This window comes from Varanus komodoensis, unplaced genomic scaffold, assembly GCF_004798865.1.
Source record: "Varanus komodoensis strain SLA01 unplaced genomic scaffold, ASM479886v1 scaffold37, whole genome shotgun sequence".
Classification (NCBI taxonomy): Eukaryota; Metazoa; Chordata; class Lepidosauria; order Squamata; family Varanidae; genus Varanus; species Varanus komodoensis.
The window spans coordinates 7,439,731-7,583,909 of NW_025335889.1; the positions used below are offsets into that span (position 1 = coordinate 7,439,731).

At 41.2% G+C, this 144,179-nt stretch overlaps 2 protein-coding genes across 4 annotated transcripts; one reads left to right on the forward strand and one right to left on the reverse strand.

The window, feature by feature from the left end:
- Positions 1-3,407: 3,407 nt before the first annotated feature.
- On the reverse strand, positions 3,408-15,799 carry ACTR5 (actin related protein 5). The gene is given in 10 exon segments (XM_044440226.1): positions 3,408-4,073; positions 5,476-5,608; positions 6,554-6,693; positions 8,637-8,759; positions 11,613-11,795; positions 12,105-12,322; positions 12,427-12,596; positions 13,440-13,669; positions 15,301-15,699; positions 15,701-15,799. Coding segments are annotated over 10 exon segments (1,953 nt in total). The 3' UTR covers positions 3,408-3,815.
- Positions 15,800-27,120: 11,321 nt separating this feature from the next.
- ARHGAP40 (Rho GTPase activating protein 40) lies at positions 27,121-92,312 on the forward strand. Of its 3 annotated transcripts, none has more exons than XM_044440332.1 (15): positions 27,121-27,196; positions 70,300-70,502; positions 73,552-73,772; positions 75,739-75,814; positions 76,862-77,022; positions 77,225-77,390; positions 78,841-78,932; positions 79,049-79,126; positions 80,959-81,118; positions 81,713-81,795; positions 82,657-82,863; positions 84,173-84,313; positions 85,693-85,844; positions 87,696-87,751; positions 89,617-92,312. In XM_044440332.1, the coding sequence occupies exons 2-15, from the start codon at positions 70,322-70,324 to the stop codon at positions 89,721-89,723; spliced, it is 1,881 nt and encodes a 626-aa protein (XP_044296267.1). In that variant the 5' UTR covers positions 27,121-27,196; positions 70,300-70,321; the 3' UTR covers positions 89,724-92,312. The 3 variants fall into 3 exon arrangements, with proteins under 3 accessions (XP_044296267.1, XP_044296265.1, XP_044296268.1); XM_044440330.1 differs by lacking the exon at positions 27,121-27,196 and adding an exon at positions 53,152-54,057; XM_044440333.1 differs by lacking the exon at positions 27,121-27,196 and adding an exon at positions 64,324-64,328 and having other exon boundaries at positions 70,389-70,502.
- Positions 92,313-144,179: the final 51,867 nt, after the last annotated feature.

The following is a 144,179-nucleotide window of genomic DNA, read 5'->3' on the forward strand; positions in this document are numbered from 1 at the left end:
GTAAGGCAGAACAGGCCAGGACAACATGGGGCCTCTTTGATGGTTGCAGGCACTTTTTCCCCCCTTATCTGGATCTGGGCCTGAAAGTCCAAGGGAAATTGTGGGTTAGGGTAAATGGTAAGCAAGACCAATGTGTGACATTGTGCAACCTCATCAGTGATCACTGGCATATGTATCAAGGCATCAGCCTAAGCTTCTACTCTCTGGACCTTGAGCCAACTTGAGAGTGCTTTAATTCTGGTCTTAAATTCACAATTTTCTCATTTATATTTTGATTCTGATGATATTTAGTTGATATTTGCTTTAATTGTAAAATGCTTTGTGAGGGCTTCCCTTAAAAGCAGGGCAGAAATGAATTAAATTAGCTCACTGAGACATAACCGAAAAGAAATAGTTTGATTTAGTGACTGGCACAACTCAAGAACTGAGTCCATATTTAGGCATAGAGTAGGTACATTAAATAAATGGGACAAGTTTTTTATGACTAAAATAATCCCCTCTAATTTCAGCCAGTCTAGTTTCATCTCACTGGATTGTATAACTGACACTTAAGAAACATACATGCATTCGGAAGACAAAATAACTGGTAATTCATTTTCCAGTTGCCTAACTATAATTTTAAGTTCTGTGTGTGGTTTTTTCTGACATCAGTTAAATCAATTAAACCATTCACTTCGCCTAACAGTGTTGAAATTTACTTGGCATATCACAAAATTGAAAACAAAAACACCCCAGGATTTATAGATAACAACATTGCAAGAATGTGCTTCATAAGCATGCTTAAGAAATCAAGATCTAGAAAATGTTGTTCAGTTAAACTGAATTATAAGATCACAAGAGCACTAGTGGAGGTATATGGCCTATTCAGTTGAATTGAACTTTTCCCCTTAAAAACTGTACTTATGAACACAGCCCTAGTCTCTAGTGTTTTTATGAACTTTAAAATAGTTATCCTGCTCACCTGTATTGTTTAATTTTTAGCAAACTTTTTCTGTCTGAGGGCAGCTAAGTTAACACTTCTTATTTCCTCATCATTACTTCCTGGTACATGTAATTGACTACTACTCTTGTTAATGGTAGAGTTAACAAGAATAATGTTAGATGGCATAGTACTGTGAGAAATCTTGCCAAGGGATACAATCTTGTTCCTGACTTCCTATAGAAAAGATTAGCAAAGAATCGCATGGTATGCAAAATAGTAGCTGCAGCCACCACTGCCTGCTGGCATAGTTTTTCCGCATTTCTGAGAGAATTATGCAGCACCCTGAGATCCAGCTATTTCCAAGTTCTACCACCAGTAATGCTCCCCCAGTGCTGCTGGCTTTCTGCCCACAGAACAGCCCTTCCAACCTATGGATTAGTTTCAGTTGACAATCTCTTGGGAAATTGCCAGAATGAAGACATGCAAAAACATTCATTTTAAAATAACCAGTAGGGGGCATAAAAAGAAAAGTATGCCATCTGCAGCATCAAGGTGTTACAAGGTCTTTTTTCAGTATGTGTAAGAAAACAGTAAGGGTTTTCAAGGATTTTGTTTAAAAAACAGGTTTTCAGTGTGACAGAATTGAATGCATGGTGACAATTTCAGCATTTAGGAAACTGACTTTTTTCATTCTATATTTTATTTTTATTGATTGGTTTGATTGCATTTGTATGCCTCCACATAGTCTGAGGGATCTTTGGGCAGCTTACATTGTATGTATCCTCCTCAGAACTTTCACAAATTATGCACAGCTTGGTATAGGTGTCAGAGCTTTATAGCTTTACAATAATGATTTTAAAAAATGCCTTTTAGAGGTAGGTGTGGAAGAAAAACATCCACTGCCATAATGTTCTAGGCACCACAAACAAGAAATAGTACCATTCTCTCCTGCACTGGTCAAGATCTTAGCGACAGTATTGTGCTGTGTTTTGGAGATCTTTGTTCTGCAAAAATGCCAGATAGTTCAAACTACTTTCTAAGAATTATATATACAAAACAAACAGATCCCACTTGGAAGCCAAACAGGTGGTTACCCGGTGTTTTGGATAGGGTCCCCCAATTCTTGTCCATAGTGTTGGGGGATTATGAGAGGTATGCCAACACATCTAGAGGGTATGGCATTGCTCATCTCTGTTGTATAGTTTCATGGGCCACTATGGTCCTGGGTTTGGTCTGGAACTAATTGTTCAGGATAAAATGGTTTGCTTCCAGGTGAGACCCTGCAGTAAAGACTTCACATTGTGACATGTACTCTAGCACAGGATAAGATATGCATACTTACATAGGAACTCAAAGGACTGTAAAATCTTTCTAGAAGCTCAAGTTCTCCCCACCCTTATGAATGAAAATAACATAATGTCCTGCCACATTTTAATGAAAGCTTGTAGATTCAACATGGGCCAGTAACTGTAGCTATGATGATCATGATTTATTTCATTTTTCACGTCCAAAGCTCTCTGGGTGGTATACACAGTGCTAAAACAAGCCTCAGGGACTAGGTAAAGCTCAGCAGAGCAAATCTTGAACTAGATCATACACAAGAATGCAGACAGGAATACACTTGAAATATCTCCGGCTTCTGAAGTAAGAGGGATCTTAGAACAGTTCCTAGCGGGCAAATGTTCTGCTTTTGCCTAGATAACACTACAATAAATGAGAGTTAGAAATTAGAACATAATTTGGGCTAATTGCTTTCCCTGCTTTTTTTTTCTTGTGGCCTTTATAGTTACAGTTTTTTTCTTAATATACAACTGTGAGTCTGATTAGCAGGTGAAATTTTCAAGCAGACAGGGACACTTTCACTCAGAGAAAAGCAGCCATGCAAATGCTGCGGTAAACTGTAGTTGCTTAACATAAAGAGCAAATGCACAATGGGTTTCTTGTCATGCTCATGCTTCAGGGGTGGGACAAGGTCACCAAGCCCAAAAACTGAACTTCTTTGTCACCAGCAGCCTCTGCCTCCCTTGTGAAAAAAAGGGAGGTTCATAACACAATTCAAACTCTTTGTTATGACAGTCATCTGCACTGCAATACAATTTTTGTAATTATGGTCTGAGCAGTGATCCTTCGCTATGAAACAGAGATAATGCTCCTGACCAGCTAAAAAATCAATTCAAGAGTTGAGAATTTGGAGTGGAGTGCTGGGAGAGGGGAGCAATTTGAAATTCTAATTGCACTGAAAAACTAGTCTTCTAACATTTTCCATGGGGTAAAGGCTCCCTCTTCTGGACTACTGGTGCATGTGATAAAACAGGATCTTGTCTACAAAAACTTACACTACAATAAACCTGGTTGTCTTAAAGGTGGCAAAAGACTATTATTTCTGCTATAACAACAGGCTCAAATGAAGACCCCACTCCCTGGAAATTGCTGCTCTAGTGCGCTTAGGAACAAACTGCTTAGGAACAAATGAATCACGAAAAAATTATCCAAGATTCTTTATTTACAGTGCTAACAACCTTTACAAAATAATATAAAACGCATGTTAAGCCTCAATGAAGCAAATAAGTATTTTCTCTGAAATATTAGTTTGCTTCTTTTTACACCGAGAATTGATGTAGCATCTATAATCTTTCCATGGTAACCACAGATATACTACACTAGATATAGTACACTCAACATCCATCATTGTAGGAATTAGATAAAAAGTCAGCTGCTTCTTAAAATGTTTTATATACCCTGACTGAGACACCAAATATGCTACCTCCAACAATGCTGGGCTTCAGTTCATACCCAATTCTGCAGAGTGTAGCTGCTTTGCAGCTTCAGAAAGCAGTACCTTTCACACAGATCACATGTATTTTGCAGTTACAAATGCTCACAGATCTGAATATTATGCCTGCTCAGAGATATTGGTTGGGGCATTCCCCACTGCTTTACTGGACGCTGGAGTCTCAGCTGTCCGTGGAGTCTGTTTTGGGAGACGAATGGGTACATACACATTGGAAGTGCAGTGTTCCTTAAGGTATTCACCACCTTTTTCCTCATAATCTTTTCTAGTAATCCAGCCTTCTTCACAGTTCATGTACTCCAAGGCCCACTCCCGAGCTCCATACCAGGCATCTAGAACAGGATTGGAGGCAAGATGCACCTACATGCAGCAAGACAACAGAGGGGGCCACTTAGTGAAAGTGGATGTCACAGAATCAGAATACTGACACATCAACAAAGGCACATGGTGCAGCCATCCAAAGAATGGTCTTTCCATATAGAAAATTGCCTGTGGCTGTGCTCCAGTCTCCTGAATTCAAGTGAGGTGGCAACCAGAGTTAAGGCCTTGTAAACAGCAGGTTACCACCTATGGGGTACCTTTCCAGATTCACTTTGTGCCAACTCTGATATTTTAGATGCTGACTAAAATAGTTTTATTTTCTGAAGCATTTCCTGGCTTGATGATTATTATTGCTGCTTGGCTGTTTAAATGTCCTAAATCATAGCTTTGTATACTTGGAACTTTATAGCTTTTTATTTGTTAACTGCTTTGAGGGGGTGATAAAGGATGGGATATGTTTAAAATGGGATGTGTTTAAAAACAAAAGAACAAGGATCTGTCCTCTATTTGTTGTTCTACTGCCAAGAATAGGAAGGCCTTGCTGCATTAAACACAAGGGTTGTCTAGTCCAGCATCCTGCTACTCACAATGGATCAGCCATATGCTTCCAGGAAACCCACGTGCTCTATTTTTCCTCAGCAAGTTTAAGTAATAGCATATCATTTCTGAACATGACTGTTTCAATACATGGATATCTTTTGGTATCTTCTTTATTTAGCTCTTTATGCTGCCATGGTTCTTACAAACTTTTTTGTAACTCTGTGGCCATTTTGGATCATGATTTAGTGGTACAAGGATCAAGCACAGTGAAGTTTGGGTGCATTGGTCTCTGCCTCCCCTTTGGCTGCAAGATTGGAATACTCTTCTTTTCATACAACCACATTTTACCATTTTGCCTGAACTACAGTTTGCAGAAACAAGCCATAGTTAACACCAATCCTTGTTGGATGGCTTCAAAGTGAACATTTCTGAACCCCACCTCTTAGCCACTTCATGGGAGGAGAGGGTGCAGAAGCTTGTGGAGAGATCAGGTTTATTTTCATAATGCTAAAATCTATTTTACTGTCATATCTGAACCAACCCAATGGGAAGTATCCAAAGTTGCTGTTAAACTTACAACACAACAGATGTAGCACTAATATAAGCTACCTCTAACATAACATCAACAGCAGAAGCTGGTACAATGTATTTTCCAGGAAAAAGCATCATGCCAACTTTCACATTTGGTTTAGTACTAGAAGTCACTTATGTTACTGCTACATCTATTTTGTAAGTGCAGCAGCATTGAATACTGCTTGTTATCTATAAGCATTCAGATGGTATTTAAAATCAAATGCCACTTAGTAGTTTCACACTTGATAACTGAAGTCCTGTTGACACTAACATGCAGAATCTTTAGCTATCATGTGCAGGCATTGTGTTGCTAAAGCTAATACTACACCTGAAATGATGACTGGAATGGCCTCATTTCCAGCAGTTCCTTCTGGATTCTGGATTTCATTCCAAGATACATCATATTTCCACCAGTAAGGAAGACATTCTGGACAAGCTTTTCCTGCTGTTCTTTAGGATACCTAAAGAAAAGAAAAAAATACTACTTTGAGCATCATCTTAAGCCCTTCATCTACTGGCAAACAAATTCTTGAGATTTGCTGTTATATAGCAAAGGTAACATGATAACCTCATACATACAAGTCCAAAGCAGACATGACCCCACCCATTTTCCCTGGTGTCCCCAACTTGTTTATCTACTCCTAGTACTGGGGAAGAGTCAGAAATTTTGGTGGTGAATATTGGAGACTAGAAGCAGCTTTTACCTTCACTCACACACACACACACACACACACACACACACCCAACTATCCCGAAGATCTCAGCAGGAAGGAAGGAAGGGTTTAAAATGCTATATCACTACAAGCTGGGTTTGTATTTGTAACTCTGAGAAGGGAAGGGTATGTCTGTTCAACCCTTAGCACATACCAGATTTGGCTGAGAAACTTGCATAAACTTGTCCTAAAGGGAAAATGCTCTTATTTTACATAATGTACCACCTACATTTGAATGCAATATTAAAAATGCTCAGTGCTATGTCAGGGAAGGAGGAACCCTTAGAGTTCTCATCTGAACCACTAGGCCTACTTAGTTCAAAGCCTGGGCTTGGCTGGAAAAAACTGATGATATCAGGGGGGTAGAGGCCACCCTGTGAGATCATCCAGCCCCTGGGGAGTGTCCTGGGAAGCACTGGGGATTAAACAGTTCCATACTCCTACACTATTTGAACACAGACAAACCTGAGGCTCACTGCAGTCCCTGTATGTAGCACTAAGCCATGGTTTAGCATTTTGCCTGAATGTAGCTACTGTGTGTGCTAAAAAAACCTAATTATTCGGGTTCTATGGAAGAATTTAAAAAATACAAGCAAATATTGTCTGAATACTGACAGTCTGTTGCTAAGTACATTCATTTAATTGCTCAGTACCTTCATTCATTCAATTAGTTCAGCAGTCTTGTAAACTAACCTGTCCAGCACAAATTGCATGGTTTCTGCTAACCCAGCCTGCTCTTCTCCAATCAAGGATGGCTGGAATATAATTTCAGGAACTCGAATTCTCTCTGTGCCAAGGAAGAGCTGGTGATATTCTGCCAGATTAAACACAGGCTGTAAAAACATCAAGAGTCAAAAAGGCTCTGCTTTAAGAGTACTGCTACTCTTTAGAACACTAATTTACACTTGAGATTTTGAAGAGAACATGTAGTGTATATGCATCAAGCTATGCCATCCCCAAAATTTGTATTCTTTGTCTCCATCCAAAGAGAGAGTTCATATTTTCAATACATTCTCTTAGTAGCCGTTACAGCTAGCTGTAGTCAAGAGAGAAGTGAGTTATCATGGTCCATTCTGTTGGCTTGGCTGTGCTTCACTGTCATTTGTCTTCTCTTCTCCTTTTGCCTGGTCATTAAACATTTGTATACCTATGAATTTAGCGCCTGAATTTGCTTCTTGACATCTCTCCTCAGTCCATGTTCCTTTTGTACCATACCTATCAGATTCTAAGCTTGTAAGCAGGGCCAGTGCATAGTATCTGGAAAATACGTGTGCTTAATGATTAGTCTAGATTATATTTGCCATATAATTTGCATCATATGGTCAAGATAACAGCAGATACTTCTGTAATCTCTCTCCCACTCTGCCCTACCCTCAGACCTTCCAAACATTGATGCTTCAGTTGCAATGACTAAACAGAATTTGTATGTATGGAGGAAGAAGCCCACTATATACCTGATATGAGAAGCAAGTATGGCAGAAGTCAATTACCTGCATGCTCTGGTTATCAGCACGTAGAGTGGGAGTGAGGAATATCATTAACGTTCAAAGCCAAATATGTTAAAGCCTTTTTATTTAAACGTCATTTTAATTGTTAATATAATTTACTGATTTTACATCTTCGGCCAGGACATCTCCAATTATATTGTTTTTATATTGTTATTATGTTATTTATTGTTGTGAGCCGCCCCGAGGCTTCGGCGAATGGGGCGGCATAGAAGCTTTCTAAATTAATAAATAAAATAAATATTGACCTGATCTGCATACCATGGGTTGTTCAACCCAAGAAATGCTGGGGATGAACAAAGGGGAAAGCTTGCAGGAGGTAGCTTGCTCCTTGGCAACTGCTGTGTGAGAGGTAAACTGAGCTATTCCTTCCTGGCTAATCTTCAAGGGACTGCATGCCAGCAGCATGCAAAAAGTAGGAAGGCCACCCACACTAATACATACAAAGGTATGAGCAAATACTTTCCATAGATGAGGAAAACTCACTGCAGCCTACACGTCACAATTAGACTTAGAACAGCCTCCTAGTGCTTTCATTGGGTTTTGCTTTTCAAGCCAAATTTTCCATGCAGGTGATTTTTGTTTGTGGAAGACTGCAGCATGGAGGGGAGGGGGAAGGGTTACCCCTTCCCTCCAGCTGAAAACTGTTGTGCAAGCCACTGCAATTATACTTTCAAAAAGTTTCCACTGATAACAATGGAAGCTTTTAAAAAGCTGGACTACTATGTACAGTGATAAAGCTGAGGAGGTGGCCATGGACCACTCAGGGATGCTTGGGGGGCTGCATCCAGGCTGTTCTCCACTGTGGTCTTGAAACATCTGGCAGGCCACTGTCAGGCATACAGTAGGGACAATTATGCTCCAAGGATGTGATTCTTATATTACTGAATGGTCCACACATTACTTTTTGCAGTGTGATCCTAGGCATATTTACTCCGATATAAATGACAGAATTCAACATAATTTGCTCCCAAAGGTGCATAGGATTGTAGTCTTAGGGTGTGATCAAAATTATTTAAGGAGTCCAGCCTAATGTATTGCCTCCATTTTTTCAACCCTGCAATTCAAGGCACTATTATTATTTTAAAGGGAAGGAAATTTCCATCAAGGACTAAACCTAACCACCTTTTGACTACAGCCAGCATGGCCATTGGAAATCTAGAATGGACTCTTCTCAAAAGGTCTCTGAGCAAGTCCATTCTCTGATTTCAGAAGCTAGCCTGTATAGACATATTTGTGGAACTGAGAGCATGTGTTATCTAAAGACAAACCTGCACTGTTGTAACTGGCTTTTCAACTTCAGGTTGCTCTTCAGCAAATAAAGGCTCAAATTCATTCATACTTTCCACATCTTCCATGGATTGTTCACTGCCCAGTGGATCCAAGTCAGGCACCTTGGAAAAGAAAGACCACAGATTAATCCAGTAAACAGGAAAGCCACAGAAGCTATTAGGGAATGTGCCAATGTTTAAAACCTGCTGTGACCAGCATACATGAGCCTTTCCTGTTGGTTGTACTATTTATGCAGTTTTCAGTTTTAAAAAGAGACAAATATTCTTAAAGTCCTGCCAGAATAATTACAGTTCATGCTAGCAGTACAGAACCTCCATCTTAGGATCCCAATCCAGCCAGAATGGGGTCCCCAGATGGCCACCCCCCAGCCCCTTCTCATTTCAGCTGACCACTTATTTTGGTGGTTTTCCTGCTTTCCAGCAGGTTTGATTGAAATGCATTTTTCCAAGGCTTGTTATTTGCAGGAGGATTAAGATAAAATAGGTTGACATTTTTCATGTTATCCCTTTTACTTTTGGCCCACCCACTGCTTTTGTCTTTAATTTCACATAACACTGGAATAAAATGCCCATGGATACTTCCAAAATGGAATCCTCCCCTTGGGCTAACAGAGGTTCTTTTTCCCTGGCTTATGCCCTACTATGAGAACTTCTGAGTGAAACGCTGGCAATTCTGCATTCATACAATTCTAGTTACTTTTTTGTCCTGTCAGGTTTGTCCACTCAAAAATCATTGCTCAAAGTTGTGATCATTCCACACCAGGTTAACCTAGTTCTTGATGACACCTCAAGCTCAGTATATTTTCAGAATGATCAACAGATCAGACATTTCATTCTGTACCCTGTTGATCTGATCCTGAAAAATAAATGTTTGCTGGATAAATAAATGGCATGGGATTTTTGGAAAATTCCTAGGTTCAGGCAGTAATATTTAGTGAAAGTGGCTAGTATGCCTCCAATGGGCCACAAGGACCAGGCTGCTAAATTGAGGAAACAGGCATGACTCTATGGCTTACTCTCTAAGGTATTTACTAAGTGAGGTTTCAAACCTAAGGTAGGCTACTTTACTTAGAGCTCGAGTGCTGGGGAATTGGGTTTGGGAATGTTATGCCAAGAAAGTACTTTGCCAGCGGTAAACCAAATATGCTATTTTTAAAATTAGCAAATATTAAATAAGGTTTACACAACCTTGAAAAAGCTTACATAAGGTTAAAGATTAGAGACTTCTCTGCATGTAAGTAAAAATGCATCCTCAAACAAAACTTTCTTAAAGGATAGAAGCGTATTTCAGTTCATAGTTCTCCTTTCCTAACCGTTCTTCCCCCTATTGCAAAACTCATACAAATTTAAGATAAATCTTATGAAAATAAAGGTAGTCAGTATGAAAAATGCAGTTTTGCTACTATGAAAATCATAGGCTTAGAATGAGGCATGTAATTTCATAGCTACTCCCAAACTGCTACATATGCCTATTTTTATGGACATGTTCCATTCTCTTTTTCTATCATTATCCCCATAATGCTAACATTAATGTTCTATTATACTAGTTACTCTTGATCAGGGTGGGAAACCCTGAGAGGTGGTTTTCGTTTTGAAGAAGCTCTTGGGAGGGAGGCATTTTCCAGTAGTGGATGGAGCCACAAGCGAAACTGAGCTGAAAATATGGCTCGTGTCTATTCACAAGTAAACAGGAGAAAGTTCATATCTCTAATTAGAGGTAAGTGCTTTCCCATGCAAAGCAGTAAGGAAGACTTTCACTGCACTAAGCTCATCATATGCTGAATGGTGAGAATAACTTTTTATTCCTTGAAGATGTAGGGTGACCATATGTCCTCTTTGGTCCCAGGCTGCTTTCTACCTTTACTCCTGTCCATTTAAAATCCAAATTTCAATATGTCTTCAAAAATTCCAGGATTTTAGATCTGAACATTGCACTGATATATAAATCTCAACCTTTTCTAGATTAGATTGGAGAATGCAGCATATTCTGGGAACTGGGAGAAAGGGGTATAGCTGGACAGAGGACATAGAAGGCGATACATGTGATTGCACCAGGAAGGGGGAAGGGAAGATTCAGGACAGATGAAATGAAATGCTTCTCCATACAGCGCAAACTTAAACTATGGAAATCACTTCCACAAGTAGTGATGGTTACTAATTTAGCTGGCTCTAAACAGGGATTGGACAATTCCTGGAGGAGGCTATTGATGGCAACTAGTCCTCGTGGCTGTATACTACCTCCACTATCAGATGCAGTAGGCCTATTGCTGGAGAACCTGGGCAGGAGGGTGTTGTCACACTCATGTCATGTTTATGGGATCCCCATAGGCAGTTGCTTGCCCACTCTGTGAACAGAATGGTGGATGGACTCTTGGTTTGCATGGCTCTTACCTAACATTATCTGTCAGCTGAATCCACTGAATGCAGGGTACTTCCAGGATTATTTGAAAATGATTCTGCAATGTGCTTTCATACACTCAAAAACTTCTGTTCCACTGTTTCTCATATGACACTAGAAATTGCTTGCAGTTCCTCCCTCCTTTTATCTCATCATGAACCTGAAAACAGCTGCTCTTTTATCTTCACCACCTCCTTCCTTACTCATTCTCTTGTACTACAAGATTTCTTTCACTGCTTCTGTAATCAACTTTTCTGATTGGCAAAAATAATATCCAGTGGTTTCTAGATGCTGTAGATTGGGAAGGGTTTTTCCTAAAGTTTTGTTTCACTTCTGCAAATGCTGGGTTTCCCTTCTGTAAAGCTTGGGATTCCCCTAAGTTTCTTGGTAACCCCAGCTTCTTAGTTCACTGTTAGAGAAAGTAATCATGATAAACAGCAAGAAAAACACAAAGTAGGGGCAGCAGCAACTAAGTTTAAGAGTTTAAAACTTAGTTTTAAAACCAGGAATGTTTTTGTGTATACATTAATAGAAGAAGTGTAAGCCCCCTGTGGTACCTCTGGCTTGCTATCCACAACATCCACTTCAACACTAACTTCTGCCTGTAAGATTTTCTGTTTGGTTTGCTCAACGGCCAAACTCAGTTTATGGATGTAGGACTGAAGTTCCTCTGCAGAGTCCATGTTCAGTTCCACCAAAGCTTTGTGAAACTGATCCATCTGGCCATCTTCTAGCAGTTCCTGCACACATAAAAGCAGATTTTTTCCTCATCAGCAGTGAATGCACACAGTTGTTAGCTTTTGCAGCATGCTTCCTATTAGTTCTCAAGGAGAATACTGCAGAAAATTCCATTTGCTGTATAGAATGATTAAGAAATTTGCCATTATTTGATAATGATCACATGATCCGTATAATTATTTCAAAGGATGGACGAGTGATTCTGTGATATTAAAATTTTTCTGAGAACAGGATTTGGCCTTTGCGCAGAATATACACTCCTCTTTTTTTCAGCTTCCCCAAAATCACCTCTCAAACAGTACACAGGTTACCTGAACATAAAGCAGCCTGTCTAATCTCTCCTGGTCAAGCTGAAGCTTTTCTTCTCGCCGGCGAGCATTAAGCTCCTGTAGCCGTCGAAGCTGCTGCTGCCGCCTCTCTTGTTTTTCCTCAGATGTTAGGGTGCTCCCCAGGAGCTTATTTGAAAAAGGCAGTTGCATTTTATGCACATTGTTCTCATAATATTCAGGAGATCTCCATTTGCGCATCTCTGTTCAAAAGTTTTAAAAAGGACAATAATACAATTTTCCAGGTGCAAGCAACACCTGAAACTTGAATTAAAGCTGCAGGACAGCCACTGAAAGCAATGCTTACCTTCTATATAATCTTCTGCAACATAGCTGTGCTCATGAAGTATTTCCTCCACACGGCTGAGAGTGATAGCAGCAAAATGCCCAGGGTATTTTAGCTGCAGAAGACGCTGAAGGTACAGAGCAGCCTGACATCCCCCAAGATTTATACGTTTACAATTTCTAGCATCCAACCTGGCAACCCAGAGGAATAAAGGTGATGTGAGGCAGTACATAACACAGGAAAGAATAATCTATTGGGGTATTTTACTAGACATCTCAACTAGGTTTTTTATTTAGATTCTGATCAGCTTTAAAACAAATGCCCAAACCATCTCCACACAAAAATTTTGAATGTATGGACCTGCATATTTCAGGTATATATTTCTGCTCTCACTAAGAGGTAATACCCAAAGATCTTCATCTTTTCTATATAATAAAAAAAGAAAATACAACAAACATTAAGAAGCTAGACTAATGAAACATGTACATTGAATATTCCACTTCTGTCTTGTCTGGATTATGCTTCAGTTTATTTGCCTTATCTACCAAAAACTGCCTGCAGGGTTTCCATTTACATGGGACTGGGAGGAGGAGAGGAAAGGTAAATAGCATTTGTGTGTTGATAACACATCACCCCAAACCTCTGGATATGCTATATATTCACACTTAAATGTGAGAAGGTATGGGGAGCAATATGGAACTTTAAGGCATCCAAAAAGCCATTAGTTAAGAGGCAGAAGTTCCTGGCACCACCATCTAGACCTCACGTACCAAACAAGACCAAACAGCAACGCTGTGTCCGCAAGCCCCTTCCTAAAGAGATTGTCCATTGTATTAAAAGCCACTAAGAAGTCCAGGAAACAACAGGATTGTACTCTCCTTGTTTATTTCCCACTGTAAGTCATTCTCCAAGGAATTACTCAGCCTAAATCATCAATGAAGGTAGCTTGTTTCAAACCTAGGCCAAAAGCCAAACTGTACATATTTTACATCATTATACTTCATATATACTCTCATAATCAACACACAACTCACCTGCCATCAAGGACTGGCAAAATGTGTGTACATTGATATCCAGAGGATAATATGAGACCACTGCAAGACCAGCTCTGCTTTTTGTTGTGATAGAAGCTGTACAAACTGTCGACACCATAAGAAACCTTTGGTACTTGGTAGCATTCAAATAGGAGCTCTGACATCATTTGTCTTGAATAGAGAGGGTTACAGACAGCTTCTGTTGTCACAATTGGATGGTCAACACAGCCCTATAATAGAGTTCAGGAAGCGCAAACAACCATGGGTTAGAGGAAATCTAGTTTTTGGTCAAACAGGTGTCTAGACTGAAATATTTTGTAGAGCTATACAATGACATAGACACACACAAAAATTAATGTAGCTCTTACAACTCTGTTAGCTCATGAGAATATAAGAACTGTAACATTTGCCATATTCTTGCCTTCAGTAACACTCTGGCTGTGTCAAAGCACTAGCACACCATAATCATGAAGCTATTCTGAAAATGCAATGTCAATTTTAGTGGCTGAGGTGCTGTTTCTGATCAATCTTACATATTTGGGGGTCATGCAGATATAGTAGAACATGCACTGAAATACAACTCATACTCAATCTGTTTACACTTACAATGGATTCTTCATTTCTAAGACTCTGTCCCAACTACTTGCCTGTAACAAATCTGACTGATATCAGAGTTCCATGTCAGAAGTTTCTTTAACAACCCTGCTCATTTGAGAACATTTACTGTGAATCTTCAGTGTAACAGAAAAGAATGAGAACTGAATTTCCTGAATTGATTCCCAAGTTTCTTTTCAGTAAACAAACTGGAAACTGAAGGGAGAAGGCTCCTAAATATGAAGAAAGGTCCTTACACACAATGTGTTTTATGTATGTAGGAAAGTAGGCTCTGTTTGGACCTTGCACATACATAAATGTGCAATTTAGGGGCAAAACTTGCCGCCACAATCTTGCTTTCCCTATCTACTCAAAGTGCAGTTTATCATCTAAAAATGGACTCAGATATTTCTGTCCTTTTGATTATTCTTTGATACATGATTATTCTTGAAGAATAACCATAGTTCTAAACTAACTCTCTGGTTCTATATTCTAACTGTGGATTCTTAACACACTTAATAAAGATCAAGTCTCTTTGAATATTCTAGGGTTTAATTCCCCATAAGCATGAATAAAGGTACCATAATGGGACTGAGCTACTAGTCAGGAAACCTCTGGCTCAAATCTCAACTCTAGTGCTAGGACTTAGGAAAACAACAAATCTCCCAACTTCATCCCTTTAGCAAAATGGACATAGTTATACCAGCCTACCTTCCAGGTTTGTTACCAGATTATTTAGGAAGTGTGTTGAAATGGACTACACCAGAGTTGTCAATCTTTAGCCTCAGAGACCAAATCTGGCTTCCCCAGATTACATCCCTTTCCCTTGTTCCTTTCCCTTTCTTGCAACCACTGATTTCCCAGCTTTTACACAGTTCCCCTTCATTTGCACTGTAAAGTATCGAAATGCCACTCTGAAGGCTTAGTTATGGACAGTAAGTGCAATCCTGGGCATATTTGACCAGGAAAGGCCTCCAACTCCCAGCATGCTTCAGCCAGCACGGGCATGCTGGGAGTTGTAGGCCTTTTTTCTGTTTAGTGATATAATTTATTTCTCCAGCTAAAATATTTTTGTATATTTTAGTTCACCCGTTTTGCCTTTGGCCCCGCACTCCTGGAATGCACTTCCTCTCTCCTACTCCTAGCGTCTCCGAAATTGAATGTGGCCCCGTGGATGATAAAAGTTCGACATCCTCGACTACAGAAGCGCTCATTCATCAACTGGACCTGCATCCCAAGCGTTCCTCGGTGCATTCCGCCGCTTTACCTCCGAGGAGATTCCCAGGCGCTGGAGGCCGTGGTCGAAGAGCAGCTCCTGCAGTTCCATCTGGACAGGCACGTTGCGGTCGAAGGGCGAGCGCAGCAGCCAGCGGAGGGGCTCGGGGCTGCCCAGGTCGTTGCCCACCTGCATCTCGGGCCCAGCCCCGCCGCGGGCTCCTCGGCTCCGCGCCACCAGGGAGCGGAAACGGAGCAGTGGCTCGCCGGGCACCGAGGGGTCGGGGCAGGCCCAGCCCAGCCGCAGCTGAAACGAGCCATTGTCCAGCACCAAGGGAGCGGGAGTCGGCACGCGGACGGCCGGGCTGGCTTCCAGCACGGGATCCGGGTCCCAGCGGACGTCTCGGAACGGGAACACCCCGCCGCTCGCCTCCATCGCCCGGCGAGAAGCACGCCGCTCGCCCTGCGCGTTCTTGTTCCTTTCCGACTGGAAACAAGGCTTGCCGGCCGAACGTTCCGTTCCCCGGACTGACCGCCACAGGGTGATACATATTTTGAGACACACACGACGGCACAGCTACTCGCTTCCTAGGCTGATCCGGAGTTTTTATTCGGCGCTTTTCTTGAGGCAAGAGCACAATGCAGCTATACAGAGTTTGATATCGTTATGTGCAGCCCAGTGAGCTCTGCTGCAGCCCGAAGTATATTTTGTACAGCGAGATTTTGAACTGGAAATTCAAAATCTCCAGGGCGAGTGGGGCAGTAATTAAATTCAACTAGATACACTACTGAACAAATCTACGGCTCAACCTTTACGTAATACACTTTCAATTTAATATCGATGGTTTTAATTTTTTGTTCATAAGGCAAATGAGTAGGAACTTGACTGCAAGGGTGCTGCAGTTATTGCTATATGAAGAAACCCAACCATGGTTTCTTCTTAAGGTTTCTAACATACTATGGCAAAAGACCATGACTAGGTGCAGACAACATGACAGATGAACAATGGTGGAAAACCACCATGGCTTGTCAGGTTGTCTGAACTCAGCCTCTGTCTGGGCTGGGAACAGCAAAGGTGATCCAGGGTCCATAGTCTTTGGTTTCAGGTTGAGCAGAAAGGGCTAGAATCTCACACATACTTTTCAGGGATTAAAGGAAGAACTTTCAGATCAGAGCACATTATTTACAGGCAGATTTGACTGCTAGCTGTTTTCAACAAATTAAGCACTGATTTCAAGTTTAGAGCTGTCCTACTTTATCCCTGCCTGAAAAAGGGAGAAGGGAGACATTCTAATAGCAATCCTGTTCTCTTAATGTGGATCCTTAGCCAGCCTAGTCAGTATGATCCATAAGCAAGAAAGAGGCAATCCTGCTGCAAATCAAACTGTGTTTACTTAGATAGCTATAGAGGTAAGTTTTCAACTTGCTTCATTCAAGTCATTCCATCACATTTACTTAAACTTTAAACCTTTTTATTTATTTGATTGATTGATTTATTATTTAGAAAATTTCTATGCCGCCCCATTCGCTGAAGCCTCGGGGTGGCTCATAACATAACTTCAATTAAAATAATATGAATTAACAGTATAAAATAAAATAATATACAGAAATAATATACAGAGAGCCAGTGTGGTGTAGTGGTTAAAAGCATGGGACTGGGACTCAGACGATCTGGGTTCTAGTCCCGGCTCAGCCATGGAGCCAACTGGGTGACTTTGGGCCAGTCACAGACTCTCAGTCCAACCTACCTCACAGGGTTGTTGTTGTGGGCATAAGATGGAGGAGGAGAATGATGTAAGCTGCCTTGAGCCCTTTGTAGGAAAAAGGCAGGATATAAATCGAAAAATAAATAAAATAAATAAACAAACAAACTCAAAGTGGCTTACATAATTTTCTTCCTGCTGCTCTCAGTCATAACCCTACAACAACCCAGTGAGGCAAATTGGGCTGAGAGTCTGTGACTGGCCCAAAACCATCCAGTTGGCTCCATGGCTGAGTAAGGACTAGAACGCAGATCACCTGAATCTTAGTCCTGCCCACTTAACCACTACACCATAGATTGTTTTACTTATGGGCCTTCAACCAAGTACCTATAATAGCTGCATGGTACTCAGAAATTAAGCTGGTAAAACTTTCATGCTCTCTCTATATCTTTGCAATTTTTAAGACTATGTGGCCGGAATTGGAGCTGACATGATTACTTCAATGCATTAGCCAAACAGAAGCACTTTTCTTCTTTACAGTTAGTCACTCCAGGTGTTCACATTAATTAGCAAGAACTATAATCCAGTATTTAATTCTATGTTTACTTAGAATTAAGTATTACTAACATTACTACTCTCTTGAGGTTAAGATGTTCAGGACTGCAGACTTGCAGCCTAACCCTGTGTATTTTTACTCAGAAGCAGGCATACAGAACTCAAGTTGCTTGTTGCACTTAACTCTGCATAAAATCAGACTGCAATGTTGCAATGATATATAGAGTTATCTGGGCACAAGCTCCACGGAATATAGTGGAAAGCAAGTATAGAGGATTGTGCTATTACACTCATTGCCTTAGTTCTAAGTGGCTTTACTTGGAAATATAATATAGTGGTTTCATCTAGTGGGACTTTTTCCATCTAAAAGCTTTTACTACTACCCTTGTAGGATCTGGCTCTCTATGATCCTTAAAGGAATTTGGGGAACTTTTTGTTATTCTATCCATTAGTTTGTTGTTTTTAATGAAAGTGGAGGAGGGGAAATTACACCAGGTGTATTGCAGTTTCTCTAATTATCCTCCATCTAATCTGTTTTGTTCCTCCCTTAATGGGATTGAACCCTCCTTTTAAAGCAGCTATGCTGGAATACTAGCATAGCTGCTTTGTGACTCATGCTGTGATGTAATAAGAGAGTGTGGTTACTAAAGGTGTTCAGTGGAACAGAGGCATGTTTTTAGTTAAACATGTGTACAGGTAGCTTGGCTGGATTTTAAACCAAAGATGAAGTACCCCCTGGTTCCTTTAATCAATGACTTAACATTTCCTCTTCTTTTCTTTTGGTTTTGTTTGCCCTTTGGAATGCTATTGATTCTATTGCTTTTCTGGTTTCAACATCTACTTAATAAAGGTAAGTCTTCCTATAAGAAAGCTAAGTTGTGCGTATGCATTAAGGCTTTAAGTATTAGCTTTCTTTTTAAAGCATTGGGATAGAAAACTATTTTTAGCTTAGCGCTGATCATCTTGCAGAGAAACAACATACTTTTTATGTACTGTTGGAAATTCAAACAGTGTAAAAATAACTTTAAATATTCTTGATAGCATTATAATTTTTATAACTTACTGATTTTAAGATATGCCTTAATATTCCTTTTTGAATAAGTGCATTAAGATTCATAATAAAATTGGGTGAAAGAGTTAGTGTACAGCAAATAATACTTTGTACATTCACTTGGCCCTAAAAGGTACTGACTGACTATGGAATGTGGACAATACTTGAAAATGCTGTACTTGGGATATAGGCTATACTTGAGTTACTTTATGGAAAAGAAAATTAAATCTAGATTTATACAATTTTAAGTTTCAATATGTGCTGTTCATTGTAAGAAAGTAGGCAGAGGGTTTGGTATAGTTATCTCAATTTTGATTGACTCTGGAGTCATTAAGGTATCTATCCTATGTTACGATAAGGAGTCAATTGGTACAGCTATCCTAATAAAAGTAGAACCTACTTTCTTTAGAAACAGAAGTATTAGAAAAGTTCAAAGTATTTTACATGGTATGACTAATCACTTGAACTGAAATGTCCAGACCTGACTCAACTGTGTACAGAAGTTCTGCTATTTCATTTTTCAGCTTGATTTGCTTTCTATTTTATGTCTTTCTCTCTCTCAAACTTCTTGTAATTTTTGAAAGATATTTGAGACTATAGCATCTATGGTGTAAGTATTTTTCAGTCTGTAAACTTAACCAGGGATGGGGAGTGTTGTGCTTCCACTCTGTATGTCCAAAGACATCCCAGGCTTTTTCCTTGCCTATGAAATTCACCACTTTATTGTCCTGTTGATACAGATTTCCTGAGGCAAAACTCAAAGACTCTTGGGATCCCATGGCTAGATGCTCTGGGACAAAGGCTACTAAAATGGTACTTTTCTAGTCAAATCATCCCAAGACACAACACACTTTGAATGCCTGTTAATTTCTAACTATGTAAGTAAAGTGTCTCCTATGCTTGGTTTGAAATACACTGGTATGTTTGAGGATTAGGAGGAGTCACAGTAGCACAATATCTTTAGAGTGCAGCTGCTGCTACTGGGAAGAGGCTGCATGTGTCAGTATAGGAGGAGTGGAATGATGTTCTGCTAAAGGATGCCCATTGTGTATATGCTGCAACTCCAAAATTATTATCAGTGCATGCTGTCAAATTTACGGAGTCATTTTTCATTATCTGTAACTGAGTCTACAGTTTCAAAATCTACCTACTTGTGAGTAAGACCCATCAAATTAAAATAGACATGCTTCTTATTAAATATATATGATTATGTTGGAAAACCTTTAGTCTTACGCATATCTGTGAAGAAATTCCAGTTAAGGCACTGAGACTTACACCTTATGATTGGCCCGTAAACAATGCTTGTGTGGTTTATCTAATAGTATTTTGAATTACACTGATGAAGCACAGTATGTTAGCAACATTTCCACTTGAATATTGGTGAGCGCTGATTTTATTGTATTTGTAAGTCTAACTCGGAGGGTTCACTGAGAACATGGAGTTTAAACTTGGCTCAGGATCAACATGTCTTAGTTGTGAAAAGTGACTGATAAAATGTTACTTGCTCTCTTCAAAGCATCATATAAATCAGAAATATCTGTTCAATGTTGCATATGCCAGTTTGCTACTTCCTTGAAATGATGTGAATTGCAGAGCTTTGGCTACAGGTGGTATAGAAATGAAATAAAAAATAATAGTAGTAATATGGATTCTGCCCTTGTTACTTTGAGAACTGTTGGCAATTAGCAATGAGAGAGCCTGGCTTCTTGACATTTGAGTGTGGTAGATGCACACACATACCCAGGGCTGAATACTATACCACTACTGCACCTTCACTAGTTCTGTCATGCCTGCAGAATAAACCAGTGCAACAGGAATAAGTCATTCTTGAAATAATCCTGGAAAGCACGCATCTCTAGCACAGGACAGCTCTACTGACCTCACTTTTGCAGGAATTAGCACTTCTACTTGTTTCAGGACAATTGGTTCCTGTTGTGCTAGCAGTCTATTCCAGTAGTGTGGGGTATATATCTGTGCAGAGAATAGGAATCTGATTTAACTTTTGGTTATCTTAAATCCAAAATGGATATCTGAAAGGGGGAACTGTTTTCTTTTACAAAGTTGGTATGTATCTGAACTCATACTAACAGAGCCAAGTTCAATTGATAGGCATTTTTACCTTGAGTGCAAAATCCGTATCTATTTCTACTATGTTGCTTTGCTGAAGAAGGAAATTAACTTATGCATTCTTTTTCAGCCAAAATACCCATCACTAAAGAAATAAAAATCCCACCTTCTGATAATTCTGATGGGGATGCTGACCTCCAGTCTGAAAATGAATCTAAAGACAATGACAACCAAAGTAAAATAACCAGAAGGGCCTCCAAAAGTGATATGAGGATGACTCCACCACTAGTGAAAAAAATGGGACCCAAGCCTGCGTATTTGAGTTCAAAGGAAACAGTCCAGAAAAAAGGTCTCTCTGGTATCATTGCAGACAGAGTGGACTACTGTGTTAAACAGTATTGTTTTGAGAAGAATTCCTTGTATAACACACTGATGGTAAGCAGCATTGCTTAGACAAGAAGCCTCATTCTTTGTAGTAGCCATTACCACCTCTTAAATCAGTACCTGAGTTCTACTTCTACTTCACCTTGCCTGGGGAACTATGCATTTTGCAGTAAGAACCAAGTTTATATCCAGCTAATTTTTCCAGGTCAAGGAATAACACACTTGAGATGAATGTTTTAAGTCCCTTTGAAGTCAGTGCGTTTCCATCCTATAAAACAGAGCTTGTGTCCTATATAATTGAAACCATTAAGAAGCAATAGTAAGACATGCTTATGTTTCCACCACCTTTATTTTTATTGCGAAAATCCACAACTGCTCCCTATATATGGTGGTTTGATCCACTGTGCTTCTCAATCACTTGAAATGCTACATGGGAAGCAGGTAGGTGAGTCTCTCATTGCCACCTGTTGAGGAAAAGGAGAGACCAGGCCTCTAGAAACAAGGGAATTGAAGTGGTGGGAGGCCAAGGATGAAAGGGGTCCCTAGGACTAGAGGGTTTGAACGGGGGATTCAGAAACATAAAAGAGGTAACAAGAAGGCCTGATGGACACAGAAAGGGAAGAATGGGTACATAGCCTAGAAGACAGCTTATGGGATCAGCAGCTGGAACGGTGAGGCACATCACTTTGTGTTTAGCCACACCTTTGACTGAAGACCTGCCTCTAGGAAGGTAAAATGTTGCCTGGCAAGCTACACAGTGAATAGTTTTGGTCTCTAGTAGCAGAGGGAGCTGCAACAATTAGCTTTTTAACTTCCCCATCCCAGCATGTTGCCTATCAAACCTGGACTACCTACTCCAAGGATTTCCAAGTCTAAGAATGGACAACTTGCAGTCCTGCAGGTGCCATTGGCCTGCTATACACATGAACTCTCACTGTTGGCTGTGCTGGCTAGGGCTAATGGGATTGCAGTCCAAGAACATGTGGAGGGCCACAAGTTGTCCACAGTTGTCCTGGTGGTGGTGGAAGGGTGAGGAGAGATACTGGACTGTATTTGAGAGGACTGTGCACAGTTATTTGCTGTGTCTGAAGACAACTGTCTCAAGAGCAATCTCATAAGGAATGGTTCTTAAGTTTTGTTTAACTGTAATTGTTCTGTGCATTATGATCTTGATTTAACTGCTTCCAGTGTCTCATCCTTTTTTCCACTGACAAGCTGATGAATATCATGACTCCAAAGAATGTTCTTTATCAGGATGTTTGTTTGTTCTTAGCTGCTGTGTGCTCTGCTGATCTCTCTCCTCTTCAGCCTTCTATGCCAGTTGCTTGAGATCTCTAATGTTTTGCGAATCCAGCTGCTGCCTCTATCTTTGGTGATCCGTGTATATCGACTCTTTGGCTGCCTGGGTGAAAAGCCTGTGAAAGTCATGAATTCTGTACAACAAGAAATTGGTGCTCTATCATCTTCCATCTTGGGAAAGAAAGACTCCTAGGGAGTGTTCAGGGGAGAATTGAAATACAGTTACTTCACGAAACAAAGGAAGGAGTGGTGCATGCTTGTGATAGTTGTTCATGTGTTTGTTAGAGGAGAACCTGAGAATATTTACTTATCCTGTCTCTTTTTGGGATGGGTAGGGGAACATTGCATGTTTTACATGTCAGATATTCCATACAAAAACTTGACCAAAACTCTAAACTATGAACTAGTTCTTACCTCAGTCCAAGTTCCATACATGGCATTGTTATATTGGAACAAAGATGCTTTTTTTATATATTGGATTAACCATTCTCTTTAATTCTTCAAGTAAAAAGAATCCTCTGCCACCCACTGAACTTCTATAACATTTAAGATATTTCCATCTCAATGTACATATGATTATAATCCCTGCAACTGCCCAGTTTAGCTGGCTGGGGAAGGCTGTGAGTTATGTAACATATTTCTGTCTGAACATGAATAGGATTTTACCTGAAATGTCTGTTATTACTTAAATGCTAATTTTAGAATATCAATGATATGATTGAATATCTTTTCCTGGGGATCAATACCCTTTCATTCCTAACCTTTCCCCAAGTGGTTATCTGCTGCCTCTTCCTCTGCATTTCCTACTGCTTATCATGAATATGCAATTAGTAGGGCATATTAGTCCTGCCCAATGCTCTTTCCCCCCTAGCAGTACTGTAGTAATCTGACACCGTTAAAGACACACTGGAATGTTTAGTCTCAGCAGCTGAGTGCCAGTGAGGGAAGTAACCTGTTGGCCTCCAAAAAAGTGATCTGGGCTACAACTTTCATAATAGCTGACTTTTGGTCATGCTGGCCAGAGCTTATGGGAGTTAGACTGTAACCCATCTGGAGAGTACGGGGTTGCCTACCCTGCCACAAGAACCTTAAAGTAGCTGCATACTGAGAACTGTGGCTACAAAAGCAGGAATGAGTCATGAAACTATCCGCTTGCCTGGATCACTCCCTGTTTTTGGAATTTAAAGTAATTCGTTTGCACAAATGTTAATGTGCTTAGCTTCAAACCAGCAGTTGCAACTCAAGTGTCAAGCAGGTTTTCTAACTCTAGTTAAAGCTAATTATGGTTAATATTAATACTTTGTCATATGTAATGCTGGATTATAATTAGGTCTGAAAAGAAGTGGGAAGAGGGAATCTGTGCACAAGAGGGGAAAAAGAAACTCGTAAACCTAGCATGTATTCCCCCTACAAACACTTAGTATTGACACAACATTCCTGAGCTCCTATGTTTAGATGTTCTCTTGAATGTTTAATTGTCAGCTTCCAGGCTAGCTGGCAAAGATTAAGTAAACATAATATAACCCCCCCCCCCACTTCAGCTATAGATGGCTTAAATCTAGTAGGCTCAGCAAATAGAGATTTGAGTATGCTTATGGAGTAGTCCAATAAATATGATTTAAACACTTTAAACTCTTCTGAACTTTCTATGAACTTCCTGATGTGGGATATAAAATGGGGAAATGGTTTTGGCAATATGTGATAGTTGCTTCTGGAAAGAGATGTGAGCTAAATCTGAAATATGTTTCCATATTTGATATCTGATGTTTCAGTTCAATTGAACTGCTCTCTGTGGTACTTTCCAGAGATGGTTCTGAGCTGTGAGATATACAATGCTAAGCATGTGTATTCCAAGGGAATGGCCCAGTTTATATTCCCCACCAGTATAAATAAGGTGGTGGTTGGTTAGAGCACATGAAAGGAACCATGCTGAGTCAAACCAAAGACTTATTTATCCCAGCATTCTCATAATGGCTAACCAGCTGCCTATGGAAGCCCATAAACAAGATATAAGTGCAGTAGTACCTTATTAAGGCACAGTATGGGAAGGCAAGACTTACTGACAATCCTGCTGGGGAAAGTTGAAGGAAGAAGACTAAGAGAAACCTGAAAGGGATATATTCCTTAAAGGAAGCCACAGCCTTTAGCTCTTGAGTTTACAAGAGCTGAGTTGTCAAGGACAGGATATGTTGGAAGGCATTCCTAAAGTTGTCATAAGTAGGAGACTTGACAATGCATAAACTTTACTGCTCATAACACCAGATGTTCCTAAATCTGGTTCTGAGAGGTATACTGCATTTGATACTGGATATAATACATAACCATAATGAGAAGTACCCTTCGATCTTCCATGAATTTGGCTACTGCCCTTAGGAAATGGCCAGTACATTGTAGGGCAGTGAATCTATAGTTCAGCTATGTGCTGTGTCCTCAGTGAATCTCCCACTCATCCATTTTAATGACTTCAGGCTCTTTTATTATAGGCAGTTTTTATATATCCAGATACATCCCAAAGTTGTTTACAATTACAGTACTTGTGAATACTGGTTCAAAGGTATTATGAACCAGAGAAAAAGTGTATTCATCTTTTCCACAGTATGCATAACCTTCTGCTTCCTCCCATTGCTCCTCTCCTTCCACAGTGCTAAAAAATTTCCCAAATATTGCAACCTTTGCTCAGATGGGAGTTACTCCCGTCCCTTGATCTACAGGGTTGCCTTGTAGATAATCCTGCACTGGGAGCTCTATAATAGGCTGACCCTACCTGAGAAAGAGTGAAGTAACTCCCTCAGGCAGTTGATGGGTGTCATAAAAGACAGCAGATTTTAATTTAAGCTGTTAGAATTTGTAGAATTTTCTTCCTCAAGACAATAATTTGTCTCCCCTTGGGTCCTCTACACCTTGACTTGGTGGGGGGCAGGGCAAGGTGGCAACACTACTCTGCCTCAGGCAGCAAAATGTTTTGGGCTGCCTTGATTCCCTACCAATTAAATCTAGGTTAAAACATGCACTCAGTTGCAAAGCCTACAGGAGTAGCTTTGCACTAGTAATTACTTCTCCAGTCCCCTCCCTCTCCTGCTACTGCTTTTCCTCCTTTAAAGAGAGAAAATGTGCTTGGATCCTGCCTGGATGCAAAGCTGTTTAGATGGGTGAAAGGCAAGGTTTACCACCCAGAAAACTCAATGGGCTCAGTATAAAACACAATAAATATTTGGTTTTTTAAAGCAATAGAGTGCAAAGGTTTACTATCTGTACTTGCATATAACCTTTACTTAGGGTATTTATTTATTTAAAGTTTTTATATGCCATCCCCTTGCTATTTAGCCTCGGGATGGCTTACAGAAATAAATAAATATCATGCAATACAGTTAAAAAACCCGGAAACACCCTGGCTGCACAATAAAAACCCAATAAATATTAAACATTATTAAAATATTGTTTGAATAAAAAGGTCTTACTAAGGGTAATCCTACTAAGTCTTATGAATACTGTGTGTGTGTGTTTCTAGGGCTGGTTCTCACAAAAAGAAGGTAAGAAAACAAACTTGTTTCTACTTCAGGGACATATTGGTTTCCACAATGAAATAGTCCCCTACAAAATATATTTCTATACATAAAAAGCTGGTGCTATGGGAGTTAAGGCTAGCTTTGAGGCCATCCCTTCAGCCTGACATACTAGTTTTCTGTATGCAGGAAACTTTTGCCTGAAGGCACATTTACTCACATGTGCCCATCCATGCAATTTGTAATTATACATCCCAGACAGTTTTATGACTCTTGCTATTTTTCAAGAACTGTTAGACTTGTCAGGCCTATGTCTGAGCGAACAAGCGCAAGATTTATCAGATGTCTACTCATACCTTCACTCCTTTCAGTCACCCAGTCCTGCATTATTAGCCCAGTTTCTATTGCCATCTTTGCCAACCTGTGGCCCTCCAAATCGCTCAGACTGCAAGACCCTAACCATTGGCCACCTGCTTGCGATTGAAGGGACCTGTAGTCCAAAACATCCGGAGAGCATCATTTTGAGGTGGGGTGTATCTATCACAAACTTTGGAGTATGCAGAATTTCTTCCCTAAACATACAGCAGAATTGTGGCGTGCGGTTTAAATACTGCCAGCATTTCCTTTTAGAAACCACATTATTTTGGGCCATTAAGGTGCGATCAAAGCACATTAAAGATAAGTATCCTTGCTTCATCTGAAAGGTCGGAGCACAAGGCCAATCCCAGTTTGGAGGAAGACAAAGCTTTACTTAATTAGTTTCCGACGCTCTGCTTTAAACCTATTCCTATAGCAACCAGGATAGGCTTGTGGGAGGAGCGAGGCTCGGCTCTTTCTCCTGGAACTACAGCGCAGTTCCCTGCTATCTTCCGCCGTCATCTCGGGAGTTCTCACATTCCGGCTTGGGAGGCTGGAGAGAAAAGAGTCGTTTACCCCTTTCCTCTTCAGAACCCCTCCTCTCTTCCCTCCGTTTAAACTCAACCCCAATATTAAAACCTGTCCCTCCTCTTTTATCTTTTTGGGTGGGTGGAAGTCTCGAGTTGGAACAGAAAAGCGGCGGAAGGGGAAATCCCCCTGCGGCTACTGTCGGTTTTAAAACGCGCAGCGGAGAAGTAGCCCGTTGCTTGCAGCGCACACTTCGGAATTTTTGTCTCCTGCGCCTCCTTTTCTCCGCTCGAGGCTCCGCCTTGATCTGCCCGCGGCTTTCTTCCCCGGCTCGCCAGCGCCCCGCCCTCCTGGCCCGCTTCGGCCCCGGTTCCATTCAAACGCACTCGCTCCGCTGCGCACCGACGCGCTTCGAAGAGTCCGTCTCCGGAGGCGCAGCGGCGCTGCTTCGCTCGCCTAGCCCGCTAGCTCGGTTCGCACCCGTAGGAAGAAGCAGAGCAGGTAGGTGGGACGGGGTCCCTTTGTTCTTCCTGCGGAGGAGCTTCCCAAGGCGGCAACGACGGCGGGCATAGAAGGAAGCGGGCGGTGGGGAGGGGTGTGCGTGGAAGGGAATCCGTTTTGCGGCTCCCGTGTGCTTTATCGCAGGGGTTTGGACCAACAGGCGCCCTGCGTTTTGGCGGCGGCTCCTGTTGCTGCTGGAGAAGGTTATTTGGTTTTGTTTTTGAAATAGTCCCCATTGTCAGTAGTGTCTTGCTGCCAAGATCAGCGCGAAACAATGTTCCTTCTAGTGGGAAGGACGTGTGCATCTTTGGTTCTGCAAACCAAGAGGTTGCTTCCTCTTCGTGCAGCTGGGATAGGAGAGGAAACGGGGTTTTAAAACAATGTTTTCGGAGAACTTGATTTAACACGGAGATGGGGTTCAATCTGTGTTATTAATTTTCCCTTAAGAAAAGTAGCATGAGGAGTGTAAGGGGCGCCGATACTAGGGGTGGGCGCGCAGTAAATGGGGTGGATCTGGTCTCCCCTAGTTGAAATTTCCCTTATTTTATTTTATTTTGGTCCCTTTCCCCAAGGGGATCTTTCTCACGCCGGGCGTCACGCTCTGGGTGTCTTGCTGTCCTAACCTGGTCGATTGCGGCGAAATTGAAAACCTGAAATGCGTTGTGTCCAGGGCTAGACCTACCTGGAGTAGCCCCATAGAAATGAACGGGACTGAAGTAGCGTATCACTAACTTCGGTCCAGTTGAATTCAGTTGGTTTACTCTGAGTAGGGCTAATGTTGGAGACAGTCCAGTGCTTGCGATCCGTGCCGTCCCATGCATGTTTATCTAGAACTAAGCACCGCTGTATTCAAGTGGGACTTACTCTTGAGTTAGTATTTTAGCATACGATTTGTACCGTCCTTGAATAAAGTCAATTGAATTTGCAGAGACAGACTTTACGACTAAACGCGCGTTGCATTGGAGGCGCTTCATTTTATAGCTTTTGCCGCTATGTTTCATCTTAGCTTGAATTACCGATATTTTTATGCAATCATGTATAAAAATTTAATGTCGTGAGCATGATTCATGCAAAGGTGGGATATACATTTTAAATGGGGAAATATTCAAGATTAAGATCTTGTGTGCAACACTGCATCCCTTTTTAAAGGCTGAAAGCGGAGAAGCTATAAAACTTTGGAAAGGAATCCGACATAATAGGGGGCGTGCAGGGGTTTCTTCTCCAACTTTTGTCCTCTGTAAACTAATCTGCCAGCAAATGTGGTGTCAGTCAGCTGACAAATGCGTTATAATTGGGTGTTTGCTTGCGAATGAGCGGACCGTTATAGCCTTTTCCCTCCGGCTCCCCCTTCTTATAAGAAACACATGCTGTTCTTGTTTGCATTGAAGCCTTCCTAGTTGTGCACCAAAAGGACAACTACTTCAGGCTAAGAGGCAATGCATTTAAAAGGAATGCTTTGCTGATGAGAAAACGATTACTTTGGTATACAGAAACTCCCTTTGGAACAGGAATCGCTCCCCTCCCCTCCCTTTTGCTTTCTCTCTCTCTCTGCATTCAGGAAGAGGGTTACGATGCAGTCCTTTGAACTTGGCTTAAAGATTGTTTTTATGGTTTTAGTGTTGCTTAATTGTTATGTTTTTAACTGCTTTGTTTTAAAAATTGTACACTGTCGTAATAGATTTTATTATGTGTAATGTATATAAAAATACTATAAACGATGAAGAAGAACAAAGCATGATCCTGCACTGAATTAATTTGGCTAAACATTCTTATCTGCATAGGCTGGGCAACTTCATGATTGCCATCTAGTGATTTTCTTGCTGGAGGATTGAGAAAAATTGACACCAAATTATTATGTTTTTAGAGTATTAAGTACAATTCATTTTAAACGATCACTTGTAAATGCTTAGACTGTTTTACTGTTTGCATGTTTAAGCTTTTTCTGGCCTGGTTTAATCGAAATCGCACATCTGTTCCCTCACCACTCTGTCCCATCAATCAAGCTCAAGTTTTGCCTGTGTCTGTTACCTTTGGCAACAAGCCAAAAGTCCAGGAGGATGTCCTGTCTTAGCTTCATCCTGTGATTCCCAATTTATAGCCCACAAGTTACAGAGAAACACATTTAAAGGGAAAAAGATTATTGCCCTAGCAGGCTTCAGCTACAAACTCTTCCAAAATTGGAAGTGTTCCCCTCTTAATCTGGCTGTTGTGTGTGCACACATGCACACAAATTCTTGACCAAAAATACGTGCACCAGAATATTTGGTAAGTTGAGGAATGGAGCTGTACAGTTAGGTGCCTTGCATTCCTGAGGTTCTTCATGGCTCTGGCTGAGTTCTGCGGAATGGTTGGCTGCGTTTGTGACCCAGGTGACAGATGCTGGGATGCAGCAGCAAGGTGGTGAAGGGGACCGCTGTTTGCCTGGAAGCCTGCTGTGTGCCCCCGAGCTGTCCTACTGTCATGAAGTGCTGTGCAGGATGTTGACACATGGTCAGTTTCAAAAAGAAAAAAATAATCAGCTGCCTGACCAATTAGCTTGGGGTGGGCAATTTTGAGAAGTCTGTAAGCCATTCTCTCTCTGCCCCAACTACATTCTTCCATGGGTGTTGAAAAGTGTGCGTGTGTGTGAGTGTGTTTTAAAGGCATCCATAGTGGCACAAGGATCTTTTGTGTGTGTGCTGAAGCCACAGCAGGTACTATTTCATTTTTTGAATATACATCTTTTGAAAAATGGATTGGATGTATCAGAGACTGTGTTGTCTGCCTCCGAGCTAACACTTGGTCATGGCATGTGAGAAGGCCCCATTGTGTTCTTTTTTTTCTCAGGCCATCCCTGCATGTAGGACTTCAATATCAGTGGGTGAAAGTTGGGAGAGGGGGAAATATTTGAGGGCAGCATTTGCTATTATTATCACCACTGTTATTACATTGCACTTACATGCTGCCTTTTTCCCCCTTGCAAGAAATCACAATGTGGTTCTTCTCTCCATCTTTTTATCCTCATAACAACAGTCCTGTGAGGTAGGTTAGGTTGAGAGTGAATGACTGGCCCAAAGTCATCCAGTGAGGTTCCTGGTCAGATGTGGACTCTGACCCAGATCTCGTGGGTTCTCTGTCATACACTCTAATCACACCATCACACAGGCTCTGTCCTTTGCTGCCTCTGGCTACTACCTGGAGTCTCCGTTTCTTCATATAGATTTCCACCATTTGGGCATTTTGATAGTATTAGCCAAGGTGCACTGTCTACATGATGGTGGCCATCATTCTGTCATAATTACTTGGTATTAAACTATAGATTCAAGACTTAGTTCACACAGAACAGCAACACAAGGGGTTTTTAAATCAGGGGCAGTTGAGACTGTGCAGCATGTAAGCATGTGGCTTCTTGGCCACTTCCTTTTGGTAAAGAGCCCAAGAACACTCCATGAAATTTGAACTCGGCGTTCTGGGGAGAAACAAGCCAAAATATCATCTAAACAGGCCATGGGTACCCATTATGTGAAAACTGGCCCATTTCTTTGAGCCAAGAGGCCATCTAGTTAAAGAACACCTGGTTTGTTTTGATCTAACTTCATAAAAAGTTTCTGAGTTCCTTAAACAAGATGGTGTCTCATTTTCAAGCAGGAGCAACTGCCTTGTGTGAACAGAAACGATGTTATGGTACTTCTCCAGTAGTGTAAAAGCACAGGATGTCCTGTATCCTTCCTCCAGGATGTCTGATTCTGTCATTTTGTAAACAGCACCATGATCTTGTAATGCTTGTTGCACCATCCAGTTGCAGTCATTTGCTGTCTTCTTTTTCAAATAAAAAAAGGGGAGACATACAGGATTTACCAGAAAAGGGCAACCTAAATTGTCAAGTGACTAGACCATCTTTGTGAGCACAGTTTTGAACACAAAGAACCTCTTAGTATAGGGGGAAGAGATGAGTGAGGTCAGAGCCAGCACACACATTAGAGCAACTTTTCCCAAACTGGTGCCGTCTGGAAATGTGGCATGTGAAACATCTGGAAAGCACCAGGTTGGGACTTACTGTATCTGAAGAATTCCCTCTTCTGTTTTCACCCATAGTAGGAGCACTTGAGGGCCTGCTCCCACAGGTTTTGGACATCACAGGAAGGACAGCAAGGTCTTGCTCAGTTCATGTTGCATTTATGCTTTTTGTTAGCATTATGGGCACAACTGTTCTATTTCTACCCTTGGTGGCCATTGCCTGAATTCTGGATCCTCCTGTGGTATTGCTCAGAGGGAATGAAGGGAAGCTGGGACAGTTGCATCAGGGTAATAAAGTGAGGAAGAGAAGGGGAGCAAGACCATAATATCAGCTGTGTTGATAGACAAGCACCTTTTGGCTGCTCTCATTGACCTCCATTCCATCTGGCTTTAACAGGACTTTTAAACTAAGAACCAATGCCTGTGTTTGTATTTTTCCCTCTTTTCTCCTTGATCTTTCTATGTTGCATCTTTTGATTGTAAGTCGGAAGGCAGAGCCTGTCTAATTGCTGATCCAGCTTTTTTTTTTTTTTTTTTTTTTGGCTAAAGAGCAGGGTAAAAATCATTCAGATTAAAAAACAAAACATATAGATGAGTTCCTTCCACACTCCTACTCTATAAACTGCTGTCTGGTTGCCAGTCCATCTGTTTTACTGAGCTGTTATCTCAAGTTATAGAATCATAGAATAGTAGAGTTGGAAGGGGCCAAGAAGGCCATTGGGTCCACCCCCTGCTGCTATAGGACATCAATCCATCACTCAGGTGGCTGTCCAGTTTCCCTTTGAATGTCCCTGGTGTGGGAGAGCCCTTGACCTCTCTAGGCAACTGGTTCCACTGTTGTATTGCTCTGAGTGTGAAGAAACTTCTTGATATCTAGCCTGAAACTGGGTTGTCACAACTTGAGTTGATTATTCCATGACCTACACTCTGGTATCAGTAAGAAGAGAACTTTACCTTCTTCTTTGTGACAGTCTTTGAGGTACTTACAGAGTAATATCATGTCCCTCTTCAGTCTTCTCTTCTCAAGGCTGGACATTCCCAGTTCTCTCAGTCTGTCCTCGCAGGGCAATGTTTCCAAACCCTGGATCATATTTGTTGACCACCTCTGAACCCTTTCTAATTGTTCTGTAACTTTTTAATATCTTGGTGCCCAGAACTGGTCAAAGTATTCCAGGTGAGTCCTGACTAGGGAACAGTATAGGGGAACTATTACTTCCCATGATTTGAAAGCAATACTTCTATTAATGCATCCTAAAATAGCACTTGCCCTTTTTGCGGCTGCATTGCTTTGTTCCCACCATATTTCTTTTGCTACCACACATGCATGGTGTCTGGAAATGAGATTCCAGCTTTTGCTTTGCTGTGAATGGCAAAGGAAGATGCAAAAGCAGTGGCAGCAGTCAGCAGTAGTGAGAGAAGGGGAGCAGAGGTTTGATAGGATTGATGCAGTAAATGTTCCACCTAATGAAGGCTGTGATGTTACTTTGACCACAGGGTGGCCTACTTCTAGGTAGGATGACATATCATCCCACAGAGCGTGGTTAAAGATCAGGAAGGGGGCATTTAATTGCTATTTTTAAATCAGTATAAGGTACTATTTGGATTTTCAGTGGAAGGCACAGAAGGCTACTTTTGTTTGTATTCCACAACTGCCTTTTAATTCTTCCAGCTCCCAGGCCATTTGATTATTCTGACTGACCTTAATTTCCTGCCTCTGTGTGCTTCAGACAGCAACAAAGGAAGGATTCATTTGGGTTGCCTTGCCACTGAATGTTGTCAGATTGTTGGTTGCTGTGCTGTGCGGACCCAGCTGTGCTAAGAAACCATGGTTTGTTAACCATGAACAAACCATGAAGCAAACTCATAGGTTGTTGTCAGTTTATTAACTGTGCATTAAGAGAGCATAGATTGTTAGCTCAGCTGAATTCACATAATGTAGCAACCAATAATTCTACAACAACTGACAGGTCAACAACAACCTATACTCAACTTATGCTGAATCTGTAATCTAACTTGATGAATCAGATGGCACCTCAAAGATTGAGTTGATACAGCTGTTTTTGTTGCAGCAGCCTAACTGATGAAGTTGTGACAACCTCGCCCTCTAGTGGCTGATTTCTGCTATGATTCTTATGTTTTGGTTTGATGAATTTTGTTTGTGAAGGTCAGAGAATGTACAAATATGGATTCTCTGTAACCTTGAAGTGTAAAAACATTCTTAAAGAAAATAGAAGCTTTGGTTCATCGCATCCTAACAGAAATAAAATATTTTGCTATGACACAATTTCCCCCCCTATGGCTTGGAAAGCCAAGTAATACTGTATATACTGGAGGCGTATTGCCTGAACAAGGAACCATAATGCATGGTGGGAGTATAGGGCTGTCTAGTACCCCTCCCCTAATGTCCACATCCCTACCTTGCCCGCACTGAGTAGCAAAAGTCTAGAAAGGGTTTTTACAGGTGTTGGGCTGAAGGTGCATAGAAGCTTCCACACAATCTTACTTAGCAAAGTTCCCAATCTCACAGAGGATTCTATGTGTTTCAGGGAAATTCGCATAGAAGTCTTTCTCAGATCTTTTCTGCTCAACTTGGTGGTGCCAGGGATGTTAGGGGTGGGGCTGGTATGCCTGGTTGGATGCCCCCTACACACATTAAAATGGTTTACTTTCTCATGGTTGGCCCTACCATTAGGCAAAGTAAGAGTGGGGAGTGAGGGCAGCAGGTCTGGGACTCCCAACTTATTGTTTATTTGTTTATTACATTTATTTACCACCCCATAGCCCAGAGAGCTTTCTAGGCAATTTACAATAAAATACAGAAAGATTAACAGGACATTAATAGAACAAACAATAAAAAGTTGTTATAATTGTCCTTGCCCCCACCAAAGGACCTGGTTCCCAAACCTGCACTGAATGGGTGTCATATGGGTGATGTCCTTTGGCACCACTCTTTAGCATCACCCAAGGGTGGTATCCTTCATAATCGTCATTAAGTACTTTCTGAAATCCTAGGATAAATAACAATATTCTCTGATGTTCAAGATAGTCCTTTAATAAGTAATCTTATTTAATGTGGTATAGTTTATAAGGTTTCTAGCATGGATGCCCATTTTACACCTAGTGTATTTTGCTAAGTTACTAGATGGTTTTTAAATATTCCAATAGAACTGACAGCCATGGAAAAGTGCCCACTTGTGGAACTCTGTGTTGTTCTAGCAGGAAGTTCCACAGGCCATGAAATAGAAACTAGAAACATAAATCCACACATCTATTTTTAAGGGAAAGTTGGATCAAGGAACGTGGTTTTCTCACAGGTTTGTGTTTGTGTGCCATTTTGTTCTTCAGCTCGAGAAGCAAAATACCTTGGCCTGGCCTGATAGGTTGTTGATCTGGGATGCAATTCCTTGTCACTCCCACAGAACCTCCTTAATTGAGAGGTATTCTGTTACACTTTGTAAAGCTATTCTATCGAAGACCAGTCATGTTTGTTCAGATATTGTAGATCTACGTATTTGAAAAGAAATATTTTCCTACCCTTGGAGAAAAAAATGCAAACAAGTCTTGTGCCAAATGTTTACATAGCTCTTACAAGATTGCTTGTTGCACATATCCAGAAAGCTGTTGATATGAACAGATGTCAGGTATAAGCTTTGGAGAATGTAACTACAAAGGATGCTTTCCCATAATTTAGAAAGATCTTTCTGTAATTTGGATGCTAACATGTAAATATGGGACTGGCAACTTCACACTCTGCTGGGTGTTGTGCATTTTTTGGGTGGAGGAAAGAAATTGGTTTGTCACCCAATTTTGGTGACAAACAACTCCATAGAGCTAAAAGGGTTAAACTTAGCCTGTTCTTAAGCTGTGTTCTATCCTTCTAGAAGTGGTTTGCAACACATGTGAAAACATGTTGAGGACACCAGGTTAGGGAAGCTGCTGTATTTAATAGTGTATGGAACTTGGAAACCATCAGGTCAGGCACAGGCATTAGCTAACTAATCAGAGGGTCAGCATATGTTCTGGTCTGACCACCTAGGTGGAACTTCACATTGGATGGGAAAGGATGGGTTTTGAGGACTCCAAGTAATTGCAGTGCTGGACTGTATTTGTCTTTGATGGATCACAAGTTGTGTAGGTTTGCATGCATATCAAATGAGAGAAGCTGGTAACTCCCTACTCCCTACCTCTCTACATGTTCATCAAAGATTAATCTTGAATACCCTTCCAAAGCCCTGTAAGATTAATCGGGCAAACTTTCAAAACCTGGGGTCTGATGGGTGTAGGGTAATTTTGGCTCCTATATTTTTCATACAATTTTGATTGCTTATGCTTATAAATTAAATACATAAAAATGCTGTGTTAATTCAGAAACTGTTGTTAAACATCTTAAGTATGGTTCTGAGTTAGGATAAAAATTGGGAGAAACCTCCTCCCACTCCATAAAAGTTGACTGTCATTGTTGTTTCTTAAGTGGTCTCAATTTCAGCACTTGTAAAATGAGCTTTCATATAGAGTGTGATTTAAATATATGAATGAATAATGCAGATTGCAGCATCTGGCCTTCCAAATGTGGCAAAGCTGAAGTGCATTGTTTTATTTCATTTATTTATTTTACCCGAAGCTCTCTGGGTGGTTCACAACAATTCATAACACTACAAACTATAAATATAGATAATGAAATACAACATATAATTTTGGTATGCAGAATCTGAAACAATTTACACAGCTTAAAACAACTGAAATAAAAATACTAAATGTGTTAAAAGGTAGCTGATATAAATCCTTAATCATATTCCACTAAATACTATTTAATGCCTGGGTGTGAGGCGCTCTTAATCTGGCTGCAAAAAGAAGACATTGTCGGTATAAGGCAGACCTCAGTGCAGAGGTCATACCATAACCCAGGGGTCACCACTAGGAAGGTCTTGGGAGCTCGGTTCCCTCCTTCTCTCTCTCAAACAGCAGGCAACTCTTTGACAAAATATCTGGATTTTCATTATAATCTAGAAAGCCAACAAGGGAAGAGTGTCTGAGTACACACAGAGCAGTTTGCTGAACTCATACTATAGTGACTATTTCTGAGAACCCTCCTTTTCAGTAACACTGGGCCTCTCCCCTTTGGATGTACCCCTGTGCAGATGGACAAACCTCCTAGATCTATGTGGGTCATTTGGTTGGCTAGCCCTTCTCTCCTGAGGCTGTGTCATGGGGTCAGGGATCGGCCCAGACTTCTCTTGCTCCCCTCCCAACGCTTCCCAAGGCCTGCCTGAATACATCAAGATGACAGCCTTGAGACAAACTCTTCTTCCTCTGTTATCTCTTTCTCCATACACCACATTTCCCAGGCCTCATCCTCATCCTCAAAGAGTCAGTCCTACCCTGAATCTGGAAACTGTGCCAAGAATAGTTGCTTCTTTCATTCCCAACAGAAGGTCCTCTCCTTTCTTGCTGCCCTGTGAATCTCATTCCATCTGTACTCAAGCCATGCCCTGTTTTCTTTTATCGTGCTCAACTCTGGAATATGCCACAGGAGCATATTATTGTCTCTTTTGTGTGGCTGCCTGAGTCTCTGCTGCTGTTTGTGATTCAGAATGTGTGATGCACCCAGCCAGAGATTTCGGCTAATGGCTAATATGTCCCCATTCTCTCAGTTGGGATTTTCACATGACAATTGTACCTATCTCATGACAGCCATTAAACACAACCACGCTTTGTTGAGTGATGGCTGTCTTGGGAGGTTGGTCACTTCATCTGAATACCATGTTAATTCACTGCTACCTTGACCAGCTCATCATTTGATAGATATCACCTGAGTGTATGGAGTGATCCTGTGTAAGCAGCCAAATGGTGGCTAAAATCTCAACCAGCAGTGCTTCACCACTCCCTCTACTGGGAAATTAAATGAGTGAATAAGAAGGGAAATGTTAAGTGCAGTCTTATGTATGGTTAGACAGACAAATGATCTACAGCTCTCAGCATCCCTTTGCAGCAAAGCTAGCTAGAGAATGCTGGGATTTAAAAGCCTTTTTCTGGCTAAATATATACATGTCCTTAGTAGAACACTGGGACATATTAGAGGGACAGACCTGTGAAGACTGAGACTGGGAAAGCGAGCTGTGATCAGAAGTCATTTCTGATTCACAAGGCATGCTATATTGCTACAGCACATCAGCTATTAAACTAGTTTAAGGTCCCTTACATTTCCCCAGGAAATTAAGAGTTTTACCTTGTCAGGGGCAAGAATCTTGCTAGTGACTGTAAATGTGACTCTTAAGGACCACAACAGACATTACTGTAAAACTGTCTCTAGCAGATATGAGTTTCTTTTCTGTTATGGTCAAGTAGATGCATGGAGCACTCTCCCCCACCTCCCCAGCATGGTCTTAATCCAGATCAGGCCTCCTTCAACTACTCTAGAGTAAAAAGAAACAAAACCACTTGGTACCCACAGGACACCAATGTAAAGTAAACAGATTTAAGTCACCCCCCAGCATCTTTTCCAATAGCTATTTTTAGTAGAAATAAGCACCCAGATTTGGAGACATGAAGAGTTAAAGCTGCATTAAAACCAGTGCCTTGTCTTGAGGCTGTTTGTTATGTGCGTTTCATGATGATGTGTCTCGTTGGGAAATAGGTTTTTCTCTTTCAAGTGTGCAGTTGGCTTCTTCAACCAGAATCACTTTATAACTGAAATACAGCTGAGTGAAAGAAATTAGGAGAGTAAGTACTCGGAGGAGGGCTTTCTCTGCGGTGGCACCCAACCTATGGAATTCACTCCCCAAAGAGGTCCGCCTGGCACCGTCGTTACTGGTTTTTCGGTGCCAGGTAAAGACCTTTTTATTTAAACATCATTTTAATTGTTAAAATATATGATCTGGCCAGGGCAACTTCTTCTTCCTTCTCTTTTCTCCTCCTATATTCTTTATTTACTTATATTATGCTGTTAATTTTAATTTTATATTATTGTATCTCAGTGTATTTTTTGTATTTTTGTATTTAATGGTAATTTATTATGTTCTATTGTATTTCAATGTATCTTATTGTGTTGTAAGCCGCCCCGAGGCTTCGGCAAGGGGCGGCATAGAAATGTTCTAATAATAATAAAAAAATAATAATTATGCAGAACAGGGTCTGTGCACACACCCTCATGCACCAGATTTGGTTGGCCATGAGAAATGGCAGTAAAGAGACACACCAGGCAAACAGAAGGCCTACCAAGGTGGTTAGTCATTTTGGTGCAGGGAGCTATGTGCTTTTGTTCATTCTTGATGTGCTTTAGACTAGTTCGTTTCACATAAAAGTGCATATCACCCAGCGAATGCAGCATTAAATGATAACCTGCATATGTGTGCCACTGCATGGTCTGAATAAATCTTCCATATTGTTTACTGTCAACTTAAAATGCAATAGAGTCTTCACTGCTTTGAGAATCATCAAGTGGTGTATGGTATGATCCAGCTCTTAATTGGGTACATCTCCATCCTCCTTAATCTGTCTTGCTGTTAGCAGTGTATACGGTTAGATTAATATCTGTGAAGAGGCCCTGCAGCACAGCAGTTTTTCATATAGTACCTCTCCTGATAGAGGATTTTTAAAGTGTTGGTTCTTTTTTGTTTAGAAATTGGTTGCATTTGTACCTTTCACTGATTCTATTAGGGCTTATGATTATGGTGTATGCCACCCTGGATACTTTTAGTAGAGTTGTTGTCATTTATAATAACATTAATCTTTGAACTGAGCCTGAGGCAAGAAGTAAGTTGTTTTTACTTGGCTAAAGCGTAGAGTAAGCCCTCTTAAGCAGGTGGTGTCCATATATCATGGAACTGGAAGGATATCCTTTTTGGGGAGGGATGGGTAAAAATAACAAAGAACTAGATTGACTTAAAGATGTATTTTCCCAGCCAACCTGAATTTCTGAGAGTTGGCATTTCAAATAATACCGGTAGCACAGTCAAAGGAAATCCTGTCCTTTTGTGTAGGAATCAGGGAGTGGGGCTGGTGTGTATACATCCTTCACAGCTGATCTAAAAAGCAGCTGCTTGGACTTAGAAAGTGTTTTGTGTGCGCGCGTGCGTGTGTGTGTGCACCTTCAGTTTAAAGTACAACATGACATAATGTCTCTCCAGAAATTCTCCATCTGGCAGAATTGGGTGGGGGCTACATGGAAACAGTCTCTAAGGGCCTGGCCCAGGGTCACTTCTTCTATGAAAGAGCCCAAGCCTTGAACCCATCCTGCTCTTCTTTATCTTGGTTTGAAAGTAATATGCTGTCTGTTGGAATACAGTGTACATCTGGACTCAAGATGTTCTTAAACCTGTTTGTCCACAAGCACTTCTGACCTACCCGATGCACTGACAGAGAATCCATTTGGAAGAGCCTGATTCTGTGCCTATGTCATTTGCGCTTTTGGACCAGATGTGGGACTGGGGCTGCTTGGTTGCTTTACTGGATGACTTGCTCCAGGAACTAATTAGGAGGGCTGTCACTGTATTATTTCTTCTGAACATTTTGGCAGGTTTTGATGCCATCAGCTATGGCATTGTTCTGGCCAGACCTGGCAGGTCTGCGTCTTAGAAGTGCTGTCTTGTAGCCATTCAGTCGTTTCTGTCAAGTCATGCTCAGAAAGTGATGTTGGGAGACTAATTCTCTATTAACCTTCATTGCCTCCTTTTAGCTGAAGCTCTTTGGTAGATCACTCACAAAATATAAAAGCATAAAATACTTAAGAGTAAGAGTAATATGAAAAATGTAAGCGCAACTCTACAAGGGTTGGTCATTGGTGTCTCACTGGATTCTGGCTTTCTTCCCATATTAATACTTACGTGGAACCACTGGGAGAGGTCATTTGGAACCATAAAGTTTGCTAATAACTTTTAGCTCTATTTCTCTGTCACACACTAAAGGAAGCAGTCAGAACCTTTGACTATTTCCTGGGCTGGATGAAGGCGAACTAGAATGAAGTACTAATGAATACTTAATGAAGGTCAGTAGAAAGCCTGATTCTGATTTTAGGAGTTGACCCATTCTAGAGGGGGTTGTCCTTCCCCTGAGAGTGCCCCTTCATCCTACCCTGTTCCTACATTTTCAGGAGGTGGCAGTGACAAGGAATGCATTGGCACTTGGAGCCCGAATCTGTGGCTCTTCCTGAATGTATTTGACTTGGCAACTGTTATTCATGATAAGACTATGGTAATGTTCCTAATATGGGACTACTCCTGTCAGGTGCCTGGAAACTTTAGTTTGTATATATGCGGCAGCTAAGTTGCTAGTTGGCACACCTGTTTTAACAGGTCTAGTTTTTATTGAAACAGTTTCAGTTGTTTAAATTTAGATTTTCTGTATTGAATGTTATGCTGTAATTTATTCTATTTGGATACTCTTAGTGTATTTAATTTATTATTATTGGATTTATGAATTGCTGCCTCCTAGAGTGCTTTGACTACTGGTCAGTTTAGAAATGAAATAAATAATAATCAATGGCACTGTTACCTGTTGATGCCTGTGTTGGACTTTCAGAGATGTTTGACTCCAGCTCTCTTGGCTTTTAAGAATGGTGTGTGGATAAATTTTCTTAATCTAGTCTTTTGCATATTTATATTTTACTGTTTTTTTAAAAATGGTTTTAACTGTTTATTGTTTTGAACTGTTCATTTCCTTGGTTATGCTTGCAAATAAGTTGGTCCATAGATGTTAATAATAAATTAGCTGATTTCTGAATTTTAGAAATTGGGGAGGTATTTGTTTCCAGAATAAATGTGCTTATAGGGAGAGAAACATAGATTGTATTACTATAACACATGACAAAATGTGTACATTATTTTATAAACCAATAGAATATGCTTATATTGGAACAGAAGGTATGAACAGAGGCAATGAATTCTAATGAAGAGCACAGCTGTTGCTCCATGCACAAACATATGTTGGATTTCCTTCTAAGTATGTACAAATGAGGATGATCCTGATTTTCTATTGATGTATAATGAGGCTGTGATAGAGTGGACTGGGGTGTGTGTGAATATCTTCTTCTTTTACCCAGAAGCCTTGTGAAACTATTCCTGATCATATTACTTGTTTTGCTGCACATTTTTTCACATCACTGGAGTGTGTCTGTGGTTTTGAGAATAGGACAGTGGTAACAACAGTAAAACAGATAATGATGCTCATGAATCCTGAGCATCATTAATGGCCAAGTGCTTTATTGCCTGAGCAACCAGATTAAGTAAACAGATTAAGTAAAGTAAATAGAAATATTGGATAAAAGAATGCCTTCTTCCATTATGTTTACTTGGAAAGAAAATCAGTACATAGCAGCAAATGAGGCCAAAGGGGAAAAAAAAATAAAAAGGAGGCATTTAGGAAACCAGGAAACAAAGTTTGGCTTCAGAGCATGACAGCTGTGAACTTAGATAAATATCTTGAAACATTTATTATTAGATTGATTATACATTAACACTCATGCCATCCAGGTGCAGAAAGAATATTGGTTGTATAGGTGGTGGTGATCTGGCTTCTAAAGACATAAGTGAAGACAATGACTGGCCTGGATCCAGTGATTATTATGTTTTATATAAACAAACTAGAATTGCAACACTGACCTTCATATGATAAGAGCATATTTATGCACATGTTTTTCCTGGTATGGTTTGTGCGATTATTGTTGTCACATATGTTCCAGGCATCACCTTCATTGTTCTGAAGGTGTGCTCTTGGGTGGGATGTGTATCTGATCCATTCCTTAAAGGGAGCCTATTGAAGATGTTCTTGCAATGTAGGAATGAACAAATCGAGAATTATTTACCAACTCTTATGAATTGCTTATATTAAAAGGAAATGTCTAACCTGTTTACAAAAAATACAGTATAAAGCATAATAAAATATGCATAAATATTCCATAAAACTTGAAAGAGGCAAAAGCATGATCACCAGGAAGAAAGATTGCTGTTTTGGGGAAGCTTGTTGGAACATGAAAGTTTTCCCTTGGTGCCAAAAACCCAGGAGGGTTGATGCTTGTCTAATTTGTAAAGGTTGGGGAGTTCCAGAGAGCTGGCTTTGTTCTGAGCCATTGTGGGCCAGCTCTCTGATATTTTAGGCCCCATGGGAACCAGAGGGGGCGGGGGGAATCTTGATCAGCACAACAGTCAAGTCATGTGATCTTTTTTACTCTTTTAGGGTGATTTATACCCTGAACTTCAAATTATCTCAGCAGCTTACAATAATACATTACAATATGCAAAATAATTATATCAACTAAAAATAGCAACTAGATATATGAAGGCTGTATTAACTTATGCAAGGCAGAATAAGACAGATAATAAAAAGTTAAGAAGCAGAGGAAAATAAAAAAGGTCTTTGCATGGAGCTGGAAAGACATGTGCTAGTTACATTTATAATTTGCCTTTTCTCTGTGGAGCCCAAGGCAGTCAATATGGTTTTCCTCCTGCCCATTTTATCTTCGCAACAACCATGTGAGGTGGGTTAGCCTGATAATAGTAGTCTGAAGTTACCCAGTGAGCTTCATGTCAGAGTGGGAAGTAGGGTCCAGCCTTTTCAAAGGAGCCTTTCTTGGGGTACCACTAGCAAAAAGCCTGTCTCTGTTAACATCATATGTATGCCTGCTGCCTATAGTTTAGAAGGCAGGATTAGAATACAGGAAGGCACTTGTGAAGATAAGCAACTGTCCAGGTACCCCATCCCCAAGCTGTGAGAAGCCTTAAAGATCAAGACCAGCATTGGGGTGGGGGTGGACCAGGAACCGGTGCAGTTGAATGAAGTCATAATGCAATCACGATGCCCTCTCTCTGTTAGTACTTTGAAGCTGTATCATATATGCAAACAGAAAATATGGTTCTCTGACTAGGAATTTGTAGATAGCCAAAATAGAACTTGGCATGCACATGGGGAAGATATCAATGAGTTTAGGAAACCCAAAGCTTTGTAAAAGTACAAAGAAATCTTTAGAACTGTTTGCAGAAGCAGTCTCATAATTAGGCATCATAGTATTCTGTCATGCTGGTTATTAGGCCAACCAAAATACCACAACAGTGTGCAGGCTTTTGAAATCCTCAGAGCTCTTTAGAAGGCAAGTTTTAAAAATGGATTTGACTTGCTTGTGAAGTGGAGGACCCACCATCTTTTTGTAATATCATAGTATTGCTTGGGCTTTTGGTATGTTTTATTGATTAATTTTAATTATTTTGTGTTTTGGATTGAAATTGCTATTTTAAGTTTATAACTGATGGAAATACCTTTTAAAGGCAGTGTATGTGTCTAAAAAAGAAAGGGGGCCATGTCTATTTCATCTTAACTGTGCCTGCACAGTAGCAAGACATTACACAGCAGGACTTTGACACATCTGAAAGTAAACCAGATGCTCATTTCTGGAATGGGGCATGTTAGTGACACTCACATGAGGCAGCTCTGTTGACCCGCCCTACTCTGGAAGTAGCATCTTTGCTTGTTTCTGGGATTTGTTTGTTTATTTAAGCAGTAACGCTTCTGCTTGTGCAAGCAGTTGATCTTGAGGACCCAGCAGAGGTGGGGCAGCCCTGCATATTAACTTCAACAGAAGCATTTTCGTCACACAGATTTTCTTCAGCAACTTGGATGGTTTGCTTTTTGAAAAAACACACATTGATCTCAGCATAAATAGGTCCAAAGTAAGAAAGGGACCATACGTTTTGTTAAGAGGACGCCCTCAATATTCATCACAGTAGTTCTTGTGAGTGCATTTCAACAAAATTGTCTTTGACTAGGTGAGAAGTTAAGCTTTCAAGAGAGGTAGCTAGTGCTCTCCTCATACCGGTTCATCTGCTTTTGAAGAGACACATTCTTCCCACACCAAAGAAACTGGCTGTCATCCAAAGAACAAACTTGTAGGGTGGCATTTAATTCCCAGAGAAACCAAAACTTGCTCTCTCTTTCAAATCCACAGAGAGCTGGAGGTAAGATTGCTTTTTGATAATATTTATATAAAGTGGTTGTCTTTTGCTGTTGTATAGCAATGACTAAATTACTCTTATTTTACGTATCTCTTTTCTTCTGTGTCTGGGTGGCCACCAAAAAAATAAACAAAGAACACCACAGGGATTTTCTTAGCCTTTGTACTGACCATGCAGTAAGGTTCTGCAGACTCTAGTGGTCTCCTGTTCATGTGGAATAACCACTGAACATTTGTGAGCTAAGCAATCTGCTAAGCTGCCTTCAATTATTGAGTCTTGTAGGATACATACACATAGGGTTGGTGGGAATTGATGACTTCTTCTAGGCACTCAATATGCTGCTGTTTTGCACCGATGTGCTGAACTGGAGTTGAAGGAATCTTTTGTGTATCTGTACCCCAATGAAGGTAGGAACCATAGCTTGATAGTGAGGCACAAACTTTGTGTTGTATTTCTTCTGAAAAAGCAGGCTTACAGGCTGGATCCTAGAACAACTTATCTAGGATCCTAACTGGAGGTCCAAGTGCCCCAGAATATGTTCTGTTCATTTAGTCTGGTATACCTTTTCAATATCTCCTGCATGGAAATAGCCCAATCTCAGTTATCCATGCTTTAAAAACCTCTGATAGACTGCTGTAAACCACTGTGCATGAAGCTATATTAGAAAATGGTTTTGAATGTCTTATGGGCATGCAGATTGGGAAAGGATATGACAAATATGGATCATATTCAGTGTTAATTCTGTTTTAAACCTACAGAATTGAATAACTTAGACTGGTGTTGGATACAGCTTTATACAATGGCAGTTGGACTCAAAGTAGCTTTGTTTTGTTATGTAGAGGGTTTGGTTTTAGGTGATATATAAATGGTTACATATAGTTTAGTACTTGCCCGGGATGTTTAGCTTCTAAATGGGAGGATGCCCCCCCATTGATTGGATTAGTAAAGTTGGGGCAATTGAGTATCTATGTAAGCTGACAAAACAACAAAATAAAGGGAACAAAACAATGCACTGCTTTATGGAAAAAATGATTTCATTAGTGTGTGTTGTTTCCTGATGAGGATTTGTGAATATGTATTTGTTTTAAACGTTTTGAAAATAGGAAAAGAGAAATTGGTTCTGAACATGTCTGCAGTTTGAAATATGGTTGCTAGGCTGGGAACATCTATATATTACCAGAACCTGGGGAACTGCACTTGCTTCCGATTCATTTCTAGTCTCAATTCAAAGTTCTGTTGCTTATGTTTTAGAGCTCTTTGTGCATTGCAACTGGTCTATCTGAAGAACTGTTGGTGCAGTGAGTGGAAGCACACCGGCAGCTGGTACAAAATCACTGTTCCATGCTCCAGTCACCTAACCTTCACAAGCAGTTCAATAACTTCATTCTACACTTGCTGAAACTTCCAAACCATCTTTAAAAGGTAGTCCTACCACCCAGACCTCTCATGTGTGGGCATATTTAATCAGTAGAATAATGACACATCACACTATTAATAATAATAAACCCTAACCCTTTCATCTTCTACCTTTGGCTTTCTCTAACATGATTGTCTTCTGTGGGGAGTCTTGCCTTCTCATGATTTGTCCATGGAATGACAGCCTCGATTCTGTCCTTTTTTGCTTCTGGGAAAAGCTCTGTCTTGATTTGATCTAAAATAGAGATTGTTGGAAATTGAATGAATGTTTGTCTAGCCTAAGGAATAAGTGCAGTTCCCAAAGGATAACCTCAAGAGGTAGTCTGGAAATATCCACCTGCCATTTTAAGACTTCCACATCATATCAGTACACTGCAATGTATATGGTTCTTGTGAGGTCTCCAGATGGCCACACACCCTTTCCTGACCACTCCTTTTCTCTGTGGCTGCCCATCATTTAGTGGCTTTCCAGCTGTTGTGCTCCTTCTCTCCCCCCTCCCCATTTGCAAAGATTGAAATACCTTAATTATGGGAAACGAGCTTTAAGCTACAAGATGCTGGCAGCTTTTGGAATTTTAACCATGCCCCTTTGCCTCTACTAGCCAGTGGAATGCAGTCCCTGAGAGCTTCTTCAAAACTGAATTTAGCCCTCAAGCTGAAAGAAATGACCCTCCCCTCCCCTAAGTGGTTACTGGCAGGGAATCAGAAGCATATACATCCCAACGGGTCTCTACATGAAAGTCTGGAACCTCTTATCTCTCTAACAACTCTCCTTACGAGTGAAACTGTGAGTGTAAAATCTTACCACACCTCAATTAAATTTGATTGAGCCATCTGGGAACTTTATAAGTAAATTTAATCATCTACTATTTGGGAATTGGCTCTTAGTAGTTGTGGCTGCCAGATGGAAGGATGGGCGAGTCCCTCAAGCTCAATTGTTCCTTTTTCCAATACTAAGTTTATTCTGGCTGAATTTGACATTGAATTGCATTGTTTTTGTAGAGGGAGGGAGGGAGGGAGGGCGTGCATGTGTCTAAGGGGCATCTAAGGGGCATCTGCATTTTCATGCATGCTTTTGAAAATCTGCAATTTTTAATGCATTTTCCTCAAAGGTACATATTTTTGTGTCTTACATCTACAAATGTATGCATTCTTCCTTTATTAAAATCAAGCATTTTATGTGCATTTCTGCAGATGTTTTGAAATACAAGTATTTTTGTGTACATTTTTTTGCACAACAGCATCACAAACTTTGGAAATGAACAGATGTCAGCAATAAATTGCTTTCTGTTTAGGTTCTGGAAGTGTGAATTTGGTAAGTTCACATTGAAACATGAATTTCATGTTTCTCACCCAGCCTTATCCAAAGCACAGCAGTGAATATCAGACATATTGATTTTTCTAGCCAGTGGCCTTTCCTGTTTCACACCTTATCTCCATCTGCTGGTAGATTGCTTGGAGTATAAATACAGATAGCCGACTCCTGAAAAGTGGTGTGCTTATTCCCCACCTAAAGGCCTAATCCTCTGTTTGTCACTTAACACTTTGGTGCTTTTAAAGCAGCTTATGAAGGTCTCCATATGGAGGCACATTATGGCCTCTGACATTCTGCCTTGGGCTGTGATCTGGTTAGGTTTCATGCACTCAGGAGAGTCAAATCTCTTTAGTAGTTGGATTGTAGAAACAAAGACCTGCATGACTAGTTGAATATGTGCTTGATGCATGTTCCATTTAAGTCATTTGGAAGGAATTCCACTTCTGAATTTTCTGCAGGGCCACCAATTGGAGGAAAGGTATATTGCTTGCATTTCCAAGGGTCAAGTAGTATTGATTTAAGTTTATGGCATGATGGATCAAGTTTATCCATATTCTGTTTTGTCACTGCTAATTGGGAAGGAGAGATGTTGTATGTTAGTGAAGTTTTTTTTTTTTTATGCATGGCTTCATGGTGTGTCATTCCGTTCCATTGGCTGGTGATGGTGTTTTGTTTTGTTTTTAAGAAAAAAATCTGCAAGACATTTGCTCTCACTTTTCCAAAGATTTCTTGCAAACTTTCCTAAAGGACGCTGATGGTAGACCTTTGGTCCACCACCACCACCACCATTATTATTGCATTACATTTCTGTACTGCCCCATAGTCAAAGCGCTCCGGGTGGTTCACAACATTTCAGTCACCAATCCAGATTTCAGCCCCACCTAGCTTCCAAGATTAGGCAGGATCAGGCACTGAGCATGGCTGCTCTAACATTATTTTGGGATGCTAGCGTATGATTGGGCGTTCATCAGACTATTGCATCATCTGTATAGTGGGAAACAACAGGGGGAGTGAGTATTGGGCAGCTCTGTTACCACAAAATTGCTTGTAGGAAATTGCCCTTTGCCCTTTTGCTTGTGTTCAGATGTAACTTGCTCAGCTTCTTAGTCTGTGTCTTTAAAGGGCCACTTTTGGTGAACCTTAGGCAGGCTTGAGTGGAAGAGAAGAATGAAATAATTTACTAGGAAGTGTCATGTTAAGGGAAAAAAAAGAAAAAAAATGTAATCTGAAGAGAAGTTCCACTTGAATTTTGGGAATTCTGCTTCCATCTCAAAAGTAGTTGTGGGAATTTGCTCAACGGCCATCCAGTGTTTTGTTTCTTTGTAATGTCACCTTGAACGTTCATGTGCATGTGATACCTTGCACGAGGCTCTCCCACATTGAGTATACCTTTTACTGGGCTTGGGGGAAGGAATGGTGGTAGAATGCTTAGGGACAAGGAGGTGGTAGTGGGAGTACAGTGTGTGCAGCTGTTGACCTAGACAGGGGCAAAATGAATTGATGGGGAGGCAGATGATAGAACAAAGCAGAGGAGAGAAATGTTGTATTTAGCTTTCCCCAGCATATTGTGCTGCAGAGGTGCAGATCAGAAATCCCATCACCCTGCCATCTGGAGTTGATGGGGAATTGTAGTGTTGATACATCTGTTGGCTGTCATATTCTACAATCTGACTTCTACTGTAAGGAATGTCAGCAGTAGATACTTCCAGACTGGAAATGGGTTTTGAGGGGACATCTGCTTTTAGAACCAGAAGTTAGGTCAGCTTGCTTTTTTTTTTTTTTTTTTTTAGGAAGTTAGATGGCTTAGGCAAAATACTAATGTTAGCATATTTATTGAAAAAAAATTATCAATCCTCTCACTCTCTGGGGAAAATTTCCAAGTTTTTAATGACCTTTTTAGTAACTGCTCTGCTGAATCTGGAAATGTATAAATGGATATTTGAATGATGTATAAGTAAAGGTGTGGATATGTGCAATTAAAATAAATGTATGCAGGAGAACTGGTGCAGCTGTTCGCCTGCTCTACTTAACTGTTGTGCAAACAAATCCAATCACTTCCATATTTCAAGGTGACAACTATGCGTTCTGAGTTCTTCTCAGTTTCCAAAATTTACCTAATATTAGTCCTTTCTGTGGAAAGGTAGGGTTTTACTTCAGTTTGCAGCATTATTAGGTATACCATGAGTAACTTTAAATATTTGGTAGCTGTTCTGCAAAGATCTGAAATGTTCTCTGTCTTTTTTAGATGACATAGCAGTGAATACCCTGCATTAATGAAAACATACTATTTCAAATTGGAGTTTATCTTGTAAATGAGCTTGGCATGTCAAAGTAAATGATGCCAACTTTTCACAGGCTGTCTGCTGCATATATTTTCCTCACATTTTCTGTAATGACAGTTGTGGTTGGGATAACAGGTTGTTTCAATTCTTGTTCCCACATGAGTAAAGGATGTTAAAAAGTTTCTTGGGGATCTTCTTTGGTTTATCCCTTTTTAAAGTTATCTGTCTACATAACCACCTGAATAAGAGATGAATGGGATTGAATCACTCTTGTCCACTTAAAGAGAAATAGATGGATGTTATTGGGTTCTCTATTCACCCCCAAAGCAATTTATTTTTAAACAGCCTGGACCTGGTTTGACTCAGATTGGAATAGTCTGTAGTTCATTACAGTGAAGTCAGCAAACAAAGTTGTGTAGAGGTCAAAGTTAGAAGCATTGTGCCTGTTATGTTCTAAGTTTTCCGAACTTCACACATTCAAGGCACCATACTGTCTGTTTGTTTGTTTGCAAAAGCTCTTTATTCACAAAAGGATACCCAACAAAAGCAACCCTCACAGACTCTATCTCTGTTCATTTATAGAGTGGTTTGCTGAACCCAGTCTAAACTACTACTTCCACAAACCCTCCTTTTGAGTATGTCTGGGCGCGATCCCTTTGGAAGGGCCCATTTGGAAGAGAGCCTACTTTTTTATACACTTGTCTTCTAGTTGGCACTCCATCCTTTTCTGACACTGCTTCATGAGGTCAAGTGTCATGCCAGATTTGTATGATTCTGAGAACTCCTCTCCTGTGCCTGCACCCAACACACGTGTTTTCTCAGAGCCTGTTCGAGTGCTTGGGGAGAGCTGTGCTTCTCTCATCTCAAAGTCTTGAAGCCCCATGTTCCCAAGCTCCCTCCACCTCCTCCCTTTCATCCCTCTTAGAATCCAGATCAAAGTGACTTATGAATGCATGCCAAGAACAGCTGTCACCCTCATTCACGATGGTGGCCCCATCTTGCATGAAGCAATGCTCAGTGGCACCCATGGATCCACCCAGAGGCACGGCCCTTGCCATGATGCATCCTGTAACCCCCCGAGGAAGCAGTCTGGGTACGCCATTCTCCTAAATGGGGCCTCCTCATGGGAGGCGGGAAAGGGCCAAGCACAAAACTGACTGGTTTTACATTGCATTCCTTTCAAAGTGATGTGGTGGTTAAGGAGGTTTGCCACTTAGTGACTGGAGATGGTACTGCTGGCTTCAAACACATGGATACATTTAAGTTGATCAAAGTGATTTTTTTTTTAAACCAGAGATCTCTGAGGTGCACCTGCCTGGGGTATATGTGTGCATGCTTAGTATTCATGCCAAGTTTCACGTCTTCAGGTTTCATAGAGATGGCAGACAGACAGGCACTTCATTTTATTATTATAGAAGATATCTCTATCACTCAATATAGATCACTTTCTCCCCTGATGCAAGAATATTGAATAAATGAGCACTGAGTTATGAAAATAGGTAAGCCAAACCTTTCAAAGTCTTGGCAAGTTTCCACATAGTTTCAGGATTTGGATTGTTTTGTGCCCTTCCACCCACCCAAACAACAATTTATAATTTCAATGTTCAAGCTTTCCAAATACCAAAATGTTATGAATTGCTTTGGAAGTTCATGTCCTTTACTTGCATCACCCATGACTTGCATGTGTTAGTGGATGGTGCCAGGCGAAACTTTCCTGCTCATCTGCCAGTCAGCATGCAGAGGAGTTAGGTGATGCAGCATGCTTATGAGAACTGAACCTATGGCTAAAGAATTTCGGCTCAGTGAATAGAAAAGTTAGTGCAACAGGTCTGAATGTGTTTCAGTGCATCACCAAGCTACAGCAGAATATGTAGTTCATATGCAGGAGGTCCCAGATTCTATCCCCAGCCTCTTGAGGTAGGGCTGGGAGAGTCTTACTCTTGAAATTCGGAGGTCACCTGAAAGCTAGTGTAGCCAGTACTGAGCTTGGAGGACTGTTGGCCTCAATTTAGCATTATGCAAATTCCTACATTGCTAATATTCCATTCTTATTTTGCAAGTTATTACTTCGGCAATGGAATTAGCAGTGAGATGCAAGCAGGAGCCAATGTCATACAGCAGTTAGTGCACAAACAGCTTATGGAGTAGTCCTATGCATATTCAGGTAGGAAAGGGGCCTGTAACTCTCAGCATTCCCCAGCGTAATGTCTGAGGCATGTTGAGATTTGGACTCTTTCCTATCATCTTTTCTGTGGCTGCAGTTTAGAGTAGCCCCATGGAACTTAATGAATGTCTATGCATGTGAACAATGTGCACTTGTGTGCTGTATCTCAGAATCTGTTTGAAACCATCTTAACATTCAGCAAGTGGGATCTGCAATAAAATGTTGCTGTGTGGGGTGCTCTTGTTCAGCATATTCCATTCCATTCTCCCCTCCCTGCACCATTGCCATAGAACATGTTTAATCCTTATTGGGCTGTTATAGGTTCCCTCCACCTTAAGGGTTGTGTGTGGGGTTTTTTTTGGGGGGGGGTGGTCTCTAAATATTTTTTCTATCTCTTGGTTTTCTAGCAAGTCTGCTAATTCGTCCCTCTTGTGTGTGGGTATTCTGGCTGCACATAAGCAATGACATTTGTTTTTCTTGAGGACTGGAAATAATGTAGATGATGACATAAAACTGAATAATAAATTTGGAATTATGGTGGGCTACATGGAACTGTATTCATTTGAAGTATTTTTATGCTAATCCTCAGCCCAAAAGGCTGCCAGAGTAGTTTGCATATAATAGGTTAAACAAGGATATCCTTGTCTTCAGGTTTACAAGATACATGAAAAAAAAGTAAGGCAGCACGGTGGTGGATACATTTCATACTCTTCCTGTCACGCCTTTGCCTTTGTGGCAGGAGAGAATTTCTTGATGCTTCAGAAGGAGCAGCTTTATATAAAGACATGTATTTCAGTTGGCCATGCAACTCTTGATCAACGCCAGAACTTGCAGATTTGTTACACTGACAATAGGATGTTTGAGCTGATTTAGAGATTGTGAAAGTTTTGTGTGCATATGTACAAATCTCAAGCTGTCACAAATCCAATTATGAATTGCATGTATGAACTGGTTATTAATAATTTGACATTAACTGGGGAAAGTTCTCTTTAAGAGGTCGTGTTTCTGGCCAAACCTGCAACTTACCATAGGTCATCCTTGGACCTTAGCTAGCTTTCTGCCAGTTAGTGCATTTTTCAGACCCCCCCCCCCCCAAGTTTGCAGCACACTCCAATGCACATTTTCTCAAAAATGTCCCACAGATTCCTTTGGGAACTTACTCCACAGGTGAGTGAGTGGAGGATCACAGTATTGATTTCTGCACATGTGGTGGAATGAAGCAGTGAACATGCAGAGAAGGTAATCTGAATTGGTGCAGTCCATTCTTCACTGAAGAATTGAAAATGCTTCCATAACTGCAAAGGCTTGGCTAGAACATTTCTTCTTGAATTTTCTCTTCACAACAAGGTCTACGTAGCATGAGGAAATATTCAAAAGTTCTTTCTCTCATTTGCAGATAGCGGGAAGTGTTAAGAGTCCATTGTGATCAAATTATGGTACCATGAAATTCCTTTTCTTCTAGTATCTCTTTTTGCTAGATGTGTGAATTCAACCTAAGCCTCTTTACCTGAGTAATTAATATTAATTAAGAAACTTAATGCATAGTGTGTGTGAGTATATATAGAGTATATATAGAGACACTGAAGGCTTTGGACAAAAATAGGGCTAACTCCTTTTTTTCTTAAGTACCCAGGGATCTTTTGGTGGAAACAATAGGAAATCAATTTTTGCCAGTTTCTTTCATGTCTTCACATTTCTAAGCAGTGCTTTCACATGTGTGAAATAGACTACTTTATGTTGCATGAGGGAAATAGTAAATTTAATATTTTTATAGTTTAAGTTCCTCTTGTGAAAGCCATTGGCTTATACATTATGTGTGTGTATGTGTAGCTGTGCTCTTGTCTCCCTATAAATGAAAACAGAAGTGGGTTCTGTAGTACTGCATGTATCACAGGGAGAAGATACAACTGGAGGAACAAACTCCAGAAGTGCCTTCAGAAATACTGTGTTGTCATTTTTGATTGAATTATGTGTGTCTTCAGACTTGTCATTCTGGATCTTCTGTCTTGAGCATGATCTCTGGAAGCATACTTGAGCCAATCATTAGTTAGATATTATATGGCCCTCCCTATGCTTTGAGTACCAAAACCGTCTACACTCTGGTGATGTTTGTCTGGGCAAAAATTTGGATATAGATTTGACCTGCTTTGAGCTGGTATTTCCTGTTCTGTGTCTCAACTGCCAATAAGAGATAAGCACTCAGAAATAGGCAGAGACTCTGGCTCCAAACTGCTTGGCTTCACACCAGTATGAGCTTGTCCTACCACTTTGAGGCTCCCATGCAGGCCAAGTATTTTTGCGTTCCAGGCACAAGATCTCTGATGGCAATTCTTGGAATGAGTGTCTGGCTGCGTATTTGAAGTCATGGGTATGTTGAGTAGATGTTATCTCTCCGTTCTCACCGGGTGTATGTGTGTGAGGGAGAGAAAAGGAGGAGGATTTGCTGTCCAATTAGCAGCATTCCTGAAGCGTGAGCAGGTGTCATCGCTGCAACGTTGTGTTCAGTGTAGTCAGCTGCCGAACAATCCAGAGGTGTCCCAGGGTGTTCTCCTGTTCTAGGACTCTTTGAAAAAGGACACCGATGAATCAGTTGGTGCTTCTCTTGGCAGACAGAAACCATCTGTGAGCTTTATAAAGAAAATGGATACATTTGGAAAGCATGGCAGAACTGGATTTGTTAGGACCCGGATTCCTAGACCCCAGATTGTACTGCAGCCAGTCCAGTCATCTGGCCACTCAGGTGTTTGCAGGTACTGTTTTGTTCTTTGGGAAACCTTTTTTTGGGGGGGATCATGGTAATGTACAGGACAGTATGGGGTGGGAAGAAGGTAATGTAATTGGTCAAAATTCAGCTAATGCAATCTAAGGAAAATTCCTAAAGTAAATATCTACTGGAAAGTGCTAGGCAAAAAAGTAGAATGAACAACGTGTACTGCCTGTAGTTTCAGTGTAAATCAGGCACACATGAATATTTTGAAAAGATCTTTCTAATAGGCTGTTAAAGGAAGTGTTTTGTTACTAAAAGTTGCACTACTAATTAAATAAATCACTTGTCAAATTAACTGTTTCGTGGGCTTAGGGAAATAAAAACAGGGAAGTTACTTTTAATGTATAGAAAAAGTTCTCATTAAGAATTTGTTGCTATGTCCTATTAAGTCATCTGCTTTATTTCTAGGCAGCCTTAGAAATGCATAGTTGTAAACACAACTTTTATTTACCAAAGTTTAAATGCAGGAGTTAGGTGTGACTAGTGCTTTTGTATACATTACACATGATCTGTAGTTCTGAGTGTGCTTATCTGCACATTGGTTTGTATGAAATCTGGGATATGGTTTTCAAGTGCTTGTATTAAAAGTACAGTGTTGTATTTGTGTATTTTCATCAATATTTAGCAATTAGTATACATGCAGTGTAAAACATCTCTTTCAGTTACTAGATTACTATTTTTAAGTACAACTACAATAAGTTTCAATAGTTAGCACTTTATTTTGAGTTGCACTTAGTGCCTGTATGTTACTTTTCTAGGTTTTGCTTTGAGTTTTTGCTTAAAATGGCTTATTCTGAAAGGCTAGTGCAGATTATGAGGAACTGCAATTTCTCTTAGGCTTACTGCCTCATGTAGCTATAGCAGATTTCTGTTTTGAAAGTCCTTGTTAAGGAGGATCTAGTAGTCTTGAGTTTTAAAAAATACTTATGGTTACGCATGCATCTAAGTCATTTAGTGCTTGCATAATGAAACTTCTATTACATCTTTGCAGGCATGCTTAGTTGAGCCTGTGACTACATGATGCTTGTAGAATGATATGCAATAATTCCCAATAGTTTAATTACTTTTGTAAATGATCACTTGATCAGTTAGTGTCATAGTAACCGCAACATACATATTGGATTGCTATTAAGATGCCTAATCTTAATGAGCCCAGTAATCTTGCTTCCATCTTCATCAAGACTGTTAACAGGGGCATAGTTATTGATCCAGATTCTCTTGCACCATCTCCCTCTCCTTACCTTAGCAAATTCTGGTTTCACAGTTCCAGTTCTCTGGGCTGGATGCCAATTGCTCTATATTTCCTCTAAGCTCAGAAACTGACTTAGTGACATTCCACAAGATGATCAAGCTCTGTGTAGAAACTGTTCATACATTTTGACAATTGTTTGACAAATGTTGTGAAACTAACTTGTGCTTAGCAGTTTAAAGATAAACCCGCTGGCACCTATTCCTTCAGTCTGTCTGTGACCAAGAATTAAATCTTATTTGCACCTCTGACTTGAAAGAAGGCTCTTAATGATACATGTAATGTGGGCTGCTTTTGAGTACAAGACTGACCCTTCTCTAATCTGGTGACTACAGAGGTTGGGAAAGGGAGAGACTGCAAAGAGCTTATGTGTTTGTGCTTTTAATTTTCATCTCCCCTAAATCTCTTAAGCATTGTGCTTAAGTTGATCTTTGAGTAGATCCTTCTTGGGTTCCATTCCGGTGGGGTTGGCAAATAATTTATTCCTGTACTGTTTACATCACTCCTTGCTCATCACTGAGCTTGGAAGGCTTTTCAGTATCTTTGAGGGCTATTCATTCTTCCTTTTTCTTTTAAAGAGACATGAATCTTCATTGCTGCATGCATGGATATTTGGCCACCTCTTAAGGGTGAGCTTACAACAGAAGCAACTTCAAATACATTGTATGTATACGGTAGCCTGTATATTGACAGAGTATAGGCAAAAGAAGTTTCACCACCAGTGGTCTAACATAGAATGGACAAAGAAAATAGACTTTGTATAGCAAATGCACAATACCATCTACTTAAAGTAGCATGTTGCATATTACTATGAAAACTAGGATCACAATATATATGCTGTGTAAATCCTCATTGGAAAAATGGTGTAGTCTTCTGAATGTAGGAAGTGTTGTGGAGAGAAGCAGACCTCACCTGGAAAGACAATCCAGAAGCATTTTTTTAGGGTGGGCATTGGGTGAATGAATCATGACAATTCCTCTTCTAAAACTTGCCATACTTTGATTCTCTGTGCTCATCCTTGGTTTGTCTTGATGGTGCTTTGTCATGAACTTAGCAGACCTCTCGGTGGGGGGGGGGAATGTTTCCCCTTCCTTAACACTGGCTCACTCCCACACTCACCACAGCCAGCCAGCTGCAAACTGTGTTGTGTGTGTTGGCTGAACAGCATGAGTTAGTGTAATCTTCCCATCTTGGGGAATTCTGGAAGTTGTAGTCTAACTCCTTTGAAGGTTTCAGGTTGTGAAAAGCTGAGCTAGAGCACCATTTGTATCTGCACTATGTGGATATTAGAAGCACAGAAACAGGATGTCAGTTGGTCTTTTCTTTATGAGGAATGAGGCAAATGGGGAACTTAGTGGTAGACGCAGTGGCTCACCAACATTTGCATGCGACATCCTACTTGAACTGGACTTTGGATCCATCTGTTTCATGTACCAAGTCCAGTGCAGCTTGGGACAGCAGAGTTAGAAATACACATAGTCCTGTTTTGGTACCTTTTTCATTTTTGATTCAGTTCATAAACTTGTTAAGTGTGTGCTCTGCCTTTGGTTGGTCTGTGCCAATTAGTTGTTGAGAAACCAAATGCCTTATGTGCTTGTAGAGGCAAGAGCTACCCTGGTGCATATAGGGAAACGGAGTTGGGAGTGGTGAGAACTACCCTGTGGCATTATTACTCAGTCTTCCCATTTGTTGCTTAATTGTTCTGTATCTTTACATCAAGAATTTCCACTCATGTTAACAGTGAATTGGCATTAATGGCACGTTGCTGACCCCTGCTTTGGGTATGCCTTTTCTAGGAGTGTGAGCCTAGGAAATATCCAAGCTTGGCTGAAAGAGGAATAGAACATAACAGGGCCACTGCAATGTGGTGGACAGAAAGTCCAGAGTAGCAAAATTAATTGGGTGGTCAATTGGCATCCCTCAGATTTGCCTACTCCTTAGGATTGCTATGAGGATAAAATTATGGGTGAGCAAGGAGCATCATGCTGTCCTGATGTCTCTGGTGGAGGAGTAAGAGAACATGTCATTAAAGAGGAGGTGCTGGCCTTTTAGAATTTACACCACATAAAACCATCTTGCATATTAAAACAATTTGTCTGCAAAAAAAAATCAATTAAGAAGAAACCTAGTAGGACATCTTAGCCAGCCACTGATTTTGACAGCCAGAAATACCAAACTGATGCAACAAAACTTGTGTGGGTCCAAGTGACAGAACATGGTCGCTTGCAGAATGTTTGAATGCTGTACTATCCTTTCCCTTCTGTAGAAGGATGCCATTCTAGGGCCCCTGGGAGCTACGGGAATATTATTATATTTTCTAGTTATATATGTATTTTTTACATTCACATTATTGGGAATTATATATGTATTTTTTACATTCACATTATTGTAGCTAAAAAATAGCCCTGGTTACAGATCAGGGCATGGATTGTTGATCCTCACAGACTGATGCACTACACCTCCCCTATAATGTAGGTGGGACCTTAGTGATTGCAGAATCCTATTTCTCTTGAGTGTACTTGCTTATTTTAATTCTTCCTTATAATGGCATGGAATGTAAACTCCATTTACAGGAGTTTACAGAGGCCAAAGCAAATGGTAGTTTCTTTCCTGGTGTCAAACTGGTAATTGATACCTTTGACTTCAGAAAAGTACTGCACCAAATTTGCTCACTTGCTGGCTAAAAGCAGCTTGTCCTCGAAAACACAAATTCTGTTATTGTGACATTTATTCTGTATAGCACCATTCTCCAACTTGGCACCCTTTAGATATGCTTGGCTACAATTTTCCTAATCCCCGACATTGCCATTTTCCAAGGGTTAATCATATGTAGTCAAAATGTCACAAGCCATGTACAAGAGGAAGGAATTGCAGGTTGCTGAGAAAACAAGGGAATGCAGAAACTTGTAAGGAGAAAAAACAAGTAAGCGCAGGATACTGGCTGCCAACCCAAAAGACTACATGGAGTTACTGATCCCTCTTGCCAGATGTTTGAACAGCTTGCTTTCAGAAGACTTTTGAAATTAGATCATGTGGCTTCCCAAGGTCACATGTTGACCAAGCCTGGATAAACAGAAGCATTTTTCATTTCAAGAGAGAAATATGCCACAGCAATCTAGTGAGAACCCGGAGTGAAAGACCATGGGCTCTAGAGACTATGGTCTGCTAAGGTACTCCAGAGTAGGAGCGACATGCCTGCTAGCCAAGGAAGCAGCAGCTTGGGAATCATGCATTTCTTATGAATTTGCCCTTCCAGAACAGCTTTTATCCCCAAACAGGCCAAGACAATGGCATTCATTTATCATTCTATATGTGAAGCACAAAAACCATTGTAGGTTACACATTTTGAACATAGTCAGAAAGTATTTCTATAATTTGTTCTCCTTTCTTCTATGACTGTAATTTAGGATGTCTCTGGAAGACTGATGAGCTATTCCTTTCCAAAACAGTATTTATTAAAAGATTTTAATTTCTCAGTCTAAGAAGCAAGGTAAAACATGTGCATGTACCTTGGCTAAGGTGACTTCTTAGGTCTGTATTCAAGTGACCTGAATATATACTGCAGCCAAAATCAGTCTGTTTGAGAGTAAATGGAAAGCAAGGCTTCTGTCTGTGAGGGCAGCCTGCAACTGCTACAACTGCTTCTATATGTTCACTGCTTGTAAAACATTCCAGCTGTTTTCTGTAAAGACAACTTAACAATGGCTGGATTTCTGTGGTGCCTGAAGGTGCTCACTCAGTATTTGAGTATCACTGTTTAAAGTGAGATATTTTTGGGACTAGGGTGTATCACTTATTTGAAAAATATTTGAAACATTTAGGGCGAGGAAATGCAAAACATGCCCATAAATGAGAAGGTTTTAAAAGCTCTTGGCATTTGTTTGAATTATGTTTCTCTGAGTTGGTTCTGTGCAGGCAGCTCCAGCTGGAGGTTTGCAAAGAGTGCTGAAAGACTTTGTTAAATGCACTGCAATCTGCATGGCACAGAAAGTATCAGAATGTGAGCCTTGGAACAAGTGATCTGAAAGATGTCCAGTAGAGATTCAGCATGTTTCAGTCACTGCCCAGCTCTGGTTAAAGCAGGAATTACAAGACCATCAGCTAGTTCATCAAAGAAAGACTTCTTGTGCCAATAGATCAGCATGTTTGGATAATTACTCCCTTCTGCTGCTCTAATAGTATCTCATTCAAGCTTGCTCACTTGTCAAAGCAGATAGACTTGCCAGCTGCAGACCAGCTTGCCTTTCCCTGCATTGTTTCATCTTCACAGTAGGACTGACAAGAGCAGGTGAATCATCTGCAGACTCCTGGCTCAGGTTTAGAGGAAGATTCTGCTTCTATTCCATTTTTGTCCTCTCCTGTCACATCCCATCAGTTCTTGGATTATATAAAAATCCATTTAGATCAGGTTTTGGCAACTTGTACCCAGCCAAAAGTTTTGGCTTATTACTTCCATAACCTCTCATCATTGGCTGTATTGACAAGGCTCATGGGAGTGGTGGCCATAAGCTCTTTTGACCTTCAAATTGTGCATCCCTGAGCTACCTACATATTTGGGAAGGGAAGGTAGAAAGACCATTGGTAGCCATGACATCAGTGATGTAACATGGGGCTGAATGGAACATGGAAGCAAATGTGGGTCACCATACATGCGTGAGCCACCATATGTGTGTGAAAAGACTTTAGACTCAGAGTTTTTTTTTCTATCCCTCAAAAATCAAATCAAAACAAAAACATCCAAGTGCATAAGTATATAAAAAGAGGTTCCTTTCAATGCCAGCGGGGCCCCTCTCTGTGTAAAGATGTTTGAAGGTTTTGATCCAGTAAATGGTTCACACTTCAGTAGGCTGCCAAGCTTTATGGGAACTGTTGGATAGGAATTCACTGGAAGGAGTTGTTCTTAGGCAAAATTACAATAAATTCTGTGTGTGTGTGTGTGTGTATTCGTATGATTGCTGTGTGGCCAAGCTCCTCATGCTGAACTTCCGCTTCAGTAATGGCAGCGTGTGTTTAGAGATGGTGATTGTGCTTCAGGAGCAGCTAGTTCACCCCACATTGGAACAGTTTGCTGCTAGTATGATCTGGCTACTTTCCCACCTCTTCTGTTTACTCAGACCACTTGAAGTACCTGAACTGCAGGGGAGACCTCCTATCAGTTGATCTGATCCACAGAGGTTTAAGTGATTGCCTAGTAGAATTCATTATGGGAATGAAAATGCTTGGGGCAAATTAAAGAGGGACTTAATTTCCCATTGCCTTAACCCCCTCTTGCTTTTTTTATCCCTTTCATCCATCATCTTTCTGTTAACTGACTATTTGACCTTGAGAGACTACTTGGAGGTTAGCGGAAGAGCCATATTCCTTGCAGCTGTCTGTAGTTTTCTCTGGCTTTCTACAGTTCAGTACTCTCCTATCCAGCAAATTCTTTATAGCATGCCTTGCAGAAGTATTCACACACACACACACACTTTCAGCTGTCTACATTTTGTTGTATTACAACCTGGAATTGAAAACACATTTAACAGGCATTGTTACCATTTGATGCACACAAGAGACTGAGCATTGTGAAAGTGCAGGATATTTTTATTGTGGCAGAAAAGTTAAGTAAACAGAAAGAAGGTGGCACTTGTAGGTTGCAGAAGTATTCACCCCCTTAGCACTGATACACCTAAATAAGCATTGGTGCAACCTACTGCCCTCAAAAACCATTGAACAGAGTTCACCTGTACGCAATTACAGTACCAAATGATCTTAGATTAAACATTTTTGTTCTAGAAGGCTTCAGAGTTTGTTGATGTTTGGCATATCTAAACAAACAGCATGATGAAGACCAAGGAGCTTTCAAAATAACTTCAGGATAAAGTTGTACAGAAGCACCAATCAAAGTGGGGTTATTAAAAGAAAACAACAAATCTTGAATGTCTCCTGCAGCTGCATTAAATCCATGAACACACAATGGAAGGAAATGGCTCAGCTGTGATTCTGCCTAGAGTCCACGAAAACTCAGGGACTGAGTAAGGAGCGTGTTTGTCAGGGAAGCAACCAAGAGGCCAGTGGTAACTCTAAAGGAGCTGGAGAGACCTGCAGTTGGGATGGGAGAAACTGTGCATGGGATAGGGTCACCAGAATTCTCCACAATACTAGGCTTTAAGGAAGAGTGGCAAGAGGAAAGCTGTTGCTGAAATAAATCCATATGGATGCCCATTTGCAGTTTACCGAAAGATGTGTGGGAGACACAGCAAGCATGAGGAAAAGGCTCTATGGTCTGATGAAAGAAACATGGAATTTTGGGGCTGTTGTGCCTTTGTGTGGCGCAACGCTCAGCTATGCCCCTTGTCCTAAGAACATAATCCACATGGTGAAGCATAGTGGTGGCAGCGTCATGTTGTGGGGATGCTGGGATGTTTTTAGTTTTAGCAGGGACTAAGAAACCAGCCAAGGTTGAGGGCAAGATGGACAGGGCCAAATACATTGCAATTCTAGAGGAAAGCCTGTGTCAGATATTGTAGGATCCAGATCTATGAAGCTGATAAAGATTTATGCAAGAAGACTCACAGCTGTATTTGCTGCCAGAAGTGCTTCTACCAAGTATTAGGGGGGTGGGAGCTTATGCTAGTTTCTTTTTATATACTTTTGTGCCACAAGAAAGAAGTTTTACACTTTCACAACATTGAGCATCATGTGTACATCAAGTACTAACAATGCCAATTAAATCTGTTTCAATTTCAATTGGTAGAACAACAAAATAGAGAAAACTAAAAGGGATACTGTATCTGTGATGTACACTCCCCAAATCTGAATCTTTGGCCTGAATCACATGACTGAAAAGGCACTACTTGGCATGCTGAGACCCAGTCTGGCTGTGCATTAGACTTGTGAGCACAGTCCTTCATTGGGCTCCTCAGCTATTTCCCTGAAGCAGCCCTTCTGTTTACCCTAGAAATAACTCTGATACTTGCTGCTTCCAATGTTTTTGGCCACATTTTTAAAACACTACCATTCGCCTTTTATAATGAGCCACTGTAAAGCAGATCATATTTTTGTTGCCTTTATACTTATGGCAAGCAACTCGACCTTTTAAAGCAGCGAGGAACAATGGGAGGAAATACTCTTTTATTTACACAGATGCTGCATTGGAAAGCTGTCTGGGTTTCTGCCCTGCATTTTCCAATGCTCCTTCTACAAGGAGGATGAAACCAATCGCTTGGGATCTTTGTAGTCCCTTGAGTGGAATGGAACAACCTTGGAACATGATGACCCTAGTATATATTTATGTATCAGGTGTGCAAAGAACGTGCAAGAATAGTTTTGATCTTTTTCTTTTTTTGTCTTTGTTCTGTGGCAGCAAAGACTGAAAGTCACATACTGTGTACGGATTCTAATACTGGATTCATGCTGTGCAGAACACATTAGACTGCAAACTTGTGCCTGTTTTTGAGTAAGCATGTTCAGGATTTCTTTGTTTAAAGTAGCTTGCCACAAGCATGTCCCACAAACTGGACTGAAAAAAAAAAGAAGCAGTTTGAATAGAAAAATTAGTAGCAAGCTATATATGCTTTGTATTGTTAACCATATATAATGGATGTCACTTGTACTAAAATTATGAGGTTGCAGGCAGCTCTAGGTGCTATAATTACTGTGGGAAGCAGTTTGACCCAGGTTTCCAAAGTGCATATGTTACTACTTCATGCATTTCCTGCAGTGTAGTAGTTGTGTTCTCAGAGCATTAGTGCATAGACATGAGTACAATGTTAAATGTTACTGTGTTTAAGGGTTGGGTGTAATGCAGAAAAGGAATTGCTCAACTCCCTGGAGAACATTTCCCTTTGATCACAAAAACCTGACTGTGGCCCTTGTTAGGTAGGTGGTTGCCAAAGGGAAGGCTTCCCATGCCCAGACAGAATTTGAAGAATTCAAACAGGGAAGCTACAAAAGAGGATCCTGTCTATACTGTGATACTTAGTACCAGCACAGGGGATTTGATTGGTTTAAAATCTGTTTGGTAGGCAGGTTGCGATTGTCAGGTGGAAATTTTGGTCACCCTTTACATTCTGCACCATCTCTGCCAGTCTCAGTGAGAATGCACTTGAAATGGTGGGGCTTGATCTTGTCAGTAGCATAGGCCATTTTTATTCTGCATTTTAAGTTTTACCAGTTACAGATTGTTAAGTGATGCCACAATGAATGTCTGTGTATCTCATGAAAGATTTTCTTTTTAAGGATTGGGGATTACACAGCATAGTCACTGAAGGTTTTTTTAAATGATTATGATGTGTTTGAATGAACTTGATGTTACGCCATCTCTTGATCCTTTTCTCCATTGTGCTGCTTCAGTTGCCCCAGCAAATACCTGTAGCCCATAATCAGTACTTATATCTAAATTGCTGTTACCCACAGAGGTCACTCAGCATTCCTTCCTTCTTTTCTGCCTTCAAAGGGAAATTGTTTTCTGTGCATGCCTTGACTCCAGCATCACCAGATGTTGTCTGCTTCCAAGTATTTCTTGGGTTCCAAGACATCTTGCCTCCGGAAAATGCAATGGACTGAAATTTACATCAAAAACTGCATCCTTTTAGACTTTTAGATGTGTGTGGGGGTATTCAATTTTCTTTTGTCATAATGCATCATTTCTTTAAAACATTATTTCTGAGATACTCTTCAGCGCAAAAAAGGCAATTTGTGATTTAAAATTTTAAAACGTCACACCTCAGCAAAATTAAGGACAGGAAAAACAATGTAGGGCAAATAAGTTTAGAATCATTGAAAAGCCATTCAGAACAACAGCATCAAAGGGGCCAATATAACTGCCTTCTCTAATTGGTGTTGGGGCTCAGGATTACATGGGTTCTGTATATGTGCAGCTGTATGTGCATAGCCCTATCTAGACGTTCATGTTGTACATATAGATGCTGTGGCAATAGGGTAACATGCCATCATGGGCACAATGCTGGGGTGGGGACACACATTCAACTAAACTGGTTTTTTTTTTTAAACATCCATAGAAAGTATAGGAAATTGCCATTTAATATTGGATAGTACTGAATGTAGCATCTCACAATGCAAAGAAAAGGTAAAAGAGTCTTGTGGCACTTGAAGACTAAAAAAGATTTTATGGGAGGGGTGCCCAACACAATGCCTGCAGAGATTTTCCAATGTAGTGCCTACAGACAAACATTTTTTTAAAAATTTGCCTGTTTGCAATATATTTACCTGCATTTGTATGAAGTGCATATGACTTTGTAGCAAGTATGCAAAGACAAACGGAAATGTGAAGACATAAGGATGTCTTTGAAACATAGAAACAGCGCGAGTCAGAAGGGGTCTCCTGGGCCATCTAGTCTGACCCCTGGCTCCACTCACGACATGCTCACCATGTGCATGTCTAGCCTATCCTTGAACACCCGCACCGATGGGGCCTCAACCACCTCCCAGAGAAGCCCATTCCATACCCTCAGTGTTCTGACTGTCAGGAAGTGCTTCTGGCATCTAAATGGAACCTTGGTTCCCTGAGCTTTGCTTCGTTGGAGCTCCATTGAAGTTGGCATCTACATGCCAATTTCATGCATTTATAAGTTATTGTAAGGTCCTCCTTGCATTATAGGAGGTGAGTGTTTGTTTTTCAAATGTTGTAGTACTGATCTTTTAGATATCAAAAGGATACAAAGAATCCATTTCTATGAAGCAGGTAAATGATTTAAAAATGTGTGTACATCAGCAAATATTAAAGACTGTTCTAATACAAAAATTTATCTGTGTGATAACTTTCCTTCTGAAAGATGCAGCTCTGGACATTTCAAAAACATGTTTAAAAGAAGTGTTAGTTAACACTTAAATGAATTAGACGATCTTTTATATACACATGGCTGGGAGTGGGGGATTATAAATAGTGATCTCATTGCTAACAATTTCTTACCTTCCAAAACCCACTCCCATCTGTATATAATATCTAACTTTGTTGTTGTTGTTAGTCACGCAGTCATGTCCGACCCATTGCGACCCCATGGACAACATTCCTCCAGGCCTTCCTGTCCTCCACCATCCCCCGGGGTCCACTTAAGCTCACACTCACTGCCCCAGTGACTCCAACCAGCCACCTCATTTTCTGCCGTCCCCCTCTTCTTTCGCCATCAATTGTTCCCAGCATTAGGCTCTTCTCCAGGGAGTCCTTCCTTCTCATTAGGTGGCCAAAGTATTTGAGTTTCATCTTCAGTATCTGGCCTTCTAAAGAGCAGTCAGGGTTGATCTCCTCTAGGACTCACCGGTTTGATCGCCTTGCAGTCCAAGGGACCCGCAGCAGTCTCCTCTAGCACCACAATTCAAAGGCCTCAATTCTTCGGCACTCAGCCTTCCTTATGGTCCAACTTTCACAGCCATAAATTGCAACTGGGAAAACCATAGCCTTGACTATACGAACTTTTGTCAGCAGGGTGATGTCTCTGCTTTTTAGTATGCTGTCTAGATTTGTCATAGCTTTCCTCCCCAGGAGCAAGTCTTTTAATTTCTTGTCAGCAGTCCCCATCTGCAGTGATCTTGGAGCCCAGGAAAATAAAACCTGTCACTACGTCCATGTCTTCCTCATCTATTTGGCAAGGAAGTAAGAGGACCGGATGCCATGATCTTAGTTTTCTTAATGTTGAGTTTCAAGCCAACTTTTGCACTCTCCTCCTTCACCTGCATCTAGAATCTCTTTAGTTCCTCTTCACTTTCTGCCATCAGAGTGGTATCATCTGCATATCTGAGGTTGTTGCCTGTCGCCTCCATTAGCTTTGTTGTTGCTCAGACTTCCTAAGGCCCATTTGACTTAACTTTCTAGGATGTCTGGCTCAAGGTCAGTGCCCACCCCATCGTGATTAAAAGGGGTGTTAAGCTCTTTCTTGCATAGTTCTGTGTAATCTTGCCACCTCTTCTTAATCTCTTATGCCTCTGTTAGGTCCCTGCCATTTTGATCCTTTATCATACCCATCTTTGCATGAAACATTCCCTTCATATTTCCAATTTTCTTGAAGAGATCTCTGGTCCTCCCTATTCTATTGTTTTCTGCTATTTCTTTGCACTGTTCATATATGAAGGCATTCTTATCTCTTCTAGCCATTCTCTGGAATTCTGCATTCAGTTGGGTGTATTTTTCTCTTTCTCCCTTGTCTTTTTCTTCCCTTCTTTCCTCAGCTATTTGTAAAGCTTCCTCAGACAGCCATTTTGCTTCCTTGCATTTCTTTTTCTTTGGGATCGTATTAGTTGTTATCTCTTGTACAATGTTGCAAACCTCCATCCATAGTTCTTCAGGCACTCTGTCTGTCAGATCTAATTCCTTAAATCTGTTTGTCACCTCTACTATATATTCATCAGGGATATGATTTAGGTCATACCTGAGTACCCTAGTGCTTTTCCCTACTTTCTTCAATTTAAGCGTAAATTTTGCAAATAGAAGCTCATGATCTGAGCTACAGTCAGCTCCTGGTCTAGTTTTTACTGACTGTATAGAGCTTCTCCATCTTTGGCTGCAGAGCACATAGTCGGTCTGATTTCTGTGTTGACCGTCTGGTGATGTCCATGTGTAGAGTCGTCTCTTGGGTTGTTCGAAAAGAGTGTTTGCTATGACCATTGTATTCTCTTGACAAAATTCGACCAGCCTGTGCCCTACTTCATTTTGTACTCCAAGGCCCAACTTGCCTGTTATTCCGATTATCTTTTGGCTTCCTACTTTAGCATTCCAATCCCCCATGATGATAAGGACATCATTTTTTGGTGTTAATTCTAGAAGATGTTGTAGGCCTTCATAGAACTGGTCAACTTCAGCCTCTTCAGCACCAGTGGTTGGGACGTAGACTTGGACTACTGTGATGTTGAATGTTTTGCCTTGGATTCGAACTGAGATCATTCTGTCATTTTGGAGATTGTACCCCAGTACTGCTTTTCCTACTCTTTTATTGACTATGAAGGCTACTCCATTTCTTCTGAGGGATTCTTGCCCGCAGTAGTCTACCTGATGGTCATCTGAATTAAATTCACCCATTCCTGTCCATTTTAGTTCACTGATTCCTAAGATGTCGATGTTCAGTCTTGTCATCTCTTGTTTGACCACATCCAGCTTGCCTTGATTCATGGATCTTACATTCCAGGTTCCTATGGAGTATAGATCTTTACAGCATCAGACTCTCCTTTCACCACCAGATACATCTGCAACTGAGTGTCCTTTTGGCTTTGACCCAGTCACTTCATTCTTTCTGGCGCTACTAGTACTAGCCCTCTGCTCTTCCCCAGTAGCATATTGGACACCTTTCGACCTAAGGGGCTCATCTTCCGACATCGTATCTTTTTGCCTTTTGGTACTGTCCATGGGGTTTTCATGGCAAAGATACTGAAGTGGGTTGCCATTTCCTTCTCCAGTGGATCACGTTTTGTCAGAGCTCTCTGGTATGACCTGTCTGTCTTGGGTGGGCCTGCACGGCATAGCTCATAGCTTCATTGAACTACACAAGCCCCTTCGCCACGACAAGGCAGTGATCCATGAAGGGGAATATCTAACTTGCAATTTAGAATAATGCTTCCTGTTCTGATGAAGTGAACCATGGGTCACAAGAGTTTGTAACATAATAAATTGGTTAGCTTTTAAAGTCCCAAAAGACTTTACTTCTTCTTCGTGTTCTGCATAACTTACATTCAGGCTTCCTTCTTTTTTAGTAAAGAGGCTTTTCAACTTCTTTAAGCTGTGTTTTCTCAAAGATGAGTTCAAACCTAACTTATATATGTATTCTTTTTATTTTTATACTTGTATACTGCTAACTATTAAAATAGGAATCTTTTTGGATGTCAAGAATTTGTAAGATGATTTAAACATTCAAAAAATACTTAATATGATATATACCTATGATTTGTGGAATTTTCATTTGCTGCATCTTCAACTTAATTTCCTGCTATAAGCATTGATTCATGCAGAAGAATATGCTTAATCTTCATAGACCCCCATGATGTTATTCTCAATTCGTCTTTTTGTACGAGCTACTAAGCATGATTATCCCTGTGTAGTTTGGATTTCTCAAAATGCTTGGGAAAATGCCATTCTTTTTTAAGGAGAATATGATGTGTAAAATCCTGGAAGCAATGCAGTTGTACAGTTCTACAAAGTGAAGTTGATGTTGGTGCCAAAGGACATCAAGGTGATTTCTTGTGATGAATAATCTTGCAAAATCATTTAACAGAAGACATATTAAAGCCTTGGATAGTTTTGTTAGCTAAAAACAGTTTATGGGGACTTAAGAAGTGCCAGCCTTATCTGTGGGAAAAAGTGACATTAATCTCAGAAGAGATTAGTTCCCTTTCTCTCTAGTTTTGCAACAAGGCTTGCTGTACCCATAATGGGTCTGCATCCTCACTTTCCTTGGCCCCAGGAACTGATTGCATGTAAGAACAGCCCATATGTTGAAACTATAAGTGGGTGTTGCCTCCACTTTCAATTATTGTGACCTCTGGACCTGGACCTTCAAACTCAGGGTTGTTTAGAGGTTAAATAATTCAGTATTCCGCTACCTATAGTATGATGTTGGGCTTATTCTGGATTGTTTGACCCCCCAAACAACCAGGCTTTCTGGGCTTGGACATGGCAGCAACCCTTCCTGAAAGCAGAAGCAATGCACCTCTGGGAGGCAGCATGTTCACTCCTGCTTGGCCAGAGCAATTCCTGAGTTAGACCCATTTCCAAAGATATTTATGTACCGGGGAACCGTATTTTCTATCTGTTCAGTTTCTTGCTAGCAGAGAGCTTTACTTTTAACACAGCTTAACATCGTTGCAGAACTCTCTGCAGAACCCCACAGCATGAGAATGAGACTCAGTAGAGATAGATTTGGCCCATGGGTAAGAGGTTTAAGACCACTGACCTGAAGCATTCTTCTGCTTAGAGGGCTGAGTTCTCCCTGGCCAGTGTTCATGGAGACCGGCTTAATTGACCTTGAGGCTGGGATGAAGAGTCTTCAGGAAATATGACCAGGCAGATCATGGACCATCAAACCATCCCTGCTTTAAGTTATTCTCATTTAAGAATCTGTAGAAATATTTTAACATACATTTAAATACTGGACAGATCTGGGCAGGTCACATGGTACAGTATAGGAGCCCTCCGGCTGCCACTAATTTTTTCTATCCTTCCGATTTTTCCAGTTCCATTTCCCCTTCATTAAAGATGACTGAAAAGCCGGGGTGGGGGGGGTGGTTAGGATTGTGGTGGTGGGGAAACTTGAGCTAGAATGCATTGTTGTACACAGTGTTTCCACCCTAGGTAAAAGATCGAGTTGTGGTCTAGCTCAAGGACACTGTAAGTCAGCTCTGCTTGACCTTGGTGGCATCCAGATGTTTTGTCTAACTGCCTAACCCCTGCCCATTGGTCATACTGGCTGGAGTGGGCCTTGTGGTCCAAAACATCTGGAGGGCACTAGGGTTAGATGAGGCTGCTGTAAGCTTTTTTCAGAGCCCCAGCTGTTGTCAAAATCCTCTTAGATGAAAGACAAACACTTTGTTTGGTAGCCTACAATGATACATATGGAGGCATAGATTTTGGTTACATTCTTTCTCCCTCCCCCCCCCTTTTAATTTTAGGGGATGAAAATAAGGATCAATCCAAATTAGATTGCTTTAATTTTCTTAAGATTGCAAATGTTTTCCTTTTGGTCACAGACCTGATCTGGGTCTTGGATGTTTCTTTTGCATGCTCCGAAGGGCATTTCCTTCTAGGTCACAGAAATGACAGTATGAGGAAATGTGAGTTGTTATAAGTTCCACTTGCTTCAAACATTGGATTCATTGTTAGCCTTCAGTTCCTGCTATTACCAAACAAAAAAGAACATTTTACAATCTTGACTCTCTTCTGGAAGTTGTCCTTGTTGATTAGGTTTGGTGAAAGTTGATACATTTGCACACTAAGTATGGATGATGAGCAAATATCCTTGTGTGTAAGGTTCTTTTTCTCTCCCTCCCTTCCAGCATCAGAAATTGCACTTGCAAAATGAGCCGCTTTCCTCGGAAGAGCTCCATGGAGCTCCTGCAGCCAGAACGCAGACACTCAAGAGCAGATTCCTCAAGCAATTTATCTATGGATACATTTTGGTTAGAGGTGGAGAGCATCAAAGAAAGTACCGAATCTGAGCCAGAAGAGTGCAACCTTACGGATGCCAAACCCCCAGAAGGTAACAATATCTTAAAGGCGTGGTGAGAACTGCGAATTGTTTCTATAACTGCTGGATTACTATGATAATCTGTTAAGTAAGAGGGCATTCTCTGGGCTCATCCCAATTTCCTACTTAAAGTACACTTGACATGGCCTACCTCAGTACTGATTATGTCATCAGCCCTTATATAATTGTATTTAAAAATACATTGCAGCTGCAAGAGGAAGAGCCCCAGTCAGATTGAAGGTCTGTGGTAGTAGCAGATGTCCCTTTTTTTATTTACCATATGTCAGGTCTGGGATGTAGGGAGTAGATGTCTGTAGTTGGAGCCCCTGGGCCAGTGGTCATGGAGGTGGATAGAGATCTTACCTGATGGGGTAGGGCCAGAGGCAAAGGTGGGAGCAAGCAAACATTGGACATCATGAAGCCATAACAGGACCAGAAGTAAAAGCAGGTTCAGGAACAGGCAAGGATCAGGTACTGACAAGGCATGGCAGTCCAAAGGTAAAGACAAGGCCAGGAGCCAGCAAGGATCAGATATTTTATTTTATTTTATTTTATTTATTTATTAAAACATTTTTATGCCGCCCAATTCGCCAAAGCCTCGGGGCGGCTTACAACAATAAGTTAAAAAATAATTACAACATTAAATTAAGTTAAAAATACAAAATACCAATATAAAATATAAAATAAGCCACCCTGGCCAGATAAAATCCAATAATATTAACAATTAAAATGCCGCTTAAATAAAAAGGTCTTCGCCTGGTGCCGAGAAACAAATAATGACGGTGCCAGGTGGACCTCTCTGGGGAGCGCATTCCATAACTTAGGTGCCACCGCAGAGAAAGCCCTCCTCCGAGTACCTACCCTCCTAATTTCTTTCATGGGGGGTTCCTGGAGAAGGGCCTCTCCCGCAGATCTCAAGGGGTGGCCGGGCATATATGGATGTAAGCGCTCCTTCAGGTAACCAGGACCCAAGCCCAAGATATAGACAAGGCACAGCAAAAATGGAGGCAGAACCAAGGTCAGTAGCAGGCGAGGATTGGATACTGACAAGGCAAGGCAGGGTCAACCAGAGGTGCAAAGGCAGAGACAGGAACAGGCAGGGATCATGGCAGAACTGAAGACAAAACAAGACTGGAGGCAGGACTGGGGCTGCAAAGCCACCAGCACAAAAGCCCACGCTACTACAGCAAAACTGAACAGCACGGCTCTTCTAGCACCTCCCAGGGCTCCCAGATGCTTGTTCATTTTCCAATCCTTGCAACTATCTATAGGTGTGCTCCTTGTCCTGCATTCACTTGCACCTCATGAGGTGAACTGAGTCGAAGTTTCAGACCTTGACACCCAAGGTCTGAAAGCTTTTACTGGAATCAGTGTTAGCTTCCCCTCGGGCAACTATTGAGCGACTATTGTCTTTGGGTTGTGGTGGAAGCATAGGGTTTAAGGCACCAAATCTAGTTTAAATCTGGCTTTGAAAGAGTCATGGTCAAACACCATGATAAGTAATTAATATGTAGTGTATACTTTGATCCGTGCCTGAGAAGAGATAGATTTTTGTTTTGTAACACCACTTCCTTGGTTTTCCTGCGTATCCAGCTAGACATAAGGGAGAAGAAATAGAAATTTTGCCAGGGACTGCTGTCCCTACCTGTTCCCTGAGGAACTCAGAAGAATCATTGCCAGCTTAGAATTGGTCATCACTTGTGGCAAATGCATATCAAAAGAAAACCAAAGCAACAACATAGGAGACTTGGATACTCCTCTTTTGGTTGAAAGTGTGTTTTGGAGAGTCTGTCCCAATAAATTCCCGTATCATAAAAAGATTTTTACTCGACTTGTTTGGAGCCACTAGATGGTGCTGCAAATAGATTTTGGTAATTCATCCTGCTAAGTGTTTTAGAAATCACCAAGTGTACAAAAAACCAAATGAAGTATTTACAAGAGCAGTAATAAAGAAGTGACATGCAAAGTGTTTGAAGGAGAATTAATTTGTAGAAAAGAAAGAGTGGACAGCCTTCTGAGAGAACTGGAATTTTATTGGCAAAGGAAATGGCAGCAGAGCCCCTGTATTTTATATGTAGATGGGATATGACAATCCCAGCATTCTGATAGCCCTCCAAAAGAAATGGAACTACAGAAATACTGAGAAAAAATATATGAGGAACATAATTTATGAAAGACCATCTGCATCTTTGTCAGGGCAGCTCCATTTTATTAGTAGTAGTAACAACAACTTAAGCATTCCGCTATTTTTGGAGTATTCCAAGTAATTACTAATAATTACTTGATAATACTCCCCACAGACCTGTGAGGTGGGTCAGTAATAACCCCAGAGTGCAAATAGGAGTTTGAGGGGCGTAGCAGAGGTGAAATTTGAATTGTGTTTTGTATTTAAACTTTGACTTGTTTGTGATAGATACCCAGAGAGCTGCCTTTGAGGTCGTTTGCATCTAGGGACCTTGTTTCATTTAGTGATGGGATATCTGTGGCTGAAGAACTTGGGTAGCTGGGATGGCAAAAACTCCTGCCTGATGCCTTGGAAAACTGCTGCCAGTTGGACTGGACATACTGCACTAAATGAACCAATATTTTGACTCAATAAGCAAAGGGGTTATATGGCTTTAATAAGGAGATCTCTGACTTTAGCAGCAGAATTAGAGGGTAAAATACAGCGTATTTCCATCCCTCCTACTCTGTGCTTTGGAAAACACGTGTTGACATTGTGTCTGTCATGCAGTAGTTAATAGCACAAACTCCCGTTCTAGTGTGGAGGTGAGGGTGGAAGTGACCACTAAAGCTCAGGATTGGACAAGTCCTACTCTGTTTCTTATATAGTAAGAGGAGAGCCTTAAAACAGGGCTGGGGAATCTGTGGCCCTCCAGATGTTGATGAGTCACTACTCTTTATCATCCCTCACTATTGCTGTGCTGTTTGAGCATCAGGTGAATGGTCATTCAGCATCTAAAGGTTCCCCAGCCCTACCTTAAACCATGTTTGGCTAAAATGATAGGCTTTTAGTCCTCCGTTTCTCTGAGGAATCATCTCCATATTTCTTGATATTTAGAAGGGGAAGCTGAAGCAGAATGGCTGCAAGATGCAGGGCTCTCTGACTTGATTGGGGACCATGCTGTGGAGAATGGCAACATTGTCCTGCTTTCCACGCTGACCAAGACGCAGGCAGCAGCTGTGCAGCGACGGCTGGATAATTACACCCGCTCCCGAAGGAAGAAGAACAAGCAGCCTGTCCGTGATGTCAGAGACATTTTTGGAGTGGTTGGCTCTGGGGTATGTTTAGGCCATGCATTGTTGTCTGCGGCTGGTTCTTTCATCCCCCCACCCATTTCCTGTACACCTCCTGGCTCTTCCTCCTTAACCGATTGGAGTGAAAGTTATTTCGTAAAGCGTCTTGACTGATAAGGTTGAATCCTGCTGTCGAATCCAGTGTGGTGTAGTGGTCAAAAATTGTCCCTTCTTGCAACTGCTATTTGCATGGGGAAGGATGTTTGTTACTCCTTTTCAGTTTCATTTCCTATTATATTGCCAAAAACAATAGTTTTTTAAAATAAAAATAAGTGTATCCTTAACTTGCAGTTGTATCAATTTCAATTCTCTCCACTGAATTATTCAACAATTTATTAAAAAGTTCAATTTTAAACAGATTAAAATTGAATCTAATTTTAATCAAACTTAAAAATGACTTAAAACCAAGGGTTGATGAGTTCCTTTCACAAAAACATCTGGACTTTTAACTGTGATTGGCAGCTTAACGACCATCAATTGAGTCACTTTTTCTGACTTGTTTAAACACAGAGCATAGTTTCCTTGTTTGTGGCTTTGAGTTACTTTTAGAACCTTTGCACCTTACCTGCCATATCCCAATCATACGTTTTTAGCCAACAAAACAATCTTCCTGCCCTTGAACAACCCAGCTTGTTAAATACTCTGTAAGGTTCGTTGGGAGACCTGCTATGTCTCAGTAATGTATGGCATGCCTGTTATGCACTGACTTGTAGCTGCTACATTCTGGAGATATCTGCAGATCTTCTTAAAGGAAAAAGAGGAGTAAGATATGTCTCTGACTCAGATGGTTCCATTGACCTTGCATATGTACCAATTTGCTTCTTGCCCTTTGATCTACATTAACTTGATGTCTAAGTTCACATCTGAAAGAGAATTTAGCCAAATGCTTTGCATTCATAAGCACTGAAACAAATGCAGAAATCATGAGTACACCCAAGCATGTGCAGAGTACCTTTTTCATAGCATGTAAATTAAGACATGTGATTTCAAGATGAGGAGAAACAAGGCAGGCTTTATTCCAAATCCCTTTCTTTGAAGTCATAGCTTGATACTCTGTGCCACAACATTTATTAAACTGCCTAAGAAATTACTAACCACTGGTTGGCAATAATTTGAATTGACAAACTATCTTCCATATGGGGAAGAGGACTCATCCACCATGTTTGCTGTTGTCCCTCAATTCTGAGTTCTGCTCTTCACTGGAGTAGCATAAAAATGAAATATCAATCTTTCCCTCTTTCTCTGTCTCCCTGCAGCCGCCATGTGTAACGTGTGTATGTGGTGATCACACTCAGTTCAGAGTAGGAAAACTGAATCTTAAAGGAAAATGTTTCAACTTCTGCCTTTTCCAGATGTTCTCACATGAATCAAAGTATCCTGTAGTTGATATGGCAGGCATAGCACAAAGAAGTATGGAATGGGTTAAAGCTATGTGGCATTAAGGTCTTAAGGCTATATATACATAAGTTTTTTCTCTTGCTTCCAATGTTACTGGATCAGGTGGCATCTCTGCAGCACTGGTAAATGAGAAAGGCTGGGATCTTCCTAAATAAAGTGCTTTGCCACTGGTTGTTCCAGTTCTTATTTAAGATTGCAGATTTGTATATGCACACACATGTATATTATACACACACACACATATGTGTATATATATATATACACACACACATATATATTATATATTACATATATTTATGTGTGTGTGAGAGAGAGAATCAGAGTACTCTTTAGTTCAGTTGTACCATTGACAAACAATGAGAGCTTCGAACACAAGCATTTTATCTCTTACCTTGGAGGATAGGAATATTTTTAGATTCCTACCTTTTTCTTCTGCAAGAATGGGGATACCTACTTTTTGTTGCATATTCTCCTATTTCTAGGATTTAGTTGCCATCCTATCTACGTAGATTTCTTTGCATGTGACTTTACTTGTTCTGTGTTCTCTCTCTAGGAGACCAAACCAGGAACAGACTCAGAAATAGATCGATTGCACCGCAGGTCTGCATCATCAAACGCCATTCAGAAATGTAAGAAGGAAAGTGTATTATGGAGAGAACGTAGGAGGCTGTTTGAATAACATGTCAACCCACCATGGGTCTTTTAATTCATAGAGGGGCTGATGTTCAGGTGGCCCTCATGTTGAATAGACATGTGAATATGTCATGCAAAGCTGGCAAGCATGGGTTCTGTGATAAATACCCATGGTCTGTTTAGGGCTGTGTGGGGGTTGGATAACTCATGTTGTCTGGGTTTATTCTCCCTGAGCGAGAGTTGCTTATGCAAGCTGAAGTTTGTGGGTGTGGTGGCTAGTCATGGGTTAAATAACCTTAGTGAAATGTGGTGAGTTATCCGAACCCTATCAGAGTATTGCTTAGAAGCGGAAGATCTATAATTCCTACCTGAGAGTGTACAAGCTAAGTAGTCCTTAAATGCTGAAGTAGGTATGAAGGATCCTGCAATGGAATTTTCTTTAGACTGCAGTCCTGTATACATTAGGAGTAAGTTCCATTGAACTGAATGGGGCTTACCTGTATGTAGATGTGTGTAGCATTACATTATAAGTGTCTCACTAAGAGTAGTTTTATGCAAATATTTTCCATGGTATTTGCTTCCTTTAATGTCTTTCCATATATATTGCAAATTGAAATATAAGACCACTGATACAGTGATTTTCAGGAGCTGAGTTATTTTAAGTATTAAAAATAGTAGGAGTAAAACTGTTGCTCTTAACTGATACTGATTGCAACTTGTTAAATATCCAAATTCTCTTGCGTGTTCACATGAGCAAGAAAATACAGAATAAAAATTTACACTCAGACCAGGTTGCTGCAATTTTTTTTATACCAAGACTTTGCCAGTAATTTTAAAGTTTAAGAACAGGCAAGTTCAGTCCCATCATAGACTGTAATATATTGTCAGAGGATATTCCATTAAAATGGTTGTTTAAAATGGAACTTCAGTCCATAGGCTGTGAGGCCATCCATCTATTTCTGCTGTTCTTATTAGCTTTACAGATCTCTTATATAAAGATTTTTTATTTCTGTTTTTCCCCCCCAAATCCCCCCCCCCCTTAGCTGATACAGTGGAAAACCAAGACTTCCCATCGCCATTGAGGGGTTCTGCAAGAGAAGAGTTCTTCAGCACAGAAATTGCTTATTCAGAGCAAGCAGCCATCCTTCTCAAAGGATCATTCCCAAGGGAATCTAGGAGGATCAAGGATGAGAGTTTTTTACCTGTAAGACTTTGTTTCATTTACTTGGGTGCATGTGTGCATTTGATAATGAAAAGGGGAAAAAAGAATGAAAGGAGAACATTGGCAGAATTTATTTATTTATTTATTTAATTTAATTTCTATACCACCCAACAGCCAAAGCTCTCTGTTAGTATTGGCCCTGAAGGGTCACACTGATCCTTCCTTTTTGTCCTTCTTGGTTTAGAAATTTAGTATCTCCAAAGGCAGGCTGGGAGTAACCAGGATAGGTGATCTGTCGCTGCAAGATATGAAGAAAATCCCCACGTTGGCACTCATTGAGCTAACTGCTCTCTGTGACGTCGTTGGCTTAGAGCTGAAGAGAAACAAGGCAGTAAAACGGAAAGTGGCAGGTAGCTTTTCCTCATTCCTCTTTTAATTATGAATTTAACTTCATGTAATTCTTGTCAGTGATTGCAATTAGGGAAAGCCGCAGTTGGTAGTGTGCCAGATTTGAAAGAGAGAGGAGTGCCGGCAAGAGTTTTCTCCCTCCCTGATTGCTAATGTGATCATTCAGCAAATTTGATGCAGGTGAAGTGGGTGTGGGGAGCCTCGGAGCCATTGGTCTGGGATGCTTCTTGGTCCAGCCCACAGCATTACTTCCACCTTGTGTACCTGTGTACACAAGTAGTTTGAGGAGGGGACCTGTACATCTAATTACTAAGTGTGTGAGCATGTATATGCGCATGCACACATATCTGGGGGTAGAAGGGCTAATGCTTCCCTCCCTCCCTGTGTCCTCCTAAAATAATTCCTCAACTTAGAAAAATAGGATCAAGTCATGCAAATGAAACCTGTTTTGCTAAGCCTAATGGCCATAGGACAAGCTGGGATAGATGAGGGGATGTCAGATGGGGCAGGGAGAAAGAGGAGGAGATACAGAGGACATTAGAAGGCTTGTGAGGATGGAGGGGAGTGTGAGCGAGTGAGGGGTGGGATGCGATGCGATGCAGGGGCTCTGGTCCAGCTCACTACTGCCATATGGTCCACTTGAAGGAATTGCGCACTAGAAGAGAGGTTCTCTATCCCAGCTTCCACAGGTTGAACTGATCTCCACCAGTGTGGGCAGTTCTAAAAGAAAGTTGCGCAGATTCATCAGGCTCTCCAGGACGACTAGTCCTGGTGGCTCTATGGTTACTGCAGTATCGGAGGCAGTGTGCCGTATGTATGCCAATTGCTTGGAACGTGTGTGGGAAGGTGCAGCTGCACTCATGCCCTGCTGGTCGGTTTCCCATGGACAGCTGGGCAGCCACTGGGTGAATAGAGTGCTGGACTGCTCTGGGCTCCATCAGCACTGGGCCATTTGTTCCTATCCACACACCAAATAGGGAAGGAGCTAGTGTGGACTGGCATTACTTACACAGTCTCATGCAAGACGTGCACAGGGCTCTGTTGTACCTACTTTTTTGTGAGATACTCCTAGGACAAATACTTGCACATCTGGGACAAATTAACCTATAAGCACGCCCTCTAGCATGGAACTGGGTGCATCACACCTGAACAATTGGTGCTGTGACATGTCAAGCTGACCACAGTGCAGAGTGAGTCCATTCTGTGGTGACATCCCACTGTAAAATTACAGTCATGCCAAATTGCCTTTTTGGTATTCCATTGCTTCTGGGGGAAAAAACCATTTTGCTTCTGTTGACTGTTGTTAAGTATAGCTGTTTCCTGCTATATCTTGCTAGTTTGCCCTGCTAATGATTTCCACGCCATCACTTTCTGTTTTTCTGCTGATTGCTGTCATACTTTTTATGAAATATTTATAAATAGTGACGTATAACACTGTATCCCCCATTGCAGAGCATAAGCTTTTTGGAGTTCCCCTTGGCACTTTGTTAGAAAATGATCAGAAGCTCCTCCCAAATACCAGAGTTCCATTAATCCTGCAAGCAGTAAGTCTTTGTGGTTAAGTTTGCGTGTGGGGGGTGGGTGTTTATCCTTTGCTTGCAATTTTGCCGTAACCTCTTGATGTCTTTTTATGCTGAAATCCTTCCATTTTGCTTCCTAGTTGCTGTCCTGTTTGGAAAAAAGGGGGCTAGACACTGAAGGAATCTTGAGAGTTTCAGGATCACAGAGCCGCATTAAGGTATAGTGCAGGGGGAGATATATCAGAAGTCATTCATGAGCTACTCAAGAATTTTCTAATAGGTGGGCAGCTGTCACTTTCGTTCTTCAGATGTAGGAGAGTGCCCTAAACAAAAGTGGTCAGAAGGAGGCCCATGGCTCACCTGTGGTCTGCTGGCCCATTTCTGATGGACCTTCTAGCATGGTCTTTCTCAGCTTGGTGCTCTCCAGATGTCTTGGATGGTAGCTCAGAGGATTCCTGAGCACTGGCCATGCTGGCTGGGGCAGATGGGATATTAAGTCTAAATCATCTGAAGTGCACGAGTTCGGGAAAGCCAGACCTAGCATCTTTTGGTGCCTGGATATTATAAAGGAGAATACTACACTAGCAAGTTACCTTGTTCCTGCCGGGAGGTGGGTAGGTGTGTGGGGAGAGAGAGAAAAAAGGAATACAGAGCTGGGTGAATAAAACCTGCATCATTAGCTATATAACCCCACTGGTTTTGCCATACAATGAGGAGGATGTGAGTCTTGATCTGCCCAACTTGAACAGCATGTCTCTGAGTAGACCTGCAGGAAGTAATGGTGATGGGTAGATGCCTAATGCAGCAAATCCTTATACCTTTCGCTCTTTCCCTAGTAGTATTGCTGAACCCCAGTCACAGCCCCTGGGCCTTTTTCAGGACTCCACCCCCTAGGAGTTATTGTGTGTTGTCCAGATACATTCACCTCATATTCAGGGTTACTTAGCTCACATTGTTTATAGTTGCGTCATTAAGAGATCCTGGGGATGTGCTCTTAGTTTATCAGTTTAAAAGGCTGACAGGCTACAGGGATTCTCGATGCAGATCACAAACACACTCTGTGTGTGTAAGGTGAGGTGACAGTGAGGCCCCAGCCACCTTGAGGGTTTTGGAGCATGCTCTGGATCTTCTGTAGCAAGTTAAGAGGATACTGAGCAGGTCTGTTTTTGTGAAAAGGGTTTCTTGAGAAGAGATATTTTGAAAGCCACTGGTATAATGCAGGGTAGTAGTGTGTGTTAGTGAATGTAAAATGTTTGGTATATTTTTCTTTGCCTCCTATTGCTTGCAGAAGTGTCAGTATAAGTTGCTATTCTTGGCTAAACCAGAAGGGGGCAGCTGGAAGCAGAAATGATCTCTTCTGTAGACTCTTCTGAAGACATAATAATCCTTCCAAACGGTTGTTGTGCTCACCTCCTTTTTGCACGCGTGTGTCTGAGTGCGTGCGCGCACACACACACACACACACAGTGTTCTGTAAATTGTCATGTGTTACAGGATAATTATAGTTGGCTTTCCTCCAACTAGTTCTTCTCTTACTGTTCTTGGGGGACATCTCAATTTTCCCAATTTTTATAGTGCAGTGTATTTTGTCACTTGCAAAATGCAAGCCTTGCACCCCGCAGACCCTAGTCTATTAATAATATTTGTAGTTCTTTTTTCAGAGTTGAGATGTGGGATGAAAAGGACGTTCTGTAGAAACACTGCTTTGCTTTCCCCTTATACTCCAACCTTTAATTTTTATTGGGTCTTTGACACTTTTCCACTATCAGGTTATGGCTCTACCTGTAGCTTCAGTTGTGGCACTCTACCTGTGAAATAGTCTCCCCAAAGAGGTTTACCTCTATTGTGGTCTTTTTGATACTAAGTGAATTTATCCTAGGCATTTGTAGCACTGTGTTTATTTTGCTGAATTATTTTTACCCTGTTGGTTTTACTGTGTGTAGCTCTTACCATGGTTTTGCTTTTTGTATTTTGTTTCCTCAATTTACCAGTTTGCTGCCTAGAGAATTGTGGTTATTGGGGATAATAAATCACTATTTTCCTCCTTCAGAGTCTGGAACAAAAACTGGAAAGTGAATTCTATACTGGCGTCTTCCAGTGGGACGAGGTGCACCAAAATGATGTGTCTGGCTTGTTAAAGAGGTTCATTCGGGAACTTCCCACTCCTCTCCTGACAGCGGAATACTTGCCTGCTTTCGCAGCTGTGCAGAGTGAGTCCTTGGCCAAAGAGGCCAGCTTCTTGCAGTCCTTTACAGCTTTAAGAACTACTTCCTCATTCACTTCCTTGTCCAGTACATTAGAGAGCTAGTATGATGTAGGGGTCTTTCAATTGGACATGGACTTAAGGGATCTTGACCCTTTGTGTATGTGGAGGGTGGAATTTCTTGTTCATTCATGGGCAATTCTGAACCTAAATTGTCCAGACTTACTTGGAAGGATGGTGTGGTACAGATGTGATTGATGATTAGCTGTATTCTGTTAATGCACAAGCTTTTTCAGGTTGTTGCATAGGAACAAAAACAGTGACAGTCAGAGATTTGGACATGGCAGTGTCTGTGTACTGAAGTAGTCTGAATAATGGCAGCCATGGAAGTTTGATTCTTCCTGGTGCTGGCAGCATGTACTCCTCTGTGCTTAAGGTTTCCTGTGTAAGTGCATGTTGAATGCACTGTGGCTGAGCTGAGGGCAAGTGTGAACTCTGCAACTTGGGCACTCTGACAGGTGATACAATGTCTTAGAGAGGCTCCAGGGCTAAAGGTTTCTTCTTCACAGATTTCAAATGTAGATTGTTCTCTCCACTACAGATATCCCAGACCTGAAACAGAGGCTGCAGGCTCTCAATCTCCTTATACTGATTTTGCCAGAACCCAACCGGAACACCCTGAAGGTAATGTGACCGTCACTTGTGGTATCAGTTGTTGTGGAACTGTTGCCATGCACCTGGGTCATGAGTGTCATGAGCTGTGCACTTCCTGTGGCCATGAGTCAGCAGGGAGAAGACAAGCTTGGTAACAGAGCCAGTGATTCCTCTGTTTGTGCTCCTCTATTGCCTTCTCCTGTTACTGGGTCCTTGTCTGGCGAGGCTGATAAGGCATTCTGTTCTTGTCCGCCTTATACCTTGAAAGCTCCTCGTAAACTGGGATAGATGGACCATGGTATAAATGATTAGCAGTCTCATCCATATTATACTATCCTGTGCTTAAAAACTCTTTATCTTTGTATATGGATACATTACCTTCATGAACAAATGAATATTGACAAATGTAGCCTACATGCCACCCTGAATTCCATTTCAAGGTGCAATTTATACATCATCTTTAGTTCATTTATTCATCTGTTTAGTGCATGTCTATGTTACCCAATAAATTCGCCCTTGTACTCTAGTTTTTAATGGTATTGTTTCTCAGGAGTGAATCACTGTAAAGCTATGTAAGACCCATATTTTGAAATAGTAGATTTCTTGGCAATATTGGGAACTTGTTTTCACCCTGCAGATTACAATTAAGAACTCATCTAGTCTGCTGCCCTGACATGAAAGCATTTTAATGTGCACAGTAGTACAGCATTATGTTTTTAGGATAGTAAGGAGAGTAAGACAACACAGTAATCTCCTGATACTGCAGTTCTTTCAAGGAAAGAGCTCTTATCTGTAAGCAGTCTTTGCCATTCCTTTTCTTGCCATGCTATGATTTCTTGTTTGCTAGCAGCTGGTTTTTGACAATAAGCACAGTTTTCTGCTCTCTTGCAGGCTCTGCTGGAATTTCTAAGACTGGTGGTTACCAGGGAGAGAAAAAACAAAATGACTCTTTGGAACGTTTCTACAGTTATTGCCCCAAATCTCTTCATGCACAAAGGATTACCAAACAAGATCCCAGAAGGGAAGGAGAAACACCTAGCAGAAGGAGCAGCAGACATAGTACGGATGATGATTCATTACCAGGATTTGCTGTGGACAGTAAGTTGGGTCATGTTTCCTAAGCCATTCTTAAACTGCTAGTAATAACACTCAAGTATGTGTTGCATTTGAATTGATTGATTCTTATTTAAAGGTATGTCAGCATGATATCTCACTAGACCAACCAAAAGATTGCATGCAAAAAAGCAGACTTTCAAGATCTCTGGATACGTTCTTCCAGCAAGATGTTACAAAAACAGGTTTGTTGGGAAAGGCAGGGAATGGGGAGGAGAAGAAAAAATACAAATGACTTGATGGTGAATTCATTCTGCAAGTTGAGAATTCCAAATGAAGTGGGGAGGAGAATGTGCTGACATTCAGTTCAGGATCTGCAGGTCAGCTGATGGTTGATCATATTCACAAGTTTAATAGTTAATCAAGGTTATTAGAATTCACAAGTTTAAAAAATCCAGTCTAAAAAACGTTCTTGTCATGTGAAGAACCACAATGCCAGGGATGGTTTAGAAACAACCAGTGGGTTCCAGGGGTCTAGTGGGTGAAGTTACCAGAGATCCAGGTGCCAAGTAACAGAGTTTAAATAGCTTTGGTTCCTTGTCAGTACTCAGAGCCAGGAGCAATAGTCCCAAATAAAACAGGGATAGGAGAATAAACTGGAAGAGGAAGCATGAGAAAGGAGTTAGCTTTGAGAACAAGAAGGTTTTCCTGAAAAAAAATATGTAGGATGCCAATTTTAACATGACATGTTAGGAGGAGGGAAGTGTTCACATGAAGGTAGAACATGTGGTAGAAGACAGAAATGAGGAAAGGGAACCAAGGGGAACCAGTGTGTAGTAACATGTTCCAAGTATCAGAAGTAGGAGAGTAAAAGATGCTGTAAAAAGCCCATAAGCAGCACAGAGAGACCTAAAACTAAGGTGCAGGAAGGAGAACATAATGGAAGCAGAAGTTCTGCAGGAGACAGAAGAAGTCAATGTGACAAAGTGGTGGTTGTGTCAAATTGGGTCTCAGGAGATCCAGAGAGATTTCATTCCAGAGCAAGGCCACCCATGAGGATTGCAGTGGTCCAATGGTCTATATCGGGGGAGATTATCTTTCAGGTAACCTGGACCCAAGTTGTTTCAGACTTTATATGACAGTAATAAAACATTGATCTTGGCTCAGTAGCAGACTGGTGTGAAGGAAGATCAAACTGCTTGATCTTCTGGTGTTCTTACTCCTAGGTCTTCTGTTTCCCCTGTCTTCAGGAGATATTGTCAGCATTTTTGGGTCATGAGTAAATTGTATGACAAAATAGTCACCTCTGTCTTTCTCTCCCTCTCCCCTCCCTTCACTTTTCCATTTCTTTCAGGTTGCGTCTTTCTTGGTAACTCAAGTAAGAAAAATGAACGAGAGCAACAGCAGGAAGTACCAGTTTTGTGACAGGAAGTTCAAAAATCTGTTAAGGAAGATTCACACAGACAAGGAAAAGACAGAGAAGAACCATAGTGAAGTGAGTGACATTCTTCCTGCCCACTTACCATATTGCTGACCATCAAAGGGTGAGACTAGGGAAGCCCAGATCCATGCACGATCACTTTTTGGCACGTGGAAATGACAGGAAAAGCCGTTCTATGCTGACTAGAATGTGCATAATGCGCACAATAAGACTGGTCTGGATACAGGCAAAGGCTGCTAAAGGTATATGCCAAGGATTGTGTCTGTGCATGCATGTATACATGAACAAATGAAAAGTGTGAGAACACAGTGACTCACCAGCATTACAGCTACATGACACACATGTTCCAGGGATGGGTACCGGTGCTGCTGTCTGAGGTGCCCTTTACAATATTTTCAGCTGGATATTCTCACTTCAAAGCTTAGCTGTTATTCAACCAAGGGACAGGATGGGACGGACAAAGTGATACAGGCCTTCCTAAAAAGAAATGTAACAGTTGCAAGAGCAGTTGAGTGGCAGACAAGGCCAGCCGTACTATTAGGCTGAGGTGGCTGAAACCTCAGAAGGGTGTTGGAGAGGAATGCTGAGTGCAGTGCAGCCTACCCTGTGCCCATAAGCTTGTTTGCTGCTGCAAGCATAGCCGAGGATGCTTTCTCATCACTAGTGCTCAAAAAGATGTTTCGGCTGGTTGAACTGCCAGCTTTTGTACGTGGACTGAGGCAGGGTCATCATCTTGTTCTTGTCTCATGCAGCCAAGTTTTGGGCTGACGCTGGAGCAAAACCTGAGATCCAGTCCAATCTAGGAATGATCTGCTGTTCCCTAGTTTTGCATTTTAAAGAAAGTATTTTCTTCTATTTTCTTTGTCTGTCTGCTTTTAAGTTGGTACTGAGTTCAGTGGTAGAGAAGCAGCCCTTTTTTTTCTTTTTCTGGAGTCAGTTCCACATGGAACTTTGCAGGGCTCAGGGGAGCCCTTCATGATGAGAGTGAACTTGAGCAGCCAGGCTTTGAGGATCCTGACAAACTGCTTTAATGAAATACGAATGCTTTAATGCTTTCTCTGATGACTGAGTGAGAATTCATGCTGGAAATGTAAGGATGTTCACTGTGCATACACCAGGGGGCGCTCATGCTTATCCTATTTATCTTATGCTTGCTTTATTCTAGTCCAGTGGTACCACTTTGGTAGCTATATGACGAAAGTAATTTTAGTCTTCATCTTTGCTTCAGTCCTGTCCTTTGCCATCACTGCCTAATCTGATGAAGGCAGGCATACATAACAGATATTCAGAGGCAGAGAACATTTCTGAGATAGCATGCCTGTTCATTCCTTACAGCTTCATACTTACTTGTGCATGTATTTGGATGATTTTTTTTTTTACTTCTGTATTCTTGCTCCCTCTCCTTTCCCCATGCTACCTCCTCCATGTTTCAGCCCTCCAAAATAGTCAAGGTCCAGGCTTCTCTGTTCCTAAAGGACTCCTTAGAAGTTCACTTAACCAATGGAACCAAAGCTGCTGATGTCCTGAGACAGTTCCAGAAGAATCGCTCTCAGAATATTGTCAACACAGTCAACCTGTTAAAATGGTAACAGCTTTCCCCTACTTTGCCAAGTAATAATCCATTGGAAATTGTAGTCAGACCAGCAGAATTTAATAGAGATCTTTTCCATTTGCATCTTCTGTGGCTGGAAAATGAGTGCCCTGGTGATCTCCAGATATTTTGGACTTCAACTCCTGTGTACCCCAGTATTTACGGACAATGGGTAGGAATGCTGGAAGTTGTAGTCCAAAACTGTGCAGGGCATCAGGTAGGAGAATGCTGAAATAGACATTCCCTTTGCTTCTTACTTTCTTGAAGGCAGTTCTAATCTCCTTTCCTAAATGAGCAGTATAAAAGAGTCTTGGGCTAGCTTAAGTTTTTCAACCTATGGGGCAAATGCACTTTTTTTGGTTGGCATCTTTTTCTGTGTCCTTTTTGAATGACTGAAGTATTCTATAATATGTGAAACATTAAAAGACGTTAGCATGAGACTACATCAGCAAGTGACATAGAAAAGGCCATTTCACTGCATTCTGCTGCTGAATCCATGGGTTGGATTCATAGACCTCTAAACTCAATTGTATCCATTGCAGATTCATCCAATATTGCTAATTGTAACCTTGTAGGTTAGGTACTGATATTCCTAGGAACCCTGTGGGCCAATACCCAGAAGAGGGCCTGATGTCATATTAAGCAGAAATGTCTCTATTAGCTGCTTAAACTGGAGGGCATTTTCAAGCAGTCTTGAGTGCTTTTGAAAGATAAGTGTAATAAACAAGAGACCAGTTACATCACGGTCACTCTTTAGGAGTAACTCTGACTTATAAAATCTTTTGCAATTTGTATGGCTACTTGCACCTGTAAATACGGTCTCTCTGCTCCTTTCGGTAAGTGACATAGCTCTGAAGCACACAAGGTGAAATATGGAGGCAACTCCGGTGCATGTCACAGTGGATTTGAGGCATTAGCCCTTAATACTCTATTACAGCAGCCTTCTCCACTTGGGATGCTGCAGTTTTTCCTTAATACATTCAGGCATCTCCTGAATTGGCTGCTGTTGCCGATAGACATTGATTTTTTTTCTTAGCCTTTTTATTCTTGAGAAACTTGAGAGAATGCTCTTTGAAAGACTGCCTGGCTACCTCTCACAATGCTGTGATTGCCAGATGTTCCAGGGTGAGGGAATGGCAGTCGAAATTTAGGGCTATGGTGTAGCTATGCTGGCTGGGAAATGCTGGGTGATCTAGAATTAACACGTGCCTTTAAATGGGTATAAAATTGAATTAAGTTGGTAATTGCTTTTAGGCTGAGTAGGCAGCAGTATTAGAATTATTATTCTGATCACTGCCGCCTTCCTTGCCAGGGTGACCTGGTATATGCACGACAGAAACATATCAGTAATAATTTATATTTAATGAAATATGTCCATCATAACATAGAATAGCATCGCGCAGCACACACAGTGCACAGGACCATTCTTCAGGCTCTAAGCAGGAAGGGCCGTTAGCCTCCTTGCCATAGTTGTCCAGAGCGGATATTGTCCAGTTGCTGTTACGTATGTTTCAATAGCATGAATGACTGCTAATGCAAGGCAAGAAGCTAGCTGAAACACCCCCTTCTGGAGTAGGATAGGCCAGCAGAAAAACTTTCCTGACTTGTCCTGTTCTGGAATGGTTAGTTTCCTGGACTAGAGCTAGTTTTCTGTTGACCTAACCGTTCTTCTAGTGCAGGGGCAGCATTTGATACTGCCCAGTGATTTCACAAAGCCTGGGCAGTATCCAATACTGTCGTTGCTCACCAGAGTTTTACTGAACTGCATCTTAGGCAATATTCAGTTGTCTTGGTTTTGGAGTTGGTTGTCACAGAGTTAATTCTTTTGTTAATTTTACTTTGCAGTAATGGCTCGGTGGATTCAGTGAACCTGCTCCTTTATGAAGTTGGTGGAAACATAAGTATGTGAATGTGAAATATCGACATTTTGTGGGGGACATGGGCTAGTGAGTTAAGAGATGAGATTAGGCAGCAGAAGGCAGGAGCTGCTGTAGAAATGGATGGTCATCAACTAGAAATGAGCATTTCTAGGCCAGAGGCAGCAAGGAACCTACCCATGGGCATTTCCATACATTCAAGCACTGTTTGCCTCAGTCACATTCTTAGCTTTGGGGATTTGTAGCTCTCCCCTTTTCACTGATACAATAGCACAGTACCCCAGCTGTATCTGATAGGAGGGCAGAAAGCCTTGCCTTGGGAAAATAGTAGTGCTGCACTTTTTCCTTCCCTCTCTCCATAATTTTTGTAAACTGTTAAATCATTTGAGGTGAAGAAGTGTAGAAATGTTTAAAACTTGCCAGCTGGGGCAAGCTAGAATTTGTAGGACATTTTTCTATCTAAACTTGCATAGTTCTGTACCGTAAACGACAGTTGGGGATGTGGAGGAAAGGGTGTGGATGGGTGCTTCTAAAAATGGATTCTTCACCCCTTCCCCAAAGCATGTTTTTAATGATATGAGCAAACCTGCAGAATATTGGCATGTCTGGTAAGAGGTATGATTCATATTAGTGTTCTTATTTTTCAGTAAGATGTAGCTAATGGGTTTTTTGTGGGGGAGGATAGGATTTAAAAAAAAAACATTTCTATACTGCTGATTAACCTATGACTCCTACACAAACCTCTGAGTAAGTGCCAGGTGTGAACAGCTTCTTCTGGGGGTGGGTTCACCATCGTGCTGTGTGTGCATCTGTGCAGAGGATCAGATCCTCTGAACGACAGGCAGCCACTGCTGCACGTTGAAAACTGGAGGTCAAGATTCCTTGCCACAGGCAGCACCCCTCCATCTCCCATGTAGCAGAACTGTATGAGTTTATCTTGGATCAGACTTTGGCCAGTTTGTACCTCCCAGAAGGAAAGACTGGCACAAACAGACTTCTGACATGATTCATAAAATAAAAAGATGTATCCAAAAATGTGCATGAAAAATGCACATCTTTGAAAAACATATGCAAGCATATTTTAATCTGCATGAGAAAAATATGAACCTTTCAAAAATCTGCATAACAGAGGCATATACTGGGGGGCGGGGAGGACACAGACTTTGTTGCTGATTCAGACGTCTCTGCTCCTCACCATTTCATACCCTATCCAGTCTTTGATGTTGTTCCTGCCTGTTAATCGGTGGAACATGTGAGTTCCTAGTTTCAGTCCCTGTCATCTCCAGTTAAAAGTCTCAGTTTTGGGCATGAGGAGGCCCTCTGCCTAAGAGATGGAGAGCCATTGTAAGTCAAAGTGGGCAGTAGTGGATTTGATGGACAAATAATCTCACTTGTATTGGACAGCTTTCTATGGTCCCATCTGAATTTGAGGGATAACTGTAAGAATAGGAGGACAGCTAAGCTGAGGATATGGCTTCTCTTCCCAAGGGACTTCCATTGAATGCCAGTTTCCAGCTCCTCACATGTCCATCAACAGTATAATGTTGAGCACTTAATAGTGGACCTGTTATTATCCTGTTTGTATCTCTGTACTTTCTCTGTATCTCTGTACTATCTCTGTACGCAGTTGTACTGGTGCTTCCAGTCAGGGCAGGTGTATGAGGAATTCAGTGGGGGAGGTTCAGTTGAAACTTTTTGGTTACTGGGTCATCCCCCTCCCCCCAGTATCTTCACTTGTAGTCCAGACAAGATAGGAGAGTTGCTTTGCAAAGTCTGGCTGCATTTATTAAACCATTTGAAATGAATGCATACATGATGAGGCACAGGCTAGATGAACAGGTGTATAAGTTGGACTAACACTTTGAAAAATGCTTTTCTCCTCTCAACAGATGAGCATTGCCTGGACCCAGACACATACCTTTTAGACCTTTATCATGTGAACCCCCATGCAGAATGGATTATACGGCAAAAACCATATTTGTCAAGAATGTTCTAAGAAGATTGCCAGGAGAAAAAAAGCATCCAACCACAGATTCTCTTCAAACAAATTTTAAAAGGGGAGGGGAGGGGAGAATCTCAAGCAATAACTATGCCTGATTTTTTTAATGCACCAACGGACTGTGCTTTTTCAAAGTCCATTTGAACTTGTAGCCAATGGAAGAAGAGAAGCTGCTTTGTGCTTGTATTAATGCCTGTAGTAAAAGAATTCCAGCAAGAGCTGCCAGGAAAGGAAGGATTAAAAATCAAAGAGCCACATCCTTGAAGAACCTGATGGGAATCATCTGGCTTTGAGGCTTGAATCATTAATTGGAGAGACTTAAAACATCTCCACATTGGAGGAAGGCGATACCACAGTCTCAGAACATTGTAGTCAGTTAAGAACTAGTAATATTCATAATGTGAAATTGCATATCTGGATTAAAGCTGCTTGGAGATAAATGTTTTAAAATTGGTTTGGCCCTGGAAGGGCTTACTTGGTAACCAAATTGCCCAGAGTGCAAGATCAGAGTCCTCACACACATCTGAAGTTCCTCCTCCAGAATTCTGCTTTTCAAGCACAGCAGTGGTGAAATATTAACTATGCACAACTTTTAATGTAGAATGTCTCCTGTGATAGATTCTGTCATTATAATTCCATACGCAAATGTATGTTCATGCATGTGTACAGTTTTGTTGTGACTTTTTAAAAAGGTAGCCTGCTCAGTGACCCACTGATCCTACATGGCTATGCCAGACCACCTCAGTATTACTCTGTCAATGACAATTCTGATTTTCAAATTGAATTTGTACCCCCGTCTCATTGTAATACTACTTCTCCTGCTAAAGAAATGCCAGGTAGAGACTTTTTTCCATCTGCATACCCTTGCCATTTGTTATATACAGGACAATCCATGAATACCTGAGCCATATGATAACTTTAGTCTTGTTTCTTTGATATGCATTAAAAATTGAATGTTTGTAAATGAATTTACCAAAAGCCTGTTGGATTTGCCTAGAAGAATATTACGATCCATTGGAGGATACTGTCCTTTCAGCTTTTTGAAAGCCAAAATAACAGCCCAAACATGCAAATAATTTTTCAAACATGGTAGTCTGAGCAGCCTTTGTTTGAGATTCCATCTTAAGAGGACCTATACTTTTTTGAGAAGTAATACAGCCATTTTAAACAGGGTATTATATTGTCCGCTTTACTACACTGTTGAAAATATCTCAGCCAAAGATCATAGTTAGTATTGTCAGAAGAATAAACATGAACAAATTGAATATGCTTTGCAGGAGGTTTTCCCTCCTTTGGACATAAAAAGATTTAGAGTAAAGGATATTTGATAGCATACTAAAGGATTTCAGACTCAAGGAATCTGACTGCTCATTAAATCCAAACTCATGTATTAATATCTCAACACTTCTTGTTGGAATTACCTTTGAAATACCTCTCAGCCTTTCTTTCTCAACTTAATAACTGGTTGGGAGGTGATGGAAAGGTACCTCTTCGCATCTTCTTTTATATCACAGGATAGAATGAAATACTGTTCAACCATGTAGCTGCTGCTAAAAGAAAAAAAGAAAAAGGAAGCAATTGCTTCCCCTTTTTAATATCTAGTAAAACTTGTCACCAGCTCCTGGCAATATTAGTGTTTCTCGCTCCTTATGGTTGATGGTGAGTATGTGGAGTGGAATTGAAGAGTGGTAAGACTGGGCCTGACAAATGGAGTTAAGGGGAGCATTTTACATTGATGTTTTCAGAGCCGCTGCTACTGGTTTTAACTTGGTTCTGCCAGCAGTAAAGGAAGAATCCCTCTCTCCTGGTCACACCCAACAGCATTTCATTTCCATCTTTGTAATTTCTGTCCATTCACTTCTACTGGGAAAAGTGTAGATACAGGAATGCTCTAGACCATTGAAATATCCTGGGAACCAGTTATGAACAATGCAAGAAGGATGCGAATGAGATGGTAATGCAGAGGGGAATATCTGTGTGCCAATGCCTAGCTGGGAAACAGAATCAGCATAGATGCCTGCAAGACCACTGAAAGAGCTTGCTCTAGATACACTGTACAATATTCACCTTGAGGCATCTTGATCAAGTAGTATATATAGAAGTTGTAGCTTTTGATGCAGGGCTGCCAAGAAGAGAAAGGTCCTTGATCCAGTGTAAGAGACAGGTAAGGTCCTCGGAGCAAGTAGTGTTAGTAAAAGGTGTTAAACAGCCACACAATGGGGCCTAGTTCCTGCATTTAGGGTTAATTTGAGTGAAAGCATGGGAATGAAACAAAATTAGACTCCTCAGATGCTAACAGTATGATGTGAAATGAGCATTGTGGAAAACTGTATGTGGGAAATGCATCTTGAAACGAATGGTCAGTAGCTGTAACATTTGAGGGAAAACATTCTGCAGCCCCAACTCTTTCCATAATGTTGATGTTTGAATGATTTCAGTGTCTTTTGTATTGTTGACAGCCGTTAAAGCAGAATGATACACAGTTTTAAGCTCATTTGTTTCTCGGTTTTTAATGATGTTTATATTAATATTTTAATGCTATATTTAAAACAGTTAATAAAGGACTAGACTCATTTCCAGACATCTTTCCTCCTATCTCACACTGCACTTTTTTCAATCGTTGAATTTCTTTTTGTCTATAAAAATAGTTTGACTGAAACCATAGTGGGACCAATAATGATTTTGGCTAAGCTCATTAATAACCAAATAGCTAAGGCTGTTAGTAGAAAAAGTCTTTAAAAGGTACAGCAAGGAACTGAAAAATGAAAGTTTTGGAATTATTTTTACGTTTCAACCTATAGACATAGGAAACAGTCAGGAAATTCTATATGAATAAACTTCCAATATCTATTTTTAATCTGAAAACCCAATGTGACACTCTTCAATTACATAAATCCCTGGGCCAGTAACATGCATCCATTAGAAAAAGCAGAATCAACAGTAGAATCCCTAATTTTTTATTTTTGGTTGTCTTTTAGGTCATAACTCCCCACAAGGCAGCAAATACCATGAATATAAAATACATTTAAAATAACCAAGTTTAAAACAATTAGAAAAAGCATTTCAGCAAAAAAATAAAAAAATAACCCTCTAATTCAAACAATAAAATGGTAGTTGCAATAATATGTGGTGAAAACCAGCTCAAATAAGATGCTGGGATGCATAAGCATTTTCCTTTTCACTGAAAAGACATCAAATGTCGTGCTGGGTAACCCTCTCTGGATAATGCAGTGTGTCCCACAGATGATTTGGCATCAAATGGTGTCTGAAGATGGTGGACTTGATCTATCAAGAATAGGTTGAATACTATTTCTCTGATGGTAGTCATCAATACCTCCCAGTCTGTGTATCTTTTACTTGCAATACTACTTTGAAAACAAGCAAAGAAGGATCATATAAATCATATCAACAGTAACATTAACATTCTTTATATAAGAAATTAAATGAGAAAGAGAAAGAAGGATTAAACACTTTGATTTCAGATTCATAAGTTAATAGGCATTCCATATAGCTAAGCACCTATATGATTTGAGTAGTATGTTATAGATGTGTGTCAAATGTAACCAGCAGCAAGATCTTTAGTCCTATGACCAACAGGTGGTGGTGGGTATTTCTCCGAAGCTTCATTGCAATTAAAAGAGCCCTCTGCGTCCACTTTTGCTTTCTGTCTGTTAATCCTGACATCGTAGGTTTGTAATTTGAAAATGAATGTACCTCCGCTATTTTCACAGATTTTTCAAGAATGTTTATACAATCAACTTCCAACTAAAAGGAAGCTGCTAGAAGACATGCCCGCATTGTATGCCTGAACTGAGGCATTATCCTCAATTCGTTGCCAGCCTCAAGAAAAGGTAGTCAATTTCTTCTTAAGATGAATAAAAAGAGTGTTTTGGCCTTGCTGCAAAACCCTACATGTGCCTCAAAGGCAATGGTGCTCCTGGCACTGAGAAGACCATCACTACTCCGACCGTAAAGCATAAAGATGCAAGTGACTGGGAAACTGCATAGAACTGTGGGCAAGATGGAGAGAACCAAATAGAGTTTCTAGAGGAAAACCTGTTTTAATTCACAAGGGACCTAGGGCTGTATTGTAGGTTCAACTTTCAGTAAGACCATGACCCTGGACACCTATCCAAAGTAACAGTGGTGTCTCAGCAATGCAGGCGTTTCTGTGGTTCAGTTCTTGCATCTTCCTTGACCAATGCTGCTTTGCCTCAGCAACACAGGTCTTCCTGTTTGCTATAGTGCATTTCTGCTGCTGCATCTTTCCAGACCTGGTTGCTGTCCTGCCTTGTTGTCTAACCTCAGCAATGCAGGACTCCCAGCCCTTACGTCTTGTCCAATCTGTTTCCTGTCCTGCTGTCTTGCATTGCCTTGTTTCATCTTGCTAGTTCACCTTGTTTGCCACACCTTTGGTGCTTCTGAATTCTGTCTAGTTATTCTGCCTCAGGAACCTGCTCCCTGCTCTTGCCTCTTCCATTCACGATCCTTGGCTTGTTTATGACCTTGTATTTCTCTTGTCCTGAGTACATACTCCTTGGTTCCTGACATCAACCTGTTGCTTGGCTATGACCTTGTCTCTGACTACTGGACTCCAAGTTGCACTTGGACTCTGTCCTGTTCTGGTTCTGGTGTCTTGGTCTTGACTTCGGCCACCCATGCCTTTGACCATGATATGGGCAAATATTTCAGGATCTCAATGCACAAAGCTGATAAAGACATACCCAAGAAGACATGCAGTTGTAATTACAGCCAAAGGTACTACCAGGTATCGACTCAGGAGGGTGCAATCATCCGGGTGCCAGTTTGCTTTTGTTAGCCTTTTTGTGGCACCATAAAATACTCTGCACCTTCACATTATTGAGTGTCTTGTGCACAGCAAGTGGTAACAAGGCTAATCAAATCCATTTCAGGTCCAGGTTGTAACAACAAAATGTGGGAAAGTGAAAGGGGGCTGAATACTTCTGCAAGTTTCTAGGGAAGCAAAGTAGGGGCCATAGCTCAGGGGCAGAGGGTGTGCTTTGCATAAACTAGGTCCCAGGTTTGATTCTTGGTATCTCCTGCATGTCAGAAAAAACCCTCCCTGAAATCCTGGAATTCCTCTGCAAGTTTGCACTGACAGTACTGGGCTAGAGGGACTAATGATTTGCTTCAGTATAAGGCAGTGCCCTCTGTTCCTGTGATGTCAATCATTTTAGCCAATAGGAAGTATTTTTAGTCTCAGGATGGCAGCTGATTTTAAAGTCTTTTTAATGCTTAAAAATAACCCCTAAGGCAATTGTTCTTCCCTGTGAGTGTCCAGTATTTGAGCCACTTTTTAAAAATTTGCCTGAATGTTCATATTTAAATATGGATTATTGAATAAAGTCTATTACTGAATGCGCATTAGTAAATATACTGCATCTTAAAATGCACTTTTTATGTTTTCATTATTGTTTTTGAAGCAAGAACTCCATCATAAAATTTGAAGAACTATGAAATTGGAATGACTGCATTGCAAGCCTTATGTTAGTGTGGTAGGTGTGTATCCAATCAACCTGCTTCAAAATGCACCAGAAAAAAATTCTTAAGTATCCCTTTCCCTGTGAGAGTAGAATTTATTTATTGTGAATGCTGAACATTCTGGCTTTCCAGTATGTGGCATATTTGTTGCAACTGTATAGTAGTAAATAGGAATAACTGGATACTAGTTTTCAAAAGTTATCCTGGCCTGAAATTTTTATATTTATATTTTTATTGAGTTTGTTTGTAAAGATCAATTTGAGCCTGCTTTCAATTGCAATTTTATTTCTAGGGATTCCATTGGCAATTTGCCTGATAAAAAGGGTTTCTGTCTGTCACCCTCATTTTCAGTTTTTTCACTTTGCCCATCTAAACTGTGCAATTTCCTCCAGTTAAGCTGAAAAACAAGTAAAAATGAAAAAGGGAGCTGGTCAAAAGAAGCTTGGAAGTGATTTTAGGTAATCTTGGTGACCTCAAAAACTGCTGGTTCTTCCAGAAATGTTCTCTGTACTCCATCACCCCAACAGTTCTGCTTCACCTCTAAGCCTGTTGCTACATGGCAGTGTTGGCGCAAAGGAGGGTTCTCCTGGAGTAGACCAGAAAATAGAAGTTCTCCCACCGTTGAACCTGTACAGAAAAATCTAGGGTCTTAAGTGGCTATGTAGCTTACTTTACTGAGGATGAGTCTCACTTTGAAAGTTTGTGATTAGGAAAGTTCGTGATTAGGAAAGTTCTCTGCTTGAAGGTATCTTCTATTCAAAGATCTAGTAGTACATTCCATTTATATCCTGCCCTTTTTTCCTCTTACAAGGAACCCAAGGCAGCTTGCATAGTCTTTCTCCTCCTCCCCATTTCATCCTTACAGCAACCCTGTAAAGTAGTGGGAGATAGTAACTAGCCCAAAGTCACCTAGTGAGCTTCATGGTGTGCGTGAGGACTTGAACCTGGTCCTCCTAAGTCCAGGAAATTTAAAGATTAATTGTGTGTGTGTGTAATTATATGGTATGATATATGATAATATATCAATATCATATATATAATATGAAGGAAGAACATGTTATTCATTAACCATTATTGCCTGGGCAGCAGACTGAGCAACCTGGTACACAGCTCACCTATCACACTTTTCCCTGTTACGGTGAATTTTACTGTACACGTCCCTGGAGGAGTTTTTACTAAGAAAGGGCTTAGGAATCTTTTAACTAAAATTCCCAGAAGCCTTGCTTCCAAGTTCAGGTTACATAGAGCTGCAATCGTTACAACGTAGTTGTAATTTAAAAGCATCCCTCAGTCAGCTTTATTTCTACAGATATTTAATTATCCATAATACAGTCCTGTGCTGAATACAGCCCTTTTTTTCCTACATGTTTTCCCACCAGTTTAGGTAAGTAGTAATAAATACTGCTCACTGCATTTAGATGGCAATCACTGCCACAGAGTTTGTTTCAGCATGACAATAACGGATTGCGGCCATTCTCTTCCCACTTTTTTTACAGAGTAAGCAGTTGATGCTGTGGCGGAAAACCATTTTTGGCCCAGGGATTAAATTCAACTTGGGAAGGGTCTTGGGGGCAACCTTTGAACTGGGGGCACAGCCAAGGACAGTCTATGTAAGACAGCAGGGTGGGCTTTGGACATTTGCTCACCAGGTATAGCTCCGTGAAGTATCTACTTGGAAGCAGGCCCTGGTGCTACAGCAGCTAGGCATGCTTAGATCAGTTCATGGGTAAGCCCTACTGCAACACCTTTTAGGCACACAAATCTCAAATAATTCTTGCTGGATGCATTCAAATACGTCTGTTTTCATGTTGGAAAAGGTACAGCACATTTGCAAATTATATGCAGATCAATTACACGGCTTGGATTTAGACTATCTGCTGATACTGCCCATGGCAGCAGCTTATGGAGTGTTCTTTCAGAGAGAGTAATCCAACAGCATTGGGTTAGATGCATTTCTTTATCTTCAGCTTTGAAACCCCAGCATGTAATCTCTGCCTGCCTCTTTCCAAAGCCCATTTAGCCAGCTCTGTCTACCCCTGGACAGCTGCACAGAGGGCTGTTTTTGGAACAAGTCCCTGCAGTTTTGAAATGGTTACATAATTAAGTATAGCAGAAAAGTTAAAAGGGAGAATCCACGTTGTGCTTTGTGTGTTGACTGGGAGATGGTGATGAAGAATAGGAAAGTAAGGCTAAAATAACTGTGCAAGTTGTGGCAAATTAGTTTCTGTCAGGTGCAGGTCTGTGAGAATACTATAATTAACCTAAGTGTATCTCTCCTACTGCCTTCCATTACAGCCTTTTATGCATCAATGTAAATTGAGGTGGCAGTTCTTGTTCGTGCTGATGACATTGGTAAGCTGTTCTCTGGACACAAGAGGCTGCCAAAAGGGAAATAATTGGGTATTATTTATAACAAACCAACAGAGCTGGTTGATGAGCTGGATTCCAGTTTACAAGAGACAATTAGGGATGCTGCCTTGTTGTTCTTCTTTTTCCCCCAAAAGAGGGAAAAGTCGCAGGGGTTCCCTAATAGCCCTTCTAGCTCTGCTTCGTGTCCTTACAGCACATTTGTTGTGTGTTGCATTTATTATGATCCACTTGTTATTATCTGTAATTATTTTGCTTGGGGGAGGTCTCTTATTCAACAGCGAAATTTGTGACTTGATGATGAACACTCAGCTGCCTGTATTTAAGGTAAAATTACTGCAATTAAGAAACTGATCAATCTCAGTAGCTGTTCGACTGGCTTGGAACAGAACAAAGGGACAAAAATGAGAGTGGTTTTTGTGTTATCAAGGCAGGAAAGGAGAACTGCACATTTTAGAAGCAACAAAGGTGGCCTGCATGTAAAGCTTCCCTGTGACCATTAGAATGGCTAAGCTGTGTGCAGCCAGAATGCATACAGAGTAAGAATGGAGTCTGGAAAAGTGCAACTGTGCAAGAAATGTTTGGAAACCTGTTTGTAATGGGTTTGTGGGATATTTTGCAGGAATGCATAAGAAAGGCCTGACTATATCTAACCATGGCTTCAACTAATACATTCTGTTGTCAAAGCACTACACAGAAACAGCATTTCGGGGGGGGGGGTTTGGGGGGTTGGGGAGGGGAAAGATCTTGGCAGTGTTCAAGATGATGTAGCAAAGTGTACTTTAAGAGCATTTTTACAGTTCATAATCATTATGGAATGGACAGTAACTTTGAATTGCAAATGCATGTGGTTTGAAACACTGTGTCCTCTATAGATAACATCATATACATCTCTTCAGAGCATAAAGGTAATGATGACACCTCCTGTTATTGGCCCCTATTATCTTATACAGGTATAAAACAACCTCTCTGCATATGACTGTTCAATTTATCTGTCATAGGTAACAATTGGTGATACAGCTGCTCTACTTCATATGGCAATAATATGAAATAAGGTTCAAAGCAATTAGGTATATCTGTGAAGATAATGGTTAAAGGACTGACTTCTATGTTCTTCATAATGTTTTGTTTTCAGAAGCATATTCCAAATTCATTCTTTCCAAGGCAGACCATGGGAGGAAACTACAATGCTGCCTAAACAGGAAGTAGCAATTTGATTCTCTTTTTGAAATTTACTTTTAATTTGCAGTGTAAGAAAGCTAAACCAGAAGCAAAGAAAATCCTGGAAGAAAAAAATGTCAATTTATTAAAATATTAAAAATATTCAACTCTTATATGCTAAACATATTAGTAAAAGCATCCCCCAAGTCTATATAAGTATCCAAATAAGATGATAAATGTAGGAAGAGCAGTAAGATTCCCAGGCCTCTGAATGTGGGTGTTCCCAGGTGTTCTAGTTCTTTCTATATCCTCCTTACTGTGCAAAGTTCTTCGAAATAACCCATCCTCACAACAGTCCCATGAAGTTGCACGAAGGGGGAATAGCTCAGGGGTGGGACATATAATTAGAAGTTCCCTGGTTTGTTTGTTTATTTATTTAAAGCATTTTAAAATAATGCTGGTTCATTCCTCAGTATTTCTACATGGAACTGGGAATGTTTCTCGTCTTAAACTCTGGGGAGCTGCTGCCAGTCAACAGGACACAGCAGAGTTAAAGGAAGCAACATCTGCCAATATAAGGCATGTTCAGATGTTCTTATATATGGTTTTTGAACTTGTATCTTTGTCATGAACAGGCCAGGAACAGAGGGTGTGCTCATATTCCTCTTCATAGACACTCCTCTGTTATTGAAAGTAGATTAGAAAACAAGTCATTACCACAACATACCACAAACAAAAGAACCAAACTGGCGCTGTATTTGACTGGTAGGAATTGTCCCATGAGCTTCCAATTGTTCTGTCTGGTGTTTCTCACAAAAAAAGAAAAAAATGCCACAACTCTGTCTTTTCTGTGCTCTTTTTTAAAAAAGAAGGCATCACAGAATGTGGTGAACACAGGATCCTGGGTTATATTAGCAGATTAGGGCACAGTCCAGTGGAAATATCCCTAGCCCTCAGAATTTAGAGGATTGTGGGCATCTTATTGAGAGGGGAACAAATGAGGCAGGGAACACAGCTCCCCTGCTTTGCCTGTCCTGTCAAAGAATCAGCATGCTATCTGTGCCTGTTCATGAGGAGGACTAGCTGAAGTAGCATAGGGAGACATAATATCCCAGCTGAGCCTCACTCTTCCCCTTCCTGCCTCCTGAAATGCCCTGTCTACCAGAATGGCTCTCAGGTCATTCTCGTAATCTTGGAGTACGGAAAGAACCATGCTATCAGTGAGGACAATGAAAGGACACTTTGAATTGGGGTCGTGCCTCCATCCTTGTTTGTGGTGTTGAAGCTGAGACTCCAGATGTTCTTATGGCCAGCCATAGGACGTTGGCCTTAGTATCTGTTTTGGAAAAAGGAAGTTCATGAGAAAACGTGTTGTAGGTAAGCGACTGTCTTCTCAGCCCCCTATAGTTTTGAAACTACAGGGTGGAGGCCAATGCAGGGAATGGCATGTAGTGACTGGACTCATCAGGAGCATCTTTGGAGATGTGCCTGTGTGAGTGGGATTAGGAATCTGGCCTTGGTTCATCACCCTGACTTCAGGCAAAACCCCTTTTCCTCGAGCCGTAACAGATCCTTGCCATAAACAGCATCTGTTGGCAGTGAGAAAGATGGCGGTGTTGGGTGCTCATTTTCAAGGACTGTTTGGTGGGCTGCAGAGGAAATGGAATTGAAATGTGAAGCACAATGGGGTGGGGGAGGAGAGCCCAGGAATGTGGGCCAAGCCAGGTCAATGAGATGAGAGAAGCTAGACACTTACCTCAAGGCCAGACTCCCAAGTCAGGCACATTCTCTGGGAATAACCAAAATTTATAGCTGCTGGGAAAGAAGTTGCAACAGGAGAGCTTCTCCAATGAGTTGCCAGCAGTGGAGAAGCCCATTGTTTTGTAAGCCTTCCTTGAGGCTTCACAAAGGATTGGGTAGAAATGTTTAAATTTAAATTTAAATTAAATTACAGGATTGGCATGCAGAGAGAAGGCATGTTGCTTTCTGAATGCCCCACCCAAAGGGATGGGCCCAGGCATGCTCACAAGGAGAGTTCCTGGAGGTGATTACTAGATTGGGTTCAACAAACGGCTCTGTGTGTGCTCAGACATTCATTCTCTGTGTTTATGCTTTTTGGTGAATAAAGGATGTTTAGCAAGGAAAAAGGTCTGTGGCTTTTGAATGCACAAAGGAGGAACCCCAGCTCACAGCAGTCCCAGTGATTCATGAGAAGGCTTCTGTTCCTACCTAGGTTTTTGATCGAATTTCAGTTCAGGTCTCCTGTAAGTTACAAAAACTACATAGCAGATGGAGATGCAACTGCTGCAGCCACAGACAGTATTGGGATAAAACTGTGGATATTGCATAGGTACCCACACTTACAGTGGTACCTCGGCTCACGAATGCCTCTGTTCATGACCAAAACGGGTCGCAAACAGAAATTTTATAAAAATTTTGCCCAGGTCGCGAACTCTGCATCGGGTGACGATTGCAAGTGCGCCCGCCTTCCCTGCACGGGCACGATCGCATTCATGCTGAGGCAGGGAAGATGGCTGCGATTGCACCCTGCCTCTCCCCCCACCCCCAGCGTGCCCACACCCACCTCCCCCCCTCGCACCTGCGCCTGTGCCTGCCTCCAACCCCACACACCCGCGCCTGCATTCGCCTCCCCCCCACATGCCCGCACTACCTCCCCCCGGTGTGCCTGTGTCCACCTGCAACCCCGCACAATTGCTGTGGGGGGGCGGGGGAAGATGACCACGATCTTTGTTGTTCTTTGTCACTTTGCTTCACATTTTTCTGATTTAAAAAATGGTTACAGAATGAATTAACCTTATTTACATTGACTCTTATGGGGAAATTTGACTTGGCTCACGACCAATTTGGGTCACAACCAGAGTCCTGGAACAGATTAAGTTTGTGAGCCAAGGTACCACTGTCTGTTGTTAATGCAGCTTTCAAAAGCTCAGGGCCTGCTACCCCATTCCTCTATGCTGGTGTCAGAACTTCCCGATAATTCTATGAATTAAAGATAACTGGTACACTGCTTCCTGTTTCTGGTTTTCATGATAATACGCTAGCATGAGACCACCACCTTTGCCACTTGCCCTCATGATAAACAATTGGATAAGGGAATTTGGTTCACCATCTCTCTCTACATCTTCCACGAAGCCCTGTCACTATTGTATGAGCAAGGATGAAAGGCTGTTGCAATTACAACCTTTTCCCCTTAATGTTGACTGTCCCACTTGATCCTGGTATGGAAGACGACCTGTTCCTAGCAGCATGCTTGAGTATTGTATGTGGAAGGGAAATGCTGAAATAATGCTGGAGATGTTATTTTGGGATTGCTTTGCTACATTTTGATTGGTGTTTTCTGTCTGTGCCCACATAGGGGTGTAATCATGATTAGTGGATTGTGACAGCAGTGTCCAGAAGCATATTATGGGAATGGCTGTCAAGCTGGCTCTTGTTTGTATTACTATTTGTGCATTACAGACTTTGCTGCTAGGAAATCATAGGATTCCAACTATGTTGCATTTATGCAACCCCCCTATTGTCTGTTATTTTTTCTTGAACATGGGAATGGGCTTTCTTAGATGCCATTCACAGTGATCTTATTATAAGGTTTTCCAAAATAAGCTGGCTTTTAATGTCCAACCTAAATGCAGTCTTTGGTAGGAGAAATTAATCTGAATATTTTAAAACTTTTTCTCATTATCTTTGTTAACCTCTTTAATATATTTTGATGTATTTGTATTTTTGAGATTTAGACTGGATAAAATCCAGATAAAGGATCTTTGCTGTTTGTTCAAGGCTTCTGCAGATAGAATATAGCACTAATATCTTTCTCTGTCTCTATTTGCATTGGAAGGATGCTTTCTTTATTCTCATCATTAATAGTATTAATAATTTATTTTATGAAGTTGCATAAGTGGCACTTTACAAATGCAAAGGAGTAAATATCAAAACCAGGATTAGGGAAATGTGATCTTTCATATCTTGTTAGACTGCATCTAATTCCTGACTGTTAGCCACAATGAATGGGACTGGTGGTTCCCATCCCTGTTCTACGCCAAGATTTATGATCTAAAGCTAAAGAGCAGGCTAACCCATAAGGAAAGGCATACTTTTTGTTGTTAACAATGTCCTCAATTGTTAGAGGACATTTCAGTTGTGTTCTTCTGTGCTCTGATATCCATGGATTGACTTACTTCAGTCTTTGGGAAAACACAATTTCACAGTATGGTAAAAATTAAATATGGTTACTTTGGATTCAAATCATCCATGAAATCTGCTATTGTGTGCGCAGGTGTGAGAGAGAGTGTGCTTACCAATTTCTATTTGTGTCCAACCTTTGTGTGTCCTCCCAGCTGTCCTCCATTTTGGAAATCAGCAGCTGAGAATCTGTCAGACATTTTGCTGTTCGTATACTATCTTGTTTGTCTGTCACTTTCCATTGGGCTCTTCCTGTTCAAGCTCGGGAGGCATTTGTGTTTTGCAGGGGGATGCCGCATGGCTGCTGTAACTGTCGCATCCATGCAGGAAGAACCTGTGTTGAAGGCAAGAGCCAACAGCATTTGAAAGCTTCATTAGCTGGCCTTTGTTCTGACTCAGTGCAGTCAGGCGGGCAAATAATGCCTTGAGTGTTATCAGCCATGTGCAGGCCTCAGTTGCCTAGCAACCCAGATTGGTCTACATCTCCAGATTTCTGGGAGGAATGGGTGGAAAAATACTCATAATTTTCTCCAATTTAGCTGCAATGCAAATACGAATGCATTCCTAGCTACATGTTGATAGGCTTTGCATTTTAAACAGATTATACCAAGAAGTCTCATCTTGTTACAACAATCAAAGTCTTTAATGCATATCAATATATTTTGAAACCCAATAAGGACCCCCCTGCACCCGGGGCCTATTTTGGATGATTTGGAACTGCTTTTAAACATGACTTGCATGCATGCTGTCTGGTTCTGTTTCTGATGCCAGCTAGAAACTGTGTCGTTTCCATCAGACAATGCTAGAAAGGTAGAACTGGGCAATTTGGTTGCATTTCTATATCTAAATCACAAAACTCTGGCAAATGAGCTGTTTGTTCCTAAATATTATTGTGTTTTCCCTGTTGATGTGACACTTAAGCTGCTTCCAGAAGTCTTGTTGAGCCCTTCATCATTATTCCAAACAGGGCGAGTCCTACCTTTAGGCAAGTGGGCTGTTGCCTCAGGGGGCAGATGCTGAGGGGCAGAAAGCAGCACCAGCGGTTAGAGAATGGAGCTGTGTGCTGCAGAACTGTGCCACTTAAACTAAAAACTAGCCTGCTGCCCTCCATTATGGTGGAGGAGACTTCCCTCCACCAATGCTGAAGACTGAGTCAAGTGCCAGTCCAGTCAACTTCTTTCTGTACATGGAATGGGGGTATGTGCCATCTTATTGTGTGCCTCAGAGAGCAAAATGTCTTGGGTCTGTCATGCTTCTGAGGCTACCATCCATTGCCTTTAGTCACACCAAAACTAAACCAGGCCATTGCTTGCTTCACTCCTAACTTAGACCCAGTTTCTCACATAAGAGAAATATGGAACTCAGACTTCTGGATTCTGTAAGAATCTAAACATAGCTTTGTTGGTGTTAGACACCAGCAGGTTCAAACTAGCAAATTTGGTAGTAGGACCAAGATGAATCACTGGCTGGCCTGAACCTTGCTGTTACATGGTACTCCATCTTGATGCTTACAAGAGAGGATGCAGCAAAGAAACTAAATAGAAAGAGATGACTTGGGGAAATCATATAGACCCTGCTCATCTTACGTATCAGTTCTTCTATGCTTGTGCCCATGTGCCCAGACTTTTCTTGGCTTGCTCTTTTATGCCATGCCTCTCTCCATCCCCTTGTCTGTTCATTCCAGAAGCTACTCATAAGTCCATCTTTGACTGTATCATCCATCTTTAGCCCCTTGGATCCTTGTCTTCCTCTCTTGAAATCTAGCCAGCAGCCTGTTTGGACCATGATATTTGCCGTTCTTTGATCATACTGCACCCTGCTAGTTTGGTCAAGCAAAAAAATGTCTTATTTCATTACAGGGCAGGCCTGGAATAAATAGCTGGAAATGACAAAGAAGAATATTTTGCCTAAATATTAAGTATGAACTAATAGTGATTGCTATGGGAAGGTCTACCTTAGAGGATGCTGGGCTCACCTTTTCCAGAGGATTTATTTAAGTAGAAGTTGGATGGCCATCTGTTAAAGATGTAGCTGCAAGTTCATGTATTCACTAGTGGGTTATACTAGAAAACTTCCAAGATCCCTTCAGACTATAAAATTCTGTGATTTATTTCAGTTGAAGCTAGTCAGATATATCTGGGAACTTCACAGTAGAGCATGAAGCTACAATCCTGATGATAGGGATATCATCTGTTTCTATTCACTACTCAGTGTATATTGTCTTTGAAAATGGTAGTGTCCGTGTTCTATAGAGACTATTGTCATGGCTAGTTGAATTACCAGAAGCCAATGGACCTAATCAAGTTTTCTTCATTAGTGGTCTCAGTACTACTTCCTGGGTTTGAACTATGGTTTAGTGTTATATCTGCATTGACCCATTTTTGTAGTTTATGAAAGTGGGTTTATGAAAACAAAAAAAAAAAAAAACCCTTTTATTTGGGAATTGGGATATGGTTAAGCTTGTAAGGAAGAGTAATTATGAATTCCTCTTTTTAAAACAATATGCTATTTGTCTTGAGCTGTTAGCATAAGACAGGTGCTATGATCAAATAAATAGCTGCAATCAGAATTTGTGCCACATTTAAACAGCATTCAGCAGAATGGGGGCATATTCTCATTCTTTACTATTTCAATATCCAGAAATGATAGATTTTCCTGTCTCATTAGTGATGCAGTTTGTGGATTCATCCAGATTAATGATGATTCTCTGTGTAGCAGACTTTGAAGAAAAAAACTATAAGAACCTAGGATGCCCAGGATGTTTATGAAAAGCAATTTCCTCAATGCCAAACACTTTAATAATAACTCCGGAATCAATGGCATTCAGACTCATTTATTTTGAGCTACATTTCCAAACTCTGACGGGTCAATAATATATATATTTATTGGATAAATGAACAGAAAAATTATGACAGATTGTAGATTCGAAATTTTCTTTTTTTAAACTGAGATGCTTGCCAGAGTACTGGAGAGAAGTTTCGACTACAGAAAGCTAAACAAAGATTAAAAACAAATGCTCATGAAATTGTAGGGCAGTGTTGGCAGATTACAGAGGAGCCTTGAGTGGTATAGGGGATGGGGAAGAACATTAAAATGCTAAATATATCTTTAATTTAAAAAAACCTGTTTAAGTCTGCAAACTGACCCATGCAAAAGAAGAGAAAAGCTGGTCATCAGCTATTAAAAATTATTTTATTGTGCTATGATTTTTATCAGTGCTTGTGCTTTGCATGCTGCATGCCAACTTGAAAGCTTCAACTATAACGCAACTTCTAGGTTGAGTACATGTATACAAGCAAATACAATAATATTATGATTATGTCAAAAGTACTATCCAATAGGTGCTTATGATAACTCATTTAGCTGCCTTCCACTCAATGCACTCAATAGCAAGGGCTTGGCTGGAGAGATGAATTGCATGTCTCCAGCACTGAAATACTTGGAGAGCAGAGAAAATGAAATATTCTTACAACAGAAGCAGAATCTGGAGGAAGCACATCTAGATTCTTGTAAAGGAGCAAGTAACAACTTTGTGGTTATCTGGGAAGGTTCCTAAAACCAGGGATCCTGGACTTCTTTCAAATTCAATTTTGGAGAAGCTCTTGTGGGGAACCCATTCAGGGTGGAGATGGGTTGAATTCCAGGCATCGGTGAAGCCCAAAGGCAAATGAGGGTTTGACCACTGGCAAATGGGATGGAGCTGAAATACCCGCATATTTTAGTTTAAAGATCATATTGCCAGCAACTAACCCTTAGGAGAGATACTTCAACTATTCAGAATTGGGAAAAGCTTACACAGAAGTCAGGAAACCACCAAATAACCAGAAATCAAGGGAAAGGTGCTACAGTTTTCTGGGGAATGATGGGCCTGATGTTCTAAAACATCTGGAGATCTTATCCTCACTTCAGGTGTCTTCACTTGTCTCTCCCATATATCTCCCTGCCTTCTCCAAGATGCTTGTGGAGGTCTGGCTGCCTATTTCCTCATTTACCAAGAGGTAAATGGTAAGTACCAAATACCAAAAGGTAAATGTGACCAGGGTAACAGGGCATGATTTAAAAAAGGGGAAAGGGGGTGTAGCAGCCTCCCATCTACCTCCCTGTAGCCTCTTCTCCTGTGTGTGTTTTTCCAGAATTCCTGCCTTAGAGAAGTGTAGGTGGGTAAGCCACAAAGAAGTGCCTCCCCATGCTCTGAAAGTTAAACCTCTTCCACTTTATGTATGATTTGGGCAGACCTGGGCTTTTAAAGATATACGTGCTAGCCTATTTTTTAGTCTGTCTTTGAGCCCAATAACCTTGGATTTTGCAGTTGGAATGGATAGCACAGAGTTTGATGGACCAGTCACCAGATTGTGAACAGAGATTTATTTATTTATTTAAAACATTTCTATGCCGCCCCCATCGCAACAAAGCCTCAGGGCGGCTCACAACACTAGGGGCAGCTCACAAGATTCCTCATCTATACTGGATTGAAGTAATCCCTTGATGGTGTAGCAAATGGCAACTAACGAGGATTTCCAAGCATCCAGATTTGGACAAGGAATTTATGCCTAAAATGTGAGCAGGAGGTTCTTTTAGGGTTAAGAGTGTCTTTAAAATGCCTTAGGTTTCAAACCATATGGCTTTACAGAAGTGCAGTATTATCATCTGAAGCCTTCAGGCCGATAGAGGGTTAAACATCATAGGTAAATAAAACAGGATTTTGGCTGATTTTTCCTAAAGTCAGTCATCCCTCCCCAAAGACGAATCTTTGTTTCATTCTTTCTGCTCCTTCCTTCATTAGTGGCTATGATCTCCGTGACTAAATACGTCAGAACTTTTTGGCATCCATGTGCATTTCTACAAAAGGGCTACAGCTGGCAAGCTAATGAGATGGAAAAAATAGTTCACCTTGGATTTAGCCATTCTTGCTGCCTTCCATTACTCCAGGCATGGTTTTTCAATATTTATTTATTTATGCACACAGAGGGGCTTCTTCACACAACATGCATATGGCATGATTCACAGGGAAGTTCTCTTGCAAAGCACCAGGGCAGTGACAATTCATTTCGAGAGGGCTTTGTGCAGAGAACATCCACGTGTCCGTTGTCCAAATATAGCTGAGCCTATTATTTTAAGCTGTTTGTGATGGATTAAATTGGAACACAGATTACCCATTCATCCATCATCCCTCCCTCCTGCCTGGGCTCAGTCAAGCAAGGATGTCTCTGCATTCAAAGGCATTTCTGAGTCATCACTGGATGAGCTGAACTGCAGGGGCAATGACTATATTTAAAAATGCTGGGACATGGAGGGATGCCCTGCAACTGCTACATCAGAGAGAACAGCAGAGATCACTGTCCACTTTTTTAAAAATCATGTAAGATTTAAAGGGCCAGTATCAGAGTCAAAATATGCTTGGCTTATATGTAATAGCTCTGTTTTCTGGTGGCACATCACTTAGCCTTTAGATTGCCTATGTCAGGTTTTCCTAGGTCACACAGCATACAGTTGAACTATAGAATTCACTTCTGCAATATTTAGCGATGGCCACCAGTTTGGGTGGCTTTAAAACATGCCCCCTCTATTGTTAGAGGAAGCATGCCTATGTATCCCAGTTATTGGGGGACACAAACAGGAGGGTGCTATTACACTCATGTCCTGCTTGTGAGTTTCCTTTGGGTATCTGGCTAGCCAACCGTGGGAACAGCAAGCTGGACTAGATGGACCTCATCCAGCATGGCTCTTTCTGTGTTCTTATGCTCAAAGCATTGCATTTTATGATCATATTAGTCTCTTCAACAGCCCTGAAAAACAGAGGCACATTATTGTCTCCTAGAAAATGGCACATATCTTGATCAATGCCCATAAACTTGTATGCATCTAACCTCAGTGCAAAAGTGCTTTTGTTCCTGCTGTTGTTTGTAATACCATTTTTTCCCTATGACTTAATAAACAACACCTACAAGGATGCTGTACAAAATAGAGAATTGACACAATCTCTGTTCAGGCAATTTAAATCTATGTTAATTAGATGAGTCAAGGAAGATAGGCGGGAAGGAGGTATGGGAAAACAGGCTATCCAGCCTATCCATTATACCTTCCAGGAGGTATAATGGATAGGTTTAATCCAGAAACCCATTCTGGAAGTGTCTAGAAGTGACCCTAAGTAAAGACATGAGTTTCCTCCAATAACTTATCAGGAGAGAGCTTTTTCAGTGGTGGCCTTCCATCAGCTTCCATCAAGGGTTTGTTAGGCCCTTCTTTGCAGATGTTAAGGTCTTCAGGAAGACACTGAAGACCCATGAATTTTCTTAGGCTTTTCCCTAATCCATGGAATGCAAATTTTATTGATGCAATATAGTTTTACAGTATCTTATATATTCATACATATCTTATATATACCTATATGTATACTTTGTGTTCTTTTTCCTAATCTTGTATGCTGCCTTGAAAATGCTGTATTCCTAAAATGATTTGGAAAAAAATATCACACCCAGAGACTACTACTAGGATGGCCAGTTGTGTGTAACCAGATGAGGACAAATGAAGACATCCATGTGCATTAAGGTAATTTATATGTATAGATGCAAATTTAGTGATAATTACTATAATTTAAACAGAAATACAATACATTGCACCGTAATGTGGACAATTGGCCACATTGATCCATATACCTGCTGACTTTGCTGTCCAGTCACTAACTACTTAATGGCATTTTCAAGTCCTCTACTCTCCCTTCTATTGCTCTTTGACTTTAAATCAGACTGATAAGACAGCCAATTAAATATAGGACCATCCTTTGCAAAGAAGAACACCTGGCCAGAAAGCACCCATTCCACTACCCAGGAACAAATTTGCTTTTTCCTTGTGGTACCATTTTGTGGAAATAACCAACAGCCAAAAAGCCAGTGTGCTGTAGCAGTTAGTGTTGGCCTGGGACTGGGGAGTTCTAGTCTCCACTTGTCCATGAAGCTCACCAGGTGACTTTGGGCCAGTCACTGATTTTCAGCCAAACCTACCTTACAAAGTTGCTGTGACGCTAACATGGGGTGGAGGAAAAGCTTTATGGAAGCTGCCTTGGGTTCCTTTCAGGCAAAAAGGATAAATATAAGTGGACCTTGCTGTGAATAACTTGAGAGCAGGCTTTCTAGTTTTGTTAGTACTATATTCCATGGTAAACTGGTATTAAAGAAACTCCCCCGCGGCCCTTCATAAGCATCTAGCTAGCTAAGCTATGGAAATCTGTGTGGCAGTGGAACTTGGACTTCCAGGGATGAAGTACCAGGCTTTATTAATTAACAGGGTTGATGATATCAACACTGCTTGGGAGTGCTCCTCGACCCAGAGCTGACATTAGAAGCTCAGGTAACAGCAGTGGCGAGGAGCGCCTTCCTTCAGTTTCGACTGATCCGTCAGCTGCGTCCCTGCCTTGAGAATGACTGCCTGGTGACTGTAACTCATGCATTGGTAACGCACTCTACGTGGGGCTACCCTTGAAGATAGTCTGGATACTTCAATTGGTGCAAAATAGAGCTTCCAGGTTGCTGACGGGGACTGGGCGTTGTTCTCATATAACTCCAATTCTCCGTCAGCTTCACTGGCTCCCCATTGAAGTCCGGGCCCAATTCAAGGTGTTGGTCATGACCTTATAAAGCCCTCAACGGCTTGGGACCTGGTTACCTGAAGCTTACGTCCATATATGCCCTCCCGCCCCTTGAGATCGGTGGGGGAGGCCCTTCTCTGGGAGCCCTCCGTGAGGGATATTAGGAGGGTTAGTACTCGGAGGAGGGCCTTCTCTGCGGTGGTGCCCCATCTGTGGAATGCGCTCCCCAGAGAGGTCCGCCTGGCGCCTTCCTTATTTGGTTTTCAGAGCTAGGCCAAGACCTTTTTATTTAAACAATATTTTAATTGTTAACTGGTTTTTATTTAATGGTTTTATATTTGCCGAAAAACTCCGAATTTTTAATATCATCCTATGCCTGATTCTTCTGTTCTTTGTGAGCCACCCTGAGCCTTCGGTGATGGGCACAGCATAGAAATGTTATAAATAAATAAATATTATTCACCTCCCCCACCCAGCCTTCTGTGTTCCCTTTAAAGTTAGCTGCAATATATAATTGCCAGCTATCCCAGTTGTAATGTAAAGTGTTTTGGGGTAGCCTGGATTTGAATGGATGCATTCACTTTAACCATTCACTTCAGATATGCAAAAGCCTGCTCCTGGTGGAGGACAACAGAACTAGTTTGCTGTTATTAGAGGTCTGAACTGACTCCTTTATTGCAGCTCAGAATCTGATCTGGCACTTTATAGAATGGTCTGCTTTCGCTCCTGACTAATTTGGAGGTGGTACTGCATTTCACTGAGGTTCAGAAAAGAATGGCTTTATTCCTTCCTATTGGCTATACATTAATATTGAATTAAATTGAAATAAATTTAAAAAGCAGTAACCTTTTTGGCTTGTTGGGAATTGCATTACTGTTGCAAGCACAGCAGGACCTTTGGAGGAGATTGCATCTCTACAATTTTGGGACAGTTTATGTGAAAATTGCGCTCATTATATAGGCATTTTAAGGAAAGAAACCTGCAAAGTTTGAGTGGATTAAGTGCACAAGTGATTTACAGGTTTAATGCTTTTTATAGTGAGGTATTATAACAATGTAAGAATGGCCATTTCATGGTTCCATTCTTCCTCTCACCAAAGCGCAGTAGTTGGTGAAACATGCCCTAGGACAGTGAGGGCGAACCGAGTGGCCAAACTGCAACCCAAAACCCACTTATTGATCGCAAAGTGCCAACACTGCAATAAAACCTGAAAACTGAGGTTTTAGTTTATAAAAAACAACTCACAGCCAGTCCAAGCAAATACATACATACATACATACATACATACATACATACATACATACATACATATATATATCTCCTTGGCAACACACTGACTGGCCATGCAAAAGCTCAGAAGATTTGTGGCTAATGAGTTGCAGCTCGTGATGTCATTGCCCGGTGCCACTACTACTTTCCAAGAATGCACATGGTCTCCATGTGCGCTATTACCTGATGCTTGGCTGCTGCGGCGATGCTGGCATGGCCTGGCTCGCATGCCGACAGAGAGGGCTCTGCATGCCCACTGTGGCACGCATGCCATGGGTTCATCACCACTGCCCTAACCCTACCCTGGTGCACTCCTGTAACCTAATATAGGGGTAAAATATCATTGAAAAGAGGGCGATTTTGAAAAAGCCTTCCTTGAGTACCTTTTTCTGCACAGCTCATCATTTCTGCCCATTCTAAACACATTCCTATCATCAAAATCGTACCAGGGCACCTCGTTTTTGTAACTCTAACCCAGTGATGGTGAACCTTTTAGAGACCGAGTGCCCAAACTGCAACCCAAAACCCACACTGCAATAAAACCTGAAAACTGAGGTTTTTGTTTGGAAAAATCAACTCACAGCCAGTCCAAGCATCCATCCATCCATCCTTGGCAGCACACTGAGTGGCCATGGGAAAGCTCAGGTGAGTTGTGGCTCGTGACATCATTGCCTGGCACCACTACTCCTTCCTGAGCATGCCCATGGCCCCTATGTGTGCTGTTATCCAATGCTCGGCTGCTGGGGCGATGCTGGAGTGACTTGGCTCAGTGCCAACACAGGGGGCTCTGCATGCCAGCTGTGGCACAACTGCCATAGGTTCACCACCACTGCCCTAGGATTTGAACTTGACAGCTATGCAGCCAGAACCGCTTGCTCTCCCCTCCCTCTGCAATATTTAGTAATCTAACATGAAACAACACTCTCCGAAGACCAAAACATGAGTTGGTAATGGAGCCTTGCAGGCTTCAATTCTGTTGGCTTTGCAGGGGAATTTGCATTACCTTGGAACCCAGAACCAGACTGAAGTGACTAGACTCTTCTTGGGTCTTGAATTTCATCCAGGCCTGAAGTGTGTCTTTAATCCAAATAAATCACCAATGCTGCTTGCATTTTTGGATCCTCCTTTGGGATGTGTTATTGTGGGTACTTTCAAATGTATTAATGTATCAAACATAACATGAGATGTTACTTAAAATACTGCAGTGATGTTTCCATGGAGCTACTGTCCTCCAGCCAAGGAAGGGTAAAGTCATTTTAGTGGAACAGGATTGGCAGCATTGCATTGCTGTAAGCAAAATTCAGGAAAGTAAAAATATCTAGGCAGACTCTTTGAAGGGGAACTTATGACTGCAAAACCATCAGCTGGAGACAGGGAAAGGGCAGAAGGAGGAGCTACAAGTGAGACTATCACTGACTTGGGAGACAGTCGGAGGGTGCAGCTGCACGAGCCATGCAGGTTGGGCCAGAGAGTGTGTTGGAGTTGCTAATCACCTGGCTATCGAGTGTTCAGAAACACCCAAAGACCATGCTTCATTCATTCATTCATTCATTCATTCATTCATTCATTCATTCATTCATTGAGCTAGGGTATGTATGTATGTATGCATGCATTGATTGATAGATTGATAGATTGATTGCATTTATATACCATCCCAGTAGCCCAGAGGGCTCTCTGGGTGGTTTACAAACATTAAAATCCCAAATACAGTGTCCAATCCTAAACAAGTAAAATTGGCTACACCACGACTGAGTATAAAATAACATGATTAAAATAAATTAAATGAATGAATATACAATTAAAATTAACTTTAAAATATTGGTTAAATAAAAAGGTCTTGACCTGGGTTGCTAGACTGTACCTTGGATAACCACCTTACCTGTAAAGTTTGAAGCCAATGTAATAATATACAATCTGTATGCTTTACACCCTGTTGTTCCACCAGTCCACATCCCTGCTGTGTGGTTCATATGGAGTCCAATGGTGGAGAGAAGAGGAATGCAAATTGAGGGTCTAGTGGGAAATCAAGAGAACAAGGCAGTGATCTGTATCTTATTCCCCTGCCATAGTGGTTTAAAAGTGCTTAGTAGGTCTTCCTGGGGTGTGTGAATTTTCCTGGTTGTAGAAAGGAAATTTATCACTTAGGAGTTGATCCTTGTCTGGTCAAGCACACTTTATGTCAGAGGACATCATACCTTGATCACAGGCCATGTTTATTAAGGCATGAAAGTGGCACTGCCCACCAATTTGGGTTGCTTTAAAAAGGGATGTGACAGATTAATGGAGGAGGAGGCTATCAGTGGTTTCTAGCCTTGCTACCTCCTTCACCAGAGGTGGCATGATTGTGTCTTCAAGTTGCTGAGGAGCTTGGGCAGGTGGAAGTCTTGTATTCATCCTGCTGGAGGGTTCCTTTGGGCAGCTGCTCTGCCATCATGTGTATGGAGAGCTGGGCTAGATGGACCATTGATCTGATCCAGCGTGCTTATGTTTCTTATGTTCCTGGCTGTATGCAGCATGAACCACCATGAAAAAACCTTAATTACACTCTTAAACTATCAAATTTTATCACTGAATTTCAATAAAGAGCTGATCGAACAACAGCAACAAAAAAGAAACAAAGCTTGCTTGGCAGCAATCAAGGAATCCTTTAAATCCTTTCAAAGGGAATTCCACAAATGTGGGGCCATCAATGAAAAGGCCATGACTCTTGTGCCTACGAATCTATCTGTTCTTGAAATGTGGCCTGCACACAGGGTCCCCGTGACTAGCCTTAAGAACCAGGATATGGTGAAAGTAGTTCTGTGTGACCTGGATATCCCGAGAAGGCAATGCTGGAGGCCAAAAAGCTGGGACTGGGATGAATGGAAGCATGGAGTCAATGCTTGCCTACGAAGTAGAACGAAGTAGCCATTCCATTGGCTACTATTCTATTCTATTTATAATCTAACCAACAGCAACTTAGCAAAAGAATGTTCAACATTTCATCTGCCATCCTAATATCTCATTTCTGAGCCCTTCTTTAATGAAAGAAATGAAAAGGTCAGTTTCACAGCTTCTTAAGGTATCAATATGCCATGAAGTTTGCATGAAAATCATGTTGGCAGTTTAAGAAAAAGAAGGATTCTTCCACTGTTTTAATAAACAATCCTCTAGGTACAGCATGCTAGATATGAACTGAGTCCAGGCTTAAATCTCATAATCTGTGTGCCTTCAGGATTGATGCACATGGTTAATTCAGACTAAATAGCTAGTGCTACTTCCCCAAGGCTAATAGTAATAATGATAATATTAGAGGAAAATATTGAAATGATTGAATGCAGGATATATGAATGATAATGTTTCACAGATACATATCATGCTAGCTGAGATTGGCTCACAAAGACCAATCCATCATCAGACCAAAGAACATAAGGCAGTTCAAAATAAAACAGACCCTGTGTGTTATGAGCAACATGTTTATAACCCAAAGATGCAAATCAATCAAAGGCATTGAGCAAGTGGAAATGCAATGGATCTTCTACAAACTGTAATTCAGATCCATGCTCATGAACTGCTGTCTTAACTTGCCCATAAAATATTAAAGCTTATTCTTCCATGGAAGGAGTACGACAAAGAATTTATGACAAACTGCATCTTGCAAATCTTGGACTCTTTATATTTCATATTCCCATGAAAACAAATGGATTCATCAGTCTTTCACGTACCATATGAATCTTGTTTAACAGATCCCTGAACTTGATTCTCTGTCATTCTCACTGCAGAATATCCCAACAAGTGGTACATAGATGTCCATATATGTATCCATTCAAAAATGTCATGAAGTTACATTCTCATTCTCTCTCTCCCTCTCCCTCTCTCTGTGTGTGCGTGTGTTTTATTTTTGTTTTGCTTCTTACCCAAATAGTTATATTCTAAAATGTGTATGGAATGAAATTGAAAGATTCCACCTTGCCAAAATTTGGAAATCAAAAGTAGAAAGTATTCCTAAAATGTACAAAGCTGTCCAGTGCATTCTTAGGACTGAGGATGAATATGTGCTGTCCTTTGGCTGCAAATCTGTGAATGCTTACCTGGATGTAAACCACAGTGGAATTTACTTCAGAGGTAACACACATAAGACTCCACTGTTGATGAAAGAGCAGGCTAAGAGTGGGAAGGAGAGTGCTGAAGGTTTCCAAACCTTGCCCTGCCTGCAGAGGGAATAAAATGTGTCAACAAATAGCTGTAATTGATTATAATCATCTTCTACAGATTACATCTGAAAGAGAACAAAGAAAGCTGGCAGTCCCCGATCAGTCTCTTGCCTAGTTTAATGCTCTGGTTAAGAGCCCCAGGTTTTTATCTTCATTACCAGCCAGGAGCTTCCATGTAATAATGTGCAAAAATTATTTTCAGAAAGAGCTTCTCTTTGAATGTCCAGAAAAGATCAATGCTGAAAAGAGCAGGGAAAATTGTTTATTACTAGGGAAATTACAGCATTGTGAATAAATGGGGAAGGAAATGCTGCAGAGGGCTCAAATGGAACCTCCATTATTCTTATGATTAAAGATAATGTACAAGTGAAAGAGATTTGCAGAGGGGTGAGCAGGCAGAATGGTGGTGAACTAAAAAATCCCCTGACTCTAGAGGTTATTTTGCTTGTTATCTCCAGCCTAGCAATCTGGATTCAGGAAAGTTGCTAAGATAGAAACAGGTTGCATCTTGCAATAGTGCACAAAAGCCCAGCCAGGAACTGATAATGGATTCAGAATGCAATATGAGTTTGTTTAACCCCTTCCTCCTCCCCCAAGGTTGTAGCAGTTAAAAAAATATATGGGGAATGCCCAGTGATTCTGAAAAGCCAAAGAAATGGTCGACAATGATTTCTGTGGGCCCAAAGGTGGGATCTTGGAGCCCTGTATTTCTCCTTCCCTCTTCCTCACAACTATGTGTGATTCTCTTACAGTGCAAACCTACACAAGTCTACTCAGATGTTATTCCCACTGAGCAAGGTGTGAAAAAATGGATTGGGAGACATGTTTTCTTCTTTTTATATGATACTAAACCCAACTGATTGCTAGGAGATTCAGGACAGATAGGAAGAAAAGCTTTTCACATAATACATAGCTGAACTATGAAATTCACTGACATAAGTTGTAGCTACACCCTCCAATTTGGATGGCTATCTGCTGCCTCTGGTAGCAAAAACACTACTTGTTTGAACACATGTGGGAGGGCTGTTGCGCTCATGTCCTGCTTGTGGGTTTCCTGCTGGCAGCTGGTTGGTATCTGCATGAACAAAAAAATAGCCTAGGTAGACCCAAGGCTCACCAAGGTTCTCCTTATGGTGACTTACAAGCATTGCCGATAGCTAATGCCATAAACAGGTATTATCTCTTCTCCTCTTGCCAGATGGAATGCCTCTGGAAAAATGATACCTGCTGTAATAAGCACACCTCATTTTAAAAGGAGTTTCCTGTAGAATTATTGGCTTAAATGAAACTCAAGCTAATGGGAATCCAGTAGCACAATGGAACTTTCTCCCTCTTTCCTCTCCATTTCACAGACTTCTGTGTTTCCTGAAAATCTGCCCTGGAGTGGAATCTGAGGGTTGTAGGGACTATGGGGCAGGGGAAGAGGGGTATAACTCTCCCTTCATTTCTGTTGACAGAAGTGCTTCCAGCCAAGGGAAGCTACCACTGAATGTAACTCATTGCATTTATCTATATGCAAATCTATGTGGAATTAACCAATCATGATACATCAATTAGTATATGTGTGTGTGTGTAGTTAATTGACTGAATAATTTTTTAATTGGGTTAAGAGCCCTGAAAAGGGGGAAATATGCACATCTGATGATTGTGAATTGTTTATGCAGGGTGCACAGTTCCGCACTTTTAATGCAGATTCTGAACATTTGGCATAGACTTTGAATTTTTTCTAACCCACAATGTACACTGCCTTGTGCATGAATGATACTGACAGTGCATTTGTATACAAGTCTACTCAGAAATGAATCCCATTAATAGGATTTACTCCTGGATAAATGTGTTTAGGACTGTAATAAAAAGAAATAACTTCTAGAAGCTGTCATTATTTCACCTGAAAAAGAGATCCCCTCATCTTGCATTCATTACTCAACAGAAACTCAAACAAAGTGCTAAAACTAATCTTAATTGTATAACCATAGGTTGGAAATGGGTGTGGCTTGCAGGTGTGTGGCTTTTGATGGAGGCGTGGCTTGGGGGTGTGGTATCAGGAAGGGATTCCCCCCTTCTAAATTTGCCACTACATCACTGCACACAGAGGCAGGATGGTAATCTAATTGAGAGGTTACCAGAGCATGAACAATAGTGTCCCTGTCCCTGTTCCAGTCCTGGAAAAGGTCACACTTGGTGAACCAGATGAAGCTGATAACAACAACACACTCAAGGGACAAGACTGACAGAAAGAATATGTAGCCTTGTTTTCAGAATATTCAGTGTACTAAGGCCATGTACCCGGAACCCTGTTGAGAACAGGCTGAACACCCAATTTCTGGAAACAGGAACCAGTTACCTGCTCTGCCTCTGTCTGTCAAAATTCAGCCTCAGTGTATTGGCTCTCATCTAGCACATTAATGAATTCAGAGACAGGTTCAACGCCTGCAGTCAAAGGACATGGAGAAACAAAGTGGAATATCATCAGCATACTGCATGTTTGCATATTAAAAATGCTTTAGAGTTGTGCCCAAAGTAAAACAGAATATTTATTTATTTATTTATTTATTCGGGTATTTTTACCCTGTCCAATACCCATTGGGTCCCTGGATGGCTTACAATTCAAAATCAATAAATACATATATACCCAAATAATACAAATGATCCACAAACTGAGCATAAAACCATCGTTAAAATTAAACATTAAAAGTATGGAAGAATAAAATATTGATTTACCAGGGATAGCTATCACAAAATAGACATGGTAATACATGGGTAAAGGAGTGCTGGGATAGAGTTCAAGGGCAAATTTATGGAATTTACATACTGCACTTCCTGGTCTTTTTCCCCTCCCTGCCATTTTTGTAAAATCTCTGTAACCTGAGAGGGTTGCCACACAAGGGAAGATATCATGGCCCCCAATCATTTCACTTATAATTCAGACACGAGAACACTGTTTAAAGCTGGAACATATGGTTAATGCAACTTCAGAAAGAAATCTGACAAATATGATGCAACTGTAGATGTAGTGCCATCTTTTTTTTTACAAAAGGAGCTGGGGAAGCTTGGTTGTTCCTCCTTCTCATCTGCCCAGTGACCCATTCTGGGAATTGCTGCTATCAGCTGCCAGCAGAAACACTGATTCCAGCTTATCTTCAAGAGGCACAGAAATGTCAATGTCAATTGTTAATCAGCTCAGTATCTCCAGGCTCTTTGAGACACCTTAACAATGACTGTGTTCATGTTACAGGGTTATTTTTATTGCTCCATTGTGAAAATCTTAGTTATAATTCTAGACAAACATGCAACTACAATGATTTCTCCAAGTGCTTAAACATATAGGCGAAGAAGTATTGTGGTCCTTAAATCTACAATGTTTACCCTTGAATCCGGAATGCCCCAATTTTTGTTAAATCTACCCCTTGGGGTCTTCTAAAAATAGTAGCCAGTGTTGTCCTGGGGCTAAATCCTAACTGACAACTTCAAGTTAGCTCCTTTCCTTTCCTGTGATTCTTTTCTTTTAGCCAGACTTAGATCACACAGCTCTTGGAATAGGACAGCCCTTGAAATGGGGAACTGCCCTCTAAGTAGGACACCTGGTCACCCTAAAGACTCCTCATAGTGCACACACAATTTCATGAAGTCCTGATCCCAAGTTTTAAAGGGTCACAAGCTGTGATGGGCATTGTAGGCTTGTTGGGTGTTGGATTTTGCATCATCACACTTTTACTCAATTCTTTGCACCTATGAAATAGACAAACAAGACCAAAGGAACAATACGCTTGTTTTTCCTCCTCCGAATGCTCTTTCTGTTACTAGCCAATCCGGGATGAAATCAGTCAGGCAGTTCACACAGTGAACTTTCTTAAAATAGTGACGCAGGAAAAATCTGACTATCAGACTCAGGGTGGGACTTCTGACATTACACTGTTAGACAGCATGTTAGGTCTCCTTGGGCTTTTTATTTGTATAAGGACTTGTTTCAATCAAGAGTGGAAAGGCTTGCATGGATCTGTGTGGATGTAAGATTACACTAGGCCTGTTATATGCTAGAGTGCAGATGTAGAACATAAGAAGAATCTACATAGTTCAGCATCAGCCTTCTAGATGGTTAGTTGATGCCTCCATGAAGGTCATAGCTAACATATAAAGTCTATAGTACACTTCCAGTTCCTAGTCTTCCAAGATAAACTTTCTTGGAACATGGAGGCTCCTTTTTGCTATCCTACTTAATACTTGTTGATAGACCTCTCCAAATGATTTTTTTTTCTGATTTTTAAAAAGCCTTCTATGATTATGCCCATTAATCTTGTGGAAGTTGGGATATGCAAGGGGAAAATAGTTGTACTACTTCACTTTTAATGAAGCGAAGTAGTACAACTTTTAATGACTGTATTCACTTCAGTTATTAAAAGTTTCATTTGCATTGTTACCCATTTGTTTCAATTACATTTATTTCATTATTGATTTGGAACTAGTTCATTTGTTTCTGTAACTTTTTATAAGCATTCATTTTTGCTTGCCACTGAGTTCAGTCAGAAAACCAGCCAGTCTTCTGTCGCTTATAACTTAGCTGGCATGATTCCACCCCCAGCATATTCCTCCAAGGCATCAAATTTGCTAAATTTCAGACAGAATGGAAAACGTGTCCTCCTTTTACAGGATATACCCCCACCCTTATATCCTGTAAGCATGTAATTGCTTCAGTGGGAAACTTTCTTGTTCTCCATCTCTTGTGTTCTTCATTCTATTGATATAAAACTTTCAGACATAGGCATTCTGCTGCTTTGCAAGTGACTGTATCTGATGATCAAATCTGCTGACAAAAGGTTCCCAATTTACAGACAACTAAAATGTGTGCATAGACACAGCCAGAGAGAACTATACAGTTACATCACTGAGGAATAACCAGGCAGGAGGAGGACTGCAAATCTTAAACCACAGCAGAGCATGGCAGGGTGAAGGAACTGAGCAGTGGATCAGAGAGCTGCAACCAGACAGCAAGAGCAAAGTGAATGATCTTGGAGAGGGAATGTCCCACAATAACCATTAACTGTTTGTGTTTAAGTTGATAATTATTTTATAATCTTTTAATATTGTATTACATATTTTAGCTGTGGTTTTCTGTATAAACCACTTCAAGTTTATATAAGGTAGTAGAGAAGCATGAGAAACAAATGGCATGCAAAAAAACAGCAAAGGGAGCTTGCTGAAAAACAAAGATCTAGCACAGCCAAGTTCAGCACAAGTCAGCTAGTTTTAGTTAACTTCTTCTCATAGCTTGCTGATTATTTATTTCATTTATTGCATTTCTGCACTGCCTCTAGCTGAAGCTCTCTGTCACTTTGGCTGGAGGGTCCTGGGTGGGATGATGTGGAAAGAAGAATCACTGACAAATTGCCCCGATATGCATCCCCTGGTTCTTTCACTGACTCTCAATTGGCACTATGCTGCTCATTCACTGAATATGGAGAGATCCTTTTAGAGCCCTTCACAGTCAATTTAGAGTTCTCCTTCAGTGGGGGCTCTGCAGCAGTAACACTCAGGCCAGCCAGTCTACTTTTAAAGATGTCTTAGCAGCAAGAAAGAATGAGGCACTAGGGCCATTGTGCAGGATTTCCTGTTTTGAGCCTGCTGCTGACTAGGCATCAGGTGCAACCAAATGATTTTAGCATTCTGAGAGCTCTTCTAGATGAACTCATGGGGATTTATGGGGATTTTAGATAACCTTGGCAGAGTTCTGATTTTTGATTTTAAAAAGCAATTTTACTTTTGACTTTAAAAAAGCAATTTCATTGAGCTTCTTGTAGTGCGAAAAAACTGGAATATTTTGGCATTGCAAAACAAAGTGCAAGTCACCACCAGTGTTGCCGTGTTGTTCCACTATGTCACAGCATTATCTAGAAGGGTATGTACTGGACATACCAAACAGATGCTCAAATGATAGAAGTATCTTTCTAGGGAACCACAGGACTGCGCTTTCTCTCTCTCATGCCTTGAGTCTCTTGGCTGTCTCCTTTGTAAATGGTTACTTGTTTAATTAATGTATTACTTGCTGAACACAGTTTGACAGTGGTGCAGCTAAGCCTTGATCACAGGTCTAAAATTCAGGACCTCACAGCCCAAGGACCCCCAACATGAATGGGGGCAAACAGGTGATGGAATACCTTGTGGTCAGCAGGGCTGACACTGTGCATCTTTTCTTCTTATTTTGAAGACATTGTAGAGTCAGGGGGCAGCTGACTGGACATGTACAAATATGTATTTTATTATCCCTTTCTATGCCAAAATAATGCTTTTTCCCAAATAGGTTTGTCAGGGTAGCAGAAGTAAATTTCACTTTATTTCTGTAGTCCCAATAGTGCTATGATTTAAGTGAGTTTGAAATGCAGAAGTCTCCCTGCCTCCCTCTTTTATTTACATTGGAAAATAGGATTTTGTTTTGTTTCAGGATTTTGCTCTAAAACGCAGGAATGTAAAACTAGTTGTGATGTATGGAATGGTGGGGTAGGAAGTCATGTTAGTTATAAGCTTCACAACTGAAGTAATACACATGGCTGTCTAAAGACCCATCCATAAAGGAATTAACTCCAGGGTCTAAAATTACTGCTGCAGTCTGGGGATTTCTGGTCTACACTCCATGCTTTATTGAGCAACAGAAGGAAGAAACTTGACGTGTGTGTGTCTGTAGTGTAAGAAATCACTACTGTATGGCCAATGGGTATCACTTGCATTTTCGCTGCATGCCACATCATTGCTGAAACACTGGAGACACCAACCTCTCATATATAGTAACATATACTATAGGTTATCAGCCTATCAACACTCACCCTTTGACTCCACTCTTCCTGGACCCAATTCAATCAGCTTCTGCTTCTTCAGTGCAGTGACTCCACTAATAGCCTGGGTGCATTTGTTTAATATTTCTCACCCCTTATGATCTCTAAGATATCAGTGACATATAACCCACATCCTGGATAAACCAGTAATTTAATTAGGGAGGGGAATCAGGGACAATAAACAAATAGCAGGCTGTTAAATGAACTCAGTGTTTCAGAGTAAGTATTTGCACAGTGAATCCCCCCCAGTATTCCCATCAGGCCTAACCTTTTGCTGGTGTGGAATTAGCAGCCAGTTGCTGGAGAAAAAGCTGCAACCACAGTGCAGGGTTGCTCTTTTCTGACTCAGCAATGTGCCAGTGGAAGCTGCGAAACACAATGGCAAGGGGAGACTCCTTATTCTCATCCATGTATCTAAACTCCATCTGCTCTCCTTTCCCTATGCTGTCCCTTACATATACACTCTTGACATATCACTCCTGTTGGCTAGTGGCCAAATTGGTCATGTTTTGTAAGCTGGGAACCAGAATGCCCATCATCTCCATATTCAACTCATGCCCATCTAGGGAATGGCTGCCAACTTCATAACTCTTCATGTTAGGCATTTGGGCAATGCCTGCAGCAGAAGGATATACAGCTTGTAAGACTAAGAGTTGGACAAACTTAAAGTGTCTCTGGTTTCATGACCGGGTCCCCTTTGCTGGAGAGGTAGGATCTGCAAAACATCAGAACAGAGCATTCTTGGTCCTGGTACGAGGATCTCCTGATCTACACCTGATTTCACTGTTGTTTTCTGCAAAAGCAATAGAGCAATCTACCAATCAATCCATCTAACCCAAAGGTGCATAAATTTGCTTTGAGGTAAAAGCTATGGTTCACAAGAAGAAACATGCTTCCTTTGTTTTTCAGTCATGGATAGGGAATATTTCTTGACTGGAGGATCAGATTACTACTTGTGAAAGGGAAGGCAACTGATGGGTGCAGCCAGAGTTTAAGCTCGTGATGCATCCATATATTCCATTCACATCCATACCCAGTTCACCCATACCAAACCCTCATTTGCATACATGCACAGAGCCAGAATGGCTCCTTCTGTGGTTCTGGTACTGCCCAAGGGAAGAGGGAGCTGCTTCTTCAGGCATTACTCCTTCAAGGCAGCTTCCAGGATGAGGGCTGTGACCCTCAAAGCAGTAGCTATAGCTCAGAAGAGCTCTTAGTTTTTTTAACAGTTGAGAGGTGCACTGATCTTCCAAGAGGAACCATTTCTGGTCTCCTTTCCCTTTGGGAAAGAAAAATGGCACACAGAACCTCTTTGAGATGTTAGCACCACCCCTCACCTTTCCTGACAAGTGTGGAGTCTTTATGGGCTCTGGATTCAGGGCTGCCCACCTTGCTTTAGATCAGGGGTCTCAAACTCGCGGCCCGCGGGCCAATTGCCAGGACGGGCGGGGCACGGGGGAGGGGCCCTGCGGCCTTCAAAGCGCCGGCGGCGCCCAGGCCGGCCACGGGATGAGCAGCCCACCACCGCCGCAGTGGTGGAATACTTGATGCGGCCCAGCCTCACCCAGACCCTACTTCCAGCAGCCCCCAGGTAAGTTGAGTTTGAGACCCCTGCTTTAGATCATGTATTCAATATTCCATAGCATCTTAGAAGAGGCATTTCCTCCTATGTAGGAGAAAAGCAGCCATGCTTGATTAATTGCTAAATGGACAATTAAACACATCAAAGTTTCCTCCTAATTATGGAGGTCCAAGTTATTTGAGAACAGTTCTCTGCTGCAAGCCTAGTCATGTGAGAAATGCCTTACCTGTGGGCAAACAGGAACATTTTGGTGCTTGTAGACAGCCATTAAGACTGCTCCAATGCAAAGTATTTTGGGGAAGAAAAACCTCCTCTTTGTTCTGGTGGATGGATGATATTTCTCTGAACTGCAGCCTGGTCTGTTGACTTTGCTGCTGTCTCTGCAACATATGCCAATGAAATATAAAAACGGTCTTGGCCTCTGCATTTGGAAAGCCAAGGAAACAGACGTGTCAAGAACTATCTTGGGAGGAGACAGGCTGTAATTGAGGTTATTAGCTGTGCCGCCCCCCTCCTCCCCAGCTTTCAATAAGCCACCCCGCTTCCACTGAGCACTCTAAAATCATTGTGTATAATTGCTGTCCATCTCAAATCCAGTCTTTCTCTCCCACTCTCTCTTCCCCCGACCTGCCACATCTTCTTTTTCTTTTTTCTGCAGGGCTACCAATTGCTTGCCTCACCAGGGAACATTTCAAACAGCGGCATGTCTGTTTAAAAATAAAATGAAATTTTAATGACTACAAAATACCTCTCTATTCATCAAACCAAGTGTGCCGTGAGGCAGGGGAGGGCAAGAGGGCCTGGGGGAATATCAGAAACCCTGGGAACTGAGTGACTGCCTGTCTGTATTTTAATTTAGGGGAACGTGTTCCAAGTATTTGACTTTCCTGCACTAAGCTTGTGCTTCACATATAAGCTCACAGACTTCTGTATTAATGATTGCAAAAGGAGAACAACTTCCTGGTTCTGTGCTTGTACTCATTAATGCAGATTAACAATCCACACTTTGGGCTAGTCTGTACTAGTACTTTATTTGTAATGTTTGGCTCACACATCAGGCCCATGCAATGCTCTCCAACCTGCTGTGCTCCCAATGATCTCTCCCGCAACAACGACTTAGTCTCCCGCAACAACAATTTCTTAGTCTACTTTTGTGACTGCTTTCTCAGTGCTTGCACTGTGTGCTCCAGGTATATGAGTGCTCCAAGGCAATGTATTATAATTCTTATTGGCAGGAGTGGCTTTAAACAGAAGTAGCAACATTTCCCCTCAAGTTTTTCCAGCTTTTTCTCATCCTTATGTCTTCTCTGCATTTTCCTCATACAGATTGTCATGGGACTTGTGGGCAGGAAATAAATACATTTAATTTTGGTAGGTATTTTTCACTATGCATGCACATTTCTGTGACACTGTGTCTGCAGAGCAGCAAATGCATTGAAAAAAAATCAGCAAAGCCATGTCTTGCAGGCAAGGCAAGGTCTCTGGTTCATTCTTCACATAAAGTTTAATTGCTTCTGTGCTTATTTGTAGAGCCCCCATGTAGTAATAGTGAGGCCACATCAGGTGTCCTACAGTCAATGTGCTACTTTTGACAAGATAAAGACCCATATTTCAAAGATATTATTTTTTTAGGACATATCAATGCATTGACTTTGATGGGTGCTTTGTTACTGGATCTCCCATGATTTGTTTAAAGAGTCAAGGGCAGCAGAACCAGGAGAGGTTAATTCTTTTTTAAACCCTTCCCTGCTACTCTCCCTAAGCCAAACTGCCTCTAGTGGTACTAGAAATTATGAGCTCTGTGCCATATCTGTACTTCTTAGATATCTGGTATGGAAGGTTATACTGTCCCTTAACACTGATGTTCTGTTTATCTCCAATGGGTAATAACCTCTGATGGACCTTCTCAAGTCTTCTGCTAGTAGGCCTGGACTTCTGGGACAGCTGCCTGTGGAAAGCCAAGTGTGAGTGTGGGTTGTTGTTAAAATATGGGTTACCATGGTGTCTGACCCTAGCTGAGATAACAAGCCATGATGAACCCATAGTTCATAACCCAACACACCACAGGTTCTTATCAAGGGTTGTTCATGGCTAGCAATAGCTTTGGCTATTGGGTGGTACAGAAATTAAATAAATTAAAAGCACATTGAATGCAACACAAGCAGAGTTCTGTTGCCTCTCCCACAAGTATCAGTTCTTCATTTAGCACATTTTGATTACATATACATTATTATTTGACTCATATCTCCTATCTTACCTGTCAGTCCAGCAAGATACAATGCATGGATTTATGCAGGAGCCTTGCTCCAGATGTGCACAGCTGGTGGGGGGATTCTACAAGGCAAATTATTAGAGACTTCTTGGGCACAGTGAGGAAAGTAATCACATCTGAGCAACCTGCTGTGGAGTGGTGGCATGGAAACCAGCCTGAGCCCTAGAAGCTTTCTAGAGATTACGTGGAATAAACTGGTGGACTATGGCAATTAAAGTCCAATTTGTACCAGTATAAGCTTCATACATACTTTTTTCAGCTTATGCTTAAAAAATAAAAACCTTCTAGCATGGAGTAAGCTGATACAATTAAGTGAAGGCTGTGCTGAACCTTTCTCTCTGAAGTTCTACTTTATTGCATGCAGAGAGCTTTGTGGAGCAATAGCATTCAGAAAATGCAGCCCCCTTCAGGAGACTGAAATTGTCCAGTCCCAGATTCAGTCACCTCCGCCTGCATAATGAGCAGAAGAGCTCTGTGTTGTGTGTGAGTGAGAGTTCTGTTGACTGCACTGTGGTCAAATATGAGAAACAAAATGAGCAACTAGAGTGTTCCCAGAAATGTAATATGGAAGTGTGGATAGCAGCTGCAGTTACATTTATTTTGATAAATGAGATTTTCTTTGTGGATTAATCTTCTCTTTACAAGGTTGAAGTGAATTGTGCCTCAGTGCCATCATGATTTTAGATGAACAAATTAAAATTCTTTATTGAATCATTTATATTGGTCATTTTGTTTGAATTTGCAATCAAACTCTGTTTATGCATAATGTCAATGAATTGTTTTATTTTAGATGTGTGCCCTACACTATTGCCTGAGGTACAAGGGCAGCAAAAACACATCCATTTTTCATGGTTGTGGCTACTGTTTTTGTAACACCTCTGAAAGACAGAACACTGTTATTTTCCTTTTACACATCAAGAACTGAGGTTGCCACTTATAGTTATTTGCAAAGTCCACCTGCCCAGGCGATTGAACTCAGTCAAAAGATGACGTTAGGGCAATCAAGGCCTAATACATGCAGTGGACCAGGTTCATGTATTCATCCCCAGTATTCATCTTCACAAATTGTCTAGGTGTTACCATACTGTTCGAGTTGAATATTATTGTTTGATTAAAATAAATTGTGTGCATTATTGTAGGGCTAATTTTGCTGAGAATTTGCATTTTTAATTTTATGCTATGCCTAAGGAATTCAGGGTTACAAAGAAATATAGTTCAGTGGTTATAATGTTGACTTAGGAATGGACCAGGCTGGATGCAAATTTCTGTTCTGCCACAAAGCATTCACTGGTTGAGCTTTAGCCAGTCAATGTCTGTGAAGACAAAACTAGTGGAAAGGGAAAGAACTTTGTATACTGCCCTCAGCATCTTGGAGAATGGACACCAATTACATACAAAACCAATGTAAGAAATAACCAAACCATTCCAATTAAACACACACACACACACTCACCATCTCACATCACTTTGGACCCTTTGCAGAAAAAAGACACAACTGAGAAATAAGGTTCCCACCCTCAAATATCCATCTGGTTTAGAACAGGACAATTATGAAAAGACGATTTGTGAGTATCATCTATCTACAAATAAGTGTGAGAGATTCCATTATTGTGGCAAGTTCTGTGTTCTGCAGATGGTTATTTATTAGTATAGTTCAGTGGCTGGCTATAAAAAGAGATGGACATACAGTCTGAAGATGGCAGCCTGGGATTTTTCTGCAGCTTTCTTGCCTGTAGTCTTCCCCCACCCCCCACATTGATAAATAGTTAAAAGGCAATTAGAATGTTAATTTGTTGTGTTAATGTGCTACAGTGTGATGCAAAGGGAAGCCACATGGCCAAATGCAGTGAGCCAGTCAGTTTGAATTAACAGTTCAAGCTACCTGGGGAGTTCTCTGGGCCACTGGAGAAGAAAAAATAGAAAGAAACACAATCAGTGTGCTACAGAGGTTGACACTGAGAATGATGCAATCAGGCTTAAGTGTCCCTGAAGGACCAAAGCACTGAATAAAGATAAAACCCACACTCAACTCTTTCCCTTATCACTTGGATCACTGAGAAGGGAGGTATATTAATAGCTAAAGTGTCAATTTCACTCTGGGGCCTTCTATTTTTGGTTTCTGGATGCTGTTTGCTGTGCGATTTCCTCTGAGTTATGTAAGGAAGTTGGGTAAACACAGCAGAATATGATGTGCCTTCGGGACACAAATGGGTATTTTCTATTGCTGCCAGTGCAAAGAAATCCACTTAAGGAAGATGTCTCCAGCCTGGTACCCTCTAGATATTTTGGGCTTCAAAGTTCATCCACTGCAACTAGCATGGGCAATCATCAGGAAGACTGAGAGTTGGAGTCCGAGATATCTTGTTATCAGGTTGGGGGAAAATCAGACTTGAAAGAACAAGTGGCACCTGCAACGAAACATTGCAGTGTCAGATAATCCATTTCAAATATTCCACTCAGCCCACCATGTCCCCTTCCATAATGCACAATTTCTCTTTCCAGCTAGTTTTGATTTCTTCCAATCAGTCTGCATTCCATGGTTGTTGAGCATGCTCAGTTCTCTCTGAGCTGTTTCAGGGATGTCCCCACCTTCCATTTCAGTATATATGTGTGTATATATTTGTATATGTACTTCTGCAAAACAAGGGCTTATCCCAATCCTACTGCTACCTCCTCCTTGGCTTGAGCCATTTGGATATACTCTCACCTCAGTGTGTAAGCTGGTGTGGTATGGTAATTAGAGTGATGTAGTGGGGAGCTGGGAGATCCAGGTTCTAGGTCCCCCCTTGGCCATGAAGCTGATTGGGTAATGTTGGATCAATTATTCACTCTCAGCCCAGCCTACTTCACAGGGTTATTGTATGGATGAAATGAAGAGGAGGAAATTCGTATAAGCCACCTTGGACTCCTTGCAAGAGGAAAAAAGATGGAACATAAATACAACAACAATTTCTGAAAATGTATGAGTACTATTTACTAAAACGTCCACCATTCCAGAGCAAGATTTTTGTGTGATTGCATCTTCCCCCTCTTTCTCATCTATGTTTTGTTTTGTTTATTTATTTTGAAAGTTTTTATCTCTACTTCCTGTAAAAAAATGGCATTTTTGTCTGTCTACTTTAAACTTCAGCAATATTCATTCCTGGAATGTGGTCCTTGGGCAGTTATTCAAAATGGAATCCAGCCTTTAGCATGAAAGAGATTCAGTACTCCTGGTTTAGAATTATGCCACTTGCTCACACCATTTTCCAAAGTTCCTGTGATGGTTAATTTTTATCCATTATGCCTTCAGTGAGAATGTAGATCCTTCATTTAACAACCCTATACATATCCATGTAACAATAATCTTCCAACATGTAGTGATACATTTTAGTAGCAATTCTGAATCAGATATATCTGATACATGTCATGAAAGTACACATAAAAAGTCTGCATTATGTCAACTCCCTTCATATAAAGACCAATTTAAACACTAAGTTTACCCCAAAGGAATCTTGGTGAAAGCTCTCCATTAAGCCAGGCTATTTTTTAAAGTGAAGTGGGACAGCTTTAAAGCTTCAATTTACAAGAGTACAAGGTCTCTTGTGGCTATTTATCATCACTTAGGTGGGAACACACAGTGGAGAATGTGGCTATTAAGTACAGTGCTGTTCCAAAAGCCCACCTGCCCTTTCATTTCTTCCTCATTCCCCTGCAAAAAGAGCAGCTATATTTCTGTCTCATTCACAAGGATGTTGAGAATTTCGCCAAAGTTTCTCAGGATGCGGGTGATCAACACTTACTGTAAAAGGCAGCTGAAGGGTTTGTGTGCATGCTTTTTATCCCATTCTTTCCTTGCAGTCTCTTTGGCTGCTTGAGCTTTCTGAAAAACCTGCTATCAAAGCCTCTACTGGAGCTTTCTAGTGCTGCTTTTTATTGAGCACCTGAAAATTGAGTGAGGACATGGGCTTCTGCTTTAACTCTAGCAGACCTAAGCCTGAACTGCCTCACTTAGCTTTTAGGCACTCAGTAGGTGGCAAAACTGGAAAACCCCAAGGGAGGTCATCTGGGTTAAGTCTTCTGGGAGTCTTTTCAGAAAGTTCAAGCAGCAGGAGATGCTGCAAAGACAGAATCTGATAAAAACCATAAAACAAAGAGTACACATGAACCCTACAGCTGCTTCCTTATAGTAAGGAAATTCTGCATATTGGGCAGTTTTTCCACAATTCTTGTCTCTGTCACAATTTCTTGTCACTCTTCCCTCCATTGAATGACTGAAAAGAAATAAAAAATAGCACAGTAATAGTTCTGTATTATTAAGTTTCAAAACATTTGAAACTGTATGTTGTGAGAATGGATCTTTAAGGAACTTCTAATCTTTTACAAGTTATGAGATCCTCATGGGTTTTGGCAACTGCTTTTTAAAAAGTCATCTGGTCTCATTTTGGTGTTGTAAGCTGTCCATGGTGCTGAATATCAGCAAGCTGCTTAATAATATGAAATTTGACAGAGAGAATGAAATTTGGTTAAGCATTTTACTTAGATATCTTTCATTAATTTAATAAAAAGAAAATCACATCAAAGGAATATTTAGTTGATGGCTTTTGAGAGTGGTTTTTTTAAAGGTCTGGATGGGAAATCTATGTCAGAAAGTATGGAAAACCAACCAAATCTTTTAGTTCAAAACACAAAAGAATATTTTCTTGTGAAAGTATCTAAAGATAAAATTTATCCAGAAATGGCTCTGTTCTTAGACACACCTGCATGTTTTAAAAGCATTACTTTATTTTAGTTTAATTTCCCTTTACCATAGTGTAATTTATTCTGGTCTTATTTCATTTAACTACAATACCATGGTGTCTAAACGAATGAATTGTGAGACAGGAAGCTCTTGTTTCAAATCTCACCTCAGCCATGAACTGACAAGGTGGCAAATAGTTGATGGAGTCCATTTTGCAGTGAACGATTTCATATAATCTACTGGCTAACTCTTGAAGACAGCAGAACAAATTCAATATATTTCTGTGAAAGTCTGTAAATGTCATTTTGCTGTACCTTTTTTAGGCAATAGGCTGAGAAAGTGTTTACTGATTCACCCTTTTGCTGTTATTGCTTTCATTTCTCATTAGACAATGAAAACAGAGGTGAAGACAATATTAAACACACTTTCTAGAAAGGAAGCACCAAAGGCTGTGCTCTATCAGTAGGGCTCCTTATCCATTGCAGCTTTTATTCTGAGCCCATATAGGAGCTATTCATGGTGCTGTAGTGCATTCCCAAAACATGTCATGAAGCATTAGGGATGGCTCCTATAAAGCCCAGGCTAAATGCTATAATGGATAAGAAATTCTACTGACACAGGGGTCACCAACCTTCCTTGAAGGGAAGCTCCATTACACATAGGATTGCTGTGCAAGGAGAGTTGTAATTCTCAGCTTATAATGGCTTTGAGATACATCAGATCTCATCCTGGACAAAGAAGCACAGGCAATACTGTTCCAGCCCCTTCCTACCCACTGCACAGAACATGATGGTAGATTGAAATGGTAGCATATGGCATGGACTGCGTTAGTTGGCAGAATGTGTGTGTTTCGTGGTGGTGGTAGTGGACTACAGCAGGTCTTCTTAAAAGATTCCCGCATGTAGTAAATTTTCATATCGTGGTGGTGGTGGTGGTGGTGCTGGGGAGCATGCAAATAAAGATCCATACCTGCAACCCAAGGTAGAACAGTCTAGAATTCTGTCACTTCAGCATCTCATTACATTTGTGTAAGGTGCATACATCTTTAAGAGTTGATCTGTGGAATTTCTGATATTTAAGAGTGATTTCTCAGAGTTTACAGGAGGCATGTGTACATTGTACTTAGTATATACACCCCCAGGTACAAAACATAGAAGGATAATTCAGTGCCAAGGCTGCAAAGAATGTCAGATGAGAGTTCTGCCATTTGATTTAAATTCCATCAGTGCTATGTGTGCCAGAAATAACTATTTTGCTTACATTTTAGGTATTCCTTTATGCCAGGGGTCTCAAACTCGTGGCCCGCTGGCCAATTGCCAGGACGGGCAGGGCACGGGCGAGGGGCCCTGTGGCCTTCAAAGCGCCGGCAGCGCCCGGGCCGGCCTCCGGGAGCGACACAGGATGAGCGGACCACCACCGCTTGATGTGGCCAGCCTCACCCAGACTCTACTTCCAGCGGCCCCCAGGTAAGCTGAGTTTGAGACCCCTGCTTTATGCTGTTGCTGCTTCAAAATTCAGATTTTGTGTCAAGTTTTAGGTTCTTCTCAGCAGATTGTCTAGAATTACATTTTTAAATGTGAATATAACAAAATACTAAGATGTGCTTACTTGAACTGTATTTCTGGGTGCATTCTGTAATTTTCAAACCAATATAAATATAAAAATCCCATAGTCAGATCCAAACCGGGTCACACAAGGGTAATTTTTCTGCTGGGACCTGGTGTGTTTTTCAAACCCTGTCCTTAATTCTTCTGTATTGTGTGCATTTTCTGCTTCACCAGTTAGTCAGATGGTGTTGGCTCTAGGTCAAAGGATATGAAAAGATACCTCCTGCTGCCTTCTAGTAAGGTACAATTATTGCACTGATCTTTATGTAACTGAAGAAATTAAGGTAGAAAACAATTCAGATTCAAGGCCTTTTTAGAAGTTTTCTCAGGAACACTATGAAACACATGCATATATATTCAGTCAAATCATGTCAAGAATAAACCTTTAAAATTATGTTGGACTTGAAACAGGTTTTAAAGGAAGCTATTTATTATGAATTACTAACAAAAAGAGTATGGTATAAATGAGAGAAACTTGATGCAAGGTAGTTTAAAATGTTAAGGCTGTGATTGTTTGGTTTTGGCTATTGGGCGATTTAGAAAATAAATAAATAAATAAATAAAGCAAGCAAGCAAGCAAGCAAGCAAGCCATGGAGGCTGTCTCAGATACCTTAGAATACATCTCTTCCTCCCAGGGTGGAAAAAGAGGTCAGTCCTTGGAGAAGAAAATACAATGCTCCCTCTGCAGCCCCTGAAGAAAGATCCACATCACTTCAATTCTGGATTTTGGAGTTTTAGTGTTGGTAAACAAGTTCCCAATCATGTTAAAGTAGATGGGGTTCAGCAGGGCTAGGGATTTCTTGAAATTATCTGAGCTGAAGATTAGGAATGCTTTTTATGTTTTTACTCCAGAAACAGACTGACCTAATTCATTAGCACCAGCTCATCAGATATTTGGTACATCATTGTAAGTACTGATTGCTGTGTACCACTGATGGTCTAGGAAAGGCTTTAAATGTGACCTTGGTAATACCTGCTCAAGATTTCTGCATAGGGATGAGTGTTGACTTCAGTATCTAAAACTAATATTGGTTCTAATTCAATTTTCTTACACAGCCCATCATATGCACCAAGTTTAACAAACTTTTTTGAGATAGGAGCATATTGACCAGGAGTAATAAAACTTCAGAGGAAGGTGAAGAAAGTTTCTTGTGTGCTATTCAATGCCGACAGTGGCTGTTATTCATGATGGCTATCTTTTGCTCTTAGGATCAGAGTATGACTCTCAATGCCATTTTCTGGGGACCATGAAAAAAAGGTGCTATTACACTCAAGTCCTTTTGTGGACTTCTGCTTGTGTACTGTGGGAACAAAAGGATGGACTAGATAGACTTTTGATGGAATCCAGGATTTACTTATAATGACCTTTGCAGCAATTTCTGAATTCTAAACCCTGATTTGTATTCACTTTCAGATCTTGTAGTTATAGATATCACATCTATTGCTGTGCTGAGCTGATGGGAAAAGCAACCACACAAAGGAATAGATTTGATGTTGCTTCTTATCTCAGAAATGATGCTGTCAGCACTGGCTCCTTCTGGGAGCTTCCAGAGCAGGATAAACAGAAACGAAAGCTTGTGTCATATAAAGCAAGGAGATATGGCGAAGCAATAATTCCCCTTTGCTCTCAGCCCCTCATGACCTGCAATCTACATCATCACAGGCCCTTTGCTTCAGTATGTTTAGCAGTCACAATCAAAAGTACATATAGTATCAAAAGAAAATGTGTCACTGAGGTTGCACAGGGACAACATGCATCCATCTTTTGTGTTTCTAATTGGAGAAGTTACAGGTAGCTGTTGCTGTAAACTTCCCTTCCCTTTCCTTGTTTCCTTTTCTTTCTTTATAAAAATATCAGTTATATATTAGCCTTCAACACGATAAAAAGCCAAGAAAGAAAAAGTACATGCAGTGCTGCATCATTTATGCAAGCAGCCTGGAGGATATCCAAAATATCCAGATAATCACAGGGAATGAATAAATGAATGTCATCTAATCGGACTGCAGGCTTTAGTTTGTTTATTTGATAAATTAATCAATGAAAGTTTAAGCTGATAATGAGTTAGGGATTGTGAATCGGTGAGGGCAAATTTTAATCACTGCATCAGTGAGCTCCAGGAACTTTTCAGATGCTGTGGCAGAAGGGTTACAGGGGAGGGAGGGAGGGAGGGAGGGAGGGAAGGAAGGAAGGAAGGAAGGAAGGAAGGAAGGAAGGAAGGAAGGAAGGAAGGAAGGGCAGGGATGGGGAGCGCTTACATCCTTATATGCCCAGCCGCCCCCTGAGATCGGCGGGAGAGGCCCTTCTCCGGGAGCCCTCCATGGAAGAAGTTAGGAGGGTGGTTACTCGGAGGAGGGCTTTCTCAGCGGTGGCGCCTAAGTTATGGAATGCGCTCCCCAGAGAGGTCCGCCTGGCGCCGTCGTTATTTGTTTTTCGGCGCCAGGCAAAGACCTTTTTATTTAAGCAGTATTTTAAATGTTAATATTATTGAATTTTATTTGGCCAGGGCGGCTTGTTTTATAGTGTATATTTGTATTTTATTGTATATATTTTAAAATGTTATTTTAAATTTTTTGTTGTAAGCCGCCCCGAGGCTTCGGCGAATGGGGCGGCATAAAAATGTTTTAATAAATAAATAAATAAATAAAATCAAAGATTGGCTTTCATTCTACAACAGCCCATGGCTTTATGGAGATTTGTTTCCTCCTCCAACAATCCATGCTGTCCAGGTTCAGATGATATGACCAGCCAAGTCCAGGAGATGATTGCATCTAGCACAAGCAGCAATTTAAATAAGCTGTTGTGGCTTATGATTTTGCAGACACAGGATCACCTTGTAAGTTCCTCTTTCATCATACTGCATTTTTTCACATCATGCAAATGCTTGCTGAGATTGCAGAGGTTCTAGAGTGCAGGTGATGGACAGTTCACAGGAATGATGGAAGGGGCAGGGGAAATGATGCAGGTTCTTTTTTCATCGGCAAGCTGTAAGGAACAGAACTTTTGGAGATTTCTGAGTCTTTACTATTATATCTATTCACAAGCATGGCTCATGTCAAAATGTATGTAGATGGATAAGATGCAATTCTGCAATTACCTTATTCAACATCTGATGTTTTGACACGTGGGAAACTGGAATCTATTGTTGAAAAATCTTGATAGATACAGTTGGAATAAATAAGGTTCAGACACACATTGTATCTGGTCTTTATTTTTACTAGTATCCTTATTTCTGATGTTTCACAATGTCTTTTCATCACAGTTTGAAAAGAATATGAACACCTTGGATTAGATGGACTATTAGTATATACACACAGAGAGACACAAACTTCAGGTATATAGCCTGAAACTGCAGTCCTTTACAGTTGCTGCTTAAATTTAGTTCCAGTGTGTAGACCTGTATTCTTAGTTTTTTTTAATTAAAAGTGCCTACTCAATACCTCAGGATTCAGAAGAGAATCTCCAAGAACTGCAGAACTGCTCTAGTAGCCACATGTCACTGGGGACCAGAATTCTTAAAATAAGGATGCAATGAAGGTATCACAGCACGCTTGGGAAACCATAAGTCTTTAAAAGCAGTAAAATAATCCATCTTTAAGTTCAGTAACATTGAAATGTTACAGCACCACAGCACCTCACTCAGAGGGAGGGTTAGGAATGGCACACTAGGGCTTGAGCCCCACATCTTTCATTTGGAGCCCTGAACTTCTGGGAAGCCTTCTGCCCCACCACCCTGCTGTCCATGGGAACTTGCTTAAACAACAGTGCGGGCGTCCTAATTAATCTCTGTTGCATCTGATCAGCCTTGTGGCTTTTCCCCCACATGTGCTTCCCCTCCTGCTGACCTCCCCCAGTCTTCCCTCTTTATACCAGAGGATTTTTCTCTAAAATCAAATGCTTTCTTCTCCCCTATTCAAATTTTTAAAAAAATCTATGTACAGAGAATGGTGTCCTTAGCAGCCAGGGCACTTTAAAGAGGCACACAAAAGCATTTCTGCTGCTGCTGCTGCTACTACTACTGCTGTGTCCTGTGGGCCTGATCTGTGCATCTTTTTGATACCCAGCACTGCCCCTGATCTCACTTCAGAACAGACTTTAGTATCTTGCTAGAAATAGCAGGCAGTACATTTTGAAAACTGCATGCCCTCAAATAGTAGGCTTCTGTTGGAAATGAAAGAGGGAGTCATTCTCCACCTGAACATCTGGAGAGGGCAGCTTTGAGATAAGCCCCTCTGCCTCCCCATCTCAATATCTGGAGGCCCAGTTTCCCAGGGCCCATCATCCCCATCTGAAGAGTCTGAATCTCCTTGACCTTGAAATTTACAAGAACAACTGCCTCTTTCTTTTCCAACTGCTGGAGACCTGAGCGAGTTAGAAAATTTAACTTCCGTGTGTGTCTGTATGTGTGGGAAGAGAGGAATTCCCCATTTGCAGACCATCTGGAATTATGGGATTTGCAGTCCCACATCAGGTTGGTTGAAGGCTAAACTGCTCCTTCAGCTAACCAGAGATTTCAGATCATCACATTCCCTTTCTCTAATAAATGAGTGATTGATCTACCAATCTTATTACTCTTGGTAATAGAAACCTCTGTGGGATTGATTTGTTTAGGAAGCATTTTAAAAAGCAAACATTTGTTTCTTGTGGTCAGTTTTTCAGGGGCAAAGTATTAGATATCTGTGAGAGCTATGAAAGGTGAATGTTGAATAACAATTCTGTTTTCCAGCCAGTGCTCAGGCAAGTCATCACACTTATATGCATATCCCTGTATAAACAGCAATGCCTTGACAGTGACATGCAATTAGACAAAGAGGGAAATTGTCCAGCAATAACAAGACTATCCTCTTCCTCTGCCTCCCTGCCTCTGCTCTCTTGTGGTGGCTATAGATTTAGACTGTGAAATAAAACTTTAATTCTTATAAAGCCCTGAAACAGACACAGGAGGGGCAAATATTTATTCTGCTACTGACCTTCTCCAGCAAATAGTGCATTACACTGTTATGGGGCTTACAGTTCCGTACTTCAGGGAAGTGAGAAATCATTTAAAAAAGGGTGAGAAAGGGTTGTAGGGAAACAACAGAATGCTCTGGGGGACTATAATGAATTCTGCAAATGGCTGCAGTCTGAAAAGCCATTATCACAGTGAATATGGCTAAATAAAACCCTTGGATTTTTAGAGCAACATCTGTCCAAACAAAGACAACCTTTCCCTCACTCTGATGCCAACATTCTTGTCAAGTCTACCCAGCTGGGAGTGGGGGGTGGGGAAAGTACATGCCTCGCTTTAGTTGCAGACATGCCCAGCATCTGATTCTACACATACAATCCTTGTTGCCAGGTTGGGACTGAGTATGCTGCAGTGAGCACCTGCCCAGACAGCTCTGAGAGCACATCTCACCTTTCAGGGCATGGGTCCTCAAACTACGGCCAGGGGTCGGATCTGGCCTGCCATGCCCATTTATCTGGCCAGCCATGCCCATTTGGACCCACAGCACACGCGCCTGGGCCCATGCATGGGCTCGCCACCACCCACCTCACCCCGTGCATGGGGAGGCAGCAGTTTGCTCACTCGGAGAAAACGATCTCCAAGCGAGCAAGCCACTGCCTTGTGTGCCTGCCTCGCAGCACATGCCTGCCCCTGCCTCGCCTCTCCTCGCTGCATGCATGCGCCTGCCTGCACCTTGCCTCCCCTCACCACCCCCGTGCTGGCCTGCGCACACTGCCGCCACCACCTTTCTGGCCCGCACCCAGCACTGGCAGCTTTCAACTGGCCCCCTGGTGGAAAAGTTTGAGGACCCTTGTTTTAGGGTATGGCGGTGGGCCCTGCATTCATATCCTCTTCTCCCCACTCTATGCCAAGGCAGTCCCTCTGCCCATGCCTCAGCAGCCCTTCTGCTGACAAGATGCTTGGATGCTGATTCTCGTGTCCATGACCCAGTCTCAGAGTTTGCATTTTGTATGCTGAAAGTCCCAGGGGGAATTGTTGGCACTGCTGGATCCATTCTGCCTTTACACTCTCAGAGCGCTATTACACCAGGAGACATGGTCACTGTACTTTGATAGTGCAGTTTGGTCCCATGTCTCCTTCAAGGAGCTCAACAAGGCAGCACACATTGTTCCTCCCATTTTTATCCTCACAAGAGCCTTGTCATATAGATTAGGCCCATAGGTAGTGACTGGACCAACAGTCCAGTGTGGGTTTGAACCTGGGCTTCCTGGGTTCTATACTCTCACCATAGGAGGGGAGCCACTATAAGCCTGAGGGGTGAATCCAGTTTCAGAGAATTTGTTGGGACTATATTCCAGGGGTGGGTGGGGACAAAGACAAAGAAGTGAGGACAAATGACAATCAATACCTGCTTAAAGCTCTTTCCAGCCAGTAACTTGGCTTAGTGGGAGGCTGGAACCTCTTAGAATGGGTAAAAATGTCAACAGAGCTGGGAAACCAGCAGTGGATGGGAGGTTCCCAGCAGTGGATGGGAGGCTGGGGGCCAGAGGAAGAAGGCATGGCCTTCTGGGAGCCCTGTGGGGCTAGATTTGGCCCAAGGTTTCCAACCCCAGCTCTATCCCCTACTTCATACTGGCCCCCATGGCCTAACCTAGTCTAAGAGTCCTCTGTTATTCTTCAGCCTTGCTCTACAGCCATCTAATCCATCTGCTCTAGCTTCCTACTCCCTTTAATGTAATGTCAGAGTATCTGTCAACAGAACATAGAGTTTCTGTTTTTAACATTAAGGCCACTTGACAGAGTGTCTTAGGCTGACATTTTCATTCTTTAGTCAAGCAATCCTTTGAACACTTTATCCTCACTCTGTTAGCAGCTGACAGTGCAATTGTGAAACATTGTGGAGAACGAACATGAGAGAGACAATGGTAGCATAACAGGAGGTGGCAAAGACAGGTGAGCAGAAAGGAAAATGCCAGTCTAAACACCAAGATGCTTCATTTGGGCTTGTGTGCACTGTGGCTCAAACTTGCTCAGCCTGGGTTCCCAGGGCCTGGGCCACTTTTGCCTATAACCAGATGGGCAGTTGACATTTGCTTTGATGGTGATGGAACAGTGTCCTCTACTGTGCCTGAGCACAGAAAACTAACTTAGGGTATCAGGAAAGATTGCATGGCACATGCAGCTCTCTGTGTAGAGATTAATGGTTGGGGTGGGGCTCAGAAGTAGTACTGATGCTGCTTTTCTCCACTGTTTGCTGCCTGTGGTGGCTTCACTCTGGCTTAATGGTAGGGCTGGCCCTGGCAGCTGCTAGGTTCCTTATTTGGAGCACTCTTGCTTTAGAGGCTCCTTGCTAGCCAGCTCATTTTCAGTGCCCACCCTGGTGTCTCTGCAGTTTTATCTGTGTCCTGTCTTTCTGGCCTTTCTGAGCATGCACTTTGTACCTGAGCTCTGCCTACCTCCTGAAACTGGGATCATAATAGTCAGGACCTCTTGCTCTTTCCCACTGAAGCAACCTGAACCAGGTCTTGCATCTGTAATGCACCATATTAGGGTACAACCCTATGCATGTTCAGACAGAGAAAGGGCTGTGCATGGCTGTCCTTTTTTCCAGTCTAAGTATGTATAGAGTTGCACCTTGACAAAGCCATGCAGGTCTGTATCTGGTCAGTGACCAGACAAGATAAAAAAAAAGATATAACTATCATAAATAGAGACTTACAAAACATAATTTAATTGTGCACTTAATAAAAACATGTTTTCCATGTCATGTTTTAATTACGGTTGTGTTTTTAATCTGTATTTCTGTGTTAGTGACTTGGAGTGCCATTCTCAGGAAGGCCGGGTCTCTGTTAAATGAACACCCAAATAATTAAGCACAACACAGACCCAAGGCGATTTCACAATGACTAGCAAAATGTTTTAATTATGTTTGTGTTTTTAATCTGTATTTCTGTGTTAGTGACTTGGAGTGCCATTCTCAGGAAGGCTGGGTCTCTGTTAAATGAACACCCAAATAATTAAGCACGACACAGACCCAAGGCGATTTCACAACGACTAGCAAAATGTTAAGGCTTTGGGGCTAACTAAATAAAAGGGCTTTGAGGCTAACTAAACATTTGGGGTTTGGGGATCATTACACATTGCATGCCAGTGCATGCACAAAGTGTCAAAGGCAGGAATTTGCAGTGTAGGAAGGAATCCTTCATCCTTTTCCACCTACCACTTCTCTACTCCAAATCACTGTTCCATGAGCAGCTATAGTCTGATAGAATTCCTGATGAAAACTGAAGCAATAACAGCATTCAGTGATCCCCCAGCACATTCCAAACATACCATGTGGGGGGCTCATGAAAGTTTTTCAAGTGATCTGTATTTGATGATGCCTAGTTTTGCTAGACCCATCCCAACATTGGATGCAAATGGTTAGATGCTTTTTTTCTTTTTGTGGTGTTGTGCCAGCAGAAGGGAATAGTTTTCCCCTTCCCTGCTGCAGCCCCCTACATGCTCCCCCCATCTGTTCCAGATAACTGGGGGACTCTCTGGAGCAGATTTTGGGCATCACATGGGGGCAAGAAGAGGAGAGGGCTAAGTAGTATCATTACATGAGCAGCAACTGTATTGTGTGAAGATTGGATCCAAGCCACAGATACCAAACTGCTGACAGGTTGCAATTGGGGAATGTACACACACACACGTGTGTGTGTGTGTGTGTGTGTGTGTGTGTGTGCATGTGTGAACGCATGTGTGAAAGCATGCACATGAACACCCTGCTAAGCCTTAATAAGTATCAAATGAGGGAAATGTCTGTGCAGGAAAAAGTGGCTACATTTCCTGATGCTGCTGCTTGACAGTTTGAAGGCATCCGTGTGAGTGGCTCACAAACCTCCTCTCTAGTGGCTTCCCTGGGACCACCTGGTGGCAATGTCACAGTTGTTGCACTGGGCAGATGATCATCTCCATAATGATGCCGTTCATGGCTAATTTTCCAAGATTGAAAATGAACTGTAGCCGCTGCGGCTTCAACCTTTGCCGCATAGCAACGAGAGCAGAAAGTCAATTAATTACCTTCTTGCTGGAATCCAGAGGCCCTTTCATCCTCAGCTCAGTCGAGTGTGTAATGGAAAAAGGGAGAGAAACAGACTGTATCTGGCCAATAGGGAATTGAATGACAAAGTGAAAGATGAGCACTGGGGAGAAAGAAACAGGAGGGCTGTGGCGGGGGGTGAGAGAAAACCTGGTTCTATGAGTTAATTTTGTGTGTTGGGGAGGAAACTGCTACTGATGACATGGTTGTCTTCTTCTCACAATGTATTCTAGTCTCTTTTTAGGGACTGTTTTTTCGCCTAGTGCTCACCATGAAATGTCAAAAGACTCATCCTTGCATGTCCTCAGTATGGTCCCCCAGTGGAGATTGCCATGTGACAGCTTATCCTAGCCCAGAAGACATTGTGTTTCACGGGCCTTCCAGCCACCTTACTGGTGTCTTTGGCGTCCCAGGCTTCTCCCATGACTCAGTCCTTTGAGGAGCTGCCATCACTCATCTTCCCACGCTTCACATCCATCTCTAGACCAACTTCTCTCTCTGCCCATGTCCATCCTTTTGCTGTTTTGTTAAACTCTTAGAATCCAGCAAAGAATCCAAAATGGCCCACAAAAGTAATCAATAAAAGCAAGCAAAGCAAAGCAAGAACAAGAACGTATGCATTTTAGAAGCAGGTCTGAAGCACTGACCATGATAAATGCAACATCTACATTTGTTTCTCAGATGAGTAACTTGCCCCTTTCCCCTAATGCTTAAGGGAACACTGTTTCATTTGTTTTCTTGACCATAGTCCTGAAATCTTTGCCACTATTGTTCCTATTTTTCAGATGAGCTAAGTAAGGGGACCTGGTCAAAGCTACCTAGGGTGACGGCATCATGGAACTCGTACCTGAATACAGGTCCCTCACATCCAGTTATCAAGTCATAAGGCAACACTAAACTCCAGATAGCCACTTGAGACCTCCTGGTGGATATGTGGGATCATTATGGGTAACCTCATATTAAATTCTGCCTCTTTTTTGCAGTACGATCAATAAAAATGCATCGTATGTAGTAGTGAGCTTGTATAAGTTTTTATAGTTTCCAGGTATAGAAAATTGATATGTTTTATTTATTTATTTAAAGTTTTTATATGCCATCCCCTTGCTACATAGGCTTGGGACGGCTCACAGAAATAAATAAATAAAACAATTACAATTACAATTAAAACCTGGAAACACACTGGTTGCATAATTAAAATCTATAAATATTAAACATTACTAAAATACTGTTTGAATAAAAAGGTCTTCGCCTGGTGCTGAAAAACAAATAACGATGGTGCCAGGCGGACCTCTCTGGGGAGCGCATTCCACAGATGGGGCGCCACCACAGAGAAAGTCCTCCTCCAGATACTTTGCTTCCTGATATCTCTTACAAAGGCTCCCGGAGGAGAGCCTCTGCTGCCGATCTCAAGGGGCGGGAGGGCAAGTATGGCCGCAGATGTTCCTTTAGGTATTCGGGTCCTAAGCCGTTAAGGACTTTATAAGTGATGACCAACACCTTGAATTGAGCACAGACTACAATGGGAAGCCAGAAGCCAGCTCTACCAAGCTGGTAGAGGACTGGGGTTATATGAGAATAACGCCCAGTCCTTGTCAGCAACCTGACTGCTCTATTTTGCATCATCTGAAGTATAAGGGTCAAGTGGGTATGTCAGTTTTATGTCAGTTTATACATGCTTTAATGGATTGGATAAAGGCCTCATTTAACTTGTGTGTACTATCCTATAAATTTAGAGGCTTTTCTACTGTATTTAAGCACATTGGCTTAAATTGGTCTCTACTCACTTTTTAAAATTGTCATGGCATCAGCTGGGAGTGCTGGTTCAGTGCTGCACAGGTGTTTGAGGCAACCTGCCATGGAATGGTGGCTTCAGATCGTTGAATGGCAGTGATGTGTCCTCATAGATGGCATGTATCCCATGTTATCGCCTGCTTTTTCTGCATAAGGCATCTCCCATTTTTTCTCACACCAGAATAAATTCTCTCCAATTAAGGGTCAAGTGGGTAAGAGCTGTTTTCAAAAACCAGTATAAGGAGTTTCTGTGATCAGTTGGATGTAGATGAAACTTCACCAGATCTAGGTCTCTTCTCCAATAGGGATAACTGGTTTCTACAGATAGTTTAATGTAACAGATAAACTA

What these genes read in the sequence shown, in the direction of transcription:
- ARHGAP40 (XM_044440330.1), top strand. Translation starts at nt 53,948, where the DNA reads ATGGATACATTTGGAAAGCATGGCAGAACTGGATTTGTTAGGACCCGG. An exon ending in TTGGAGTGGTTGGCTCTGGG is followed by an intron (nt 73,773 to 75,738) that starts GTATGTTTAGGC and finishes TTCTCTCTCTAG; the next exon opens with GAGACCAAACCAGGAACAGA. An exon ending in ACCAGGATTTGCTGTGGACA is followed by an intron (nt 82,864 to 84,172) that starts GTAAGTTGGGTC and finishes CATTTCTTTCAG; the next exon opens with GTTGCGTCTTTCTTGGTAAC.